The sequence below is a fragment of the Beta vulgaris genome, chromosome 5 (assembly GCF_026745355.1).
Source record: "Beta vulgaris subsp. vulgaris cultivar EL10 chromosome 5, EL10.2, whole genome shotgun sequence".
NCBI classification, from domain to species: Eukaryota; Viridiplantae; Streptophyta; class Magnoliopsida; order Caryophyllales; family Amaranthaceae; genus Beta; species Beta vulgaris.
This window is the reverse complement of record NC_079206.1, coordinates 2684784-2818431: the sequence shown is the minus strand read 5'-3', so window position 1 is coordinate 2818431 and position 133648 is coordinate 2684784. Positions and strand designations below refer to the sequence as shown.

General features: G+C 36.1%; 11 protein-coding genes across 25 annotated transcripts; 4 read left to right on the top strand and 7 right to left on the bottom strand.

Annotated features, from left to right (window-relative positions):
- Positions 1–9238: 9238 nt before the first annotated feature.
- Positions 9239–11063, bottom strand: LOC104892197 (umecyanin). Its single transcript, XM_010678048.3, has 2 exons — positions 10886–11063; positions 9239–9600 (listed from the first exon to the last, which is right to left on the bottom strand). Exons 1-2 carry the CDS (start codon positions 11061–11063, stop codon positions 9239–9241), a joined length of 540 nt encoding a protein of 179 aa, XP_010676350.2.
- A 6990-nt stretch (positions 11064–18053) lies between these two features.
- Positions 18054–23176, bottom strand: LOC104892195 (probable inactive leucine-rich repeat receptor-like protein kinase At3g03770). 3 transcript variants are annotated; one of them, XM_010678043.4, is made up of 9 exons: positions 22611–23176; positions 22185–22292; positions 20327–21718; positions 19737–19870; positions 19358–19598; positions 19050–19255; positions 18902–18945; positions 18656–18767; positions 18054–18498 (listed from the first exon to the last, which is right to left on the bottom strand). In XM_010678043.4, the coding sequence occupies exons 3-9, from the start codon at positions 21660–21662 to the stop codon at positions 18208–18210; spliced, it is 2364 nt and encodes a 787-aa protein (XP_010676345.2). In that variant the 5' UTR covers positions 21663–21718; positions 22185–22292; positions 22611–23176; the 3' UTR covers positions 18054–18207. The 3 variants fall into 3 exon arrangements, with proteins under 3 accessions (XP_010676345.2, XP_010676347.2, XP_010676346.2); XM_010678045.4 differs by having other exon boundaries at positions 22185–22286; XM_010678044.4 differs by having other exon boundaries at positions 22636–23176.
- A 12829-nt stretch (positions 23177–36005) lies between these two features.
- On the bottom strand, positions 36006–44149 carry LOC104892194 (CMP-sialic acid transporter 1). Its single transcript, XM_010678042.4, has 8 exons — positions 43726–44149; positions 40583–40666; positions 40263–40477; positions 40045–40123; positions 39506–39675; positions 37749–37935; positions 37486–37563; positions 36006–36559 (listed from the first exon to the last, which is right to left on the bottom strand). Exons 1-8 carry the CDS (start codon positions 43774–43776, stop codon positions 36428–36430), a joined length of 996 nt encoding a protein of 331 aa, XP_010676344.1. The 5' UTR covers positions 43777–44149; the 3' UTR covers positions 36006–36427.
- Positions 44150–46729: 2580 nt separating this feature from the next.
- On the top strand, positions 46730–50898 carry LOC104892193 (serine/threonine/tyrosine-protein kinase HT1). Its single transcript, XM_010678041.4, has 3 exons — positions 46730–47743; positions 48904–49359; positions 50376–50898. Exons 1-3 carry the CDS (start codon positions 47159–47161, stop codon positions 50637–50639), a joined length of 1305 nt encoding a protein of 434 aa, XP_010676343.2. The 5' UTR covers positions 46730–47158; the 3' UTR covers positions 50640–50898.
- Positions 50899–51885: 987 nt separating this feature from the next.
- On the bottom strand, positions 51886–53953 carry LOC130591667 (repetitive proline-rich cell wall protein 1-like). Its single transcript, XM_057395340.1, has 2 exons — positions 53854–53953; positions 51886–53273 (listed from the first exon to the last, which is right to left on the bottom strand). Exons 1-2 carry the CDS (start codon positions 53936–53938, stop codon positions 51925–51927), a joined length of 1434 nt encoding a protein of 477 aa, XP_057251323.1. The 5' UTR covers positions 53939–53953; the 3' UTR covers positions 51886–51924.
- A 2678-nt stretch (positions 53954–56631) lies between these two features.
- On the bottom strand, positions 56632–76594 carry LOC104892192 (protein SPA1-RELATED 2). 7 transcript variants are annotated; one of them, XM_057394879.1, is made up of 13 exons: positions 76440–76591; positions 76252–76314; positions 73983–75434; positions 73238–73395; positions 71229–72024; positions 66299–66445; positions 65792–66109; positions 65621–65680; positions 63748–64716; positions 63576–63641; positions 60240–60326; positions 58467–58563; positions 56632–57001 (listed from the first exon to the last, which is right to left on the bottom strand). In XM_057394879.1, the coding sequence occupies exons 3-9, from the start codon at positions 75387–75389 to the stop codon at positions 64525–64527; spliced, it is 3078 nt and encodes a 1025-aa protein (XP_057250862.1). In that variant the 5' UTR covers positions 75390–75434; positions 76252–76314; positions 76440–76591; the 3' UTR covers positions 56632–57001; positions 58467–58563; positions 60240–60326; positions 63576–63641; positions 63748–64524. The 7 variants fall into 7 exon arrangements, with proteins under 7 accessions (XP_057250862.1, XP_048501162.1, XP_057250861.1 ...); XM_048645205.2 differs by lacking the exon at positions 58467–58563 and having other exon boundaries at positions 73983–74149; positions 74294–75434; XM_057394878.1 differs by lacking the exon at positions 58467–58563.
- Positions 76595–80310: 3716 nt separating this feature from the next.
- On the bottom strand, positions 80311–85108 carry LOC104892191 (uncharacterized). 2 transcript variants are annotated; one of them, XM_010678038.4, is made up of 5 exons: positions 84266–85106; positions 82485–82625; positions 81241–81580; positions 80956–81162; positions 80311–80786 (listed from the first exon to the last, which is right to left on the bottom strand). In XM_010678038.4, the coding sequence occupies exons 1-5, from the start codon at positions 84885–84887 to the stop codon at positions 80783–80785; spliced, it is 1314 nt and encodes a 437-aa protein (XP_010676340.1). In that variant the 5' UTR covers positions 84888–85106; the 3' UTR covers positions 80311–80782. The 2 variants fall into 2 exon arrangements, with proteins under 2 accessions (XP_010676340.1, XP_010676341.1); XM_010678039.4 differs by lacking the exon at positions 80311–80786 and having other exon boundaries at positions 80994–81133; positions 84266–85108.
- A 4118-nt stretch (positions 85109–89226) lies between these two features.
- LOC104892190 (uncharacterized) lies at positions 89227–96445 on the top strand. 4 transcript variants are annotated; one of them, XM_010678035.4, is made up of 8 exons: positions 89227–89382; positions 89915–91084; positions 91199–91264; positions 92764–92908; positions 92996–93214; positions 93456–93672; positions 94380–94575; positions 94996–96445. In XM_010678035.4, exons 2-8 carry the CDS (start codon positions 89928–89930, stop codon positions 95141–95143), a joined length of 2148 nt encoding a protein of 715 aa, XP_010676337.1. In that variant the 5' UTR covers positions 89227–89382; positions 89915–89927; the 3' UTR covers positions 95144–96445. The 4 variants fall into 4 exon arrangements, with proteins under 4 accessions (XP_010676337.1, XP_010676339.1, XP_010676336.1 ...); XM_010678037.4 differs by having other exon boundaries at positions 89227–89405; XM_010678034.4 differs by having other exon boundaries at positions 89227–89405; positions 89874–91084.
- A 6379-nt stretch (positions 96446–102824) lies between these two features.
- On the top strand, positions 102825–109930 carry LOC104892664 (COP1-interactive protein 1). Its single transcript, XM_019249411.2, has 3 exons — positions 102825–103920; positions 106174–106303; positions 107353–109930. The coding sequence occupies exons 2-3, from the start codon at positions 106174–106176 to the stop codon at positions 109722–109724; spliced, it is 2502 nt and encodes an 833-aa protein (XP_019104956.1). The 5' UTR covers positions 102825–103920; the 3' UTR covers positions 109725–109930.
- Positions 109931–113681: 3751 nt separating this feature from the next.
- Positions 113682–122506, top strand: LOC109134984 (COP1-interactive protein 1). Of its 2 annotated transcripts, XM_019249408.3 has the most exons (4): positions 113682–113856; positions 116746–116818; positions 118010–118172; positions 118787–122506. In XM_019249408.3, the coding sequence occupies exons 3-4, from the start codon at positions 118085–118087 to the stop codon at positions 122218–122220; spliced, it is 3522 nt and encodes a 1173-aa protein (XP_019104953.1). In that variant the 5' UTR covers positions 113682–113856; positions 116746–116818; positions 118010–118084; the 3' UTR covers positions 122221–122506. The 2 variants fall into 2 exon arrangements, with proteins under 2 accessions (XP_019104953.1, XP_019104954.1); XM_019249409.3 differs by lacking the exon at positions 116746–116818.
- Positions 122507–122885: 379 nt separating this feature from the next.
- Positions 122886–132273, bottom strand: LOC104892189 (mitochondrial adenine nucleotide transporter ADNT1). 2 transcript variants are annotated; one of them, XM_048645208.2, is made up of 9 exons: positions 131727–131819; positions 130812–130860; positions 129907–130005; positions 129509–129672; positions 129039–129076; positions 126375–126487; positions 126179–126292; positions 123654–123995; positions 122886–123379 (listed from the first exon to the last, which is right to left on the bottom strand). In XM_048645208.2, the coding sequence occupies exons 3-9, from the start codon at positions 129994–129996 to the stop codon at positions 123296–123298; spliced, it is 945 nt and encodes a 314-aa protein (XP_048501165.1). In that variant the 5' UTR covers positions 129997–130005; positions 130812–130860; positions 131727–131819; the 3' UTR covers positions 122886–123295. The 2 variants fall into 2 exon arrangements, with proteins under 2 accessions (XP_048501165.1, XP_010676334.1); XM_010678032.4 differs by lacking the exon at positions 129907–130005 and having other exon boundaries at positions 131727–132273.
- Between the last annotated feature and the right edge of the window lie 1375 nt (positions 132274–133648).

Here is a 133648-nt window from a genome sequence, read left to right as displayed (position 1 = left end):
TAAGTTAAGATTAGGTTAGTGTAAGGAAAAAATCTTCTAACGTTGATGTTAGGGATTTGATTCCTATTAGAGATACTTTGGCGGAGAGTTTCATCCTACCATTTCCTCATTCTCAAATTGTTTGCTCTTTTATCCAAATCGGGTTAACATGCCTACCTTTATCTTGACATGGGCTCCCAGAAAAAATGCAAAATTATAACTTTACTCCCTTTTTATCTCATTTTAGTGTTCTAATTCACTTTTCTCTTTTGGCGTATTGTGTAAGAAGAGTATAAATTAGAGAGAACAAAAATGGATAAGTGTGGATTTTGAATCATCATAAAGAATGTAAATAAGTCATTGAAACATCCAAAAAGGAAATCAAACCAACTATAATAAGACGGAGTACTTATTATGAGGATTAGTTGCTATAAGTAATGATTTGATAATGTCTCGGGAATAATACGTAAAATTCAATCACATGTACGTGACATGTTGAAGTTACTATTATCTTTAATTCTTTATGTGTAGTAATAAAAACATTCTAAACAGAAGGAATTTGATTTTATACTCCATTAGTACATAAATCTATCACTTTTTGACGGTTTGTTCAAACCACCACCCCCCCTCCTCCTCAATGAGATGAGTAATCTAGAACCTTCTATTCATTAAGACTATTGGGTCCTTTATCTTTTTGAATTGAGGCTCGATCCGGCTCACGTCATTCCAACAATCGGTGGAGAGCACCTCAGTATACGATCGTGCACAAAAATGAATTAACAAATATGAAGCAAGACCTACTCCCTCCCATCCCAAGAATAATTGAAGAGAGTTATCTCCAGTCACCAACATTGGCATAAAAAAAGTAAGAACAGATAAGTAACACATTAATTGCGGGTTATGTAGATAGAGTAAGCTCTTGTAAGACACAAAAATATGAAGACTCGACAAAAATAACCCATATCTAATTACTCAATTGAATTACCCTATTTGAACAAACCCAAGAATTGATCTGATCCAAAAATTAATATAACTAAAATGAATTATTTAATCACAACAACATCAATGTGATTTGTGTGGATCAGGTTCACATTAACACTAGTGTGCACCTAGCCAAATTCACGTATAATTTTTGAACAAGTCACTACATCATTCAGAAATCCATTATGTCAAGTAGAAGCCCACTCTATCATGCAAAAACTCATTATATCATTCAGAAACTCACTATATCATTCAAAAACTTACTATATCATGCAAAAACTAAATCATTTCTAGACAATTCACTATATCATTCAAAAACCCACTATATCATGAAGAAACTCATTATATCATTTAGAAACATATATTATGCGAAAACAACATCATTTCTGAACAATCCACTACATCATTCCGACAATCACTATATTGTGCAGAAACTCACTATATCTGTATATCATTCATACACTCAGTATATCATGCATAAACTATATTTCTATATGTTGAAGCTGGTGTCACAATACTTACTACACAACCTACATCTTCTGCATGTCAAAACATGAAAATCAAATCCTCCATACGTTAATAAAATCCACTATATTGTATATATATTAGCTCACTATATCTCTATAAAACTCACTAATCATTATTATGAAGTTAATATCAATTACCAATTTGGTACATACTAAATCTATTTAAGTTTTTATACAATAACATATCTAGCAATAAGAATGAATATGACACAACTCAAATACTCCACATTTATGACAATTACTGGATTAGTGACTCTTACTAGGGTATGAATTACTATCTGTCTATCTGCCCATATAGATGCTCTTACCAAATCAAAGATCCTACAGAAAAGGACTTCAAATAGATTTTGAGCCAAGTTTTAAAAGACGGCTACCCACCATCCCAAATAAAGATGCCCCCTCGATGGTGGATAGGGATACAATTGCATGAATACTTTTAGCTAAGATACTAGATCCAGCTCATTTACAAACTCTTCCTTTTGTATTGAATGGTTGTTACTTAATACCTTTCTGGTAGCCCAATCTAGCTACTACTTTCAATTTTTTTGAGGTAAATTGGCAACATTGTAAATTATAAGTTTCAGCTCTATTCCATTGGTAACAGATTTCGATCAACTCCTTTCGAATTTAAGTAAAATGACTTCCTAATTAACTATCGAAAAATGAAAATATATCATGATAATTCAATCTTCAGTTTTCTCATCAGGTACTCCTAAGGTTTCTTAATATTCACCTAGTATTCTCGCGTTTTTCAAAATTCACCAAGTACCCCTGAGTTTGGAAAAATACCTGACGTGACCCTACCGTCAACTTTCTATTAAATATAACCCTAAAAAAACTTAAATAACCATAACTTCTAATCCTCCCCTAACCCTAACCCCTAACCCTACCGCTTAACCCTCCACCCTTAACCCTCCCACCACCCCTGCCCCTCCCCACCGTAGCCCCTCCCCACCCCCACCCCCACCCCTACCCCCACCCCTACCCCCTTGCGCAGCGATTTCCCCCAACCCCACCCCGTCGGGCAACGATTTTCCCCCACCCCACCCCGTCGCGCAATGATTCCCCCCCACCTTGTCGAATTTCGCGCTCCCCTCCCCCACCCCTTGTCGACTGCGCGAAAAATTGACTCAGGGGAGAAATTCGACGGGGAGGGGGGCACGAAATGTGACGGGGTGGGGGTAATCATTGCGCGAAGGGGTGCGGTGGGGGAATCGTAGCGCGACGGGGTGGGGTTGGGGGAGGCGTTGCACGAAGGGTGGAGGTGTGGGAGGGGCTGCGGCGAGGAGTGGTAGAGGTGGTGGGAGGGGCTGCGGTGGGGAGGGGCAGGGGTGGTGGGGTTTGGGTGGTTAGGGTAAGGTGGGTTAGGTGGCGGCCATGGGGTTTGGGTGGTTAGGGTGAGGTGGGGTCAGGTGGTGGTATTAGGGGTTAGGGAGAGAGATAGGTTAATTAGGTTTTTAAAATAGTATTAATTAAGTTTAATTAGGGTTATTAGTATTAATTAGGTTAGTTAGGGGGTTAATTTGGTTGATTTAACCTTAATAACAAACGGAGTTGACGACCGTTAGTCATTAAGAGTATTCTAAGTATTTTTTGAAACCTCAGGGGGCACCAGGTGAATTGTTGAAAACGCGAGGGTACCAGGTGAATATTAAAAAAGACTGATGTCTCGGGCCTGATCGGGCACTGTTCGCCCGATCGTAGTTCGCTAAGGGAGCCCGATCGGGCGGATGCCGCCGACCCAATCGGGTTAAATTCCAGTTCGACAATGCTTCATAAAACAACCATAATTTTCGCGTTTCTCTACGGAATTGGGCATGTATGACTTGTCGTTGGAAAGCTCTTTGACAAGCTATCACCTCCATTTTGAATCACATCAAAAACATTTATAGATTGAGAGATATGTGCATTAGAAGTCAACCTATGCCATTTTCACAAGATTTCAAGTGACAAATAACAGTTCTGATGCTTCTTATTGCTTGTTCCCTTGGTAAAATATTCACTCTTTGTATTCGTTTTGAAATTTGATATTTTGAGTGAAACCCTGTATTGAGTGAGCTTTAAGTGAAGCAAGAGAAAGGACTTTGAGTAAAGTTAAGAGAAGAACAACAGTTGTGGGAACAAACGTTAGTATTGGTGTTTTTACAGGAACACGAGGGGAACATGACTGGCGAGTCAAGTGTAATATGTTGTACATAGGGGTTAGCCTACCATTAGTGAAAGGGATAAGTCTAAATTCCCTTGTGGTGGAGGTTTTTGATATTTGTTAGGTCTCAGAAAGTTTTTCTCGCAAATCTCTAGTGTCTTTGGATTGTTTCCTTAATTCTGCAATAAAATATTCATAATTCCTATCATCACTACAAGTCTACAATTCACCCATCTCTTACAGTGTTCCTAAATAGACAACAAGAATATATGGATCGTCTTTTAAAAATTTAGCATCAATTTGACACGACAGGAATCTTTTTTTTTTTTTTTTTTTTGACAGACACATGAATCTTTTTTGGCTCTAGTATGAGTGTAGTCCGAGGCGACTGAGGCCCACTGTTGCGACCTATGGGCTGGCACGCCCTATATATGCCGACGGCCCCAGCTAGTGATCAAGAGTGTCGGGGCTTACTTACATCTCCGGTTGCTCTTGATTCTTCAAGTACTATTGAGTACTACTCCAAACTCCAAGTACTGTAGAACAAAGAGTGCATGCAGGAGGGTGTGAATGGGGGCAAAAAGTTTAAGTAGGGCCCCACAAATAAGGGGGTCCTTTATAGTTTACCTACCGACAACGATATTACAGAGGAAATGGGATTGATTTTCCATCCTTCTTTCTTCTGCTCTCATTATTCCTTTGATTTGATACAATCAGATTTCATGCATCTTGTTATCTTGTACCTGCCGTATTTACATTACTCACATATATTATGTGATTCTTATGTTCCTGCTCACCAAATGTACCACATCCCATTCATTTGACTGCCCTTTGCTTCTTGCTTTGCAATAAATGAATGTATCTCCAAATTATATATATTCTTGTAGGCCAAGTTATGGTAGAATTGGAAACATGCTAATTATAGCAATGTTTGGCCGGGATTGAGAGATGATTACACCATGTATAAGTAGGGGTAAAATAGATCATTGTTACATGGAACGCAGAATGTTCCAGAACGTGTTAAGAAAACAGGAACGCGGAACGCGGAACGCGGCCTTTAGAGTAGATCAGATGGACTCCTAGACTACGTACCACGTTTCACGTTCCAGGGCGCGTTTAGCCACGTACCACGTTCTCGGTATCAATGAAATTGATATTTTTCTAATTAAGGTTCTATTCAATTTAAGGACATGTTTGGGAACCATTAATTCATTTGATATGATGAAATTATCCCAATTTGCTAAGTAGGGGTAAATGCATTTAGTTTGATGTGTCATTGTCTTTGGAAAATACTTCATTAGGAGGTTGAGTAGGTTAACATGACTCGCTTGGAGACTTTGCAAGGTCAACTAGCTAGTGTAGCTTGTTATTGTACATAAATGGATGGAGGAAGTAGTAAGCTAATAGGTACGTGGTACGTAACCTAATCTTGTTAAATCATTCCTAAATAATACTTCTGAAATGATTTAAAAATAACTGAGTCGAGATTGATTTTGAAATTTAACGTAACTAATATTGAAAAAAAAACTAACAATAAATTATTAACAATAGTTTGAACATATGACTCGATTCTGAATTGAACAAGGTGGTCCAACACAAAACAATACCTAAAATTGTAAAAGTTACAATAAACTCATTGACAATAGATCTAAATATGAAACAACTCGAATAAAATCAAAACGAACAAGATAATCTAGTCCATTTTTTTAAATATGAATTGATGACATATCAAACTCATACCAATTGAGCAATTTGCCACTCCTAATAGGTGCATCTTAATTGTTCTATGTCTCGTATGACCTATGCTTTGGTGGTAATTGGATGTCATCTCCTCGTAAACAAAGGGATGAACCACAAATACCATGATGACTATTTAGTGCATTACTGTGCTTGAATATACTCCCTCCGCTTTTATTTATTTGCTACATTTTGGTTTACACAAGAATTTAGGAGATGTCAATTTCATTCTTTTTGAGTGTACTTTTTTATACCTTTAGCATTAAATAGGTTGGAAAAGGGGGAAAAGTAGTACTTTTTGGTGGAAGAAGAGGGGAAACAAATATGATACTATTACTTTTTGGTGGGCCAAGTCTCCTAATAAGGAAATGTAGCAAATAAAAAAAATTAACCCTTTTTGAAAAATGTAGCAAATAAATAAAAGCAGAAGAAGTACACTACACTGTATTCAATCTTTTTATCCTGCTGTGAACCATGATAAAATTATTGGCAGCTAGATGAAATTAGAGGTAATTTTATTTCCCTAGGATTCTGGGCAATATATGGAGCCACTTTCAGATATAGGAAAGAAATTCATGATTCAGATCAGATAAAAATTTCTATACTAAGTCAAACTAAATTTAAAAAAGGATATGTCACGTTTTTTTCTCTATCAAGTGCAGTATGGCAGGCTAGCTGCAGGTGGAATTGTGCCAGAAACCATTGAACACTTGCTCATTTTTTTGGAGTGGATTTGTGTTGGAAATCGGCATCATAAACCAGCATAATTTGTTGGAACAAATAAGTAGTGATAAGAAAAATAATAACCATAATAATAAGAATAGCAACTGAAAGATCAAAACTTTAAATGGAAGCATAAGTTTCCATGCCCATAATGCCATGCCTTCACAACCCGTTTGGTAGTTGGTCATAAATGGTGGTAATGAGAATGAATTTGTGCGTAAATTTGTGAAAAATATCATTGTTCATTCCCATGATAATGCTAATTTATCCTAAAGTGTCCACTTTCCTTCTTGAATATTTATTCCTATCCAATACCACCTTGTAGGTGGTAATGAGTAGTAGTAGAGGTGATCATGGGCCGGGCCGGGCCGGGTTCGGGCCGGGCCGCGGCCAAAAAATTTGCCCATTGGCCGGGCCGGGCCGGGCCGGGCCTAAATTCGGGCCGAATTTTTGTGTCCAAAGCCCGCTATTTCGGGCCGGGCTTAGCGGGCTTTTGCGGGCCAAAACGGGCCGGGCCAAAAAATAGACTAAAAAGTCGTTTTTAGCTTGCCCAAAGCCCGCCCAAAAAAAAAAAAAAATGACCGGGCCGGGCCCGAAAAATTCTGCCCAAACCCGGCCCAAAAACGGGCCGGGCCGGGCCGGGCCAGCGGGCCGGGCCATGTTTGATCACCTCTAAGTAGTAGTGAAAAATGCTTCTCTTTGGAGACGAAAATACAAGTTTAGGGGTGAGATTGCTTGCCCATGGAGATTTTAATTACCGCAATTTATTAACGACTACCAAACGAACCGTCAGTATGTTCCTTATTTTTTCCTTCACGGTATCTACATTAATTGGATTGTCAATTTCTTAGTGTCTCCTTAATAAGTTTGTTAAAATTGAAAAAAAAAAAAACAAGGTTCAACAATAAATGCAAGTCTTAAGTAAACGGAATTTACAATAACTTAGTGTAAGATATTAAAGTTATGGCTCCACATCTATGTTAAGGAACTACCCCTTATAAGAAAAAAGTTGCTCATGTCTTGCGATCGATAAATTAATGTGTTTTCCACAACATAAAAATGGCATTCACCAAGTAAAGGGGGTTTCGGTGGAGCAATGGGACTAACAAAGTGCAGTGTCGAGTTTTGGCCTTCAAGGAGTGTTTTCAAAGATCCCCTTCTATGACGTCTAAAGTATGAATATTGTTTTTACAGGGTATTTGTGTTTGTTTAGGATGTTTATATACTTTTAAATGGTGTTTACTAATAGGACAGTTTTATTATGGTTAAACCGTCCTATAAATTGGTTCTTAAATTAAGATGACACATGGAGAACTGTAATTGGCCGCGAGTTAGTGGTGGCACATGGCACGCTATGTTGGAGATTTAGAGTATTTGTGTGATTTGATTAATGGCACGTTAGTTTGACTCGCTTGGATAAGATGTCGTAAAGGATGTAGATTTGCTAGAATGGGAGTGTCGATTTAATGACAGAGCATTTGCTTTGGATCGCGAGATCAAGCAAATGTGTTTATGCAGACATGGAGTGTCCGCCATGCGTTGGAGCTCAAGCTCTATTGGGGTAGTAGTCGGGTGTCGTGATGCGACATTTTAATTTTTCTACGGTTATTTTTTGATTTGTTGATAGAATTGCGGTTTCCTAGCATTTACTATATGTAGTACTTCATGAGAACTTCCCATATATGAATGTTAAGAGTGAAAAACACATATTCTCTTCTTCGCACAAGATTTAGAAGTTTCTCAAAATCAGTTTTCAAGTACATCTCAGATATCACAACACATTTGTTCACATTTGATAGTGTTCATAGTGATTAGTGAGCGTGAATATTGTTGTTTTTATTTGTATCTTGAGAGTATGCGCAACCCGTGTTCAAGTGTAGGGTCAGAATATTACTTTTAAAAAAGTGCAATCACGCTTAGAAGATCATCTTTGAGACCCTTATTCACTGTCTTGTTCTAACACTCTAAAGGTTCAATCAAAATTATTAAAATCGCGATTCAAATCTTAAAATCGCGATTCAAATCTTAAAATCGCGATTCAAATCTTAAAATCTTATGATTTTACCATTCAAATATGATAGACGATTCTAACATTTCTTTTGACTAGCTAAAACCTCGCAAATGTAAATCATGCTAACAAAGCAAATAATAGATATATATTGTTAGTTATTGCCAATATAGTGGGTGAACAACTTTTTTTTTTCCAATGAAAATTGAGTGCAATATCTTGATTATACATTTACGATTCAATTTTACGATTCAATTCTATAGGTCGTTTTTTATTCAAACTAGAATCTTGATTTTAACAACTTTGAGTCCAATCTAGCATAAATAAGCCGGTAAATCTTGAGTCTTCGCTTGATGACTCCACCAACTGAATAAAGAACATACCAATATATACTTCCTCCGTTTTAAAATAGATGTAACATTTGACGTTTCACATTTGCCAAGACACAACTTTGATCCACAATATCTCTATTTTATAAATTTAAAAATGATAAGAAATACGTATTTGAAAAGTGTATGTCAAAACAAATACAACAACATCCCACACAACTATATTTTTTCTTATATATAAATGACTATTGATGGTCAAATGGATGAGGTGGATAAATAATATCAAAGTCAACATGTTACATCTAAAAAAAGAACGGAGGGAGTATAAAAAAAATACTTCCTCCGTTTCATAATAAGTGAAACACTTCTCTAAAAAAAGCTCTCACATAAAAGAGAGAAGTGTTTCACTTATTATGAAACGGAAGAAGTACTACTTATTCTCGAAAAGGGTATTTACTTCAAGGCCTTCAACCCTTAAGCATTTTAAGTTCCAACCTTCCCGTCCTTAGTAATACATAAGCCCAGCCCACAACCATGCCAGTCTACGAAAGTTCGACTTATTGGGTTCACATAACAAATTATACACACATTGATCTACACTTAATTTCATAACAAAAAATATTGACTAATTGATACATCAAATATTAAAACTGTACGTAGTTTTTCTTTCCTTGAAAAAATGTTATCATTGTATCAAACCTAGAATTACAGTCCTTAGATCATTAACAATAAAATTACACAAAATCTACTAGACAAAAGAAAAAAAAAAGCATGATTTTGGATCATCATTATACTTTAAATTTGGTGATCATATAAGTAGCACAACCAACAAGAAACAAGAGAACAAGCCCAAGAATGGTAGGGCAGTAGTAGTAGTAGTAGGGGCAGAGTTGTGAGGAGCAGAAGGTGCAAGAGCATGGACAACAACCTCGAGGAAGCGTGTCCCGCGGCCGGAGTAACCGCGGCCGGGGACAACATGGACGTGGAGCTTCTGACCGAGCTCGCAATGGGTACCAATGCCACTATAGAAGTAGTAGTCACCGGTGGCATTGAGCTGAAAAACTGTTGGACCCTTGTAGAACATGTTTACCACATTGTCATGACCACATTTGTCAAAGTCTGGTTTATTTACTTGTAGAACGTTGTGTGCTCCTACCCTGTATGGAAACACTGCAATATTTCCATGCAATTTTTCATTGTTATTATGATTGTCATTGTCCCATGAATAATTGTTTTTTGACGAAAGGGGAAACAACAATAAAAACTAAGACATTTATGAAGTGAATTGCAAACAAGTTCTAGCACAAATCTGTGCTTTATCATGCGCTCGCTGAACTTGTTGACGATTCACCTTTAAAAGAAAACACCAATAAAAGGATGCAGCTTTAAGCTTAATGTCCCGTATAAAAAAAATAAAAAATAAAGAAACACATGAGAAGAAATTGATTTCATTTGTGAAGGATTGTATATGATCACATTTCACAATATATAATCGATCAATCTAATTTTGTTGTCTTCTTTCACATAGGAAAATTTAGTCTCGTTTTCTAATTTCTTATCATATACTCCCTCCATTTTTTTAACCCCTAAATAGCAAAATGTTCTAGAAAAATCAGAGGGAGTAATTATTTGGAGAAGGCCTTGTAAATTGGTTCATAATATAATTACTACGAGCCTCTGATATACATAAAGCCACATCAAAGAAACAAAAAGTTCATCCTAAAAAAGGTTCCAATGAAAAATTTGCTAAAAGATTTACAAATAAAATCATTTCATATATATAGGTAAGCTCTCCCTAGCTAATTAACAATGACTATTAGATATGAAAATAGGAACATATATAGGTGGAATTTTTTTGAGTTTGTCACAATGTTTTTGTATTTGCACTCTCTTAAATTGACCATTCTAAGTGGCAAAACAGATTCAAGGTAAGAAATAATATTACCAAACAAACATACTTCATTCTTCTTCCATAAATTCATGGATTGCTTATGCATTTGGTGTTATGGTTTTCAAGAAAATAAAACTTCATATAAACAAGTTTCATCATCTTTCTATTTAACCTAATTTTTAAATCACCAAATGAAAAATGAGGCAAGCTTTAGGGGCCACAACGCGATACATATTTTCTCATTTTTTATCATTCACGAACTACTCGACTAACAAGATTGATGTCAATTAGCTTAGTTGGTTAAAGTCCGGAGAGATGGTGCATATGACCTGGGATCTAATCCCGTTTACATTATTTATCCTTGTGGCTCTCTTTACACACAAAAAAATTATATTGAAAAGAACACATGCATCCTAAGGTGTTGATATAAACCAAATGTGCAAATTAAACCAAGATTTACAATTCATGACATTAAAAATCAATCTAAAACCCAAACTCAAAACTATTTTATAAAAAAAAAATCTCACACAAAAATACTAAAATCTTTTTTTAGAAAAAACTGACCTAATTTGTCACCAGCACCAAAAGTTCTAGGCTTAGCCCAATCCGTATAGAAGGTGGCGTTAGGGGGAACTCCCCAACCTGCAGTTCCTCCAACAACATGAATCAATGCGCTGGTAGATTGCAGCAAAACGCAGCACATTACAACTACCAACGGCAATGCGATGCGTATTACAGCCATATTTTCCACCAGCAATTTTTCTTATTTTTATTTTCAACCTGTATAAAAGCCTTTATAATCCTCAAAAGCCTTTACCAGGTTGACTTTTATACCAAATTTTAGTAAAAATGAGGTAATATAAATATGGGGGGATTAGTTCTGTGTTAAAATGTGATGGTTGTGCTTTTTATACAGCTTAATTATCAACATAAGATTAGGATTAAAAGGCATGCATTTGAGGTTATCTTTAATTAAGCTTTTTGCTATTATTAGAATACATGTTTATAACTAGTTTAAAGTGCATGTAACTATTATATATGAGGGGTGGTTAGAAACTACGTATGCATGCCCACTAATTTTAGGGTGGTAATGTTGAACCTCACATGCAAAGAACTCTCATTATCCATTAAATTCATGATTGAACAAAAAAAAACATTATAGACTTCCTTTGTTTTAATAGATATTGCACGACTTTGGACATTAACTTATACTCCCTCCGTCCCATAATATAGTACCTATTTCATTTTTGGTGGGTCAAACTTTAAAATGTTTGACCGAATATTCTCGTTTGTATATATATAAAAAAAAACATATTCATGTGAGATCTTGCTAGATTCGTCTCAATGTATAGTTTCATTATATCAACTTTTTGTATTTTTTTATTAATACGGAATTGAAGATATTAAAAGTCAAAGTTACGTCTTGGAGACCCTGTAAAAAAAAAGAAACAAGCACTATATTATGGGACGGAGGGAGTAGATAATTACAAATTTGGTGATTGAATTTTTTTTTTAGCGAGAGAGTAGTTATATATCGTATGGTGTGTAGTTATAAAGTATCAAACATGTGACCTTTGAAATGAAAAGTAAAAGTATAACCATGAATCCAATATAACACCATTGTTTATTATTTCAAAATTAAATATCATAAGTCTTATAATTATATCTCACTAAAAGATTTACACAAGTATACCCAACATTATTATGATAATAACAAGAAACTATTGTAGAAAATTAAACTATTACTTTTGTCCCCAAACTTTTATTTTTCAAATATCATACATTACATCAATTTTTCCTCACCAGACAAAAAAAAAAAAAAAAAACCGAATAGTAACATCCCAAAATATCGTCCGAAACACTCACTATTTACTCCCCTTGTCCCAAAAATGTTGCTACTTTTGCTTTTTCACAGTTTACGAGATGCAAATTCAAGCACCAATATCTTGAGTTACATATATGAAAAAATATAAAAATTATATATTTGAAAAATACAAATTGGGACGAATCAAATAAGATCCAACATGACTATATTTTTTCTTATATATATCAACTAAATTACAGTCAAAGTTATCAAGTGAATAGTCCCAACCGTAAAAATGTAACAACATTTTTGGGATAGAGGAAGTACTAATTAATACTTCCTCCGTTTTTTTTTAGATGTTACACTTTCTATTTTAGTAAGTTTTAAATTAGATGCTACACTTTTATTTTGAGTAATAACTTCTCTCTATCTCTCTCCTATCACATGTTCACATGAGACCCTTTTGTTTTCATTCTCTCTATCTCTCCTCTTTAAAAATTACCTAGGAATCTGTGATTTAAAAAGTGTAACATCTAAATAAAAACGGAAGAAGTACATCTTTTTGGTGCATACATAATTACATATAGTGATGATATAACAAAAACAAAGGTTGGACCATCGTAGGCCCATAAAATATAATAGGATCATTCGGCCCATAAAATATACAGCTCACAACAAATTAGAAAATTCACGACATTTTTATTTATATATTTTATACATGCCCACAGATTGACATTTCCACAAGAAGAAATTACTCCATTTTCTTCTTCTTAAACCCTTAAAATTAAATACTTCATATTTTCTTCTTTCCTTTTCTTCAAGTTATATTGGTCTTCATTTAGTGAAATAAGCAATTTATTTAATTATTTTCACTAATTTTGGTGCGTAAGTTAGTTGGAAAAAAATCTGAAAATTGAAATAATGGAAGCAGCAAAAGCAGTTTGTGGGAAAGAAGCATTGGATGTTTTAAATTGCGTGGTTCAATCAAATTACGATCAAGATAAATGCCTTCACCTATTACAATCTCTTCGCCAATGTGTCCTTTCAAAGGTTTTATTTATTTATGAATGTCTTGGATTTTTTATTGTTATTCGTTGATTGATTTCAATATGTTTCTTTTTTTTTCCATTAAGTTATGTGATTATGTTGTTGTAATTAAGTTATGTGATTATGTTGTTGTAATTAAGTTATGTGATTATGTTGTTGTAACAAAGTTATGATCTTTTACATTTGTTTTAAAGAAATGAATTAAGTTTAGGAAAATCTTGTATAAAGTAATTAGGAAAGTCATTATACTCCCTCCGTTTCAAATTATAAGGCATGTAAACCACTTTTACGCATATTAAGAATTTAGTTAGTTTTAGTTAGATTTGCATAGGTAATAAGAATTGACATTAAATATTGTATTGATAATAGAAAATAACCTATAATATTATCTTGATAGTATAAAGTTGCATTTAATTTTACATTGGTAATTGAAAATGCCTTATATTTTGAAACAAAAACTTTTGGCTAAAATGACTTATAATTTGAAACAGAGGGAGTAGTATATAGCTGCAATTGATTGAAAAAAAACACTTCCTCGGTTGTGTGAAATACTTTTCATAACTTTTCAATTGAAAGCGAGTTTTTTTTAAGAGAAGTGTTTCACTAAGAACTGAGCAAATATTTATTATTCTGATGTGATAACTGATTTTTGGTATTAGGATGATGGAATAAAATATTTGAGTTGAAATTTTATTGGATTTTGCTAGAATTGGATTTGGTGCTATGGTTAATTAACTTCATTGTTTTTAGTCTTGAGCTTGAACCTGTTGGATTATGCTCTAAAATTAGTTAAATAGTTTTCCTAATAGTTAGGATTAGTTGCTAACAATCAGTTAGTGGGTTAACAAGTAGTGGTCTAGATAATGGTCTAGTTAGTGGGATAGCAAGCAAGTAGTGGGCTACATAGTGGACATGTTATTAGTAGTGCTTTGTATGCCTATTTAAAGGTTGTTTTGTTTATTGATGATGTGTACATGAAAAATATATAAAAAATGTAGTCTTTCTTATTCTCTCCAAGTTTCTCTTTTTTCTCCTCTAAAAATTCTACATGGTATCAAGAGCTCCAGGTTAGATCCGGAAAGGGAAAGAGATGAAGCAAAAAAAAAAAAAAAAAAGAGAGAAGAGAGGAAAAAGTATTAAAAACAAAATTGAGTAAAAGAAACAAGCAACGCAGTTGATTTCATTGTTTTGTGAGCAATTTTTTGTTTGAGTGAAATTTTTTGTGTTTAACCATGAAAGTAATGGTTGGGTGATGTGTTGTTGGGTTCCCTTTTAGCCCATGAAAATGGATTTTAATCCTGTGAAAAAGAGGGCATAAAAAATTGTTTGAGTTGAATATCGAGTAATCTTTACGAGTGTGTGGAAGTCGTAGTCAATGCAGAGACGGTTTCCGAAATTAAAGTAGTGGACTTAGTCAATTTGCAAGGCAAAGTCAAAATGAGTTTATGGAGAGAAGTGCTCCATTGAGTGAATGTTGTGATAATGTGCATCAACAAATTAAAATATGGTGTTGGTGATAACGTGTATCAACAAAAGATGGTGTTGATGAGAAGTGCGTCAACAAATTTGGTGTGATGAGAAGTCATATACATTAAGAAGAGAAGTGTTTCCATGTTAATGGAGAGAAGTCCTCCATGAAGATAAAACAAATGAAGGTCCATCATGTGGGAAGAATTACCAATAATCAAGATTGTGACATATATAATCTTTAATGTTGACTCCTACAAATTTTGGAGCAAGGGGGTGTGTTGGATTATGCTCTAAAATTAGTCAAATAGTTTTCCTAATAGTTAGGATTAGTTGCTAACAATCAGTTAGTGGGTTAACAAGTAGTGGTCTAGATAATGGTCTAGTTAGTGGGATAGCAAGCAAGTAGTGGGCTACATAGTGGACATGTTATTAGTAGCGCTTTGTATGCCTATTTAAAGGTTGTTTTGTTTATTGATGATGTGTACATGAAAAATATATAAAGAATGTAGTCTTTCTTATTCTCTCCAAGTTTCTCTTTTTTCTCCTCTAAAAATTCTACAGAACCACTGTTAGGGCATGTTTGGATTGAGGTAATGAATTAATGGGGTAAATAGGGGACACAATTAAGAGGATTAAGATTAATATATGTGTTGATAGATGGACAACGCTAGGGATCGTGTAACTGTGTAAGGAGGAGGGAAGGACGGAGAGCTATCTACCCCCTTAATGCATTACCCCCAATCCAAACACTATGTAGCACGGGTACTTCTTTTAGGTCACGTAGTCTTACACTTGTGCCCGATACGTATTCTCTATGGGTACGCGTACCCATTCCTAAAATTTCAAAATCTTGTCGTTTTGTGTCCCCATACTTGAATCCGTACCCGTTCCCGTATTTATCTCTGTGCAACCTAGTCCAAACATGCCCTTTGGGGATGTCTTCCTTCGATGACCTTCTCTAACCCGGATTGCCTGCATTGAGATACAAATATACTGGGTTGTTTGGCTTGTTCGTGCTGGTCATGTATGATCGGGTTACTGGATATTGTAATCATCTTTGATGAAGCAATATAATACATGGTCCTTTGAGAAGTCCGCGGATTATGTAGTAGTACTAGTTGTGATGATTTGCTCATGGACTTGACAAAAGGACCAAAGTTGCTTCTAATCTGGTATATAATCGATCAACCTGTTGTGCCTATGAACGTGCCCTGTTATGTTTCAAGCTCTTTGGTCATGTACGGTATGCCTGCGGCACATACATGAGAAAATATTAAAGATCATTCAGTTAGAAGTTAAAACGCCATAACATTGTTGGTAACTTTTGGATGCATTTTGCTGCTATTTACCTAGGAATGGTACTCGTGTATTTTGAAAATGGGATGGTACTTGTTTTGCTTACTGATGAGTAAATCCAGTATAATTTATTAGATGTGGCTTTGAACTTTCCTCATTGTCTTATAATTCTATGCAGAAATTCGTATCAGTTATCTAGTAGTCCATATGTGTATTCTGTTGCAGTTCGTGTTACTTTAAGGGCAGCATTATCTCAGCATATCAAACATGCTATAAATTTGTTCATCGTTATAAGTTTGTCTATTCTTGTAGTTTTGATTTTTAGCATTGTCAATTGCCAATGCTTGGCGTATACAAGAGAATGATTTTAGATTAGTGGGATACCAATATATGAATTAAGTTTCTAAATTTGAAGCTATGAACTTATTAGAACTTATCGTAGTTCTCAATCACTTACAATGTTTTTTATGTTTCTTAATAGAAAGTGAAGAAATTCTCACTACCGGAAGAGAAGCCGTTAGAACTAGACTCGGGTAGCAAAAGGCAAGCCTAATTTGGAGAATCTATTGATGAGATTATGTTGTTTCTCGTTACGATGCTATGACTTATGGCAATTGGCATGTGTATGATTATTGTCATGAATTTTGTAGATAGAAAATTGGTGTAAAAGGCTAAGTTTCTGGATTTATGTCAATGTTTGATTTCTCAAGTGACCTGATCTCTCAAATCTACAAAATTGGCATTTTACACTTCTTAACAGGTGGAAATGTAAGCAGTATATGTCATCTGAACTGTATGATTCACTCAGCTTTTTCCCTTGTCATTTCAGCATGCACAAATCTTTGAATTGATGCTACGGGAGCCATGTTCATAGTTCAAAATTCAAGGATTTTTCTGTATCAAAATGGTTTATAGTACGGTGACTTTATTTTGGCTGTTAATTGGTGACTTGATGCTATTATCAGTATCAATGATGTGACTTCTTGCTTTAGTCGTATGAACTATGAACTTTTTTAATATGATAAGGAGGACTTTATCTAAACCTCAACACACACAGTGTTCCTGGTCTAGCATTTGCGGGCCAAGTATAATCTGAGGGAATCCCTACTCCAAGTATTGCAGTTGGAAGGATTCGTCCTTGTCTCTTTAAGGTTACAAGGTGAATCTCCAACTATCTAAAGTCACTTGCTTGCTTGTTTGAGTTTTTACATATGTGGCTCAAGTTACCTTCGAAAGTAAATTTTCTAATAATTAATCCGAGAAGAATTCATTTATATCTAAATCATTTTTTAAAAAAGATTTTCAACCAAAGGTTGTGACTTATGAGGGTGTTTCTTCTTCTAAGGTGTCATCTACAAGCATTCCTATCTTAAGAATAACCAGGTAGGGGAATAACTTGAGGGGTGCCTCGAACTTGTGTCTAACAGTCTAAGCCTCGGGTGGAGAAGATAACTCCACCGAGCTGGAGCTTCCTTGGCACCAACTATTTCATTTAATTACTACTATGTGAGTTTATGGTGAGAGTTGTAATTATAAATCTCACCCAAATAATTTAGGGTTTTTATAACTCTCCTATTTTCTTGTAATTATTTTTCAAGGTCTCATCGTCCTAGATTTCTTTCAGTTTTTTTAAGGATGTTTATCGCTTTAATTAAATTGAGTTTATGTACATTACTATTTTTGTCATATGTTCATCTTTTTTTATTATTAGGAAATATAATTGGTGCAAATACCAACTCCTGCTAGACTACTAGCTCTGTAGGGTATACTAGCTTAGAAACTGGATACAAGGCTAAACATCCCAGAATTAAATGCCCCAACATATTGTTGAGATGAAGATTTGAACCTTGGGTAATGCCCTGGAATTCAGGATGATATTCCACTAAGGTACCACCTCTCCCTCTTATGTTCATATCTATTGATCTTCTCAATCTTTACATCTTACCTTCTGCTTGCACTCAAAACCCTTAGTTATCCTTGTAACCATGCATAGAAGATAGCCTACATCGTTGGACCTACTATGACCCCAAGCTTAAGGTGTAAACAGTATACCCCAACCCTGAGAGCAACCAAAAGAGCATAGAATCAAGTAAATGGGCATCAAACACACACACATAGACATATTTATGGACATACACTGTCCTTTAGATTTGTACTTCCAAATATTCAAGTGAACAACAAAACTATAAGAAGGTGAGATGCAACTGATTGTTTACTTTCTATATGGTCAAGTATAATGGTAGTCACATGAAGTTGTACTTCCAGCTGGTTAGTGTATGGTGAACCTTAGCTTTGAGACTGGAGGAGGCGAGGGCGAGCCAGGGGAACTGCCTCTGCTGCTTCGTGACTCTCCGCCTTGCCATGCTTCCTGAACCTGAGAAGCAAACTGCAAGTTCCACAGTACATCCTCGACAGATGGTCTCAGGCTAGGGTCTTTCGACAAACATCTACCACATATTTCCATCAACGTCTTAAGTGATTCATCAGAGCAGGTGTTCTGGATTTCTTCAGCCACACTATTCCTACGAGCTGCTTCATCTGCTGCAAGGCTCGCTTGTACCTGCATTAAAATGAGCGGAACAACTCATTCAAACTGGTGAAGGCTGGTAATTTAACCGATTTCAACAAAGGATACGGTTACTTCTGTTTTTATGACCGATCTATGAAGTTGCATTAGTGTTTTTCAGCACTGGCAAGAAATTCAGGAGTGATCGTACCTGGTTTCTCAATGCGTTGAGCTCACTCCTTGTTTTAATTTGCATTCCCATGAGCATTTCCAGTAATATTACGCCAAAATCATAAACATCCATCTTATCTTCGTGTTCAATCCTACATCGACAATTGGAAACCATACACAACAACTAAGAAACAACAACAAACTTATGAAGGAATCTTAGTATCCTCAGCATCATAATTATTAAGATTAAATAAAGCATGACCTAGTCGAGATACTGTATTACTACCTCATGTGAACCTCTTTCGACTTTGTTGAAGCTGCATGAGAAATCTGTGATGTCCATATAAGGAAGATGTGAATTTTTTTAATTTTATCAAATTATTACTAATATATAGCTTTGCAAGTTAGGATGAAGTAAGCATTTTCATTCTTACATTTCCCATATTCTCAGCCAACAATGGAAGGTTATAACTGCTGATTTTAGCAGCCATGTTTTGGTCTATTAAAATGTCTGTTATTCTAAGGTTGTTTGAAAAAATGCCAGGCGTCATCCCTGCATGAAGAAACTGGATTCCTTTCGCAATTCCGATCGAAGCTGCTATACGTTGCGACCATGTGAGCTTTCTTCTGGCACGTCCAGCTTCCATAAAAACAGGAAAGTAAGAGTTTTGAGGCTAAGAAAAACAGCAGCAAATTTGTCAACAATGTAAATAATATGTAATTTTGTAGATACTGTAGTTACCTGAGATCCAACTCCTTAGTGTTCCATTTGGTACATATTCAAATACAAGGAATAATCTGCTAACACTCGAATCCTCCAAGTAATACTCGAAACAATGACCTATTGAACTGACTAAATGGTGGTGTCGAAGCTTAGATATTAGTTCTATGTGAGGCATCAGGTATTCGATAGGGTGATTTTCTTTTAGCTTCAGGCATCTGATGGCAACAAGAGAACCATCATTCAGCTGACCCCTATACATCTGATACAACACCAAACGTGCAGATTTTTATTATAGATTGAGATCACTAGGAAAATCTAACACTACTGACACCTTAGGATAACAATGAATATGAAAGAATCTTCATTCGCATTGATTTCTAAAACTGGTTCTACATACCTGACCTTGAGATCCTTCTCCCATAAATGCGGCTGAAGCAAATTTATTTGTAGCAATCTCAAGTTCTTCCAAAGAAAATGTCCGATATGCTGGAATGCCAAGTGCCCCAAGCTTCATAGTCTTTGATATATATCCTTCACACATGGCCAACAACAAACAAGAATGTGAGATCAATAGGGGGGGAAAATGTCGTCCCCTGATAAGTAGTTTTTGTTGGAGATTTTCCCGATCACGTAAAATGTGGGGAAACATTGTTACACATTGATTGAATGTGAAATCGTGTTGAAACAGAAGCGGAATTGAAGTTCTAGCAAGGATTATGGGATGCTTGTAAAACAGTACGGTCTTAATTAGTAATACTGCAAACATTGAGCATTTGCAACAGGTTTTTAATGTTTTCTTACTTTCAACCATGTTTCAAAGGCTAGGCACATCTAAATTTGATATTTATTTGTTAGTTTTAAATTCTGTTCGTAGATGTCATATGACTTCAAATTGATGAATTAGTTCTAATTTGTTAAAGAAGGCACATCATAAATAATTCAACACATAAGGACAGTAATATGTCTCCTAAAGAAAATGGGACTTACTTGCATCAGTAAGAAGCTTTGATGTGAATCCTGTTGAAGCCTTTTCAGAGATTACTCTAGGTGGGCGAGCGTCAAGTTTCTTCTTCGCATGAACTACTTTAAAGAGCCAGACAACCAGAATGATAAAGACAACGAAAACTATCACTCCACCAACTATGCATGAAGCTAAGACAGTTCTCCTTGTTCGATCTTTTTTCTTGTGGGAATCTACTATCCCAGCAGCCAAAGCTTCATTTCGGCAGAAGGAATATGGATGCTGGCTATTATCTACCGAATTTAAGCAATTTCCTTCATAATGAACAAATTGCTTCTTGGAGTTTGATTGAAGGCAGTCAGGTAAGTCGCCTGTCAAGAGATTGGATGACAAGTCCACATAATTAAGTGCACCATTGCAAGATATAATTTTAGAAAGCAGTCCAGTGAACTTGTTTCCTGCAATGTTCAGATAGTTGATCGAGGGTAGAGATAACAATGATACAGGAAACGGGCCCATAAATTTATTTGAAGAAATGTCCAGCTTTTGGAGTTGATAATATGAACTAATTTCAGCAGGGATAGCGGACCTAAACTTGTTATTTCTGATGATAAGTGTCACTAATTTGTTCTTAAGCTGAGGGAAATCAGGTCCAAATGAGTTATTCTCCAAGTCGAGCTCTTCAAGGTTCTCTAACCCTGTAAGATCAGGTATGTCTCCGTAAAAATGATTATTTGCCAGTGTAAGAACTCTGAGACCGCCCAATTTGCTTACACTCTTTGGTAATGACCCATTGAAAGAGTTGTTCCTCAAACTGAGAGCATTCAGAGCAGGAAATGATCCCATTTTATCTGGAAGTTGACCACTAAACCCATTATTATCCAGTACGATACCTTGGAGGTTTGTCAGAGATGAGATTTCTTCCGGGATGTTACCATAGAAAAAATTTGAGCTTATGTTAAGCCTCTCAAGTGAAGATAACAGCCCTATTCTTGCAGGTAATGGACCCCATAAACCTAGGGAAACCAAAGTAAGAACCTTCAAGTTAGGTAACTTAACAAGGGCAGTGACTAATGACTCAATTGAGAAATTATGAGGCAATTTTGGAGCTCCTTTATTTCCAGCTATATGAAGTTGAGTGACATTATTTCCATAGCATACGACAGTGACAGACGGGGATGGATCCAAGTTACAAAAGCTTGTTTTCTTATTCCAGCTGCTTAAAAAAGAAGGGAAGTTCAGAAGTGATCGAATTCTCACAAGAGTCTCTACTTGTGACGAATGTAGCTTCACTGACACTGAAATTTGGATTGAAACCACTAGTAGAAGAAAGATTAGTGGTTGCCTGAGTCCCTTTGCCATTTTTTCTCAATTATGAGACAATTTGGAGATGCACAAATATTTGGATCTTCCATGCACTGAAAAAACAAAGAAAAAGAACTTGAAGTTAATCAGATTCGCGAACTCATATCAATACACGGATGCATGTCCAAGTGTCAAAATCAAACTCAACTCTAGTAAGAAAAAAGTTCATGGTTTTTGGTCCAAAATGAAGTGCCAAATTCTCCATATCCATATAAGAGAGTGTCAAGGATCCGACAAGGTCTGTGAGATAAATCACAAATTACGAGAAAACAATGAAATTACAAGATAAAAGAGACCAACATACACATGTTCAGTGGCTCCTGAGGCTAGTCATGCTGAAATCTAAACAGAGGAGTTTGAGAACTATGATTATACAATTACATCATAGTAAATAAGAAATTATAGTAATTGTTGAAAAACTCATAGGAACTGGACTACTTGAGTATTAATGTATTATATCAAACAAGCAAAAATCTTAATACAAAAAACATTGGTTTCAGAGTTGAAAAGAAAACTTACCTAGCACTGTAGTTCAGGGTTAGCTTGGAAAATTCACTTGTCTTTGAAGTTTGAACTCCATTAAACTGCAGTGGCGGATCCAGAATTTTCAAATCGAGGGTACTGTAACTAATTAAACAAACTTGGTGTCAACATTTAGAAAATATTCTACGTTAAAAGTATTACTAAGACCCAATTCTTAAATTAAAAGCAAAATAGAGCAAAATACATCAACATGATTATAGTTGACAAGCAAAATACAAAGATTAAGCTGTAGAAATAAGTTTTCCACAAAGATTAAAGTTATACATATTGAATGTTAATCCATCAACAAATGACAACTAAATCACAGCAATTGAGTACCCAACATTCAACAATTCAATAGCACACAAATTTCAAAAGTACAATCATAACAAGGAAATTCCAATTACATGTTTTCCCACTTACAGAAAAAGGTAGATGAACAACTAACCAGAATCCAGCAGCTGCAACAGCAAAATAAATAAAAAACTACTCCTACCCACCTTAGCAAAGAAGGAAACAATGGAATATTTATGAAAATAAAGCTCAAAACATCAATCATAGAACTTTGAAAAAAGAAATTTTATGCAAAATTCTTTTCTTTAAGAAATATTTAGGAAAAAAAAAAAGAAATTTTAGAAAGTTTCAAGGACAAGCAACCATAATTTGTAATTATTTTGGTGTAGACTTGAAACCCAATTAGCTTGTTTTGTTTGTTTTAATTATTCTTGATAGAAAATTAGTTATATCTACATGAAGGAAGATGGGGTTTCAGTGTCAGTCAAAATATAGAAACCGACACTTTAAATTTATTTTTGATCTTTTGATTATTATACAAAATCTGAAGGTGACTTTTTGTGATAGTTAAAGAAGCCATAGTTGTGGAGGGAAAATGGGAAGGCTGGAAAAAGGGAAAAAGGGAAAAAGAGAAAGAAAGAGAGATTCTTGGCAGAAGAAGAGAGAAGCTTTATTAGTAGGGACTAAGGAATTTTGTGTTTGTGCTGGTGGGGGTACTTGTTGTCCAAGAGATATTGTTTGGTGGCATTTAAAAATCTCATTTGCTAAATCACGCCCTAAAATTTCCTATTTACGCCCTATATTTGTATAAAATACTGTATTTTTGTATTTTCATTTCTTTTTTTATTTTCTCCTCTTTTCTCACTTCCCCTTCTTCTTCCACACCACCACCACCTTCATGCCCCCTCCACCACCACCAACACTACCACCTCTCATAATGTTTATTAAAAAAAAAAAAAAACCAAACAAGTTGACAAAGTTCACCACCGCTGCCGCACCTCCATCGCCGCCTGCCGCATTTCCGCCGCCACATCACTGCACCACCACCGACACAGCACCACCGTCGTATCCCACACCCTCCTCTCCTTTGTTTTATTTCTTTTCTGAAATTTTTTTTAAAAAAAATAGGTAGGCGTCCACCATGGACGCCCCACCACCGGTGGAGGCGTCCATGGCAGGCGCTCCACCACATGGTGAGGCGCCTGCCATGGGCGCCTCCACCTGTGGTGGGGCGTCCATGGTGGACGCCTACCTATTTTTTTTTAAAAAAATTTCAGAAAAAATTGGGGCGCCCACCAAGGACGCCCCACCACCGGTGGAGGCGTCCTTGTCAGGCGCTCCACCACATGGTGGAGCGCCTGCCAAGGACGCCTCCACCGGTGGTGGGGCGTCCTTGGTGGGCGCCCCCCTTTTTAAAAAAAAAAAAATTAAAATGAAGAAAAAATGGAAGAGAGAAGACACAGCACCGGTGGAGCATATATTTACACAGCAGCATATGTAAGGTAGACACAGCACCAACAGCACCATGGTGGAATATATTAGCTATCATAGTGGACACAGCACCGGTGCTGTGTGACTCAAAAATAGGTAGACACAGCACCATTGTGGAATATATTTACACAACACCCTTACAATGAAATGCGAATGAAATGCGGTGGTTTAGCAAATGAAATGCGGTGGTTTTGGGTCCTTGATAGAGGATAGAATTTGGTTTTGGGTCAAAGGGCAGGAGAGAGAAAAAAAATGTAAGGGTATAAATACGGTATAAAAATACCGTATTTAGGGCGTTAGTAGGAAATTTTAGGGCGTCGTTTAGCAAAGCCCTTAAAAATTGGGTATAACTTAGTACTAGATTTGATAATTATGTTAGCAATTTGATTTACTTTCACGTTCTCTAATATGTCATTTGACTAAGAATATATTCCCTTCATCTCATAATATCGTGTTTGTTAGCGAATTTCTTGCAATGTTATAGTAAACTAACAGGCACTGTTATTCTCTCTCTTGAAACCATTCACCTTCCCTCAACCTCCCTTAAACCCTTGCTTTCCCTGCGGCGCCGCTGCCGTACGTGCTACTTTTTCCGGCGTGCGTCGCCGCAGGGTCATCCCCTGTTTTCATCCTCCTTTCACTGTTAACTAATGTCCCCTTCACTTCCTTCCCCACTTCCCTAGTTTTCTCTCTGCTTTAATTTCCAAAACCTCTCTCAATCAAATTTTTCCAATTTCTTCTATCCCAGTTTCTACCATTTTCAGGGTGTTTTGTTTTTGTTTTGCTGCTGCGAGACTGCACAGGAGTCAAGGGAGGTGCTCGATCGAAGTTCGAATATGGAAATTCAAATCAAAGGTAAAACTTTTCATTTAGAATTGAGTAATGGTTTTTTAAAAATTGGTGAGTTATACAACAATCGGAAAAGGTGGATTAATTTTCCAGTTAAATTGATTGATTGGGTTTCTGTTACACTTCAAGATTGTTCAGAATTGATTGAATTTGAGCATTGTAGACGATTTGGTTGTCTTTGGTGGAAAATTCATTCTGGTTGTAATCCTTGGGGGTGGTTTTTGAAGTTAAGTGTGAAGATTAGGTTTATGGTATTCAGTTTTTGTCCCTGCTTTAGGTAGTGATAATCCTTGGAAAATTTTTGTTCATGCCTTTTTTCATGTTGCTCAAGAGGAATTGAAGGTTGTTGGTTTTGATGGTGACTGCCATAATGCCTGTTTGGATTCCCATTCTATTCTTCAACACGATATTTCCCCTCCTTCTCATGATAGTGAGCTTAAATTAGAAGTGGATGATCTGCTCATCTTAGAAAATATGCAGATTGGTTCAAGTCATCCTAATTTAGAAAGTGAAATTCTTCATGTTAAGGAACCTAGTATATTGAACTGTGTCCCTTTAGAGAATGTTGGTGTTATAAAGGAGAAGATGTTGGCAAATCCGGAGAGGTTGCCGGGAAGTGTTGGTGTGAGTGGCATTGCTAGTGCTCTTTCATTTGCAAATGAGATGTGCATCAATGGAGGAAGTTCATTGTGTATTGACGGAGATGAGGGTTCTTCTTGTGCTAAAGGAAATGGCACAATATTAGATTCAGTTGGGGTTGTCAGTGAGATTTCAATTTTATCACCGAATTCGATAATGAGCAACATTGTGCCGAAGTCTTCTGTTCGAAGGCTAGCAAAGAAAAATCAATGTCCATTGCTTAATCATCTTGGTTTCAATCGTAGCATGGAGAAGAAAAATGGAATTCAAGTATCAAAGAGGCGGTGTAGTGTTAGTTATCCCAATGGTTAATTTGGTGTCGTTGATTCGAAATCGTCTTATGGAGTTCATGAGTTCTTTGATGTTGTATTAGTTTGTTGTTTTTCAGTCAGTAGGCTTGTGTGTTTCTCGGTTCTTCAATGTGGTTGGGGTGTTGTTTCTTGCTTGTTGTGGTGGTGATATTGTTGTGGGTTTGTTGTGTTTGGAGCGTTTTGATTGGCATTTTCATGTATTTGTCTTTCAAGATGTTGTAATCTTGACTCTTCATTGTATGCCTTTTAACTCTATTTTGAGTTTTAATGAAATGAACTAAATTATCAAAAAAAAAAATATCGTGTTTGTTTGCTGTTTGCAGTGTCTCTAATATAAAAACTAGTATTTGACCCGTATGATGCTTCGGGTTAATTCCAATTATCAAATATGTTATTATCTATAAATTTTATAATTAATTTTATTAGCTTTTCGAAATTTTATATCTAGTGCGAAATTGAATAATGGACGTTATAGCATGATAAGTTGTTTTTCTTTGAAAAAAACTTCTAAGGAATTGGGGATATAACAATTTCAATGAAAGTATAAGGCCTCGTTTGGTTCACATGGGAAGTAATTTCCCATGGGAATTTACATTACATGGGAAATTATTTTCCTTGTTAATTTCCTAGGAATTAGACAAAATTGTTTGGTTGACATCATAGGAAATTGCATTTCCTAGGAAATTACTCACCAAGGGGGGGCTTGGTGAGTGATTTCTCATGTTTCATGGGAAATTCTATTTCCCTTGGAATTTGTATTCCCTATGATTCTCTCATTTCCCTCCAACTAAACACAACACCCATAATGTATTTCCTAGGAATTTGATTTTCAAGGAAAATAGCTTCCAACCAAACAACACCTAAGACTTTATTATGTTTTATTTTGAAACATTAAACATTGAAATTGTAGTAGGCTGATGCTTGAAGTGTTTCTTTGCTAGGAACGCTTTTTAATATATTTGTATAGATTTGACCTTCAATATCCTTCAATTCTGTATTAATAAAAAAAATATAAAAAGTTAATATTATGAAAAGTACACATTAAGGCGAACCTAACAAGATTCTACTTTAGTATGTTTTTTTTTTATAAATAAATTATGTTCACTTATCAAGAAACATTACTCTAACAACCCATTTGGTAGAAGGTAATACTTGGTGGAAATAGTCATTTTACTATAATTTTTGTAAGAAAATGTTTATGCTAATGTCTATGGTAATGTAATTTCATCCCCAAACATGCTCTTTTCTTTATGAATTTTTATTACTAACCAATACTACCTTCAAAAGTGGTTAATTGATATAAGATAGTTCGGGATGAAACCACATTAACTGATTAACGTGAATATTGACATAAGACTTCTTTTACGTTTTTCACTAAAAAGTGTAACCACTACTTATGATCAACTACCAACGAGCTGAAATTTCAAAATAAACAAGCTTTAAAGCAAGCCAAACGGTTGCATAGTTCAATCTAAATGCCTAAAAACAGAACTTAAACCTCAACATTAGTTGCCTTATATGCCTACACAGTTGCACTTGATGTTAGTTTAGATTGTAGACTTGTGGTTGAAAACTTGTGATTACTCCCATATAAAAACTCCTATGGCATACTTCCTCTTTTGCTCCAAGGTTCCTGTAACTGGCAAACCATATGAAGCAAGCAAGCAATCTATCTGCCACTCTACCATCTTCTCATAATCGGCCTTCTTGTACCTGGGATAATGCACTGGCATCTGAAAATAATTACTGCTACACTGAAACTTCGGTTTCCCCTCCTTTCGTTCATCAATCGATTCGGAACCTCCGTTAACAGGCAGCCGAGGAGCTAAGTGTTTGCCACCATTGGTGAAAAACTTCTCAAACATTTTTGGCATCTTTCTTTGCCTTCAATGCTTAAAACTAACAACTCTAGGGAAATGCTTTATGGTATGAACTAATTCAATGTTGCTGCCTTTTATAGGGGATGGTAGAGAATAAGGAATATGCTAGAAATGCACTATGAATTGAATAAAAAGTTGGAACAATTTATATCAACAATCCTATAGATATCCACTCGTTTAAAACAATTTCAACTACTAATATACTTGAAATAGTCAAAATTCTTAGGAGTGTATAAGCCATCTCATATCACTTTATTAACATGTAAACATATGCTTAATAAAGATTACTTTACTATGAGAATTACTGCTTTCTCTCCTGCTATGGCCATCATCAGCACCTCTCACCGTCCTACGAGACTGCTTTTGGAAAACGCACGTACAATTGAGACTATTCCGCATTAATAATCTAGTCGGAGCTGCTTAAAGAGCTCATATTTGGGAATTTAATGTCAACTGTCCCAAATTTTAAAAGAAGAGAGATGGCTAATACAGCGGGTCAATCCAATCTAGCCCACATTTTGGGCCATGTGGGCTGAACCTGCGAAAAGCCTGGTCCAGCCTAGCTCAAATCGTGAAATAGGTGGGTGGGTCGTGGGTCAGATTTTTTGAGTCCAACCCACGAAATCCCGCCACTAAAACCGTTAGCTCGGTGCAACCCGACACATGAACCGAACAAGCCAAACAAAGTAATTATTCAACCAAATTGTGTATATTTTAATCAAATTTTATATATTTTAATCAAATCGCATATACTATAATTCAATCAAATTAAAAAATTATGAAATTATTGATTAATATTAATATTGTATATATTTTAATTAATTTTGAAGGTTTTATGCAAAAATAATAAATGATTCCAATGTTAAATAATTCTTAAAAAAAATATTTTCATGTCAGCTCGCCAGGCCTAGTTCTTATGCCTGTTCAAAGTCGTGGAAGTCCTTATTATACAATCCCATGTCCTCTCTGGGCATCCCAAGGCATTCGGTGCTCAGGTTCCGGGGACGTCTCAAACGTGACTTATAACCTTCAATTTTGACCATTTTAGAACTCCTTTAAGCCCGGCCATATTTTTCGCTGAAAACTTTCCTGTGGGGTGCAACACGACTTATAATGCATCCCGGGTGCTTTGCAGCATGTGAATTGCCCCCAAAATGTCATCAAACCACCCATTAAAGATTTTGGGGTGCAGCCACGGAGTGGCCTCGATACGGTCGTAAAAGTTGTTCCTATGCCCGTTCAAAGTCGTGGAAGTCCTTAATATACAATCCCATGTCCCCTCTAAGCATCCCATAGCATTCGGTGCAAGGGTATCGGGGATGTCTAAAACCGTGACTTATAACCTTCAATTTTTACTATTTTAGGGCTCATTCGGACCCGATTGTAATTTTCGCCGAAAACCTTTTTATGGGGTGTGGCACGACTTATAATGCATATTGGGTGCTTTGCAACATCTGAATTGCCCCAGAATGCTATCAAATCACCGATTTAAGATTTTGTGGTGTACCCACGGAATGATCCCGAAACGATCGTAAAAGTTGTTCTTATGCCCTGTCAAATTCGTGGAAGTTCTTAATATACGATCTCATGTCCCCTCTAGGCATCCCATGGCATTCGGTGCAAGGGTTCCGGGGATGTCTAAAACCATGACTTATGGCCTTCAATTTTGACCGTTTTAGGGCTCCTTCGGGTCCTTCCATATTTAACGCCGAAAACCTTCCTATGGGGTGCGAAACGACTTATAATACATCCAGTGTGCTTTGCAGCATTTTAATTGCCCCATTATACCATCAAACTACCCATTTATGATTTTAGGGTGCAGCCACGGAATGGCACCGAAACGGTTGTAAAATTTGTTCTTATGCCCGTTCAAAGTCATGGAAGTACTTAATATACCTTCCAATGTCCCCTCGAGGCATCCCACGGCATTCGGTGCAAGGTTCCCGATGACGTCTAAAACCGTCATTTATAGCCTTCAATTTTGACCGTTTTATGGCTCTTTCGGGCCCGGTCTTATTTTTCCTTGAAAACCTTCCTATAGGGTGCGGCACGACTTATAATGCATCCTAGGTGCTTGACACTATCTGAATTGCCCATAATGCTATCAAAACACCCATTTATGATTTTACGGTGCACACACGGAATGGGTCCGAAACGGTCGTAAAAGTTGTTCTTATGCCTGTTCAAAATCGTGGAAGTCCTTAATATACCATCTCATGTCCCCTCGAGACATCTCATGCCATTCGGTGCACGGGTCCCGGGGACGTCTAAAACTGTGACTTATAACCTTCAATTTTGACCGTTTTGGGCTACTCCGGACCCGGTCATATTTTTTGTCGAAAACTTTTCTATAGGGTGCGGTACGAGTTATAATGCATTCCGGGTGCTTCGCAACATCTGAACTGCCCCAGAATGCTATCAAACCACCCATTTATGATTTTGTTGTGCACCCACGGAATGGTCCCGAAACGATCGTAAAAGTTGTTCTTATGTCCGTTCAAAGTCGTGGAAGTCCTTAATATACCATCACACGTCCCCTCGAGGCATCCCACAAAATTAGGTGCAAGGGTCTCAGGGACGTCTAAAACCGTGACTTATAGCCTTCAATTTTGACCGTTTTAAGGCTTCTCCGAGACCGGTCATATATTTCTCCGAAAACCTTTCTATGGGGTGTGTCACGACTTATAATACATCCCGGGAGCTGTACAGCATCTGAAGTGCCCCGGAATGCCATCAAACCACCCATTTATGATTTTGGGGTGCCGCCAAGAAATGGCCCCGAAATGGTTGTAAACGTAGTTCCTATGCCCGTTCAAAGTCATAGAAGTCCTTAATATACCATCCTATTTCCCTCGCGGCATCGAACGATATTCGGTGCACGAGTCCCTAGGATGTCTAAAACCGTGACTTATAGCCTTCAATTTTGACCGTTTTAGGGCTCCTCCGAGCCCGACCATATTTTTCATTGAAAACCTTCCTATCGCGTGCGACACGATTAATAATGCGTCCCGTGAGCTTAGCACCATTTGAATATCCTTAGAATGCTATCAAACCACCCATTTATGATTTTACGGTGCACCCACAGAATGCCCCCGAAATGATCGTAAGAGTTGTTCTTATGCCCGTTCAAAGTTGTGGAAATTGTTAATATAAATCCCATGTCCACTCAGGCATCCCATGGCATTCGGTGCACGGGTCCCGGGGACGTCTAAAACCGTGATTTATAGCCTTCAGTTTTGACTGTTTTAGGGTTCCTTTGGGACAGGTCATATTTTTCGCCAAAAAACCTCCTATGGGTTGCGGCACGACTTATAATGCATCCAGTGTGCTTTGCAGATCTGAATTGCCCCATTATACCATCAAACTACCCATTTATGATTTTAGGGTGCAGCCATGGAATGGCACCGAAACGGTTGTAAAAGTTGTTCTTATGCCCGTTCAAAGTCCTGGAAGTACTTAATATACCTTCCCATGTCCCCTCGAGGCATCACACGACATTCGGTGCAAGGTTTTTGAGGACGTCTAAAACCGTCATTTATAGCCTTCAATTTTAACCGTTTGTTGGCTCCTTCGGCCCCGGTCTTATTTTTCTTTGAAAACCTTCATATAGGGTGCGGCACGACTTATAATGCATCCCGGGTGTTTGACACTATCTGAATTGCCCTATAATGCTATCAAAACACCCATTTATGATTATACGGTGCACACACGGAATGGGTCCGAAAGGATCGTAAAAGTTGTTCCTATGTTCGTTCAAAGTCGTGGAAGTCCTTAATATACCATCCATGTCCCCTCGAGACATCCCATCCCATTCGGTGCACGGGTCCCGGGGACGTCTAAAACCTTGACTTATAGCTTTCAATTTTTTGACCGTTTTGGGGCTCCTCCGGACCCGGTCATATTTTTTGCCCAAAACTTTTCGATGGGGTGCGCTACGAGTTATAAGGCTTCTCCGAGCCCGGTCATATTTTTCGCCGAAAACCTTCTTATGGGGTGCGTCACGACTTATATTGCATCCCAGGTGTTGTGCAGTATCTGAAGTGCCTCGGAATGCCATCAAACCACCCATTTATGATTTTGGGATGCCGCCACGAAATGGTCGTAAATGTAGTTCCTATGTCCGTTCAAAGTCGTTGAAGTCCTTAATATACCATCCTATTTCCCTCGCAGCATCCCATGGCATTCGGTGCACGGGTCCCGGGGACGTCTCAAATCGTGACTTATAGCCTTCAATTTTGACCGTTTTAGGGCTCCTCCGGGTCCGACCATATTTTTGATTGAAAACCTTACTATTGTGTGCGACACGACTACTAATGCTTCCCGTGAGCTTAGCACCATTTGAATTGCCTTAGAATGCTATCAAACCACCCATTTATGATTTTACGGTGCACCCACAGAATGGCCCCGAAACGATCGTAAGAGTTGTGCTTATGTCCGTTCAAAGTTGTGGAAATTGTTAATATACAATCCCATGTCCACTCAGGCATCCCATGGCATCCGGTGCACGGGTCCCGGGGACGTCTAAAACCGTGACTTATTATAGCCTTCAATTTTGACCGTTTTAGGGCTCCTTTGGGACCGGTCATATTTTTCGCCGAAAACCTCCTATGTGGTGCATCAAACCTTATAATGCATCCCGGGTGTTTCGCACCATCTGAATTGCCCCAGAATGCTCTCAAACCAGCAATATATGATTTTGTGTTGCACCCACTGAAGAGCCCTGAAACGATCATAAAAATTCTTATCCCCGTTCAAAGTAATGGAAGTCTGTATTATACCATCCCATGTCCCCTCTAGGCATCCCACGTCATTCGATGCACGGGTCCCGGGGATGTCTAAAACAGTGACTTATAGCCTTCATTTTTTACCGTTTTAGGGATCCTCTGGGACTAGTCATATTTTCTGCCAAAACCCTTCCAATGGGGTGCGGTACAACTTATAATGCGTCCCGCGAGCTTTGCAGCATCTGAATTGCCCCAAAATGCCACTAAAAGACCCATTTATTATTTTGTCGTGCAGCCTCAGAATGTCTTCGTAACAGTTGTAAAAGTTGTTGTTATGTCCGTTCAAAGCTGTGGGATCCATAATATACTATCCCATGTACCCTCGAGGCATCCCACGACATTCGGTGCATGGGTCCTGGGGACTCTAAAACCGTGATTTATAGCCTTCAATTTTGACTGTTTTAGGGCTCCTCCGATCCCGATCACATTTTTCGCCGAAAAACCTCCTATGTGGTGCGGCAAACCTTATAATGCATCCCGGGTGTTTCGCACCATCTAAATTGCCCCGAAATGCTATCACCCATTTATGATTTTGTGGTGCACCCACAGAATGGCCCCGAAATGGTTGTAAAAGTTGTTCTTATGCCTGTTTAAAGTCGTGAAAGTCCTTAATATACCATCTCATCTCCCCTCGAGGCATCCCACGACATTTGTTGCACGGGTCCCGATGACGTCTAAAACTGTGACTTATAATGACCTTCTGGGTTGCCCGATGACGTCTAGAACCAGTGACTTATATAACCTTCAATTTTGACCGTTTTAGGGCTCCTCCTGGTCTGATCATTTTTTCGCTGAAAACCTTCCAAGTTCCAATGGGGTACGCATGACTTATAATGCAGCCCGGGTGGTTGGCACTATCTGAGTTGCCCTAGAATGTTATCAAACCACCTATTTATGATTTTTTGGTGCATCCACAGAATGGCCCCGAAACGGTAGTCAAAGTTGTTCTTATTCGCGTTCAAAGTCGTGGAAGTCCTTAATATACAATCCCATGCCCCCTCTAGGCATCCCATGGCATTTGGTGCACGGATCCGGGGGACATCTAAAACCGTGACTTATAGCCTTTAATTTTGACCGTTTTAGGGTTCCTTTGGGCCCGATCATATTATTTGCCGAAAACCTCCTTATCGGGTGCAACACCACTTCTAATGCATCACGGGTGCTTTGCAACATATGAATTTCCCCAAAATGCCATCAAATCACCTATTTATGATTTTGGAGTACAACTACGGAATGGCCTCGAAACGGTCATAAAAGTTTTTCTCATCCCCGTTCAAGGTCGTGGAAGTTCTTAATATACCATCACATGTCCCATAAAGGCATTGCACGACATTCGGTGCACGGATCCCTAGGACGTCTAAAACAGTGACTTATAGCCTTCAATTTTGATTGTTTTAGGGCTCCTCCAGACCCGGTCATATTTTTCGCTGAAAGCCTTTTTATGGGGTGCGCCACGACTTATAATGAATCACGGGTGCTTGGCACCATCTGAATTGCCCGAGAATGCTATCAAACCACCGATTTATGATTTTGTGGTGCAACCACGGAATGGCTCTGAAACGGTCGTAAAAGTTGTTCTTATTCCCTTTCAAAGTCGTGGAAGTCCTTAATACACAATCCCATGTCCCCTCTAGGCATCCCATGACATTTGGTGCACGGGTCTCGAGGACATCTAAAACCGTGACTTATAGCATTCAAATTTGACCGTTTTAGGCCTCATTCGAGACTAGTCATATTTTTCGCCGAAAACCTTCATATGAGGTGCGACACGACTTATAATGCATCCCGGGTGCTATGCAGCATCTGAATTGCCCCAGAATGCTATCAAACCACCCATTTATGTTTTTTGGGTGCAACCACGGAATGGCCCCGAAACGATCGTAAAAGTTGTTTTTTATTCTCGTTCAAAGTCGTGGAAGTCCTTTATATACCATCCCATGTCCCCTAGAGGCATCCCACAAAATTTCTTGCCCGGGTCCCTAGGACGTCTAAAACCGTGATTTACAGCCTTCAGTTTTGACCGTTTTAAGGGTTGTCCGGGTCCGGTCATACTTTTCACTGAAAACCTTCTTATGGGGTGCGACATGACTTATAATGAATCGCGGGTGTTTGGCACCATCTGAATTTCCCCAAAATGTTATCAAACCACTCATTTATGATTTTGTGGTGCACACACGGAATGTCCACGAAAAGGTCGTAAAAGTATTTTTTATTCCCGTTCAAAGTCGTGCAAGTCCTTAATACACAATCCCATGTCCTCTCCAGGAATCCCATGGCATTTGGTGCACGAGTCTCGAAGACATCTAAAACCGTGACTTATAGCCTTCAATTTTGACCGTTTCAGGCCTCATTAGGGACCAGTCATATTTTTCGTCGAAAACCTTCCTATTGGGTGCGACATGACTTATAATGCATCCCACGTGCTTTGCAGCATCTGAATTGCCCCACAATGCCATCAAACCACCAATTTATGATTTTAGGGTGTAGCCACGGAATGTCCCCGTAACGGTCGTAAAGGTCGTTCTTATGCCCGTTCAAAATCGTCGAAGTCCTTAATATACCATCTCATGTCCCCTCGAGGCATCCCACGACATTCGATGCATGGGTCCAGAGGACGTCTAAAACGGTGACTTATAGCCTTCGATTTTGGCTGTTTTAGGGCTCCTCCGGACCCTGTCATATTTTTCGCTTAAAACCTTCCTATGGGGTGCGGTACGACTTATAATGTACCTCGAGTGCTTTGCAGCATCTGAATTGCCTCAAAATGCCACCAAACGACCCTTTTATTATCTTGTCGTTCGGCCACGAAATGACCCCGAAACAGTCGTAAAAGTTGTTGTTATGTTCGTTCAATGCCGTGGAAGTCCTTAATATACCATCCCATGTCCCCTCGAGGCATCCCACGAAATTCGGTGCACGGGTCTCGGGGATGTCTAAAACCGTGACTTATAGCGTTCAATTTTGATCGTTTTGGGGCTCCTCCAAGCCCGGTCATATTTTTCGTCGAAAACATTCATATGGGGTGCGGCACGACTTATAATGCATCACTGGTTCTTTGCAGCATCTGAATTGCTCAGAATGTCATCAAACTACCCATTTATGATTTTGGGGTGCAGCCATGAAATTGCTCCGAAACAGTCTAAAAGTTGTTCTTATGCCCGTTCAAAATCGTGGAAGTCCTTAATATATCATCACATGTCCGCATGAGGCATCAACGACATTCGGTGCACGGGTCCTGAGTACGTCTAAAATCGTAACTCATGAGCTACTTCTCGAACCATGAAAAGCGGTAACAAACCGACTAGGGCCAAGATTTTTCAGGTTGTAAACCAGCCCGCCCAAACCCTAATTTCACGATCCAATCCTGAGTCGTGAAATCTTAGCCCGGCGTGCTAGAGCCCACAGACCAGCCCGCACCAATGGCCATCTCTACCCAAGCATCGATTCGTTCCAATTTGCAAGCCATCCTCTAATAGCCAGCGTGAAAATATTTTGAATTTACCGGACTGGTAGCTATTTGCAGGAAGAAAGAAAGTGGGCAACAGAATAGTAAAATACTTGCATATAGTAAATCTAAAGGCTACAGAATAGGATCAACTTCTAACCATAGAAAATCTACAATTGGAGATTAGCAAGCTTACATATTTCGTAAATTTTACTTACATTTCAGTAAGGAATAATTGCATTCCAAAGAATAATTAAAAGGCATATTCAGTTTTCTATAGGATGAATTACATATTCGCTTGGCCTCGTAACCAGAGATGAAATCCTGCCCAATGCTACCAAGAATATTAATCAGCTCATTCTCCTACAGAACCCTTATGCAGGCACCACCACCAATTCCCAGAATAACCAGAAAATTAGCACCTCAGAGAGCATAGAACCGGAATAATCAGGAGATCAGCCACTTTTTTTCTTCTTTAGACTCAAACAATGATTCAGAGTGCTGAGGAAGATAAGCATATTCTTTCAAGGAAAAACGGGGTCAGGGATTACTCCTTTTCTATAGTAACTTCTTTCAGATTCTCCTGCTCAGGTTTCGGCAGAACAGGATCCACAAGCACATTTGGAGGAGCGAAATACATGTGCACTGACATCATGCATATAATGATACCCAAGAAAAGCTGCAAAAATGCAAGGGGGAAAAAGGTTGTCACCAAGTCTTTGAACAGAAAAAGAGCCGACTAGAAGTTTCTAGAAGAAATAGGCTGAATGGAGAACTTGTTCTTCACCAAACATAGAGAGGGAGTTGGCGTAGGGCAAGTACAAATCCAATTTACCATAATATCCCCTCTTCATGAATACAATAAAGAACAATTCACCAAACAACCAGACTCTTTAGAACTTCTGCCTTCAAGCTAGAATAAATGTCACCTTTTACAATAATATAAACAGTGATCCAGAAGTTCACAAAGTGCAAGCACTATTAAATACTCTCATCGTCTGTAAACAACAGCATATAAGATTTTCACATGTTCAAAGAAAGTGACCATATTTTCTCAAACATTAGTTAAATCATGATTGAGTTTTCTAAGATATTCTCACCTAGAATGAGTGACAGAAGGGAGGAAATCAAAACAACTATAAGAAGAGTTTGATAAATTCGTAATAGGATATAGATATATGGATTTGGCAATGTTAGTTTTACTATTTTTCAAGTATTCCTTTTCCTCTAACAGATTAATGGAATTGCCGAGCTGAAATTTTTGGTTTTGATGTACTGAGCAATGGAATTGTGATTGCATGGCAGAGATAAATATATCAAGTATTTAGTACCGCGAAAGACAAGGGAATACAGAATTCAGAGATCTGATGCAAGTTCTACTCCCCACTGTATGGAAAGTCGCTGACCATGGGATCCATATGAGGAATATATGCACTTATGCTGTTATGCAACCAGAATGTCAAATCCTCCCCCACCCCTCCCTTTTTGTGACCCAAATGCAGAGGATGTGGGGAAAGGGGGTTCAAGATAACATAGAAGAATATAGATTTGGAAGAATAAGAACTTGTAGTATTGTGTATGCACACTTATTGCACAGAGACAAACCTGTAAAGTTGGCTTAAATTCAAACAGGTAAACAGACAAGATCATCGTCAGCAGCATTGCCATTGAAGTGGAATAAACCTGAAATTTTCATTCATTTTCATAAGACAGAAGATGTACCTGTGTTATACTATTACTAAAGAATTGCAACTTAGCAAGCTATTATTTCAATCACATGCATTTGTTAAGAGAAACTAGAATGATACAGCCTATCTTACATCGAACTCTCGAATCAAATATTAGCTGTTGTAAGATGATACATTTACCTTCACGATGTTATCTGCATATTTCATTATCCATGAAACCAGCAGCCCTGAAGATCCTAAATTCAGAACCACCATCCAGGTTGCCATACTATATCCATCAAAAAGGCGTTGCCACCATGGTCCCTTTTCGAAACCACTTGTGAAATCATCTAAAACTAAGCGTGCCATGTTGAAGATTGCGCCAAATCTGGGGAAAGAAAAGGAAAAATAATTGACTGAATTACTGCCCTGACATCTAATGAAGTTCGAATGAGGACTTCTATATGCAATACCGTCTCCAAACAACAGATGTAACCTTGTTCATGTACAGAGAGCACCAAAAAAGGATGAAAGAAAAATAAAGAAGTAAAATGCTACACAAATGACTGAGGAAGCAAAAATAAAAGTGGTCTTGTTAAATTTTGAATACAAATTTGGCATTGATTTGAGAGAGAAAGAAGATAAGAGAAAGTGTTGAATGAAGAACAAGAAGGGTTCATGTGGAGAGAGAAGAAAATTTTACTAGAGCAATACCAAAATAGAATAAGTTAATCAAAACTTGCAAGCTTGCTCCTCCAAGTATTGGAATTCATCCATGAAATCACCAAATCAATGAAGAGGTAACCACTGTAATAGAATTTAAAGGCTACCATTTCCTGTGTTCTTTTTCTTTTCTAATGGGGGGGGGGGGTGTGGAAATGAAAGTGTGCAAATAACTAACATGATGGAATGAAGCTTATAGATTGTCATCAGAAATCAAGAATGAAATTGAAGACCTTTGAAAATATTGTCATATTTAGTAAGATCGAAAGTATGCAGCACAAAGTACAGAGCACAGATAAGTCGTATTGATTATAGCTAGTACTTATTTGCCTTTCCTCCCTCTTGTCTTACTCTCAACCTAGAGAAACGCAACTTACCTTGTCTCTTGTATTGCACATACTCCTAAGCTAGAAGAACATTACAAACAGATATATCGTCCATAACTTATTATAAATTTATAATTATGAGTATCTGGACAAACACCAGGAGTAACATAAAGCCCTCTGGCTGAGGATAGGCTGGAGAAACATCATTACACTAAAAGAGGCAGCAGCAATTCATGATAAAAATAAAAATTCTTCTACATGTCACTAGAACAACCATGTTCAAGCATAAGCTGGGAGCAAGAAGCAAGCAAGCTTTGGGGGGTGTACGAATATCAATATAATAGCCCTAGTGGTTTGTAGGCAGGGATGGCAATAGATCTTGGACCCGCTCCAGATTCGTGGATCCAGAATTGTTTTATAGATCTGGATCTCTGAAATTTTGGATCCAACGGATCAGGGGTATGGCGGGTTGGATCTGAATCTCAAAATAAGATCCTAATCCGGTCCAGATCCAACCCATGGATCCGTTTTATATTGTGAAATATATCAACATATGTATAATAAAGAGAGAATATATTTTTATGATAATTAAGATAGTCTCAAGAACATTATTTTGTTGTAAAATGTAAAATGAACTAAGCGATTTTCAAGTAAAACAGGATTTATGTGGATCTAGATCCAGATTCGTGGATCAGCAGATCCAGATCTGCTGACTTTTTTGGATCCAGCGGATCCAAGTCGGATCTAGCTCCATGTATAAAAATGCGGATCTGGATCGACTAGGATCTACCCGTTGCCATCCCTATGTAGGCAAACACTTTAGTTATGTTACAATGACTCAGATGCATGATACCATGCAAGTACCTCAAATGCAAGTTTAAGCATACAACTCTAGATAGAGATACCTACGTATAAAGTTGTACATTCTGCCAGTACAGGCTGTCATTGTTCTTCTTCATAAGGAACTCAGTGTAGACACCAGCTAATGCTGAAAGGCAAGCTGACAAGATGCCCAACATATACCCCTGGATTGGTGCTGAGAGAAGTGAGTCACAGGACGACTCTCCGCAGCCTTTGACCTATAGTGAGAGAAAGTACAAAATTAATTATCCATCAGAGTAAACTTTATTGACAAGTCACAAGTAAATTTCCTCAGATCTTCAACAGCGTGTCCTTTTGTCACATTCCATGCTCTGCCCTCTTCCTTTGTTGTTTTTATAATTTTTTTGTTGGGAGTAAATAAGGGTTTCAGAATGAATGTTGCATTGTCGTTACGATTCTCTAAATATAGAAGACCAAAAGCATTTTTCTTCCAGTTTACCAAATCAATACACCATTCTGTCTTTGGTACTTTTTACTTAATTTATATCAGCATGCGCCTTCAATCCGTCATGAAATAAATTTAGAACTCTACTTAAATAAAAAAAGGCATACAGGCTGTAGTTCACCTGGCTTGTGGTTGTCCCAACAGCCAACAGAATAACAGCCAACCATTGCAAGTTCGATAACTTTTTCTTTAAAAATAACCTGCGTAACAAGAAATTTTCAGAGGTACAATCCCAATTAATAAATACAAGAGCCAGTTACAAATAATTAATTACACATCCAGTTATCCTATACCATTAGAAGATGTAAATTAAAGTAGTCCTAGAAAGACTGGAAGCACCTGAACAATATTGCAGTGGTAACAATTTTGAGATTGCCCATGATCTGGTAAGTAGATGTATCCACGTAAGTGAGAGTGGCGAACTGAACGTTGTTGTGAATTAGATATATAACTGATGGAATTGGAAACAGTCGCACAGTTTTCCAATCAGTTGTCATCCTTACAGAAGATGAAGTCTGGACCTCCCTCCAAAGAAGTATGCTAGAAACCACCAACTACAATTACAAACACAGAAAATACAGAAGTAAGTAGGAAGTAAAGTTGAGCTTGAGATTCAAGTTTCCAAGCTATATAAGAGAAGAGAATAGAGCGGGAAGTACCTTGAACACCTCGGCAAGAAATGGAACAGTTGCATAATCATACTTGTAACCACCATTACTCTGTGATAAAGTAGTTAAAATGCCCTGCAACACACAAAGTAGAGGCCTAATGAAATTGGTACTTGCTCATTTGTGATATACATATTTCAAAAAAATAAAATCTAGTTCTTAATTAAGATAAATGTCAAAGGCAAAGATGATTAGCTTGGCACTAAGGCTAAGAATTCTGATAAGCTTGAACTTAACATTCCAAAGATTGACTTATTCCACCTCTTGGCCAAATAGGCAGCTGAACAAGCTCCCTCCTCTACCAACGGTGTGGGATACCAGAGCTGTCATGGGTTTCCCAGTGGCCAACTCTAACGGGCAGAATTTTAAAAGAGGTACAAAGAAACCAAAAGGGGTTAGCAGCAAGCCAGCAACCATTGAATAAGTTCAGGTTAGAGGCGAGTTTACTTCAAATGTATCTGTTCGCACCATTTCTATAACTTGCTTGAGTGGGACAGTATCCTAGTATGAAAGGTCTTTACTCCTAAAGTAACTTGGACCTATATTACTTGGCTTACAGTGTATGGCCCTCTTCTTCATGAACTTGAACTGAATAAGCATATGAAATCACTTTTCCACAAAATATGGGCCATTTTTTTCTGGGGTAGGGGGGGGGGGGTTAAGGGATGAGCATTCCAATCCTATTTACAAACTTTTGACTGCAAATTTGCTGATGCTCAACCAGAAGAAACAACCATAAAATAAAAGTATATATCTCTAGAATAATAATCTTTAATAGTGCATGAACTACTTGTATGCCATACCGATAAACACCAAAGAATGCGAACCCTTGGGTCAATAGAAAACTCAAAGCAAAAGATTTTACTTAAGATATAATATCAAAAGCAATGCCTAATAGAAACATGACATATAGAAGGAACTTTTGTGGATTCTGTTACTCGTTTTGCTCTACACAATCCTGCATTGCCTTATAGGTGAACAACAATGAAGTGACAATTACAGCACTATAACAATAATTCTACATATCCTTGCTTCTAATCTGCATGGCACCTCAGTTGCTGCTGTCATCATCTTTATTCTCGCTTCTCATGACTAAAATCTAGTCATAACGCATATAATTTGGTGCGGCAGGGTAATAAAAATCATTTTGTATAGATAAGAAAAAGGTTGTGAAATCTGCAAATTAGGCTTAAGCACATGAATAGAATCTAGATAGAGCAAAAAGTTTCCTGCAATAAACAGGATCTATTAAGAATGTATTACTGCCCCAAGGACAGTACCCTCCAATTTCTATCAAGAAACTTTGACACCAGAGGAAGCGTCTGACAAGCATAAATAACAACATCCTATATTGGCTTCATTTAGAGCTTTTACAGTTTTATATGGTGTCATCTATAATCAAGAAAATATAGACTTGCGGAACCCTTAACAGCCTTCTTGGATCTGATCTGTACTTTCCCCCTCCATTTTCTTTCCCAGAAATTTCTAGATGTATTCTTAAGAGCTCTTCAAAACATCATTTGTGGCCTTTGCTTGGGCAACCAATTCTATCCCTATTCCAATATGCTCTCATTGAAGATTCAGATACTCCATTAGACTTCCCTTCAAAAGGCTCAACACTATAATTTATGTCGGGAATTAAAGATAATTTTGACGACAACAAACCATGTACATACATTTATAAGAGCTCGTGTCTCTTTACATATAGTCTTCACCGTCATTGGAGCTATTGTGTCTGACTACATGATCCCAAGTTCACCCCAGCAACATTCTCAAGATGGAACCAGTTGAAATCTAGAGAAAAACAACTCAATGAAACGACAAATAGAGATTTTTCGCTTCTTTTCATATCAAGTCTTATACATGACCTCCTTATCTCTAGACATCTTAGACACTCCTGAATGTAGAACAGAGTTAAAAGTGGATTCACTACTCCATCTAATACCCGAAAAATTCTGGGAATGAGAACAATTTATAAAAATGCATTTCAGCTCACACTATATCTTCATAACTACAGGAAATAGCAGTGAGCAACTGCTTCTAAGTTTATTCCACCATTAAAGTACAATATATGGTTATAAGAAAAGGAAAAAGTGCAGAAAGCTTCTTCAGTAATTCCCCACATCTTCTAGCCGTTGAGAAATCAAGAAATATTAACTTTCCCCGGAAAAATTACTCAATCTGTCCGAAGATAAGTCACATTGTCACAACTCCCTACAACAAAGGATATGAAAAAGATCCTTTGTAGTAGTTGGTCCCACACTCTCCCCAAATCCATCAAAGTAGAAGCATCCTAGAAAATCGAATCATAAACCATTACTTAATTTCTTAAAGACGAGAACGTTATAGTTACATCCCTCTAACTGCTTTATAAAACCCCACATGACAAAGTTCTTCCACATTACAGCAACATAAGGGGTTCTTATTGGCCTTACAAAGATGCCTTCACTACCTCTATTCCTCTAGCTGCTTTAGGATAAGCCTTCATACACTTCGACACCATCTATATGCACTAGGTCTAAAATTAAGCAAAGGATTGCAGAATCGAGAAGATTTTAAGGTATCAATTAGAAAAAAAAAAAAAGGCAATTGCAGGGAGATATACTAGTCCATTAATTTGATTCTTTCAACAACTACATCCTGCCAAACAAACACCCAACTATTCTATATTGTTACTTGCTTAGTTACATGGACTCTTCAATTTAGATCAAGTACCCGTGTCAGATCCTTGACACTCTAGACACGGGCACTTGGACATTTTCGGCCAAAATCATTGAAAATTTACATAGAATAGCCGAATCAGACACTTGGACATGTACCCGTGTCAGACATGGGTATACGAGTCCATGTAACATATGTTACTTGTTTGTTGGAAAGTTTACTAATAATCAGAGTAAATTGCATGCCAAAGATCCTAATTTTAGATTAAATATAACTCTATCACATTAATCAAACAAGCATTTTACAAGTAACTGCTAAATACCCAAACATACAAATGTTAAACAACTATTGCAAAAATCAATGGAGTACCCACTAAAAATATAAGATAAAAGTGCACAAATAACATGAAATTACAAAATCATATCAATCTGAAAAGAAAAAAAAAAAAGATTGAGGGTATGATTGAACTATACCTGAGAACTAGTAAGGATGGTTAGAAGAGCAGCTACGAAGTACCACTGCATTTAGATCTTCCTTCTTATTTTCCCAAACACTTCTTCTTCTTAATTAAAACTCTATTTTTGGATTGAAGAAATGAAACTATGGTTTCTGAAATTGGACAAAACAAGAGATATTGTCGTGGATCTTTCTAGAAAAATGCTATTATTGTGTCAAGAAAATTTCAAGCTCGGAAAATTGAACGGATTTTGGTATCGGAATTATAATGATTGATGGGTCAGTATTTTAGAAATAGTAGGGAATTGCGAAGTGTAACTGTGTAAGAGTGAAGCAGCTGTGAATGTGAAATGTGATGTGAAGAAAGAAAGAGGGGGAGCGAGAGATCGTTATGCTTTTAATTTCTCCCTCTCGAACCAATATTTTTGACACAAGTTTTTAATTGGAATCGTAATGTAAGTACTTTATCGGTTTATTTTTACTTGTAATATAGCGAGAGTTAAGAAGAATAATATAAATTAAAAGGATGACAAATATAAAGAGACACAAATGAAGAAATCATCGGACTCAGAACATTATATATTTATCATCTAATAGGCAAATTTGAAGATTAGAACACGATTATAGACAATTCCTTGGTTCGGAAAAAGATCCAATGGGATGCATCATAAGGATATGGGAGACTATTTGAAATCATATCTATGCCTAAGAATGGGCATATGATAAGCCGATAAGGCTTCATAACTATTTTTGAGGTGAAAATTATCAAAAAAAAAAAAACTATTTTTGAGGGGAAGGAAAAGATGCGAAATTGCAATTTTAAGGGAACATAAAGGGTTTCAACCACCGGTGAGTTAACCCAAGGCTCTCAGAGGCTCTCGGGCTAGCCCTTAAAAAAGTAATTGTCGGGCATAAAAAAAGTTCCAAAAATAGAAAAATATGAAGTTGTATACATGTTTTCGGACATTTCCTTTGCCGGGAATTTGGAGAGCATTTTAAATCAAACCTATGCTCAAGAACGGGAATTTGGTGGCCTTCGGAATCACCAAAAAATAATATGGTGATCTTTGGAACTATTTTGAGGTTGAATTAATTAGTAAGATGTACTTCAATAAGTTGTAGAAGGTATTTAAGGAAATGTAAAGGGTCACAACAACTCAAGAGTTATCCCAAGTCATCATCTCGCACTTCGAAATGTCTCAAACAAAAACTTTCACACGATTCGAAGAAGTCATAAATAGCTCAAAATAATTAAATTTAAAGGTAATACATGCTTTCAAACATGCATGTGATCTGGAAAAAAACCTATTAGTGGGATGCATCCTACAGACATGAGAGGTCATGGTGATGTATAGGGTCACAACAACCCAGGAGACATCTCAAGTATCATCGGACACTTACGGAAAGTGTTAGACAACAAAAAACACGTCAGATTCTGGAAAGTTCAAAAATAGCTCATAATAATCAAATCTGAAGAATATATACAGGCTTTATAACATTCTCATGATTTGAAAAATAGGCTCCGTGGTATTCATTTGACAGACATGGGAGACCATTTGATATTTCATACATGCCTAAGAATGAGAATATGGTGACTCTTTCAGCTACTTCGAGGTTGAAATAAAAAGATACAAAATAAATTATTCAAGACATTTTAAGATGTATAGGTCACAACATTCTAGGAGCCATCTCAAGTCATCACCGGGCACGTAAGAAGGTCTCAAACAATAATTTTAGGCAAGTCCAAAAAAAATCCAAAAAGGGCACTAAAAAGCCAAAATTTCAAAGTTATAATACATGCTTTCGAAATTCACAAGATTGAAGAAATTGACCCCATGGGAGTTGGGACTTATTCTCTTGACATGGAAACCCATTTGTAATCATATTTATACCTAAGAACATGCATATGATAGCATATGATACATGTGCGTTGAAGGGAAAAGATGCAAAATGAGTTATAGATTGTGTTTTAAAGAAGTGTAGAGGGTCTCAACCACCCACGAGTCATATACTAAGACCCTCGAAGAGTCCCAGACAAATAAAAGAAAAGTAGATCCAAAAATTCCATTACTACCTCTAAAATAGCCAAATTTGAAGGTTATACACGTTTTTTTGACTTCGGGGGACTCAGATAACAAAATCCATGTGATGAATCTTAGGTCATGAGAGGTTATTTGAAAGTATTCTAGGATCATAGAGTGGTGACGAGATGCCTTTAGAGGTGGTAAAAGAGGGCAATTACAAGCTAATGCAATATATAAAAACGAGTTATAAATCACGAGTGGGAAAAAGGTTAAGGGATTCAGTTGAAATGCACATAATTGATCCGGAGACAGAAAGGATATGGACGACACACCCTTTTAGGACCTTCCAATGACTCGAGAAAAACCTCAAGCGATACATCATGAGATAATAGGACAACATTTGAAAATATATCCTTGGCTAAGTGGGGGCTTTTATGAAAAAAAAAGGATTGTTGGGCATGTTCATGTGTCAATGAAAAAGATTTTTTCTAAACTAGAAACATGCATGATTTAGTTATTACTATTACATAAGTTTGATTACCTACTCCTCAATATTGAATTGGTTTTAAGATAAAACGGTAAAACCTTATCAAATTGTATCTTATCAACCTCTCCTATTAACACGAGTTCGACAAAATAATACTATTGCGAAATTTACACAAACCTAACTTTGTCAGAAAAATTAGATACAAAACTGACGTATACATAACACCATCAAATTTTATCAAAAACCAAACTCATAACACCCTTTTTGCAAAGTAATTATCTCTTATAGTCATCACACTAATACCTAGTCAACATAGAACATGACACTTTCAATCTTTAATTCATAAGTACTAGCTTTCACCCAAAATCTTCACTAGATGCTTAATCAGTCAATCTAATACCAACTTTGTGTTATGAATTATGATGGATGATAGATAAGCAACATCATGCATGTACACTTTTTTTTTTTCCTACCATGCTCACTTCACATTTTAGTGGGGCAAAAGCCAAAAAGAAAAGCTTCTCACTTTTTTATGCTCACTCTTTTCCTCTTCTCTCATTTTGCAAACCTAGCAATCACGAGACACTCCTGAAATTTCTCCTTTGAATTCATCCTTTTTCTCCTTTGCCTAATCTACTTCACTTGGCTTACATAACCGTGAAAATCTCTACTACTTCATTTTTCTTTCTTCAATTTTTCTCTCATTTTTTGAAATTAAAGAACACACAATTTAATCAATACCTTTCATTTTTTTTTTCTCTAGTAATCTTTCTAACTTTTCCCCTGTTTTTAATTTTTCCTCTGCTTTTTTATCCATTTATTACTCTGTTTTTTTTTTCTTTCCTCTGTTTTTTTTCTTCAAATAATGATGATCCCATATTATGGAATTACTCATTGGGTATTTCTATCTCGTATAAATCCTTAACAATTCCATTTTTCATGCCACAAATCATAACAAAAAATTCAAAAAACCATGCATCTCAATCAGTTCATGAAGTTCTTAAAATCAATCCAAACATACAGAAGAAAAACCCTCTAATAATTTTCTATAACACTAGAATATTATTCTTGCAATCATCAAAAAAAATGGAAACTTCATGCTTTTTTACATCTTTAAGCTGCTTAAACCTTAGAAGAAGAAGAAGGAAATCATTGGCAATTCGATCAATGTCGAAACCACCAAGAAGAAACTGGGATTTAGATTCAGAAAGCACGGAACGAAAGCGATTCGATAGCTTAGAATCATGGTCTATGATATTGGATTCAGAGAACGTTGATACATGGGAATCAAACAAAGAAGAAAAAGAAGAATGGACAGCTGATCTTTCACAGTTATTTATAGGGAATAAATTTGCTTCAGGAGCTCATAGTAGGATTTATAGAGGGATTTATAAACAGAGAGCTGTTGCTGTAAAAATGGTCAGAATTCCTACACATAAAGAGGAAGCAAGAGCTAAGCTTGAACAACAGTTTACTTCTGAAGTTGCCTTGCTTTCCCGCCTTTATCACCCCAATATAGTCCAGGTATCTTATTTTATAATAATCATACTAGCCGTATATGCATGCGATGCATGCGTTAATTTTAAGATAGTGTCTTATATCCATTTAAAATGTATAGTTGAAATGGAAAAGGATTCTTAAATTGTTTTGTAATGTTTTTTATTCCATTAGATCGTTAAGGATAATTTAGTATTTTTTAATCATAGTTATGAATAAAGAATGTGAGTGGAAAAATTAATTAAACTAGGAAAATCTTTCTCTGCATGATTGGACCACGGTCCATTATAGTTTGGGTTATTTGGGTCCAATTTGGATCTGGTTCGAGTATCTCGTAATTTTAAGTCGAGTTATCAGGTTGTGTCATATTTTGTCACTGTTAAATAGTGTAACCGAAAGAAAATTCGATGCAGTATATGATCTACATAAGTAGATAGTACATAGACAAAATACTTAGTTAAGAGGAGATGTGTAGTATATCATTAATTTATCGAATATCAACCATATTTTGGCTCAATTAAAAAGTTTTTTCAAACACAATTAATCTTTTGTTGTTATTTATTTCCCTTTTTAGAAACAAAACTTGTGGTATTTTATTTTCATGTCAATGATATAAAAAATTATGAGGTGGTCATACTAAAGATGATAATAAAACTTTTAATGGTATAATATCGGAAATTTAAAAAGTAGGTCTAGGTTCATTTTTAAGCATTATCTTTTTATGAACATTTTTAATATGACCACCTTGAAGTTATCCCCATAATATATATATATACCTTGAACCCTTAAATGATATATTTTCAAATAACTTAATTATGTTTTATTTTGCTTTATATTTTATCATAAAAAATGTCACCAAGGATGTCTTGGCCTAGTAGTTAAGATTGAGGTGTTGTGAATGATAAGTCACAGGTTCGAATCCCCCCACCCCTTTGAAAATGGGAGGTAATAGCAACCAAAGTTCATGTGAACTTCACAAAAAAAAAATCTCAAAAACACTAATAGACATTGTCTGTGGATGTCAACTAACTTAGTTGGTTAAAATCTTGAGAGGTGGTGTCTCAAATCTAAGATTGAATCTCGTCTACATCATTTTCCCTTGATATTGTCTATTTGAAGTTATCAACTTATCAAAATCAACTAGTGATAACAAAATACCCTAACATTTATGGTGTGGATTATTGCAGTTTATAGCAGCCTGTAAGAAACCACCAGTGTACTGCATAATCACAGAATACATGTCTCAAGGAACACTGAGGATGTACCTAAACAAGAAGGAGCCATACTCTCTCTCAACTGAAACAATTCTCCGATTAGCCCTCGACATTTCGAGAGGAATGGAGTATCTTCATTCACAAGGGGTGATTCACAGAGATCTCAAATCAAATAACTTGCTACTCAACGACGAAATGAGAGTTAAGGTTGCAGATTTTGGTACGTCGTGTTTGGAAACTCAGTGCCAAGAAACCAAAGGAAATATGGGAACATATCGTTGGATGGCTCCTGAGATGATTAAAGAAAAGCCTTACACAAGAAAAGTTGATGTGTATAGTTTTGGGATCGTTCTTTGGGAGCTTACTACTGCATTGCTTCCTTTCCAGGGTATGACTCCTGTACAAGCTGCCTTTGCTGTTGCTGAGAAGGTTAGTAGTAATGCTGCTTCTTTCGTCTTTTATTAGTTGCAACACTTTGTATTGTCACGATGCCTAATGCATCTTTTATTACGTGAAAAGAATTTCATTTTTGCGGGGGTATATCAGGGTAATAGGGCATTTTGTGGGGATATATCTCACTAAATTTTTTTTTGTCGGGATATACCAATTTATATTTAAGTTTGTAGAAATGCTGCTTCTTTCGTCTTTTATTAGTTGTAACAGTTTGTGTTGTCACGATGCCTAATGCATCTTTTATTACGTGAAAAGAATTTCATTTTTGCGGGGATATATCAGGGTAATAGGGTATTTTATGGGATATATCTCACTATTTTTTTTTTGTCGGGATATACCAATTTAAATTTAAGTTTTGTTAAAAGGTACCAAAACACTATCTTCGGCGAGAAAGTCAAATTTCCAGCTCTTGACTTGCTTAATTACTCTTTCTATAGTGTGTGACATTCAATTGTTTCTATTACATTCATTTTCCTCCAACTTCCTCACTGTCACTTTGTAGCTTACTCGCGAGTTCCTACCAAGTCAAAGGCCGAAAATTTGACTTTTTTGCTGAAAATAATGTTTTTGGTACCTTTTAACAAAACTTAAATTTAAGTTGGTATATCTTCCACAAAAAAAATTAGTGACGTATATTCCTACAAAATGTCCTGTTACCCTGGTATATCCCGCAAAAAAACTTTAAATTTAATACGCTAAGTATATATATTGAAACTAAATAACTAATCTTACACTATCATGTAGGATGATATTTTCTCAATATAACATTGGTTAAAAAAGAAGTATGATGTTGAAAAAAGAAGTGTTATAAATTATAGAAGACGAATTTAATTTTTGATGATCTCTATTAAAGTAACATTATATGTAAAGGGTAGAATGATCTTTTACTAGTCATAGGTCTGTAATGTAAACATTGTATATATTGAATGCCGGGGTAGAATGGTCTCCACACTTGTACAATCTCAAACTAAATTTATGCGTTTGTATCGCAGAATGCTCGGCCACCCTTACCAGCAAGTTGCCAACCAGCATTGGCTCATCTAATCAAGAGATGTTGGGCAGCAAACCCAAACAAAAGGCCTGATTTTAGCTACATTGTTTCTGCTCTTGAAGAATATGACGAGTGTGTAAAAGAAGGCCTTCCACTTACATCACACCGAGGCCAATTAGTAAGGCGTAATGCAAATGCAATGGTTCATCGTTTCAAAGGCTGCATTTCCTTCAATTCCTCCTCCTCTATACCTGTACATGTATGACCTTCAAACTCTACCATCTACGTAGGAGGAGGTAGAGGTATTACCAGAACACGTAAACACTTAACATTTTTAGAGATATATAAAGATTAAAGGACTAAAAAGGGGTTAGAAATTTCAATTGCGCTTATATTCATCATCATATCTTGATTAATTAATGTTGATTATTTTGAATTTACTAAAGTTTATGACGGATCCCCTCTTCTTCTTTGCCTTGCCTAATTTAATTGGGGTTACTCCATGTCAAATTTATAGGGGTTGATTATGTGTACATATGCATCTATTGCTCCTTCAATGTATTCTGATAGGGTTATATCTTTGAATCTCGCTCTTACAATGATGATTGTATCCCGTTTTATTGTTCTTTTAAGCTAATTAATATAACTCAATCAATTATAGCTAGTTACGTAGAATTCCACATTTATACTAATACTACCCAAGGGCCAAGGTTGCTTGGTCTATTGGTAGGATTCACACGTTGTGACTATGATATCTTAAGTTTAAATTCTGCCACTAGGGTCCTTGGAAGGTGATAGTTTCTTCGTCAACGCGCAACTTTGACCTAAAAAACTAATCTAGATTTAACTATAGGGAGATTTTGGTTAGTAGGATCCTCCTTATTATATTACAAGAAAATACGAATATTTGTATACTTACCACTCTCTTCAAATGAAAGAGCAATCTCTTAAAACATGACAGCATCGCAGGAAAACCTAATTTGTACATTGTCATACGTAGCGCTACCATCACTGCTTTTTACTACCCTTCATCATGTCTTAGACAAAATATATAGGATTATAGGAGTACAAAATCATAACTATTTGAACACTTAGGGATCTATCTGATAGTGTTTGGTATATGGATTGTGAGAGAGACCCAACAACCATTGACCCCACTGGCCCAATAGGTACTGAGCAAAAACCTTTAGAAAACTATTAGGATATCTCAAAATTGATAGATTCACCAAACTTAAGTTGTGAAGTCTATAAGAAGAAGTTTTACTACTAGAAATTTGAATCGTATCGTTCATTTGCACCACCCCATTCTTGTTTGATTCAATATGGGCAAAAAAACGTTGGAAATTGATAATGTGTAACGAGTATCTTCATCATGGAAAATGAAAGTCGACACTGGAACATAACTAAAAATAATTTTATAAATTATTATTTAATATTTTGAATAATACAAAACGAATAATAATAATATGAATTTCACGCAATTTAAACACTCATTGCGAGATAATTTAAAATATTGCAAAATCAAGTAATCATTTAGTATTGGATTTCTCTTAATAGCCGTATGAGGGACTTGGAGAATATGTAGGAGTGGTGTAAGTTGGGGAGTAGATTGGTGATGCAGTGTATTCTGGAGACTCGTACACTGGTGATGGTGAGTAAACTGGAGATGTGGTGTACTCTGGTGACTTGTACACTGATGATGGGGTGTATTCTGGTGACTCGTATACTGGAGATTGTGTGTAAACTGGTGAGTTGTACACTGGAGAAGAAGTATATTCTGGTGACTTGTATACTGGAGATGGGATGTATTCTGGTGACTTGTATATTGGAGATGGGGTGTATTCTGGTGACTTGTACACTGGAGATGGGGTGTATTCTGGTGATTTATACACTGGAGATGGGGTGTATTCTGGTGACTTGTACACTGGGGATGGAGTGTATTCCGGTGACTTATACACGGGAGATGGACTGTATTCAGGTGATTGGTAGACTGGGGATGGAGTGTAGACAGGTGACTTATAGACTGGAGATGGAGTGTATTCTGGTGACTTGTATACTGGAGATGGGGTGTATTCTGGTGACTTGTATACTGGAGATGGTGTGTATTCTGGTGACTTGTACACGGGAGATGGGGTGTATTCTGGTGACTTGTATACTGGGGATGGAGTGTATTCTGGTGACTTGTATACTGGGGATGGAGTGTATTCTGGTGACTTGTATACTGGAGATGGTGTGTATTCTGGTGACTTGTACACTGGAGATGGGGTGTATTCTGGTGACTTGTATACTGGGGATGGAGTGTATTCTGGTGACTTGTATACTGGGGATGGAGTGTATTCTGGTGACTTGTATACTGGAGATGGTGTGTATTCTGGTGACTTGTACACTAGAGATGGGGTGTATTCTGGTGACTTATAGACTGGAGATGGACTGTATTTTGGAGACTTGTATACTGGAGATGGGGTGTATTCTGGTGACTTGTATACTGGAGATGGGGTGTATTCTGGTGACTTGTACACGGGAGATGGGCTGTATTTTGGTGACTTGTATATTGGAGATGGGGTGTACTCTGGTGACTTGTACACTGGGGATGGAGTGTATTCTGGTGACTTGTATACTGGAGATGGGGTGTATTCTGGTGACTTGTATACTGGAGATGGGGTGTATTCTGGTGACTTGTACACGGGAGATGGGCTGTATTTTGGTGACTTGTATATTGGAGATGGGGTGTACTCTGGTAACTTGTACTCTGGGGATTGAGTGTATTCTGGTGACTTGTATACTGGAGATGGGGTGTATTCTGGTGATTTGTATACTGGAGATGGGGTGTATTCTGGTGACTTGTATACGGGAGATGGGCTGTATTTTGGTGACTTGTATACTGGAGAAGGGGTGTACTCTGGTGACTTGTACACTGGGGATGGAGTGTATTCCGGTGACTTGTATACTGGAGATGGGGTATATTCTGGTGACTTGTATACTGGAGATGGGGTGTATTCTGGTGACTTGTACACGGGAGATGGACTGTATTTTGGTGACTTGTATATTGGAGATGGGGTGTATTCTGGTGACTTGTATACTGGAGATGGGGTGTATTCAGGTGACTTGTACAGGAGATGGACTGTATTTTGGTGACTTGTATATGGAGATGGGTGTATCGCTGTGACTTGTAACTGGAGATGCGGTGTATTCTGGTGACTTGTACACGGGAGATGGACTGTATTTTGGTGACTTGTATATTGGAGATGGGGTGTATTCTGGTGACTTGTATATTGGAGATGGAGTGTATTCCGGTGACTTGTACACGGGGGATGGGCTATATTTTGGTGACTTGTACACTGGAGATGGGGTATACTCTGGTGACTTGTATACCGGAGATGGAGTGTATATTGGAGATGAGGTGTATACTGGTGATGGGCTGTAAGTTGGAGACGCGTAGACTGGAGAATAAGATGGCGTCTTGTATTCTGGAGTAGGACTGTAAGTATAGTAATCACTAGCAGATGAAACTGCCACCAAAGTGATGAGAAGGAAAGACATGAAAGAAGCACGATTGAGAGCCATTTTGAAGGAAGATGAAGATGAAAAGATGAGTTGTGAAATATTTGGTTTGTAAATGAGGTTTATATAAGCTTGTCCTTGGTCTCATTCCTTACTATAAAATCAACGAAGATATAGTAGTGGAGAGCACATCTCCAATGATGAATTGAGTACCACCTTCTTGGCACGTTTTAGCCAATAAAAAAAATATCAAATTGACTTGATCTTTGTATAAACCTCATATGTAAAAATCAAATTGAAATGTTTAGTTTGTTATCATATCATCAGATTGTAGCTGGGAGTTAGGAGACACCGACTTTAACAATAGCAATTATGCCCGTGGGTTGCACGTTGTAAATAAAATTATATATTGCAAAAAATATTCCGTTGAATCGTCTTAATAATTCACCGACGGTAAGGATGGGGATATTAGTAAATGAAAATTGTTGGTGCGCTGGTTGCTTGTCCATTTTGATGCCAAAAATCGGGAGTAAATTTTGCCTCTCCACCTGGTAGACTATCCACCATCGATAAAGACTTGTTGAGAATTGTGCTAATGGAATCCAATTCAACATAATTTTTTTTAATGTTTTATTAGTAGTGGGTTGTCTATCCACTGAGTAGGTGTAGCAATGTCCTCAAAGATGCTACGTGCCAGTTTTTTACAAGCTTTCATCTCTATTATATAACTGAACAGAACATTAAGATGACGTTCACCCTGAAAATACTTGACTACCCTTAGATGATATAATGGAATGAACAATATTACAAAAAAAAAATAAAATTAAGAACTCTTTCTCTTTTCAACTTGTCATTCTAAATAAGTTAAAAATGGTTTATGCATCGAATATTTCAATCAAAAAATTAAACGAAAAATGTCTTGACCTTTTTTTTTAATAAGAGAAGATGATACACATAACGTCCATCTGAAAATTCTGAAACACTCACTACATCTGATACTGTTTAATTCTGTCAAACAAACTCATTATGTCTACTCTTTTGGTTAAAAATTCAATCACGAAAAATTAATATTAAAATCACTCACAATCTTTGTTAGTTTTTTGCATAAGCAAATCAATATATCTAAATTCATCTAACTATTAATCTTTCACTTTCTAAGTGTAATTGTAATTATAGTACAGATGGAGTATAATAAGATAACAAGTTTTGAAATTATGGAACGCATCCTTGCATATAAGGCATTAAGTATTTATTTGAAGACCGGAGAACTTACAATTTACAAATGTACACAACTCTTTTATAAACTTATATATATACCAAGCAAAGCTTGACATAGTGGTAAAAGTTTAACCTTAAAGGTCATGTGACCAAACTACACTAGAAACTCTTTGGGGGTGAGATTTCCCTTACTAGGGGTGCTAACGAGCCAGGATGACTCGCAAACTATTCAGATTCGTCTCTGTCAAAGCTTGACTCAGAGGGGATTGATTCAGTTCGAGATCGACTCACGACCTTAACGAGCCGGGCCTGAGTCTAATGGAGTTTGGCATGAAAATTCACTAACACGTTCGATTTTGCTTACTATTTTATATTTTAATTTGTAATCCAACTTGGACCTCTATTACATTAGGCACTAAATTCCCACATTGGTTAAAAAAACAAGCATCTATCTTATTTTTTTATAAATTGATATTATTCCTTACTCAATTGAGAGCTTGATTTTGTACCCCCTTTGTTGAAAAACAACGTCTATATTATATTTTTTTTACCAAAAGAATGAAGTATATTTTTAAATAATTATTATCTAATGATTGCAATATTTGATAATTGATTATTTAAATGCACTTAGAGTCTTATCGCTACAAATTTGGAAATCGAAATTTTAGTGAGGTTAAGAAGGAAACCAAAATATTAAAGCATATGTAGAGTGAGTCTTTTTCTTTAACAAAACATGACGTCTCACATCGAAATTTAGCAATGGTAAGAGAGAAACCAAGTTAAAAAACCATATGTAAGACGAGTTTATTTATCTTAAACAAAACATAAAGTCCCATATTGAAATCTTAGCACTGCTAAGAAAAAAACCAAGTTATACATGTAGGATAGAATGACTTTTTTTTCTTTGACAGACCATTTAGTCCCACATTGATATCTTAGCAACGCTAAAGGAAACCAAATTATAAAACATATGATGGGTGAGTGAACAAGTCCACCTACTTTTTGGAGCATACTTGACTTGTACGATTGGACCTACTGCCTAAGTGAAGAAAGTGTTTGGCAACTCATAGACTCATAGTGAGATTCTATGAGTTGCCAAAATGACATCTTACAAAATTTTGTATCAATTCTACCAAACTTACACTTTCACTTTGGTACCAAACTTTAAGTTACTTTGATTTTGATACCAAATGACTTTATTTTCTGCCACTTTGACTTAACTTTAGTACCAAAAGTTTTGTGATTATAAGACACCAATCCGGACTCGCCATTGACTTGGGCCTACACAATTGGGCCTAAGCCCAACTTTTTTCAATTATGTTTCAAGCTAAACCTCGAGCCGAGCCCATATTTCAGGCTCTTCAAGCTCGAGCCGAGCTTGACTTCTACCGTTTTCGAGCCGAACCTAAGCATGTTCGGTCTCGATTCAGCTCGTTAACACACCCTATCCCTCCTCTAAGCAGTCTGGCGTACAAATCTGACCGATTTACCTATGCGAGGTGCCAATTCAGTAAAGTCATTCGTCTTACCTACCTAAATAAAAAAAATATTTATACTTCATATACTATATCACTTTGAAACATCAACAACAGGCATCCACTATATATCCAAGATCCAATTTGCTCCACTATTTGCTTGAGGATAAGCATGAGAACAAAAACTTGATTACAAAGTTGATAAGTGTTCAAAATTCCGGATTCTGGAGTGTGTTAATCGTCATCTTCAATCTCTAGATAGGAATAACCAAGATACAGAGCAAGATAACCTAGAACATATGTCCAACAAAATCACCAACGTTCTCTCACGACCCAAGAGGTGACACCAAAATTGGGTACAAGAAAGCTGGCACACGTTAGGCAAGAATGAAATGAAGATAACTGCAACCATCAAAATGAGAAGAATAAGTACCTGCAACAAAACATATTGTTAACACCACCACATGAAATCACTTTGCCAAAGTGAGTATAGCAACAATAGAGTTACGGACGGAAAAAATGGATAACCTTAACAGTTTAAACCGTTCAAATACTTTATAAGAGTGCTAATTCTCAAAAAATGGAATTTTACAACTTGTCAATATCACAGTCGGTTCTAAGCCTGGGATAAAGGAAGGAGGATTCCGGTAATGAGAGGCGACAACCAGCACAGAACTTAGTCACATGATACTCATGAACGAAGTTTATGACATCAAAAGACTTTAGAAGCTCAGAGATATTACTCCCTCAACTTCCCAGAGATCTTAATGTATGTCTTGAGATAAAGAAAGAAATCATACACACGTGGCAGGATCGAGAAAAAAGAGAACAAATCCCAAATAGAAAGGAAATACAAGGCATGTGTTAAGCTTATTGTAAAACGTCCATATCTGATAAGTGTTAAGTTCATAGAGAAACGAAGGAAAAAGATACTTTCTCCTGTAACTATTCAACAAATACTACCTCAGTTTAACAATACATGCACCATTTCTATATGACACAAACCAACACTGAGGAGAGAGAGTGTTGTGATTGCATTCTAAACCCACATGATTATGTTTTAAAGGTTGCGATGTATTATGAAACATCCAAAACAGAAAATGGTGCATATATTGTGAAACACCCAAAGACAAAAATGGTGCATGTATTGTGAAATGGAGGTAGTATTACATTATTACATACATAACACCAAAGGTAAGCTGCAATCGAGACTTGAAGAAAATGGTTAACATCTTCCAAAACTTGACTATCCGGGATATATTGTAAAGTAAAAGGAGGATATCCCAAGTAAAGAGGCAACTACATCGTATTGTCAAGTAGTAGTTGCAAGTACGACTACTTCGATACTCAAATCCACTGAAGCGTCCAGTGATTCAGCATACAGATGGAATTATGTGCAATTCAACATATAAATGGAATTGTATGCAAGCTATGCTGCAGATTTAACAAAAGATGGATGGGAAATAGTCATCCGTCATACCCCCCATAAAGGTTTGTCTAGACAAGGACCATTTGCAAATATGCAAAAGATTTTGTCTGATATAATCTACAATATGGTTAGGTTAGAGCTAGTGACTAAAATCTACAAAATCCCACTCCTTATTAACTCGTATATAATGACCCAAATTTGTTCTAGGGGTCATATCAGAGACACCAGCAAGAAACTGATGACAAGAAGAAAAATCTGAAGACTTGTGAAAATTAAACGTGGACTTGATAATACAGAAATGTTCTGGAAATCATCATTAGCAAATAATGAGATGGGGATACCAAATGATCTTGTGTGAAGTAAAAAAAAATAGGAGGATTTAGATTGTTAACGAAAAATGACAATCTACAAATAAGCAATCTTCCATTAAAAATACTTCTTTTAGAAAAATAAGGTGAAAGGGAGTCACCTTTTCATAAACGCCAAGAAGGACGAAAGAACTTGGCTATTTTGCCACAAAAAATTAAAGAGTAACCAAAAACCTACTCAAGATTCGATCCATTCATCTACAAAACCAAATTGTTGAACACAAGGCCATAAAAAGTCTAATCCAACTCAAGTATAAGCTTTCTCTGTGTCAAATTGAGCATAAAAGGTGACTTTTGAAATGAACTTATTGCAAAATGAGACTGGCAAGATATTGTCATTAACATAATAACTCCTTGAATAGGACTATCTAGTTTATCCAGATAGGACAAGGTTGACGAGGACTATGGAGTCTTCCACCATGCTAAACATTTTATACATATTTATATTAGTTTATACATATTTTTCATAGTTTCTATATATTTTCATTAGTTTCTACATTTCCTTATATCTCAGTTTATACATATATTTGATCATTTTGTACATCTTTGTTTATCAATTAATGCATATTTCACCTCAGTTTATAGCATTTCATATCAGTTCAAACATATTTCACATCTATCACTCCAAACATTTATATCAATTACACATCTTTAAAAAAAAATCTACATATTTCATCTTCGTTTATGCATAATTTAAATGAGTTCACACATATTTTCACACATATCATACCGATTTATACATATTTTACCATTGGTTTATACAATTTTTTAGTCCATATATATATATACACATATACATATACATATAGGGGCAAGATCACATGAGAACGCTCCTTACATGATAAATGAGAATGAATCTCTACCACACGATTGGATTACAGTTACAACACTTGTTCATTAGAGTTATACCCTTTAAAAAATTTTGAGCCCAGAAAGAATTTTTTTTTTTTGAATTTTTTTCTTCTAATATTCTTATTTTTGCAGTTACATCACTTTTTCATTAGAGTTACATCACTTATTCATAAGAGTTATACAATTTCTCACGTAAGTATGTATTCTCATATAAACTCATACATATACATATATATATATATATATATATATTAGTTTCTACGTAATTCATATTAGTTTATAGATATAATGGAGGCATCTTATACGCATTGCGTCTATGATTCACTTTAATATTTAAAAAATTCTCTTTATTTGTTGCCATTGTGCTAAACAGTCTATGTTTCGCAGTGGAAAACTTTGGGTTACCCCAAGGTTGACTAATAAGAATCTTCATAATAGCTTCATAGATAGTATTAAATAAAATCAAAAGCTGGAAATGACAAGCAATATCAAGTGAACGTATTCCAAGTATGAAGTAACAAAACTACAAAAGTATGGCCAATTGCTTAAATAATATGATCAAGGAAAATAATTAAGTTAGGTTCCAGTAAGTTCCTTTAAGTTCATATAATCCCATAAGTTTAACTCTTACAAAATAGGTTCCAGCAAGTTCAGAGTTATAAGCAGGTTATACCATTGATTTTAGGTAAACAAAAAGCATTAAAGGTTACATAATACAGGTAAAAGCTAATTAGTTTAATAGCTACACAAAAATTGTTTAAAGTTATATACTTAATAAAATACACTTGATAGTTAAGAGAAAACTCTTTACATAATTTGCAAAATAAGAAAAGAACTCTTTACATAATGCCATAAGATCATACAACAAGGAATAATAAGATAGATACATAATACACCTTTTTTGCACAGATAATCTTTTTCTTTTTGCTTAAAATTAATTCAAATATTTGTGGAAAACAAATGTTCATGTTTCCAAAACTTTTTAAACAAACTAAATAAATTATAAATCTGATTAAAGTTACCTTCAAGTCGAGCTTCCAAAATGAAGTATGCAGCTTCCTCTTTTATATTCAGTATCTGAATCTATGATCCTACAGATCTCGGCCACACTGTTAAACGGAAAGCTAAAAGTTAAAAAATGTCAACAAGATTCAGATCAATCCTTCTTCAATCTGATGAGGCCTCCAAGTAGCTGTTAGTATTAAATACACAATCACTTTTTTTTGCACTTGCATTGTCAAATGTTCCATCAAAACAAATACTTCCCCCGTCCCAAAGTTGTATTTACACTTTTCTTTTTCATTCATGGGTGGTTGACCGTCCCGGCCCGGCATTTCGGTTCGCTATATTTGTGAACCGTAACCATAACCGTTCAAACCGGTAACCGTCTAAGCGGTTAATCGTTTTTCCGATTAACCATTAACCGTGACTCAAGTTTTAGTAATTTATTTTATTTAATTTATATGTATAATTCTCACTTATTCTCGACATAAAAAATCTAACATTGATACAAAATTAAATAAATAAAGGCACTAAACTACTACCTACTATCAAATTGAAAAGGCTTGTGGTGTTACTACCTACTAACATCAATAGAAAATTTTACTTAAGTTACTAGTTAGTAATAATATGTCAATAAGTGAAAGATTGAGAATGCTTATGTTGTTACTAAACTCAACAAGTATTTATACAGCATCTTATACTATGTAACTAAAAGATAAAGCTACATATTACAGTAGTTATCTACATAGACTCGATAGAATAACAAAACATCAGTGTAGTAGTAGATAATAAATATGTTAGACTAACCAACTAGGACAATATACAACAAGAATTAGATAAACATTAGCTTAAACTAATGTTTATTTCCAACAATAAGACAGTAACAACTGAAAATGAAGTTTAGCTGTAATAACAAAAACTAATTAATCTAATTATTATAAAAAAATTGAAGAAACTTAGATAAAATAAATATATCCGTTTTTTCATTTAACCATTTTATAAATAAAACTATAACCGAACCGTACCGTTTAACCGTAACTTTTACCGGTTCGGTTACTGAACCGTTCAACCCCTATATCTCCGATACAATTACCGCAAATTTGACCAGTTTTTCGGTTTCGTTTTTTTGTGAACAGCCCTATTTACACTACTATGTTACTAATGGTTTTAATGTCTCTCTTTTGCCCAAAAAAGCACATTTGACACTGGCTACTCTCTCTTCAATTTAAAACATGCCTCCTCGCTCCTTCAATAAAGATAGAAGGACCCACGCTGTCTCTACTTCAATCAAAAAATTCTCTCTTTATCACATCTACATTTTGAATAGAATAACAATTGATAACATAACCTCATCACCTAAATCTGTGTCATGATCAGTGTCAAGGCTATTTTAATATGGAGGGAATAATTGTCCGATTAATGCTCAATCTCAATCTAACTATGTACTCCCTCTGTTCCAAAATATCGGATCCGTTTATTTGAAAGTCAAAGTTCATCAACTTTGACCATATTTTTTTTTACTAATATATACTTTGTTTTTATTTACTTGTTAAAGTGCACATTTTCTAAGAAAATTAGAGGGAGAAAGAAGGGGACCACGAAAAGATGTTTTAATCCCTTTTAAAACCAACAAACATGGTCCCCACCACAAACTTAAATAGTAGTATTAAATGAAGGTAGATTTGTACTTTTATGTGCCAAAAGTTTCCAAAAGTAGTATGTAGCACTTAAAGTGACACTTTCATTTTAGGAAAATGTAGCAACTAAAGTGACACTTTCATCTTAGGAAAATGTAGCAAGTCAAAGGAAAAGGGGGACTATATATAAAAAAGATTATCGCATTGTATCTTGTTAGAATTGTCTCAATGTATATTTTCGAAATACCAACTTCTATTAAATGTTTTATTAGAGGTCAAATAAGTGTCCCAATGATCTTCCAAAGAGAAATGGATCCGGTATTTTGGACGGGGGGAGTATGAGAAAAACTTTAGGATTCGGAAAAAGTCTACATCTCCGTATTCCAACAAATGGGTAAACGAACAGAATTTGACACCAAGTTTTGTTAAACTAGTCAAAACACTAGACCATTTACCACATACCAACCCATGCTATTCATTTCATGGTTTGTGGCTATGTTACTTCGACACGGATACAGGTGTTGTGTCCAAGTAGGGATCACAGGATCCGACACTCTACTCCAAAAGTATGGCCGATATGGGGATACGGTTAAAAGAGTGTCTTGACCAGTTTTATAGACACGGGTATCGTATAAGTGTCGGAAAAAAAATCCACACATCTTTTTTCCGTAAAAAAAAAGTTGTAAAATTGTTAAAAAGTAGATATAATTTAAAATTTTACCTTGAAAATTATTATAACTACAGAATAGAAGACATTTATTTTTCATATTGGTTTAATAAGTAAGAGTAAATGAGGGACATATTCCAATACACACTAGTTCCAACTTCCAATAGTCAACTGTACATTTAATAAGTATTTATTTTGCTTTTATTTGTTTTTCTTTTCTTTATAACATTTCAAGTTTTAGTAGTATTTGTTTTGTTTTTTTTTTCCAGAACAACCATTTCCCACGTTTTGACCTTCCACCCTTTCACCTTCTATCTCTGTCTTTCATCTTCTTCAGTTCTCTTAGTTCTCCCTCTCTCTGTCAATCACATTCTTCGCATCGGATAACAATGGAGTCCTCCTTCCAGTTTGAAATTGATTGAAAAGCAAAATCCCCATGGTAATTTTCCTAAGCTTGGTCTCCTCTCTTTCCAATTTCACATCTAGGGTTTGTTATCCAAGCCCTAGATATGTAATTTCTCCATTGCAATTTCAATGGGCTTTTCTTTATTCTCTTCGGATTGGATGATTTCGACACCTCTCTTCCGACACTTTTCTGATACCCGACTCGAACACTTCTTCAAGCCGTGCCGAGCGTCGTGTCGAGTAGACACGCGACACCCAAGGTGAAAGAGGGTGTCGAAGTAACATAGGTTTGTGGGGGAGATTAGCATATTAATTAACATATTTGTTTACTTGCTTCATTTTCTTTATTCATAATACATCATATGGCAAATATTTCATAGAAACATCACAAAAAGAAAACCTAATGTACATCAAACTATAAACAAATATTAAGCACCCCCATTTGCAGGCAAACCCAGACCCCACCCTCAAAATATAAATAAAATGAATTAAGAAGTCTATGAACTTCAATTTTAATGTTCAGTTTCCAAAAGGGGATATTTGTATCTGAAACCGGCGCTAAGTACTATGAATTCCTATAGCATATATAGAAAGTAATTAAAATATGAAGAGAACCTTAATTTTGAAGACTCAAGTGTAAAGGTTACCTATCGCGTATAAGTATTCCGAGTCAGAAATAGTTGTAAACCAGCACAGATACGGGCCATGATCACCTAACCAAAAAAAGTTAAATGCACTGATTTACATTACAGATGAATTTAAGCACAGGAATAAAGTACTCCATCCATCCCAGAAAAGCTTCACTTTCAGAAAACTTACTTGTATATGACGCAGCTATTAGGTAGTTCATACTCACTCACTCCTTAGAGTAAGGGGAATTCCATCCCTTTTTTCGGGTTCAAGAGCTCCGGACGACTGTGTCACTGCAGTCTGATACACTCGCCATACTAAGAGAGTCGTTCCTAGCCTAGTTTATGCTTTTTGGCTCCTTTCTGAGGTATGAGGAAGATTTAGGCTGTTTCTGTTGTGCTTCCGAAGCCTAGACCGACCTTTCACCTTGGCTTGGCCACATATCTCAAATCAATCCTTTTTTAAAAAAATTCTGCTTTCTTATCTTCCTTTCTTTGAACCTACTGGTATGTATTGTCCCCTAACTATAGATCAGATCCACCGGACGAGAAAATCAATTCCACAAATCTGCTGAGTCATCAGACTTATTCATGAGGAATATAGAAAGATGTTGTTTGCCATCTCTCTCAAACGCGGGCAGTTCATGACAATATTTCAATTCATCCATCAAACACACCCTTGAACCGAAACAAATTGGTAACGAGCCATTGATTGAAGAAGAATGTGATTGATGGGTACCACCCAGATAAACTCGGCATAAGTTCACCAATACTCCATCCTGATAGCTGCATTGCGCAGGTTTATGTACTCACTTGGGCGTACTCCAAAGCACACCCTTAATAAAATAAGTGCATAATCATATCAGGTCAACCTCCACCACCGGCAGCTAGCAGGAAGTCCACCACAATATAACTTGGACGGCAAAATAATGATAAATCCTTGATCGCTTTCGTAGAAAACAATCCTTTACACCATCTCTAAAACTTTTATGCACCCATTCGAGTTGGCAGCAACAACCACATTAGATTTCCCTTTCCAGCACACACTAGAAACGAACTGCCCATTGCTTTCGTCGGTCTCTTTTCCAGATATTGGATCAATCGAGCCAAACTTGTGAGAGGTGATTGGCATAGGAAGAGATTTATAATAAGTATAAACCTGAGCAAGATAAGAAAGAAGCGTCAGACAAGTCCCATAGGCCACAAGCCAGGAAAGTATGACATTTAGAATAAGACTCTCGGAAAACATTCAGTTCTCTGTAAGTAAGTCCATAAGTATATATGCCAGAAGGTTTCACTTGTGTTTCTTCGTAAAAAGATTGTCAGAATAGCATTTTTACATCCTACCATGGAAGGGGGGGGGGGGGGAGATTAAAATAATAACACTAACAATAACTATACAAATTTATCACCAAACCACTTAAATTTTTCAAAATTCAACATATGCACTTAGGCTCTGTTCTTTTGGACTGAATTAATGAAATTCAATTCAGTTCGATTCGGACACATTCATTTCAGTTCATTTCAGTTTATTTTCAGTTCACTTCAGACAAATTCACTTCCGTTCAGTCCAAAAGAATAGAGCCTTAATGACTTAGCTTTTTTTAGTCATTAATTTCTAATTCCACTACTAACCTTAATTAATCCCTATTTTGACCCATTAACTTTAATTGACAACCATTGAAGCACCATCTATTGCCCCTTTCTCTCTCTCATCCTCTGTGTCTCTACTCTTTTTGCCATAGGTGGTGTTTCAATGGTGTTCAACTGTTCAAATAGGCTAAATGACTCGAATAGGGGTTAATTAGGGTTTAGTAACAAACTTAAGGGTTCACGACTATAAAAGTTGACAGTCGTTAGTCATTAAGGGTGTATGGTACATTTTAAGGAAATTAAAAAGATATATGGTGAATTTGGAAAGATTGGAGGGGATTTGGTGGAAAAAAAAATTACTCCGGGGTATTTGATACGAAAAAGAAAATTACTCAGAGGTATTTGGTGAAAAATCCAATAATTATAATAATAAAAATGATAGTAATATATGTATAAAAACGAAAGAATACCTCATTGGATTCTGAACCACAAGCTATGTATCCTTCAGAAACAGACAAGCCCACAAAATTCTGCAAGATAAAGAAGCGATCATTAACCAGAACTATCTGCTAGACAATTCAAAATATACTAGTTCATATCCCAAATCAAGCAACATTTTTAGCTAAGCATAGGTAACCAACCTTCTCATTCTTATGCCCACCGAGTGTTAAGCTACAAGCATTGTTGGACAAACCAGCAGGATCCGATCTGCTAAGGTCCCAAAGCTTCAGTGTGTTGTCAGTGGAAGCAGAAACAAGGGTCCCAGAATCAACAAACTTCACATAACTGACAGCTTTCTCATGACCGGCTAATATACACCATGGAGCACTAGCATTGCGGAGATCGTAACAATATATCTTATAATCAGCAGATCCATATGCCAGCAAATGCGATGAGTATGCAGAGAACTGAACGCAGCACACATTTGCAATATTCCGGATAGTATGCAAACAATTTCTCTGCCAAATTTTACAGAGGGATGAGATATTCTCCTTTTACAAGAGACATGTGACATCATGGATAAATTAATATTTGCATACTGAACAGTCAGTGACAGTCAGCCATATTATCAGGTACATTATCATGAGATATGCTCCAACTTTATGAGAATTTAGAGGGAGAAGGGTGTAGGTTAATTTGGAAATTACCTCACTGATGCTCCATAACTTTACAGAACAATCATCACTTCCACTAACCAATTTCATGGGATCCAACAGAGAAAAGTCAACAGACCATGCCCTTTTCTCATGTTCAGTATACTGAGAAAATTCTTGACCGGTACTTGCATCCCACAACTGTAATTCAGTAAAATAAAATAAAAAGTATAGCTCAAAATCATCTTCTGAAGTTGGATAAACTGAAAGTAAGAAAGTTTGAAGATCAGAATTCAGTTGTAATAAATGACACAACTTCCCGGATATGTGAACAAAAACCTCCAAAATGCTATACCCACAAAAACAAGATAAGTTGCTCACCATTATGCTTGAATGAAACAGCAATTTGAATATGTATAAAGCGAAGAGAACTGTTTCTTCCAACAAATTGTTTGGACCCAGATAATACAACCACCATTATCACCACCCAGCAGATTTTCTGCTGTTGACAGGTCCGGGACGGTCAAATTTACGAAGCCTCATCTCGAATCTCGACTAATAATGGTTCTGATGTTCATAGACCCATAATGAAGGTATTTTTGACATGTTGAGGAAATTGTTAAGACAGTTACAAATGACAGTACTACATTTTAGCCTATTAGTAGAAGGGGAGTAGCAAAACTGAAGAAAACATATACCATCTATCAACCTCGCGTAAACGCTAGAAGACGGAACACTGCTTGAATCTGCAATTCGGCAACCAGATACTAAAGCAGCAAAAAAAATTGAACTATAGATGCTAAGTTCTGTGACCACTTGACATGAACTATTACTATTTCACATTCACATGATCTCATATGAGATTCCTTCAATATGATCTGATCATATTGCCCGAGTCTATATAGACATGCAAATTTATTCGTTTGGTTTCAATAAAACACATCCAACATTTCTTAAATCACTTGATTCCCAGCTCGTCTCTTTGTCTAAACTACTCATTTTATATGTTCGGTTTTCTATTTATAATTTACGGTCATACTTTTTTCTTTAAAATCTTTTTCTGAAAAAGTGATTAGAGTTTTCAGTTCAAAGAACTAGTATAAATAATTTTGAAATTGAAAACTGAAAGCCAGCAATGATAACACATATGACCTCAAATTCCAAGTTTATTCTTCCTCACTAGGCAGCAGATTTTATGAAACTTGCTAATCTCCACCACTTTGGTCCTGTCACGTTCCTTAACACTGGGTAAGACCGATTCATCTGTCTCCAAAGTGAAAGCTGAACCTAAAATCCCAAAATCAACCCACCAACAAACTCTGGAGGTTACAAGAGGAGACTTCATCGACATGGTAATCCAGCCAGTATCAGTCCCTCCATGGCTTCAATCAACTGCAACATTAGCTCCAATCCCCCAATGAGACATGAGACTTAGGGCCTGTTCTCTTCGACATAAAACAGCTGAACTGAACTGAATTGAATTGAACTGAAATGAATAGTGATATGTGAGAGTAAAAGTATTGTCCACAGCTGAGCTGAATTGAACTGAATTGAACTGAATTAAATTGAACTGAAAATAAGCTGGGGAGAACAGGCCTTTAAAGATTTCCAAAACCTCTTTTCCTAGAGGACTATTATCTTTACATCTTTTTAAATATAAGTACCCACCTCGTCTGAAATTCGTATAAGAAAATATTAGAAGCTAATAAGTAATAAGTAAACAATTAAAAAAGTTCTAAACAATAAATCAATCGAATTCAACAAAGATTGCCCTCAGCAGCCAGCACTCTCGTTCAACCAAATTCTACTGATCCATCTGCAAGAATAGTCTCAAAAAAGTGTTCAAGATTTTGCCTCTTTATGAAAGACTAAGAGCTTGTCCTACCACCTTCTACCCGACGCCAACAGCCATGCACTTATAGTTCTGGTACTACAAAAAAGGAACAACCCCCAACCCCCCAAAAAAATTAAAAGGCTACAAAAGAGGATTTTGGGCCAAAGAAATTTCATGAAAATCAATGAATGAAGATTCAACCACTGAAGAGGTGAATTTGTCAAAGCTGCTTATTTTACGTACTCAGGGAAACATAGAGTTCCTAATATCTGCTACTACGACCTTATCCTCCAGAAACAATGCAGATCATCTAATATTTCGTATATATCTGCAAGACAGCTCCTTCCAGCAATCCCAAAGAGAGAATTATGTTATCCACCAACAACTTGCTCCAGCCAGACACAATCCCTATAGTAATAAGGCATAGCAGAGATGACCAGGTTTCTTGCTATCAAAGTGCCAGTCTGTACCTATATAGCACGAAAATGAAGAAGAGACACACATTTGGACAGACTGAAGAAAGTGGCAATTCCAGTAAAGGAGAAATAAGTAATAAGAAAATTAGTTTCCTTTTAACAAGCTTGTTACATGTTTCAAAAAGAGGAAGTACTCATTGCCGCTCATGCCTCAACATTAACAAGAACGAACCAAAAAATGGTGTGGGATCTCACTCCACAACTAGAAATCCAAAAACTTTCACTTTCTTTCATCTCCAATAGATTCCTCGATTAACAGATCTAGGGATGCTGAGAGTAACTTATGTAGATGCGACAATGTAAAAATCTTCTTATTACCAAAAACTTTACAATTTTCAGGATGGAGTGAAAGGATTTAAGAAAGTAAAATTCTCCTTGTGGTTAGCTTTAGTTTCCTAGGGCTCGCAAAACATGTGTTTAACATCATTTTCTATTTCAAGTTTGGGCAATCATTAAGGAAAGTATCCCCCCAGATGTATCAGGAATGCGCCGATTCCATTCTGCTGTCATTCAATTTCAAAAACGTTTATCAAAAATGTCTATGCCCAGCAGAGAAAAAATTAAAGTTCAAGTGAAGAATTTGAATACTTCCCTTCAAAACTTTTAACAAGTAGCAACTGAAAGTACAGATAAGTTGTGTTCAGAGTTCAGACTACTCGCGCTTAAGCGGCATAAGCAGAGAAAAAAGGTACTTGGCCTTACCCCTCTGCTGATGGAGAGGAGTTCTCCGTTTCCGGTTCATCTTACTACAAACTCTTAACACAATACAAAGACCATTTCCTTCTTTTTTACCATTCATTTCTTTTCTTCTCCTAAGAATTTCCAAAGTCAGTAATTCACTGTTCATGGAACTTTTATGGTTATCGATAACATAATAGATTTAAATGGCTCGTTAAACTATTCACTTTTTCATATATTGTAGTAAATGGTCATTAGATATGGATCAAGACTTGTTCGATTGTAAGCAACCTCAGTGGGGAAAGGCTACGCACTCCGATTCCCCTTACCATATTCACAGTAAGAGCCTCTTTAAGCATTGGCTTAATATTGATGTCATAATTGTTAAATGAACTCTGATTAAAACTTCTAAAGCCCGAAATTGAAAATTATGCTCTCGCAGACATAAGAAGGCATGCCGGAAGCTATATTAGTTATGTGAACCCGGTCCTCTTATGGGTAACAATCATCATTTGCATAACATATTCATCCCCATGCATATTTGACCCAACCATAAATAAGTTTAGAAATGAAGGGGTAAATTTTGTATCTAATTAAACATACTTTCCCATAGTGAACCAAACACGTTATATAGCTCCATACAAATTGACTGTCCTGGTACTTAGACATCATAAGAAGTATGTTTCACTATAACTTAGTAACTAAATCCATGAGAAAATGTGAGTCAAAGAACACTATAGTCAAGCACTTGAAAGCTGAACATCCTACCTGAAGGAAAATATATTCACATTGACGTTGAGAGGTGTATTTCAAATTTCATATTTCTTCACAAAGCAAATATGGTTCGACAAAGAGCACTAGATAACCAAAAGTAGTGGAATTCAAGTAGCAAATGTATTTCGCATATGACGTGATAGAATTAGTAGTATCTCATAGAATCATGATAAATTTTATTTCTTTATTATTTACAGACCGATCACGATTGCAAGTGTGGACATGTTGGGTAACATGTAGGCATACAAAAAATAAGAATCATCAGATTGTCATGCTATCAGGGCCACAAGCTCAATCACCATACATTAAGCCCCTCTTTCAGTATCTTTTTCTGCAATTGCTCCACTGAATTAACCACAATACATAGTTGAAGCTTGTTGATCAAATTTTATCTTTGGGTGCGAAATTCACGCATATGCTAGGCCAAACAATTAAATTAAGACCCTCCCTCCCCCACCACCACCACCCAAATAAAAAAGAACTAACATGTTGAGATGTAGCTTTAATGGTTCTTTCACATTTAAAATACTAGTGCAAGGCAAAACCAACATCAACAACGCAGCAACTGATCACCTGGAGAAGGGAAGGTCCACACAACCACATTTCTAACCTGTCTAAACAGCCGAGACTAGAAACAGGCTAGTCTTAAGAGACCCAAAGAAAGTACAATCTCAGCAAGAGAACGCAGTAAAGACAGAAGCACTACACATCAAAGTAACTAACAAAATGCATTCTCAAGAATAAGTGAGGAATAGAAGCACAAGCAGGAAAGGAGAAAGTACAACTCTCCTCTTCATCCCTAGATATTGAAGCCAGAAGAGGAGTAGAGGACCTTCATTTGAGTTTGAAAGACATATTTCATCAAGACATAAGATATAAATATTTCATAGAGAGAAAATAAACTAAAAAGAAATCAAGCACCCTAACAAGGACATATAGGCTACAAGATGACACAAACGCATTTAAGTCAGCCCTTGGACAATCTGGTTGCCAGGCTTTGGCCAAACTATAACAAGCGCAATAAATTTCCAACATACCAAAATTGAAGGCCGGATCATCGAACATGAACTCACAATAAGTTCATATTACATCACTAACTACAAGATATAAGCAATAACCATGACGAGTAAACAATAAAAGTATTCAAGATCAAGGAGCCAATCGTACATAAAAGTGTCAAGCAGTATAGGGGAGAAAACATATGTATAAGATATGTACAAACCTTGACGATACCATCGTAATCCGTTGAAGCCAAATAATTTCTGATATAATTGTTCCAGCAAACACAACTGAGCTTCGATTTGTTTGACATCTCAATGACTGGATAATGAATATCAACAGAAGTGTCATAAAGCGACTGATAATCAAAAATCTTTATCTTTTTTGATACTCCAGCTGCGGCAAAGTAGTCCTCATCTCGGTCAAAACTAAGAGAGCAAACAACATTGGTAGAGTTCGTAATATCCCTATTCCTTAGAGTTCCACAAACTTTCAGTTTACTGTAACGAGCATACTTGCATAGACCATCAAAGAAGGCTCCGCGATCATCCAATGGTTTCTGTTTTTCATCATCATGTGGATCTGGATACCAACTCTCTCGATTTTGAAGTATATCCCTGCCTGTTCGAACCACAGGATCACTCACAGAAACATGGATTTGGGAGCGTGCTGAAAAGTAAGCCCTTTCAAGCTGAGCAACATTGTTCAAGAACCTTGAGTCGCCACCATCTGGATGTTGAAGGAAACCCCTCTCCCTTGCGTTGACCATTTCGTCTCCGGAGCAAGTCACGGTCGTGGATTTCTTCAATTGGTGCCTCCTCTCCAGTTCCTTAATATCCGATTCTATGCACCCAAGATCTTCCACCAATTTTGAGGCATGTTTTTGCTTCTCTTCTTTCACAGAGAAAAGGAAGTGGGACAACAACTCAGATTCACCTTCATCTTGCTGAATAGATGACGACTTGTCATCCCCAGACAATGTGTGTACTTCACTCACGACTTCTGATTGTAAAATATCTCTAATCAACAACAGTGATTACCCAATTAGTAACATGAAAAATCGAAACTATAAACTCAAATGCAAAGATATTCAGTATAAGCACACATACCATTATATCTGTTTTGCCTACAGCATTGTGTCGATATTATAAAAATGAAGTTGAATTAAGCATTGTTCGCAATTATGATACAAGCAAATAATGCAAAAATATTCAAGAAGATACCCATAGACCAATAGAGTCACAGCAAAAGAGTACCCTGGTCTGATGGCCATCCTATAGAATTTTCCCTTTAACCTAGGGGTCCCCTAGGGTTGCACAATAACTCAATTGTAGCTTAAACCACTCAAAATTAATCTTGTGAGTCACATCCTTTTAATACTACATTGACATTCCGTCGACTCAGTTTCACTCCAACTTAACCTAAACCCTCGAAATTCTACTCTTGCCTCAATAGCTTCAACTTAGCATTAACCCCAACTATAGTTTCATCACCACTAGAATATTATGCGCAAAAGCATACACCATGGTAATAAATGCTTCCTAGAAAGATTTAACGGCTTTCTCAATATATTTGCAATATCCCCTTTACTTATCTTAACACAAAATTTATAAAAGGCTATGCATATTAGACATCCCCATTAACTCGTTTTGGTCATATATAGGTCATCTTACAACATTGAGTCATCGACCATAATTCTTTTCAACAGAAATATGGTTGTGTCCTCTCGAGATGAGATCGCTGCATCAACATCCTCTCACTCACTGGAAACAATATACATTATATACTTCTTTTTCTATACTTGCGTCATATAGCATGGGCACAATTATATAGGAGAGAAGAGAGGTAAAAGGGGGAAATAAGTGCTAGGGGAAGGAGAGAGAACATATTGCCAATTTAGGAAATGATGCAAGTGATATGTGATTTCCATTTTCGGGAACTGATGCAAGTAATATGCAATTTCCAATTTAGGGAAATGATGCAAGTATAAAAAGACGGAGGAAGTATGATAAAACTAATTGGAAAAAATATTGTCAAATGTTATGAAATGTCATAATACCTTCCTACATTTTCCTTTAACCTCTGATACCAAGTTGGAATATTTCTTATAGAATAAGAAACTTTAAGACCTGGATACAAAAATATTTCCGCAATTTTTTTGTCTTAACTTCAGTAATTGCAAATATGCCCACACAAATTAACCCTTTTGGCATCAAATGGGCTTTATAATACCTGGCTGTTGGCCTGAGTGAAGGTTCAGGATGAAGTAGCCACAGGCAAAACCCAGCTTCCTTTGGGTTTTCCGATAAAAAATTGGGTGGAAGAATTCTATGACGCATATCAGACATTGCTGAAGCTTGTACTTTCCCAGAGTCAAAACTGCTAAGTAACTGGAACAAGAAGGCAGAAACCATCTCATTAGCTTAATCCTGTTAAGAGTTAGCACAGGAAGACCATACTAAAGAAGAAAGCAGACAGAAAAGTTGCTAAGAGCCAACAAAGACTGCCACTATTCATTTTACAACGACAGGTAGACATGGTAGTGCAATGTAAACATAAATGTGCCAGTTAAATTAAATACGACTGCATGATAAATAGAAAGAGTATTTTTGAATGTCTGAAAGCAATCGAGACAACTTGGGAGTTCAAGAGCTTTGTCATGCACCGGAATGGCGAGACAAAGAAAAAAGCAATTGAGAGATGTCAGCTCAGCTCCCATTATTTGCAATGTTGAACGTCATATCATTTATACCATTATGGCTGTCTTAGTGAGGACATGGAGTGGAAATGCTTCATTTGACTAAAATAAAAGGCATGTCCAAGAGACTGCACCTCTGACACAGTTGAGATAGCATAGATCTTAAGTAGAATATCCTATGACTTGCATGGATAAACAACTTAAATACTCCTTCGAAGGCTAGAAAAGCCATCTCATATCAGATAGATGTCTAAAGACAATAGAATCTAGTTCACGCACCTCAAAAAAGAAGATCCCAAGACTATAGATATTTGACGAAGATGTGCAACCCCTGCCCAAGAGCTCCTCAGGACTTCTATACCATTTCATTTCTTGCTGTTCATTTGAAGAAAATGCACGCTGCGCTGAAGATAGCAATTGTGGCCTACTTAAAGTCTTAGAATCTCCTGGACCAGCAAGATTGGCATCAATTCTATTTGTTATTAGTTTTGGGCCATATCCTAGTTGAAACTGTGACTTCATCTTGAGAAAATTCACATTATCAATGGACTTATGGTGCTTTGCACCTAAATGAGAATGGGGTAACATACCCTGCTCCAATGGTCTTTTCAGAGCCTGTGAATTCTGAACATCCTTATGCATAACACTCCCCTGCATTTCATTCTGTGCACACATGCGCCCAAGATACACAATCTCTTTGGAAGGCAACAACCTAAACCAAGAAGGACGTAAGTCCACCAAGACCTTGCCATCTGAGTGACAAGAATACACCAGATCCAAAATCTGCTTGAATAAATTCAAACTATCAACTCTGAGCAATTTCTTCTGTCTTGAACTCATCCACTCCCTAAAATTTATACCATCATTAACAGCTTCACAACTACCAGAAGCAGTATTTGCAGAGTTAGATGGAAGAACAGAAATGTGTCCCGTATTTACAGGTGAACTGGAAGCTACTAGGGGACCACCAGCAGCTTTCACAATATGCTGGCCCTTAGATTCAACAGTAGCAGGAACTGGACCTCTACATAAGACCCCCTTACCCTTTAAGGTATTTTTGATAAAATACTCTGGGCCTTCAGTAGATCTGGATATAATCTTCATTCTCATAGTCCCGGAAGCAAGTGCATGTCGCAAGACTGCGTCACTATCATTGTAAGTTGACTGGCCCGGGATTAACTTCCCACTTTGATTGAATCCTTGAAAAGCCAATTCATTGGAAGTGTTTGAGTCCTTTGAAGCACTTGATGTTGAGAGATATTCCTCCTTGTCGGTAAAATGCTTGAATGCAATTTCAGCTTCAGATCTGATCCCTGGCTGATTCCCATGCTGCCACTCATGAGAGATTGTCTCCATCATCTCACCCTCGTTCATCGTACTAAAATCAGTATTGTAATCTCCCAGGGTTAACTCCTGAACTCTGACTTCCTCACTTTTGTTGTAACTCGTACATGGGTCTTGAGACATATCTACTATGTTCACATCAGTATTCACATCTTTTCCACCTAATATATCCACAAATTGTTGGATTGAACTCCTCCGGAAATCCCCCTCCCGAAGAATAACCTTCTGTCGTGCTTCCAATACATTGCCGCTCTCTACCAAATTCTCACTTTCTTTACCTTGGGCTCGAACAGCATCTGCTCGACTAACCATAGTCACATCCTCAACATACCCTTCATCCATAGCGGTCAAATGCACACTATTTTATCTTCAATGCACCAAAAGCATCTACAACACAGCGCCATTGACTTAAAAACAACCACAAAAGAAACCCAAATAGAAGAAAAAAAAATAGTACATTCCGATTTCCAAATCTATCAATCAGATAGAGTATAAGAAATTGATATTACCTTCATCATATAGACATATAATCATATTATACAACATACACCGGATCAATCAAAGTAGCAAACATTTGTTAAACTAAAAAATCCAACCAACATGGGAACAATCATAATAAATTCGCCAAAACTTTTAATACATGAAATCAACAGCCACACAGTAAAAGAAAACATAATAAAACTAGCTGCATCTTCACCTTACCTACATTAATACATCAATTTTAGAAAGAAAATGCAGAAGCATCACTAATATATCACACACAAAACACATTCTATACATTATCCACCGACAAAAAAAACCATGTATCTCAAACTCAACCAATTCAAATTACATTGAAGAGAGGAACTAGTATGCATGCACTAATTCAGAAATAAACACCCAAAAACACAAACACACACAAAATTAAAGAAAATAACCAAAACAAGAAATTGGTCAAAAATGGAACAAATTAAGAGATACCCACAATTCAAAATCAACAGAAAAAACTCACCAATTAACAGCAGAATCGTTTTCCGTAGGTGGGAAAATTGCAAACTTTGTATATTGAAAAAAAACCCTAAATTTGAGCTACAGAAGTTTTTCTTCACATATCAATCTTTCCTAAAATGGAAAGCTACTAATATATCTTGCGTTCAATTTTCTCGACCAGAAAACAAATGCTCAAAAGTACAAATAAATAAATAAATGAGTAGCAGAAGAATACCAATTGTAAAGTTATATAGTCGTATATATATGTGGTTACCTCAACTTCTGAAATTTCTGTGTCCTGACAAAATCATCATGCGAATAATATTAAATCAACATAGAGTATTTATATTATTTAATAATTTCAGGTATGGGTAGAAAATAAGAGGTTTGTGGCTATAAAACCTGCAAAAAATAGAATAATACCTTTGTTTAAGTGGTTTTGTTTGTGTGATCTTCAATTGTTTGTTGAAGAGCTTTCGTCGTCGTCGTGTTAATTATTAAGTGAAGGGGAGAAAGACAAGAGGTGCTTAATTGATGCTTTCTGGCGCACTTTTATGCTCTTTGGAGGATGTTACACCTCAACTAAGTCTTAATTGGACTTATACTACATTCTTGTGCTTTGATTTTGTGGTGATTGTAGATTTGCAAAACATTCTTGTGTGCAAATAGTATTATTATTTATTGCGAAAGTTGATTTGATAAAAGAGAGTGAGTATTTTGAATATTATAGGTAAATTATGTGCGTCTTTTTATTGGTTGTAGTTGGATGTGGTAGGTGGTATTGTCTTGTTGTTGTTTTATCATTGCCAATAAAGGTGTTGGGGTAGAGTTCTAAAGTGAGAATTGATTATAAGAGATACTGATATAGTGGTCTGATGCCTAAGATAGTAATCGATATGGGACAGCTGAATATGGTAAGTGTTGTAGTTGTTATATGATGGAGAAAGTATATTTAATTTAAAGATAATAAGGAATTATCTTTAAAAATAGAATCATTTGTCTTATGTGTTTTGTTCCTCCTAATTTTATGTCATGTGAATAGTGTTTATATATGATTATTTACCTTGGTAACTTAATTCTCAAAATGGTTAAGTATAATGATAATTCAATAGCTGGGAGGTAGATCAAATCAAGGTATAAGTGTGATGTTATTAAAGAAAAACACCTAAAATGCAAAAAGATTGTACTCCATAAAGTCTCATTTTCTACGCTTTTCTTGAGATGAATTGCACCCATTTAACACGTACTTGTGCTATTTTCTCATTCTCTTATTTTCACTTGTTTCAGGATAGATGTATATAGATTAGCTCATAAGTTAATATAGTTTATAATAAGTTCATATAAAGGTTGAGTAGAGCTAGATTATGTCTGATAATGTAAGTATAGAAAAGTTAAGGCAAGTAATTTCAAGTTCAAATCAGTAAAACTCGATTATTATTTTTGGATTAGGAAAGATAATTGGTTCAAAAATCAAATCCTGCTAGGCTACTAGTATCAGGGCACACCAACTCAGAAGTTGTGTATAAGGCTAAACAACCCAGAAGTAAATGCCCAACATATTGTTGGGATGAGGATTTAAATCCTGGACAATGGCCTGAAATTTTGGTAGTACTCCATTAAGCGACCACCTCACCCTCGAGTAAAACTCGAATAAACACATGTTTTTCTTAACACATGTCCTCAACATATAAAATAATAAGGATTGCTTTTTTCGCTATGAGACTACATAAACTTTGATCATACACTACATCACGTTACGTGAATTAATACCAAAGTATTAGTATTACATAGAAAAATAAAGTTGCAATATAAAAATTTCAATGTATGTTATGAGTATTTGTTCTAAATATGCATTTATTTTGTAATACTAGATTATTATTTATTTTGTATGTTAATCTTGTAATAAGTAGACATATAATAAATGAACTTGAAAACTTCTTTATCCGACATCTAATATGTTAGTGGCATACTTGTGATTCCGAAAAGTCCGAAAACTTGTATGTATATGAAAATATGATAATATTTCTATAAAACTGTTGCACCATGTGACAATACAATCCTTTTACTATTTCACAATTAAAACAAATATAAAACGTTTTGGTGTTTACAAAAAAGAACCCTAGATAATGGGAAAAGCATTTTGTTGTATGATTACATGAAATTTATGATGACCGTATGAGATATATTAAAACTTCATAATATATCACATTAATGAACCACGAATGAACAAAGCTATAATATAAAATGAATTTGTTTTTTTTTTGTAAGATGAAGGAGACTCACTTGAGGGAAAAATACAGAAAAATCTCAAATTAGTCCCATAAAATTGATCCCTAAATCTGAGGAATAAGAGATAGGAAGCGATGCCAGACCGAGGAATACGACTATACGAGGATTGGAAAGTGGGAAATGGGTAAGGCATGAGAGGTGAAGGTATGATATGCGTGGCAATTCAAAATACATAATCATCAACTCATCACCGCACAACATTTGCGATGCTAGTTTAGCTAGTTGGCTTGACTCAAAGGTGAAGGTTATAAACACAACACAAGTCAGAAGTCACAAATGTGCAGTTACTTACTATTTGGTGATCAACAGTCCACGTCACAATAAATATCTACGTATCCGTCACATCACGTGGCCCTGTATGGTGCCACACCATCTCTTCCTCATCACAGCCATAAGGTCAATCGAAAAGAAACCTGATTTTTTAACTAGTGCCAATTGCCAAACACCCACAGGTTCACAAGGGGAAAATAATAATAAAAAAAAACAGTAACTCGTAGTTAGAAGAAATTGAATACAAATATTGAATACGTGATCTTTAGCGATTAAGTAAATACTCCCTCCGTTTCATATTAATCTACCCACTTTGACATTTTACACTATTCACAAATTGCACTTTGACCCTTGTTTGTGATTTATACGTGAATAAAAACATAGTCATGTGGGATCTTGTTAGATTCGTCTTAGTATGTATTTTATTAATATGTATTTTTATAATTTTTACAAATACAAAACTAAAGATATATGTCCTTAAAGTTTTACATTGGCATGCGTGAAAAGTGTAAGTGTGTAGATTAAAATGAAACAGGGAGAGTAGTAAATAAGCTGAATTATTTAAAGGTTATTTTTATTAAATCTTATATCAATATATACAAATATAACGAAAGTTTTGAATTTGTGACTTTTTTTTAAGTAAGAAATATGTAATCTTCACCATCAAAATCTAATGATAGGATTGTTGTTACATAATTAAGTATTTGTAAATGACAACTCGAAATTAAGAGATAATAGTTAGAGTAAATAAATTAAACCAATTCAAACTAAAATTTTCATTTATTAGAAATTAGGATTTTTGTTCAAAACCACCTAAACTTTTCATGTTTTTAGAAACTCCAACCTTGATGAATTTTTTTTTATAAATTTCCACCTACCATTTCCAATTTTATTAAAAACTCCCACCACTTAACGATTTGTGTTAAATTTCGTTAACAAAACCGTTAAGTAGACCTCATATATGCATTTTATTATTAATTTATGCTGAAATCAAAGTTAATTTCATCAATTTAAGGGCAAAATCTCAACAATTTTGGAGCAAGTTTGGAACGAATTATAACTATTTGGAAAGACTTGCAACTATTTCAAGTTCGATTTTGTTAACAAAATGTATATGAGGACCCATTTACGGTTTTGTTAATGGAATTTAACAAAAATCGTTAAGTGGTGGAGTTTTTAATAAAATTGAAAATGGTAGGTGGAAATATATAAAAAAAATTCATTAAGGTGAGAATTTCTAAAAACATGAAAAGTCTAGGTTGTAAGATGCGATTTATCTATATGCCGACAACTTATATTTATTTCTACAAATTCATGTGTGTTTCCAGGAACACCTAGAATTATGTGAAATTACAGGCTAAGGAAGATTTTTGTCTGACAAAAATTTTCATAATGTAGTATTATGAAAAATTTTGTCCATCCCAAAGTACTTTTTCTTCACAGCCTATCTTTCGTCATCAAGTCCATGTGCACCCAGTCCACAGCTTCACACTGAAGCAACAAGTGCACCGAAGCAGAAGGTTTGTGGCAAGCAGGAGAGACAGATTAATAGAATCCTAGAATTCTGCAAACAGTTTGTTTAATCTTCAATATCCTGCTACTGAGTACTGACCGTTTATATTTTTGTTGCCACTTAACTAAGTGACATATTCACGAAATTACCATAACTTCATTACCACTTTCAAACAAGCCATGAAATCAAAAGGTCAAAACCCCTACCAACACATGGAGCAACTTAAAAGAAAACAATGATTATAAATAAAGCATGATCAATATTCACAATACAGTGATTACACAATTCACTGAATATTAGTTCTTAGTTGGAATTCTGTCAAAAGGGGTAAATAATTACAATAAACACCCACTTTAGTTTCCTCATTCATACAAAGTTACTGCCACACAGAGAACTATGCGTATCCGTCAACTCGTTGCATTCATTTACGTAATTCAGCACTCCAGGCACGACTACGAACTTACGAAGACTACAAGCCTCTCAGATAACAAAATTGTTGCTTGCAACCTATTGCAGCATCATACGCAACCATAACTATTGACTAACTTAAATTATATAGCCTAAAGATAAAAAGGAGCCTTTTATTTACATATCTTCTGGATATTTAAGACAGCAGCTCCCTAACATTCATCAACACGGTAGAGAATTTCAGGCAAGACTCCGAGTTCAGAGCTATGAAACCGACTGAAGAGGTTTACCTGCATCACGTTTGCAACATTATGAAGAATTTTACAATGAAAACGGAACTATATCTGACAAGGAAGTATTTGATAGGGGAGATTGAGAGCTCAAAACTTGTATATCCATCTTGCAAATACATGGGGCTATAATAAAAGCGGGGTGGAAGAGAGGGTTACTCCTACTTACATGATTGTTTTCTGACAGAGAACAATGTCAGCAAAGAGCGGATCTTTCCCATTCTTGTATATATCAAATAGCTGCTTGGAGCGAGACAGGGCTATTCTTCTGCAATTATCTGCTCCATTCGCATCATGCTTCTCCAAATCAACAAGCGTCTTTTTTAACCTTCCTTTTGCATCTTCATCTATAAGAAACTTGGCCAAATTTGTTTCTCTAGGCATATGACAGCAAAAATTGAATATCATCTACTTTCAAATATAGTGGAAGTACAAAGCACAAAACCTTTAATACCTGAGACCATAAAGCATATGCTGTCTATATAGAGCACAAATTCCTTCCATGCAAAGTTCAGTATCCTTCCGCAGATCTTCAAGGATATCAGCTTCATAATCCCAATTTCTGTTTGAATTTCCAGATTCATCATATGGTAGCTTCCTTTTAAGTCCTTTTCGCGAAGGTTGTTCACCATCATCATCATCAGAACTACACAAGTCGACAAAGCAAGGAACTTCTGATGGAGATTTGTGAGCCGAAGGCATAGAAGAAGCTGATTTCTCGTCTGCAGGTCTTGCGTCAGACTCAAAACTCTCTAGGCGGCCCTTCAGAGGTGTTGCATTTAGCGCTTTTGGACCTAAAGCAAAGGACAATCAGCATTTCAGTGCCAAGAAAAAGAAACGTAAAGTCCATATCAGTAATGAACATTGGAATCATAGGATATCTTATAAACTTGCAGCTATCTTTGTCCATCAGGAAAGCGTATCAAGCAATGAGAGGGAGCTTCATCGACTTGCCTTGGAAAAAGGTTATGTGCAATACTCCAGCACCCGTAAAACGTGAGTTCACAGGTTGGCTTGCTAAAATGGATCAATTGACATTGACTACATGTAATAGGCTAAAGAGAATTGGCATAGAATGCGATTCTTATCTTTTTTGTGAAAAATTCGGCTGTCACTTGTCAGTACTCAGTACAACATCCGGTCTTTAGTTGTGAACTTCAAGCTGCTATTTCTGGAAAGATTTTGAAGTGCATAGGTTGTATTAGACAACCAGATGCAGGATTAAGTTAGAGAATTACATTATATAAACACTTTGCCGGACTAGCAAGTAGCAATGCTGGTCTGTATCCAGTTTACAGAATGGCTACATTGGTGATTGAATTTACCATTTGAAGGAAAAGAATAATAGACTATGTCGAGAGAGGCAACTCGATGCTTCTGGTTTAGTCAGGCAAATCATATAAATGATCTTAGTGAGATGTTTTCTGCAAGAAAACTTGATGAAATTGCTAATAGGAAACAGTTGACTGCTTAGGTTGGTACGGCTGTAAATCCTGGTGCTTGTCATGAAACGCCTTCTTAGAAGGGCTGTCATAACTTGCTGTGATGCTTAAAGCCCACTCCTACTTAGTTGTGATTTTGTTTTGCTGCTAGCCTTATATATTTTCAATGCTTAGGATATAAAATGACTCTTCTAGAAAAAAAAAATTACAGACAATAAAAAACAAGTTAAATATGCCAAAAGAGATTTCAAAATACTTGGCATTGACGAAGCCGTCTTCTCTTCCATGGCTGTTGTTTCATGAACAGATGGCGCACCAACAAGCCCTTGATGTTTTGCTTCAGGCCCACAACTCTCCTGCTCTTGCATCAGGTGAGTATTTTCAACCAGTTGTGAACCTGAAAAGAAAGAGCAAGCATCACCTTAGTGATAGAGCCATAGAGGACAAAGAAAACAAGGAATAAAATTTTAATAAGTAAACAAATACTTCATTGCTAGCAGCTAAGACATTGGACAAGCCAACACAATATTGCGTTCATATTTTTTAATCTCGAATTTACCAAGGAAAGCAGGTAACCCACTGTTACTAAAACATAGAGCTGTATAAAATAAATGCATAAGAAAGGGATGTCGACAGATATATTCTTCAGGAAGCTGGATCCATTGGTCAACCACAGCGAGGACATCACGAGACATACTTTTGAGCTACAGAAAAGGATATAGTCACAGTAACAGATAGAATTTTGCATAACAGCCAGAACTTCAGCTCCAAATTGACCAACAAAGCAATAATGTTAGTACCACTTGTTGTATATCTCCCAGTAATCTTCCCTAACCAGGACTTTCCCCATTAATAATGCTCCATATATAGTTTTTTAAAATAAAATAAACTGGATATGCTACGCACCAGATTAGTTACCAAATCTTACTATCCACGATACTAGTCGGTAGTCACCAACTCAACACAAAATATTCAATTACTCATCTTAATGAGGAAACATAATGCTAGTGGAATAGCCAAGGCCAAAGAGTGTTAAAAGAATAGAGCGTAAACATTTGTGTACCCTTTACCCCATTATCAGTTATCACATCCAATTTCAAATCAATTATCACGAGTGGAATCATGTTCAAGATTTATGAACCACAATGACCGGTGAGTGCCGGAAAGAAAATTATGGAGGGTTGTTCAGTACATCACTGGAATTAGTAATAAGCCAATCATGTGGCATTTATGTAAGTAAGATGCCCCTAATATCTAGTCATAGTTTCATAGAGGTCAAATATCCAGTTGCGGTTTATTTTTAAAGAACAAAAAAAAGAACATTGCAGATATTTGAGTATTTGACCTCTACGACCAGTCGACCATAAATATTAGTGCCACTTGATTGGCAAATTATGTTCATCTCCAAGATGTACTAGGAATTTTCCATAATTATGGATATATAATTCTAACATAAAACTAATTGAAGTCAACAAATTTGACTTACAGTCTGGTTTATTACATTCAGAAGATATCAAACTAAAGACTAAGAACCATAAACAACCTTTTAACAAAAAACACAAGATAATGACATATAAACACCACATAACTCTAGCAACACCAAGGATGTCTTGGCGGAGTGGTTAATATTGAGATGTTGTGGACAATAGGTCACAAGTTCGAACCCCCCTTTATACTTTGTAGTTTGTACTGCCTTCGCGGTTCATATGAATCAAAAACAAAAAACATAACTCTAGCAACAAACATATTTATAAAACATTAATAGAATCTAAAATGCACGAAACAAATCAAATAAAGGAGGCATTATAACGTTATTTCGGTCCTTATTAGAATTTATCTCAGCTTATGTGAACTTATTAGGCCCTATTTTATAGCTATGTCAAACCTTATTTTGGCCATCTTCACTAAACTGAACTTTTCCAAATTTTTCTAGTAAAACTGATTAAACATGTTAGGCTTTATCAGAACTTATCCGAACTAATCTAAACTTGCGTCTTTTTTCTAATAAGGATTGAAAATAAGGCGAACAGAACAGACCGGAATAATCGGCGTTCAAATTAGCAACAACTCGTTCCAATTCAGACACCCGCTTCTCAAACCTCCTAAATCGATCACTTGCAGCAGCAACAACACCACCTAAATCCCTCTCTAACTTGGAATTCTTCATTGAAAGCCTCGAGTTTTCTACTCTGTCATCCTCCGCTTTTTTCAGCTTCTCCAAAACTTTTTTCTCTCTCTTCCCAATTTCCTCAATCTCCTCCTCCAATCTCATAATTTTCCTTTTGAAACCCTCAATTTGCAGCTTACAATCCCTTAATTTTTCTTCTAAACTCTCGTTCTCCTCACTCAAATGCACATTTTGCTTCTTCAAAATCTTGATTTCGCTCGTAAAATCCCTAATTTTCTCCTCATACTCGTCCTTCACCCTCTCAAACTCTTGATTTGCGAGACCTAGTTTTTTTCTTAAATCTTCGCACTCGTTCACTGACTCAGTGAGTTGAAACTGAGCTTCCTTGTTGTTGAGTAGCAACTCGCCGTGATCTTTGTTCAATTGATCCAATTGTTTCGTTAAAATGTTGTTTTCCATAATTGCTTTGTCGAATTTCAGAGTAATTTCGTCTTTCTCACTCTTCAATCTCGACATTATGAAGGAATCCATGGAAATTTGAACGTTTTGAAGATAAACAGAGGATGAGATGGTTTGCAATTGCAAAGAGTTGTCGAAACCCTAGGAGAGAGAATCAGGAAAAATATATGAGAAAGAGTGGAGGGAAAAGGTTAGGAGAAGTGGAAGTCTGATGAAATTGCAGTACGCTAAAAGGGAGTTCACAGCAATAACTGCATGAGAGAGATGCCAACACAGAAAATGCATGAAATGTTGAAACGCATGAGCAGACTTATGAAACGCACACCTCCGTTTAATTCTCTCTATTTTATTTTATTTTTTGGTCAGGAAAGATAATTGGTCCGAACACCAATATCTACTAGGGAACAATCAAGATGGTACTCCACTAAGCTATCACATCTACCTTCGTTTAATTCTCACTATAGCACTACCTCTGTATCTTTTTAGTTTGCACATTTGAGTTTTATCCTTGCTAATAATTATTCCGTTTGATAATAATTACAATATACTCCTTGTCTCCCTACGTCCTAATTTAGTTGCTACATTTTGACCGTAGGCACTATTCACGTCATAACTTTGACTATTTTTTACTCCATATATATAAGAAAAAAACATAGTCATGTTGAATCTTGTTTGATTCGTCCTAATTTGTATTTTTCCAAATATATAATTTTTATAATTTTTTCATATATGTAACTCAAGATATTGGTGTTTGAAGTTGCATCTCGTAAACTATGATAAAGCAAATGTAGCAACTAAATTGGGACAGAGGGAGTACTCCGTAGCACATAATGAAGTAACTCAAGAGAAGAGAAATAAAGATAAACAAAAAGTGGAGGTCATGTGATAAGAAAAAGAAAGGTACTACCAAATAAAAAAATTGTAAATAATATAAAAAAACTTCCAAAGAAGAGAAATATTGTCATTAAAAAAAAAAAACAGATGAAGTATAAAACTTTGACATGTATATATTATAAGTGTTTTTCTAACCTATGCAAAGGTTAAACCTTATCTATTAAATAAATTGATTAACTAAAATATAATATTTTTCCTATAATGATGCTAAATAGTTAGTTTCCTTATTAATATATTCTTTTTTTTTCTTTTATTCAAATCAAAATTGTCATTAATATATATTTAGCATAATTATAAGGAAGATATTATATTTTTAGTTAATTAATTTATGGAATATAAGGCTTAATATTTGCACTGGGTGCATAGGTTAGAAAAACTCATATTATAAACATACTTAATTATAGAAATTTAATATCCAGTGATTGAAGCAAATCTAACAGGATCTCATATGATTATATTTTTCTTTAGTTATGAATCATAAATTATGGTGAAAGTGAAATACTTTTCCAATTTTAACATAAATGAAACAGTTACTATTTTAGGTCGTTTCAAAATAAATAAAATATTGTTTTACTATTCAGCATTTACTTCTCTCTATCTCTCTCCTCATCACATGAGTCTTATTTTTCTTTCTCTTTATCTCTCTCCTCATCTATATCCCTCGTGTCAGCCCCTCGTATTTAATTTAAAACATAACGAAATAAGTATATATACATTGACAAGGTATAAAGTCTGTGGTTTAATTTAAAAGAATTGGTGTGTCATGTAAACATTAATATCAAATATATTCTTTAAACACATAGGCGAGCATTATAGCCCCCCGTGTCTCACTTTCTTACAATTGGTGACATGACATCTCTTTCGAGCTATTTTGTATTACTCATAAAATTTTGATTAAAACTAGAAAGGTTTTTACTAAGAGATCTAGAAATTCATGACAAATTACGTGAATCATCATCTAACCACCAAACTACGAGCTTTATATGTGACAAAAAATCAATGTCAAGTAATATATTCTTCCGCCTCATTAAAAGTCTAATAAATTCAAAAGCTTTAAATGTCACGATGCAACCACCAAAATACACTCCAATACGTAACAAAATGTGAACTCTAAATACTAGATTCTTCAGCATTGCTAAAAATAAATAAAAATATACGTCAAACCCAAACAACAAGCTACGTTTTGTTGTGCATACTCCATGATAGAAAAAGAAATATTGAAAAAGCAAATTTAGCCTATAGAATTAATAACTTTTTTTGACAATGGCATCCTGACAACTCGTAAATTACAAAAAAAAATAAAGACCACCCTTTTTTTAGTGAAAAAATTGTATAGATTATTAATAAACCACCCACAAATGACAATATGCATATAGAAATATCACAAATAAGAAGATGCTTGAAATGATGAAACATAGACTTTTGGTTGTAAAATGCAACATACCTCTAATGTTTTAAAAGGAAAAAAATACCCTAGTATAGACCATGTTTCTGTAACAATTTATCTGAAATAAATACATCAATGTCAAAACAGTACAAAGAATATGCTTTTCATAAATATTATTTCTTTTTTAAAAGGGATAACTATTTTTTGTCATAGTACACACAAGACCTAAGCTTAATCTCTCCTAGGGTTTCAACTCAAGTCCAAAACTTTGAACAAACTTTCCCTATACCGAAGTGTTGCCCTCATAAATCGATATTGTGAAATGTGACATTGTGACATTAACACCATTAGACTTAGATGTCCTTAATAGATGGAGTGACTACTTGGTGTAAGGAAGGGGAAGCATAAATAATAATTTAAAACTTAAAAAAAAATCTATCTCTTAGCTTAATACTAAATTAGAAATCACGAGCATTAGGTCCCTTCACATGGCAAATTCTCCCAGATTAATTCTCTTGAATATTTTAAATTCACCGATAAGTTTTTAAAATATTTTTAAGCAATTTAATAAATATCGTAAATCAAATCCAAATATTTGTTTGTTAAGTCAGATAACCGAAATTACATATCTACTTTCAATATTCGTTGAAAAATATATATTTTGAATGGTAGGTCAACATATATTTATGTATCATACGCTGAAACCTCTCCTTGAATTTTAACATTAGTTTCAAATATGGTGCAAAAATAAAAATAAAAACATATCTTGAACTTTTAATTTGGCAATAAATATATGTAATGCACTATTCAAAATAATAATAAAGATAACAAAAAGGAAGTCGACACAAAATTTAGAAGTTAAAGGTAAGATTTACCAGAACGTTTTCTTTTGAAATAACCGATATAAGGTTGTTTCTTGCAAATTTTTTTCCCTTAAACTATTGTCACAGACAAATAGTAACATTTAGGGTGCGTTTAACTTTTAAAAAATCAAATTTGATCAGGTTTAATAAGGTGTGAATGTAAGGTGAAATTAGAACTAATAAGGCCGTGGGACTTATTTTTATTTCAATTTAGTTCGTTTTAGTTCAATTCAGTCTTGATTAATGTTTTAATTATCATATTTGTTTTTAATATTACTATTAATATTGTTATTAGTATGAATATTATAATTACAATAACAATAACTTTTTATTAATAATTATTATTATTGTTCATATTATTAGTATTCTTATCATAATATCATTAATTATTATTATTAATGTTACTAATATTAATTCTTCTTCTTCTTATTATTATTTCAGTTCTTTTTAGTTCAATTTCTCTCAATTCAGTCCGTTTATCTTTGTTCAATCTAAAAGAAAAGGAACTAAGGCCCTGTTTGGCAAAACTAGCGGTTGTAGTAGCTGTTAGAGGTAGCTGCTAGCTGTCTACTAGTAGTTGTTAGCGATCAACGATTAAATTAGTTGTTTGATTAGAAGTGTTTGACAAAAGTAGCTGTTGGAATTGTAAAATGCAATAAAATGACATTTATTCTAATATGAAATTAACTAAAATAATTTCATATGTTCGTTCAATAGTTAAATTCAATATTTATTTTTTCTAAGAAGTTACACAAAAAGGAGTATACCACTTTTTAGCTGCTCAAAGAAATGTATAAATTTAAGAAAATATTCAACCCTAGAAAAAATTATATTACCAGTTTGAACTAAAATACTTGTAAAATATATTATCTTTAAAATAAATATTTAAATTACATCTCTGCTATTGTAAAACAAATATTGAATTGCCATAAAACAAAACAATTAATAAACAGTAAAAGGAAAAAAAATAAAAAACATTGGTTAATAATTCTACCTTATGCTATTATATAGTGTTTATTTGGTAGACTGCTACCTCTAAATCTCAAATGTTACATGTAGTAACGTTTCACAACTGCTACTCATAATCTATTCTAATCGCTACCCGCTACTACAACCACTACTTTACCAAACACTCATGATTTTCTTAAGTAGCGTTCCAAACTTGTCCAACTGCTAACCGCTAATTGCCAAGCCTAAGTTTAGTTTCGAAAAATTTAGGTGAAGCGGACCCACTATTAATGGTAGAAAAATCAGATGGCCCACGGACCATAAAGTTTAGAAAAGATGGAGTGGAGAGTGGAGACCAAAGGGTATAAAATGCAGCTACCAATACCATCAAGAAGAGTTTAAGGAAAGAATTCCGGGCAATATATCAAAATTATTTCGACGAGATCGGAAACTTGGGTTTTCCAAAACTTCGAAGGTTTGTTTACGAGTAGTCTAAATGTAAGCTTTAATATTCATAATTCTGAATTGAACCGTTGTGTGATTTCAGCAACTTCACGTAAATTTTGTGTTAGGGTTTAACAATTGTTCTTGTTCCAGTGCAATCTCTTAAATTAGGGTTTCGCATAGCGTTTTTAGACGGTTGTTTTAGGAAGTTCATATTATTGTATCACTTTCAATGATTTCTGTAGGTGGAAAATTGCATTTGCATTGTTTCTGGTGATTTGATTTTTAAGTCAGATATCTAAAAAAGTTTACAATTAGGGAAATGTATGTCGATGAGAATTAGGGAAATTCTAGTTCGAATTTGTAAAAGTGGAATATAGTTTCAATTTATCGATCACAACCTTATTGTCATTAATGGAGTTGACTAGGTGAGCTTCAAATTGATGGGTTGGATTTAACTATTTAAGCACTATAATGGAGAAAGGGTTTTGTTAATTTTGTGTTTTTTTTGCTGATTTCCAGGTTCATATGAGCTAACATAGAATCTTTTGTATGTGCTGAAGTCAAGCAGCAACTATGGGTTCATACAAAGACTCGTCCTCTATTGTAGGGTCCCTCACAAAGAAAGAAACAGAAGTACATTTGCCTCGGTCCACCGGAATCAAGAACAAAACTCCTGCTACTGTTCAGATCAGTGCTGAACAAATTCTGCGTGAAAGCCGTGAATGCCGAGAATCTGAATTCCACCCACCCAAACGAAAGATTATTGATTCAACAGAGCTTGCAGACTATCGTCTTCAGAAACGCCAGGAATTTGAGGATTTGACATGTAAGGTACGGTCGAATGTTGGTGGGTTTGTCAAGTATGCCCAATGGGAGGAGTCACAGAAGGACTTTGAACGTGCTCGCTCGGTTTGGGAGCGTGCTTTAAAGGTTGATTATAGGAATCATACCTTATGGATAAAATATGCAGACATGGAAATGAAGAATAAGTTCATTAACTGTGCCCGGAATGTGTGGGATCGAGCTGTTTCTTTGCTTCCCAGAGTAGATCAACTGTGGTACAAGTATATCCATATGGAGGAGATGCTTGGCAATGTGGCTGGTGCTAGACAGGTTTTTGAGAGATGGATGCAGTGGCAGCCTGATCAGCGAGGATGGTGCTCGTACATAGAGTTTGAATTGCGTTACAATGAGATTGAACGGGCCAGGGCAATACATGAGAAATTTTTGCAGTGTCATTTAAAGGTTGACACGTGGATTCGTTATGCAAAGTTTGAAATGAAAAATGGGGACATTGCTCGAGCTAGGAATTGTTATGAGAGAGCTGTTGACAAGTTGGCAGATGATGAACAAGCAGAGCAGCTGTTTGTGGCTTATGCACAGTTTGAGGAAAAGTGCAAAGAGACAGAGCGCGCTAGATGTATATATAAATTTGCACTTGACCATATACCTAAAGGACGAGCAGAGGAAGTTTATAAGAACTTTGTTGAGTTTGAGAAGCAGTATGGGGACAAGGAGGGTATTGATGATGCAATTGCGAGAAAAAGGAGGTTTCTGTATGAGGATGAAGTTAAGAAGAATCCCTTTAACTATGACACTTGGTTTGATTACATTCAATTAGAGGAAATTGTAGGCCAGAAAGATAGAGTAACAGAAGTGTTTGAGAGAGCAATAGCCAATGTTCCTCCAGCTGCGGAGAAACGTTACTGGCGGCGTTACATATATCTGTGGTAGGCATTGATAATTTTTCTTAATTGCTCTTATATGGGAATACAATTGTGAACCACATGTTTATATTCTTGGAGGGCAATGGAATTTGACTAACTCTCCTTTATAATTTTTAGGATCAACTATGCTTTATATGAAGAACTCGATGAACAAGATATGGAGCGAACAAGAGATGTATACAGGTAATTTGCTTATGGCCACTACATTGACACTAGTGTCGGGCACTCTCTGTTGGGAAAATGTGAGTGGCACATGTATTTGTGTAGTGTATGCTCCTTTCCAAATCGTCTATTAAAGAAGGATAGCTCAGTGCCTATTTTAGTTGCAAGTGCTATTCTCTTTTATAAGCAAAGTTGATTGCAGATCTGCTTAATCAAGGATGTAGGTCATTTAAGAGATCTTGCATCATGTAGTTTGAGTATATGTTGCTTATTTTCTTCTCCGGAGGTTTGGTCTAGCCCTCTAGGGAACTAGCATGGTTACAAGTGTTGCTTTTTTTTTTTCTTTTCTTTTTGGTGAAAGATATATATTTTTTTTTGTGGTTTTGTTCCCTACATTAGTTCATCTTTCTGCAATGATTTGGAAACTGCATCCTGTTATCTACTGGCTGCACGGCAGCTGTTGTAGTGCCAAAGACATTGCTTTAGATAATTATTTTTTCCTTCATGGCCAATTAATGGGATTTATACTTCACAAATGACCATGGAAGCCTAATCTTCCAGGAACACTTGACTTTCATGCAATGATGCAACGATTGGAATGACAGAAATTTCTGCCTATACTTATATATATAATTCTCAGTGTGCAAATTTTAGTTGATCTCGGAAGTGTTGTAGTTGTATGCTGAAATTTGGCATGAGTTGCACTAATATTAGGTCTAGCACATGAGTTTTCACTTATGAGTTCTACGGTTCTACCTAATGCATGCTATTCAATTCTGAGTTTCTGACTATGATCAGTTGGCAAGTGCGGAATTGCCTATTATTTTCTTGATATTTTGTTTACCTGAATTTCATATTACTTTGATGTTCCACAGACCTAAGTGCAGTAGTTCGAGATGGAATGTCTACTACCACCCATGTCAATACTTCTTTAGTCTTCAATGGAGTCTCTCTGTAAGACTTGCAAATATATATGCCGAGTAACATAACCATTCTGTCATTGTAAGCTTTGAAACATTACCCGGCCACAATAAATGTGTACAAGGGAAAGTATTTCTTCGCACCACCAGCATTGTGTATAACGGCACCCTGTAAATCATGGATATTAAAGATGACAAATGTAATCAATAGGATCTTCCTGCATGATAGAGAAACTAAGAAGTTTATTGCTATAATCAGTCTGTCATCTTTTCATAGGAAAGCAGTCTTTGTAGGCTACATGAATAGAGTATATGGGTAATCACTAATCATACTACAGTTTCATGTGCTATTCCAAATTTTGCATGAAAGCTTGTATTCTTATGTTGGCAGCCCCGTTCTATACTTTTAACAAAGGTACCTCCCTAATCTTTCCTAGCCTTCCCTATCTGTTCTCGATCTTAGTGCATGAAACTGGAGGAAAATGTTTATAATCCTATTCTCCAAGTTGCTGTCTTAAGCACACTTGTCTGGTTATATATTTTTTGTTTTTTGAAGTTATGCCAGTCTTTGGTACTCATTGTTGTCCTTGCTTTATTCAGGAAATGTCTCAAGTTGATTCCTCATGACAAATTCTCTTTTGCAAAGATCTGGCTTTTGGCAGCTCAGTTTGAGATACGTCAGTTGAATCTTAGTGGTGCACGCCAGATATTGGGCAATGCCATAGGGAGGGCTCCAAAAAATAAGGTAGCATACTGTGTAGAACTACATTAGCACATGTACAGCTATCAAATCTGTATGTATTTGCTCTAAAAACCGTGCTTTCGTGAACAGATTTTCAAAAAATACATCGAGATGGAGTTGCAACTAGGAAACATAGATAGGTGCAGGAAGCTATACAAGAAATATCTGGAGTGGTCGCCAGAGAATGGCTTTGCATGGATCAAGTATGCTGAGTTGGAGCGTTCTTTGTGCGAAACAGATAGAGCTAGGGCTATCTATGAACTTGCCACAGCTCAACCTGCATTGGATATGTCAGAATTGTTGTGGAAGGTATCTAACTTTTGGCCTTTCTTTTGGATTTCTTTTCCTATTTTATTGGAGAAAAACATGTACGTTGAAGCCAATAGTTAAAGGTTATATAATATGGCTTGCATTGAGGATCATATCAGTCAAGTGTGCAGGCTTAAGAGATCGTCAAGCTCCTTAGTGTGTTTTGTGTTAAATTGATCATGTTGAATGTTTTGAGACATGCATACATGACATTTATACTAACACTCGAGATTTATGTCAGGCATATATTGATTTTGAGATAGCAGAGGGAGAAATTGAAAATACAAGAGCATTATATGAGAGACTGCTTGACAGAACAAAGCATCTGAAGGTGTGGATCAGCTATGCGAAATTTGAAGCTTCTGCTGTTATGGACAATTATGGCTCAGACATGCCTGAGGGTGAGGTCCTTGAACAGTTACATGAAAAGAAGAGATTGTGTGTTCAACATGCTAGAAGTAAGCATCTGGTGACCTTTTAATAATGCATTTTCACTTTTATGTTTGAAGATACTATACCTCACTCATTAGAAACTAACCCAGGAATTAGTGTGTGCGTTTTGCCTAAAATTTCTTGATTTTGTAGATAAATTGCTCTACCTTAGCTTTAGGGTTTGAGTCTCTTTAAGTTGTCCTTTTGTCCAACACTGCCTTGGTGTCGTTTTAATCCAATTCTTGATTTATCTAATCCAAAAAAAAAAAAGAAAAAGAATGCAAACACTTGATAAAAGAGGGTCAAGGAACTTGAGTGGAGTAGTAAAATGAAATGGTACCTCCATTTTACGTATTCTTGGAATATTGGTCTGTGTTAACTTTTAGGTGTTTATGGTTTCTGGTAGTTGTTGTCACTAGTTAAGAGTTTGGAAGCTAACTGAAATTATCTGCCATATAAATCTTTTTTTAATGGGACGCTTAACAAACTGTATGTTTGACCTGATCACCTGACAACAGGCATTGGGTATTTTACAGTAAAAGAATTTCATCTTTGTGCTGCATCCCACATCATAAACTTTTAATTGAATTCTTCTATTCTAGGCTAACAAAATTAATCTTTTTACTGCATTTCACATTAAATAAGTTCAAGTTTTTTCTTTTATCATAAGAAATGACATTTCCAATGATCAGAAGAGCTGATATCCTTCTATAATTCTTGTCCCATGCATCAGGGATCTTTGAAAAAGCCCTTAGTCATTTTACGGTTTCTGCCCTGGACCTGAAAGAAGCGAGAGCTGCGCTCTTGGATGAGTGGCTTAATATGGAGAAAGATTTTGGTGAGTTTGGTGATGTTAGTTTAGTTCAAGCCAAGATGCCAAAGAAACTCAAGAGGCGGCAGCCTTTGATGACAGAGGATGGTCCGTGCGGGTATGCAAAACACTTTCTTGCCTTCCCTTGTGTTCATATTACATGCATGAATGTTCTAGAATTACATTCTTTGGTTTGCTTATGGACATGTAAAACAATATCATTGTATCTATATTTTGTCTACGTTTTTCTTATGTGACGTCAAGTATGAAACTCGACCCTCTAGTCTGAATGTCTGATTGTTCAAGAAATAGGGTCTTTGGAGAATGCTTCACTGAAGACAAGTATATTGTCTAATATAGCCTTGCTCACTTGATCATGGTTAGCTCCTTTTCAGTTTCCAACTAAAGTTGTATGCGTCAATATACATGTCTTGTTCTCTAGTGAACACTGAACCATTCTTCAAATAACTAAACTCATTGTTTAAATGCGTTCTCATCACATGTACGAATTAATCTCAAATTTTTATAATTTCGACAGATTTGAAGAGTACTATGATTATACGTTCCCGGAAGAGACACAAATGACCAACCTGAAAATTTTGGAGGCTGCATACAAATGGAAGAAGCAAAAAGCTGCAGCTGATGACAGTCTAGGCTCTTCTCCTTCTCCTTTACCGATAATTTAATTAGATTTTGCAGTCACATGTAGAAAGATAACTGAGAACTTGGGGGGAAAAGAATTTTCACTGATTTCACCCAATGTCGAGCTATTTTTTCATGTAAAATTGTAATTTGTAAGACAAGGTTGTATGAAATTTTCATTTAGGCTCCGTTTGGTAGGGCGTAAAACATTTTCAGTGTAAAATGATTTTCATGGAAAACAATTTACAATGGAAAACACAGTTCCAAAATTAGTTTTCCGTTGTTTGATTTGATGTAAGAAAAATGATGAAATGAAAGGAAAATGAAAGGGAAAGTAAGGAGGTAGTGAGAGGAGTGTATAAGAGAGATAAGAAAAGTAGTTTTCCCTTCATTTTGAAAGGAAAATGGTTTTCCATCATTGGGAGAGTAATTTTACCTCAAAGGAAAATGGTTTTACACTCTTTTGCCAACCAAACAATGTAAAACTACAAATAGAGGAAAACAGTTTTCCGGGAAAACGTTTTACACCCTACCAAACGGAGCCTTAGAGAGTGGCAGTGGCGTATCCAGGAATTATAACATGTGGGTTCAATTACTTGAATGTTAGACAATTAAATTATTTCATATGACGCAAAAAAAAAAAAAAAAAATCAAAGTTTCAGAGATGCAAATCTCATTAGTGAATAACTATTTGAGGAAATTATAAATAGTTTCTCAAATAAACATCATTAACAACTTAACTTTATTTAAGTCTTTTTTTAAAAATAAAATGAAGAATACAGTTGACATCAGGTAGAAATAATAGGTTCACCAGGTAGAAAAATAGGAGGGGAGAAGAGGATCAAGTTCAAAACTACAGTAGATGAAAAAAAGAAGAGAAGAAACGAAATTTATCAAAAGAGAATGACAAAAATCAATTTAAAACATTAAAAAACTGATAAGAAAAGAAAGGAACCGAAAATTACAGAGTGCAGAATTGAACCCGTGTCTTGCAATGAGAACCACATCTCTAAGTTCACAGATTACCACTGCGCCACAATCATGCCTTCCTGAAGTTGTTGCAAAATATTCTACTTATTCAAATCCATTATGGGTTCAACTGAACCCAGTGAACCCATAGTGGCTACGCCCCTGGAGAGTGGAGTGCCAAAAATGGATTACAGGTCTTCATGATTATAGTATTACGATGAAAAGTCCTGCAATTTATGGACCAGCTATAAGTCAATTGTTTTCTTATTTGATGTATGGTACTCTAGTCATTAGTTTATTAATGTCTACCTTTGATTAGTCATTTCGAGTAACTTATAAACGAATTGTTGAAGTCTTAATGTTTTTTCTTTTCATAATTGGCAGATTCTTGTCTTAGATAGTATGTATAACTTACAAAAAGAAAATTATAAGTCTAACCAATACAAAAGAAATTTACCAATATATATATAAAAGATTAACTTTTTACGTATTTTACTTAACTTTTGATATTTTATGCGTAACTAATACTACCTTCATTTTTTTAATTATTACACTTTGATCTTTTTTTTTTGATAATTTGTTTGCATTCCATTAAATTCCGGAAAGTTGAGGATTCAACTCCAAGTGAGGTATCTCCATGAAGGAGAACTTTTATAGTGTTTCGAAAAAACACACCTTACTAGGAGGAAGCCACAAAATTCATCAATTACAACAGTACATAGTCCCATTAGTACACATAAGGAACACAGATACAATCACATAAAATAGGAATGCAACATGAGCAATGAAACCAGGTGCTAGGGACGAAAACTTCATGCGAGCTCGATCCAGCTTGCCCCTGCATTGACCCCATATAATTCTTCCCCCAATTCAGGTTTTCTCATCTATATCCTTCAAAGCCATGCCAAAAAATCATCGGTCCTTGATAAGCCTTGCTTGGCCAAGGCATCCGCCACCGCGTTTGAGCTCCTTTTCTTATGAACAATGGAGATGTTGAGTCCCGCCTTCCTCGCATTGCGGATGAAGTTTAATTGGAAATTCAGATTCCATGGACCACCCTCGTTTTCGTTCGACCACATGACCGCATTTGCAGAATCAGATTCAAGAACCAAAGGGGCCCGTTTCAAGAATTCAAAAGAGTAGCAGATTTGCATTGCCCGATAAATCGCAATAATTTCTGCAGAATTAATTTCTATGGAAGGAATTGGGCAAGAAAATACACACACAAAAATTCCCTGAGAGTTTCGAAGGACCCCTCCAATTGCGGACCTTCCTGCATTCACTGAAGCATCGACATTCCATTTCATAACACCATCATTTGGCGGGGACCAAAGCATCCCATCTACAGAGACCGCCGTTGCTGCCGGAGCAGCCTTCAAATAATCCCATGAGAGGCATTGGGGATGGCGGAGAACCTCCACAATTGAGTAGGGGAATGCTTCACCCCATCCCTTAATCCACCACATGAGACGGATTATCACTAGATCTTGTAATTTGTTGGAGGAGCATGAGATTCCCCTGAAAATTCTAGCATTCCGCTCCTTCCAAATCGTCCATATGATGATAGAAAAAATTGAACACCATACCTTTCTGAAGAACGGGTTTTTTTTGTGGCAGTACCATTGCTCGAAAGCTTCAAATAGATTTTTAGGAAAGACCCAAGACACATTCCAAATTCCCAGCCACCATAACCAGATTGAGGATGCGAAGGGACAATGCAAAAGCAGGTGGTCCGAAGTTTCGGGGGCCCCATTACACATAATACAAACTGCATCATCAGGAGGGATTATATTCAAGGTGGCCAGTTTTTGCCTTGAGTTTAATTTCCCTAAAAGAGCAACCCAACTGAAAACCTCGATTCTTGGGGGGATTAAACCCCTCCAAAGCCTTCCCCATATACGGATTTTTGACTGCGGCTTGAGAGCAGTATTGGTCAGTTCCTTTGAGCATGACTTTACCGAAAACGCACCTGACTTGTGAGGAGTCCATATCAAGCGATCGTCTGTTGAAGGAGACAAACAGACCGAGCCTAGCAGACCCTGAAGCTCTTCCCATTCCTCGGCATCTCGTGGCCTGAAAACCCTGCTCCAAGAGAAATTCCACACCCACTCCCGCCCACACCACGAGCCACAGGATGCAATGTATGCCATAGGATTGTCCACGATAGTGAATAGGCGTGGGAAGCGCAGCTTTAGAGGAGAGTCCCCTAGCCATGTATCAAGCCAAAAAAGGGTCTTTACACCATTACCCACTGCTTTCCTTAGCTTTGTTTTCACGAAGGATCGAGCAGATGGGTGATTTAGGATACTTGCACAAATGAATCTCCATGGGCCACTCCCTTTCGGGATACATAGATCATGCACCGTTGTAGTGTGCGAATACCCATATTTTTCCTTGATTACCTTTTGCCACAACGATTCCGGATCATGAGATAATCTCCATATCCATTTAAATAGTAGAGAGATATTCCTATTCAACAGATTACCACAATTCAATCCACCGCTTTCTTTTGGGAGTACAACCTGATTCCACGCTACCAGTGCTAGGGAGGATTTTCGCAGCTCTCCACTCCATAAGAAGTTCCTCTGTAATTTGTTGATAGCCTCTATCACTCCTCTAGGAGCCGGAAAAAGGGACATGTAGTAGAGAGGCAAACTAGAGATGGACGCCTTAATGAGTGTAATTCTTCCGGCAATCGATAACATTCTCCCTTTCCACGATGCCAATTTCCCCTCTATTTTTTTTATGATGGGATCCCAATGAGCTAGTCTCGAAATATTCCCCCCGATTGGGAGACCAAGGTAAGTGAAGGGGAGCCTTCCCACTTTGCATAATAAAGCATTTGCCGCCTCTTGTAACCATATCTCATCAACATGTATGCCCATGATGGAACTTTTATGAAAATTGACTTGAAGACCCGAAGCGAGTTGGAACAAAATGAGGGTTTTTTTTATATTGAGCAGATAATCCAAGTTTGGGGGGCAAAAAATTATCGTATCATCAGCATACTGTAGATGAGTAATTTTTTCACCATTTTTTGTTACTTCCACTCCTTCCCATAAACCCAAGTGAGAGGCCTTTTGGATAACTAGGCTAAGGGTCTCCACCACTAAATCGAACAAAAAGGGAGAGAGGGGGTCGCCTTGTCTCAACCCCCTATGTAATTTGAAAGGAGCCGTGGGGGACCCATTTATGAGAATAGAAGCAGCAGCACTCGTTATACAAGATGAAATCCACATCCTCCATCTGGGTGGGAATCCCATTTTATCCAAAGTCCAATCAAGGAAACTCCAAGCCACGCTGTCAAAGGCCTTGTGAAAATCTAGCTTGAGAATCGATAGTTGCACTTTCTTTCTCCGACATGTATCAATAAGCTCCCCCGCTATCAGAGCCCCATCCAAAATTTGTCTCCCCGCTATAAATGATGATTGGTATGGACCTATGAGTGAGTCCATAACCTTTTGAAGGCGCCTTGCAAGAAGCTTTGCTATTATCTTATAAATGCAACCCACCATACTAATAGGCCTAAAGTCATTTAGACCCTCCGGAACTTCACGTTTGGCTATGAGTGCGATAAAAGCCACATTCGATCCCTTCGGGAGAGAGCCCGAATTCCAGAAATTTTCCACGATATTGTAAACATCCAGTTTGATTATGTCCCATGAGTCCTTTATGAACCGAAAATTATAGCCATCAGGCCCAGGCGCCTTTTGCGGATCACATGATTCAACTGCTTCGTCCACCTCCTTGTGACTAAAAGGCTCCGTAAGTTGTGATACTTGCTCACAGGATAGTGATCTGAATTGGAGCCCATTAAAGACGGGCCTAGATGAAAAGTCCTCTTTGAAAATGGACTTGAAAAAAGAAACCGCCTCGTGATGAATACCTGCAGGGTCAGATACAACACCATTGTTAGTAATAAGAGCAGGTATAGTATTTTTCTTTTTCCTGGTGGATGCGAGAGTGTGGAAATATTTGGTGTTTTTGTCCCCCTCCTTAATCCACTTTGCACGAGAATTTTGGGCCCAGAAAGCCTCTTTCCTTCTAAGCCATACCCACAATTCCATCTGAGACGATCTTCTTTCAGCCAACTCCTCTAATTGTAGGTCTCTGCCATTTGAGATAAGATCAAGGTTATGTATCCTATCTTCAAGCTCCTCGATATTGCGATCAATATGCCCGAATTCAGAAGAGTTCCAGATTTTCAGCCTTTTTTTTGTTTCCTTCAGTTTATCCGTGAGGTTCCCAGAGGTATGTGAAGCCCACACATCCTTTATGATTTGCAAACACCCGGGGTGAGATAACCAGCAGTTTTGAAACCTAAAGGGTCTTGGACCCCAGTTTAATTCATCAGATTTCACAAGTAGGGGACAATGATCAGAGAGATTCCTTCTTAGAATCGATACCTGCAGAGAAGGGAATAATGAGACCCATTCCGGGTTTACAAGGAGTCGATCCAACTTGCTTTTAGCCTGCCCACTGAACCATGTAAACCATCCGTCTGAAGCTGAGATTTCCATCAGGTGGGTTTGTTGAATGAAGTTTTTAAAATCCAAAACCCCTAATTGGGAGGAGATTCCACTCCCTCTGTCACTTGGGTCCAAGACTTCGTTGAAGTCTCCAACCATGAGCATTGGGGATTGGGATTCTGCCCAGTAATCACTGATGGATGTCCACACTTTACTCCTGCTAACTCTACAGCATGGGTTATATACATTCACCAAGACTCCTTGGAAATTTTTTGATGGAATCTTCCCGTTCAATGCAATCCAGTTATTTTCAGATTTATGGGAGGTTAGGCTAAAGTAGTCAATTTTCCACATTGATAGGAGACCCCCAGAGTTCCCAATTGATGGAATGAAAAGCCAATCAATATCGTCCGAGTTCCAGATGGAGCGTATTGTTTTTGGGTTGAGAGATTCCATTTTTGTTTCTTGTAAAAAAATGAATTTCGGGTCATGTCGAGAGATCAGCTTCCTCAAGGAGGATTTTTTTACCCGGGCATTGAGGCCTCTTATATTCCATGATATTATTATCATCATAAGAAATAATTTTGGGAATGAGAATTGAAGACAGACTTACTATTGGTGGTTGTCCCAAGTGTGCACTTGCCCCTGTAGGATCACTTGGATACGCCTTCTGAGTTCAGATAATTGACCATCAAATGATAAGCCCAGCAAACTCGCCAGCTCAATGACATCATCTACTGCAATAGCTCCATATAGTTGTTTTGGAGGGGGAGTTGCTGTCATCTTGCTCTGAGCATTGAATTTTAATCTTTTTTTCTTTTCTAGTTTTTTCTTCCTTTTTTCTAATTGTGCAATTTTTATGTGGGATGGTACTCTGTCTTCAAAACCTGGTGGGAATAAAGGCCCAGACCCAGATGAGGAGTCTATTGTTCCTGAAGAAGAATGGTTTTGTTTTGGTGGGTTGGGAATCGGCCCATTTTTGAGGTGAGGTTTGTTTGGGGAGTTTATGAGGGGAGTAGATGTAGTGGGCTGGGCTGGTGGCTTTTTGGGAGGTAGGCTTTTTGGTGGTGGGACCTCTATGATTTTAGAGGGAGAAGAGAAGTCAATGGGTTCTCGCATGGGAGATTGAGAATGGTTATTTTTCCTTTTCTGAGGGGAGCAGTACCCGAGGCCCGACCAATCATTTACTGAAGATTGACGAAAAGGCTGTCCATGAGGCTTCCCAGGAAAAGGTTCATTGAGATTTTCTGGGGGGAATGAGATGACGTTTTGGCTTTTTGGTGGCTTTTTAGATATTGAGATCAAATGATTTGTGTCAACCTCTTTTGACTTCCATTGGTCAGATTTTGCGGAGGGAGGAGTGAGATTCCTAGGGTTGCTTTTTGAAGGGGACCCCATACCATTTGGAGACTGATTTGCAGCAATCCCATGCACATGATTCCCAGGATGATGACTTGATTTTTGCATGACTGACCCTGGACTATTTGCCTCGGAGACAAAGATTGAATATTGTTTACCTTGAATCTCCATAGATATCAAATTGTTTATCTGAAAAAGATAATCAGTGAATACCAAAATATATGCACATTCGAAGTCTTTTTGATTGACTGAGATAACCCTGCCGTATACACATCCGATCTTATAAAAATTTTCATGACTCCATGCTATAAGGGGCATCCCCTGCACTTTTAACCATGTCTCTCTCCAGACCATGGCTGATTCATCATTGACATTCCTGAGTACGAGGAACCACTTCTCTAGCCATTTGCATTCCATCATTTCCTTCTTGTCTGCAAATGTTTCAAAAATGATGAGATGAAGCATTCCCCCCATTGGTTTTATCTTGAGACAGTTTACTCCTTCAGCTAGGATATGACTTAGAATATCTTCAGAGGATTGTGAAGAGTTTGCCACGGCTACAGCACTTCTTTCAAGCATCTCTTTTATTTCTTCACATGCTTCTCCTTTCAATGCAGCCGCGAACTCACCTTCTATGTCAATTTCTCCCAGTGATTCTCTTGTCTTTTCTGTATCCTCCCCCAATGCACGGGAACTCATGACTCGGTGGAGCGGCGGATTTGGTAAGGTGTAGGTCGATTTGGGTACAGGTGGCGGTTTTGGGGTGCTCTGGGATGAGGATTTCTCAGGATGAATGTTGGAGAAGGCCTCCTTATAGGTTCTGGAATCTCTGTGCGCTGGGCGATGGGTTGGGTGGAAGGTCTTGTGGTCAAAGGCGGGGGGTTTGGTATGAAGAGGGGAGGGATTGTGATGTCTATGGTTTGGTTTATCTGGGGGTTTATCAAACTTCGCATGATGTACAGTGATTCTATGGTTACCAAGGCATCTTCCATGCTCATCTCTAATTGCTGATAATAAAGATTGAGGGTATATGAAACGCACAAAAGCACATTGGTGAGGTTTTTTGAGTTGGCCTGAGGGGATGTAGACAGAGTCAACTGTCCCATGGATCTTGAACATGGCTGCAATATCCGTTGTGTTCATGGTGCTGGGGAGGAAGTTTACAAAACAGGTTCGAGAAGCTTTGGGGGTGGAGGGTGATCTAGGTTTTCTCTTGGATACTACGTTCCATTGGAGGGAGGGGTTTCTCTCACTAGGGGCTTTCTCTCTCTCTCTCATGGTTTTTTATTACACTTTGATCTTGATTTGTGATTTATATGTGAATGAAAACATAATCACGTGAAATCTTGTTATAACATAACTTTTTATAATATTTACAAATACAAAACTAGAGATATGTCTTGATTACATCAGATGCGCAACTTTAACGGTCTCACATGAAACAGATCAGTTAATAGCAGCTCTCAATAACTAAGATCAAAATACATTTGTTGTCAACTTATATAACTAATTAACTCAAACCCAACCTTTCCATATTCCAGAAGATAATAATATTGGTGTGTTTTAGTTCGTAGTAGTGGCAGACCACTCGCCTGAATATGATCTAGGGACTTGGTAATAGGAGCACATACATGAATACAATCATACATGATAATACATCCCCAACTTGTAATAATCTTTGCTTAATTTAATTATTTTTTGTAGCATAATAATACTAATTAGTACTTGGTAAAATCACAAAGTTGTCAGCATGATCTATTTTATTTCCGCTTTTTTTTTTCTTATAAATATTATATACTACTATATTAAAGGGATATATTAGGTGGCCAATTTTCTCAAATATAATTACAGCTTTTTTCTCTCATGCAAATTCTCTCTCTTATTACTTGCAATCTTTTTTTTCCATTACCATTATTTTGGGATTTGCAGTTTCTTATATGACGGGTTTTCTGGCTTTTCTCTCTCTGGAAATGGAATAATTGAGCTTCTAAAGGTGTTAGGATTTCATCATCAAATTATTCCAGGTAAAAAGAAAGGAACCATGCAACTTTTTTTTTTTTTTTCTTTTCTTTTTCCCATGTTCTTTCAACTTTTTCTATATTTTCTCTCTAGATAAATTATTTGTCTTATACTATATGTTATATATGTTATAAGATATCTAAATTTCTTTTGTTTTTATTCGCCTATGCATGCAAATTGCTGTTTTTTTCAGGTTAGTTGGTGAAATGAAAAAATTGCTGCTTTTTACATGTAACATTCATATAAAAGCTGATAAAAAAACGTCTTCTTTCTTTTAGTTTCTTTTGTAAAACCCAGATTTGTGGTAATTAGCTTCTCCTTTTTAAGGAAATATTTTGCTTATATATTAAGGGGGAATTAAGAAAACATTTTGCTTATATTTTTAGGGGGAATTAAGAAGACGAATTTGATTGGATCTTGTCTGTTATGTCTCGTTTTTCATTAATACTTATTGTAGATGCCATTTGGCCATCAATTAATGAAATTTCTCTTTTAAAAAAAATGATAACATTTTTGAATCATCCCAACCATATGCGGGGCATTTTTTTCTGGGTTATCTAGTTGTACCCAACCTTTGAGCCGTTGTGCCCTGTAGGCTAGGAGCATAGCGGAGGTTAATCTTTGGATCAATTATCTTTCTTAATAATAATAATAAAAAAGAATATAATGATATATTAAAGTATTAAACATCTGGTAATCTTCTACTCCTCCCAAAGTGGGACCCTTATCTAGCTTTCTATATCATGATAATCAACTTCTTGTGTTGTTTCATATTTTTAATGATGACTGTATTCAAGCTGTTGAAAAGTTGAAGCTCATCAGTAGATTTATGTGATTTGTTCTTTTTGATGTTGAAATTTATTTTGTGGCCCCTCTTGCTATAATGCATGAGTTTATTTGGTTGAGTATTGGAGTATATGTTCCTGGTTTCCCTTAAGAGAGAAAAGATACTACCTCCGTTTTCTATTATTTGCAACGATTAGACATTTTCCCTCTCTACTTTATGTCAAATCGTTGCACATAATAAAAAACGAAGGCAGTAGTAGTTTGAGAATAATAAATATATTCTAAAAGTCTGCCTTTTGTTCATTTAAAGATCGTTATTTCAACCCCTTTTAATTAGTTGTGTTGGCATAAGGATCTCTTGGTGTCTTCTAACTGTCCATAAGTGGTGGTAGGCTTGGTTTTGGTAAATGTCACTATTGTTTGATGAATCATAATGAAAATTTTGACTGTTAAAGCATTTAATAGCAATTAAGTCAATAAGCTGTGATCATGCTGTCAAGTTAATTAATCTATATTCGAGTAACGCGTAAAGATACCCATACATCTTGTCGCGTGGTAATACAACTCTTTTATAGCCCCTAAAAAGTTAGGAGGTTTTGGATGATGACTTAAAAATTAAATTTGGTCGTGAGAGAAGAATTTGATTGTATATTTGTACTATATACTCACTCGTTTTTTTAAATTGTTACGTTGTTGTATGCACAACAATTTAGGCAATGTCACTTTCAAGCTTTTTGGATGGTATTTTTTGGCTTTTTAATGTAAAATAATGGGAAAAAGTGAAAAATTTGTACTTTTGGGTGGAAAAGAGAAAAACAAGTATAATAGTATTACTTTATGTGGGTCAAGTATCCCAAATAAAGAAAATGCGGCAATTAAAAAGAAACAACCATTTAAGGAAAATGTAGGCTGTAGCAATTAAAAAACGAAGGGAGTAAGATTTATAACAGCTCTGTTGGGCCATAAACTGGTAAATGGTAATAGTAACCTCTAAATCTCCTCATCTTTTCATGCATAAATTGATTTTATCTTGTACTGATTGTGATCATGGTTACAATCTGCAATCAAAAGTAAGGAGATATTTCCTCCTTTTGGGAACAAGTATCACATGTGCTTTTTCAATGTCATGAAGAAGTTTTCTTAATGGTTTGTGATTCATATTTTTGAATTACTCTTTTAAAGATTGATTGATGGGAAAAGTGGGGGGAATGATACAACTATAACAAAAGTTCTTATTTGGTAAAATTGTGCTTTATTTTCGGCTATAAGTTCAGACGATGTGATCGTTATTTCAACATGGATGAAGTGTTATTTCATTAATGAAGGGAGTATAATCATGTTTGTCACCATATTTACTGTGACTAAAACCTTTGCTTGAAAATTTTGAACATGAAAGTAGTAATTTCTAAGTGATTGGTTGAAATTCTTAATTCTAATTTCACTAAACATTAGTTTCCGAATTTTCTGCTCAGATGCTGCCGTCAAGTTTTGTTGGAGCGCCACTAGAAATGACAAAGCGCCGGTGGAGGGACTTAATGCAGACTTTGTATGAGAATCACTTGGATCCAACAAAAGTTGAAGAGCTGAAGCAGTCTAAAATAGGTGATATTCTCTCTCAATCTACTTCTTCCGTTTCATTTTACTTGCTACACTTCTGAATTCACGGACTCCTAGGCAATTTTTGGAGAAGAGAGTGTAGAGAGTAAGAAGAAAAGGGACCCATGTGAGAGAAGAGAGATAGAGAGAGTTTATTGCCCAAAAAGGAAAAGTAGCAAGTAGTGTGAAACTTTCCACAATGGAAAGTGTAGCGAGTATTATGAAACGGAGTAAATACAAATTATTATCATCTAAAGGAGTCGCATACTTTCACATCAGTTGCACTTGCATCTTCCTAAGAGACAAGATATGAGTTTTTCTTTTTGAAATGTCTTTTACAAAACATCCTATGAGTTTATGATATATTTTGGCATACTGCCCCCTCTCCACACACTAACCATTAACCCTTACCAACCACAATAATAATGCTCTCTCCTCTCTTTTCGTCCGTTTCATATGTTTCATTAGCACTCTTGCAAGTCACACTAGGTTGCTTGACTAAATACAGAGATACTCCATCCGTTTCTTTTTATTGTAAGGCACACTAGGACATTTACTTTGACCACTAATATCTCCAATAATATGTTAAATAAACTTATACTAGAAAACATACTGTTAGATTCATTAATACAGAGTAAATTTTTATTAATTTTGTCATCCTGAGTGAAAACTTGTACACAGATATTGTGCGCAATTCATAGAATGAAGACTACAAGTATATAACATAGATGTTTATTTCTCAATGCAATCTTAGTGATTGAAGAGGAAAAAAACTGTCATGAGGAACATGTCTTGGAACAGAATGTGCCAGTAAGACAATCCCATATCTCAGAGGTGTGGACTAATGTTCCATTCTACACACTTTCATACACCATAAACCTTACAAAGTTCGAGTCACAGTAGTATATCATCATGGGTTGATTTAGTTACAATATATGTTTTGAGCATAAATTAAGTTCCATCTCATATAGGCTATAGGATATGCTGCTATTGTTTGGAATTACTAATAATGCAAACAACACCACGATTTTAACATGGATCCTGCTCTGTTGCAGATATAGAAAACAAATTAGTACCAAAGATTATAAAGTTTGTAAAAGAGCGACGTCAGAACAGAAGAAACCGAAATGCAGAAGCAATTTTAAGAAAAGAATCAGAGCTTATTGAGCTGATTGAGGATTTCCACAAACGATATCAATTTGTTTATGAACAATATGATGACCTCAAAGGGCAGTTATCTCCAACTGTTAATGGAGGAAAAGAAGATGAAGGTTATTTCACAGCAACCTCGAGTTCAGACTCAGAGTCAGAATCGTCAGAAAAGGATGTTATTAACACTGAAGAGAAAAAAGTACAGAAACATGAGAAAGTTATGCAAGAATTGAGAAATGAACTTGATGAGAAAAGAAGAGAAGTTTCATCCTTAGTTCAAAAGCAGAAGTGTTTGCAGAGGGAAATTTCGAGTTTGATGCAGGAACTAGAGTCGGAGTTTTCGTCTTTTAATGTCAAGTTGGATGCAATGTGTGCTGTGAAAAAGACATCAGAAGAGCGAGTAGTGGAAAACAAACAACTGCTAGATCAGGTTGCGAGACTTGAAAATATAGCAAAAGAGATCAATGGGGTTGAGGGAGTTAATGAAGGAGATGGTTTGGTATTTGAGGTGTCTAAAATAAAGGGGTTGATGATACAGGTTAACCATCTAAAACTAAATGTGGATTGTTTGTTTAATAATGCACATAAAGGTGATATTGATGATGAATGTAAGGCGCATCAGACCAATAACAACGGCTCTGATTCTATGCATGAGAACTTGCAAGTTCAGGTGAACAAATTGAAGCGCGAATTGGGGTCTATGACAAAGAAGAACACAAAATTAGAGTCAGATGTGAAGAAGAAATCCCGAGAAAATTCTGAGTTCTCGTCGAGGATGGGTGATCTTAAGATAGAAGTAGCAAGCAAGATTCAAGAAGTTCAGAAAATGCAGAAAGAGAAGGAGGATTCATTACTGACGGTGAAGAATCTAGAATTAGAGGTACAGAATTTATGCAGCCATAGAAGCGAAAATGAAAAGGCAATCGCGAGAAAAGAAGAAGAAAATGTTCAGTTAAAACAGGAAATAGAGGAACTGCAAGCAAAGACAAGTAATTTGAAGGAAGAATTTGAAAGACAGATAGATATCAAGAACAATGATATCAGTAGGCTAACTGAAGATAATGAGTCACTTCAAGGGAGAATATCAAAACTCGAGAAGAAGCTGAAAGATAGAGGAGATGTGTTCTCGTACTTGCAGAATGACATGTCTACTGAAATAGTAGCATTGACTGATGAAGTAAGTAAGCTGCATCGAGAAAAAGACATGAAAAGCAACCTTGATGAGGATAACGAGTTAGGAGAAGAGAAAGAAAGTCTAGAAGTGAAGATATTGGAACAGGAAATCACATTGACAGAGAAAGAAGACCAAATCGCTGATCTCCAGAGCACGATTCAAGTGGGACAGAACGAGAAAAGTTATTTACAGGGAGAATTATCAGTTGAGAGGAAAAACTTCTCAGAAAGACTAAACCAGCTAGAAAATCAAAACAATGAGCTGAGTTTCAAGCTTTCAGATCAGCAATTTGTCCTAAAACAACAAGAGGAAACAATCAAGAAGTTAAGGGCAGACTGTAAATTAATGAAAGGGCGATTTCTTCAGGCCACAGAGAGGAAGATGGATGAAGTGGCAGAAGAGTTCAGGAAAAATTTCGAGGATAAACTTCGTATATTAAGCCAGAGAGTAAGAGTGTCAGAACAACTACATAGTGAGAATAAAGAGAACTGGAAAAAGATGAAGGAGCATTGTGAGCAACAACATCCAGGTATTCAAAAAAGACTAGCTCAAGTGATGAAGACATCATCAGGGAAAGCTGAGTTACGGGTAGTTTCTCAAGCAATCAATGAAATGATGAAGGAGATGGAGGGTTTGTTAAGCAAGTTGGAGAGTAAAGAATGCGATTTCTTAGAAAGGTTGTGTAGGGTGTCAAGCGAGATCAAGGTTGCCAAGAACTGGGCGCATTGTATATTGAACGAGAAAAAGAATGAGCCTCCAGGCTCAGGATATGGACCAAGTATCACAATGGAGGACAAGAAACAACAAGATCATAAAGTCGGGATGAAGGAGAAGGAGAAGGCAAATAGGAGGTTAGAGGCAAATAAGGTGAATAGTAAGGAGAAGATTGATAAGTTAAAGTTGATGAGAGGGATGTATGAGATGCAGAAAAAGGCGGCGCAGTTGGAGAAGGTGGTTGCAGAAAAGGATGAGGAGCTGTTGAGGTTAGGGAATGAGAAGGTAGAGGCTATAAGGCAGCTTTGTATGTGGGTTGATTATAGACAAAACTGCTTTGATCATAAACTCAAGGAAGTAATGTTGGTGAAGAAAACAAAATGCTGAGACAAAGAGCTTTATTTGTATGGTTTCTTGCCTTTTCTTTTCTTCCTTTAGCATTCTCTTCTACTGATCATTTGTACATCTTTGTAACTTGTAAGTAGTACTCTTTGTTAATTCTTTCATTGAATTTCATGAAATCTACATATCCAAACCTCTACCATGTTTTAGGGGTAGGGAATTATTTCTTCCATAGAGATGTTATGGGGGTAGCTTTTGATATAGATTGATCTTTTCTTTTATCTTACCAGTTAGAGTTTAGAAAAACACAAGTTTCGATAAGTTAAGATAAGTTATACAAACGTGTAAAATAAGTTACGATAAGTTCAGATGAGTAAATGTACCCTAAGTGAATGCAAATTCATCTCTCTTAAAATTTAGTTTGATGAGTTAAAGGAAAGGATATTGAATACATATATATGCGTCCAACTATCCAAGAGTACTTGAAAATATTTGGTATGAGCAAAGGCATAGAAGAAAATTGTGTATTGCTCCTTGTGAGCATCATTTTGGGTTTCTCGAGATGATGTTATCAACTTGTCATTGTAAATTTAAATCCAATGTTTTTGGATGCATGCCATTTTGTTTCCATAATTTCTTTAAAGATTGTTTGATACATCACGATATAAAATTTATCATTGAAAAAATCAACTTTGGCCCTTTTCGGCAACAATTTTTGTACTAGCTTTTAGTGTTTTGACTAGGTCAAAACACTAATTAAGTGTTTGACATAGTAGAGGTTTGAGTAGCTGTTGGAATTTCAAGTAGCTTTTGGATAGCTTTTCCCAAACGTCATCTTTTATAGCGTTCAATTTATGGTAGCAGCGTTCTACTGTTTTTTTTCTTTTTTTTCAAAGGAAAATAGGGCCACAATTTATGGAAGACTGGTTCTCATCTCCACACCTCCAACCCTCCATAGCTGATGCGCATCACTCTACAACCTTGAATAATATCTTTGAAAAAAATTCCACTTTTTATGGATGAAAATTTGGGATTAACAGAATCTCTATTATTCAGGCGCTATAACTTGTTCTATGCGTGATATTCTAGATTTCGGTATCCCAAAATAACGATATATATACGTTTACAAATTCTTTGGGAATTAACAGTAAGATCTCCGAATTTCTTCCTCAGGTAAAATAATACATTGACAAACGTGAAAACAAAAAATGTTGCACTTATTTAGAAACAGAGGAAATATATAATACTTCCTCCGTTTCTAAATAAGTGCAACATTTGCATAGTGTTTACTATTCACAGTTTGAACTTTAATTAGCTTTGGTGATTTACATTTTAGGAAAAACATCGTCATGTGGGATCTTGTTAGATTCGTCTGAATGTGAATTTTTTTGATATCAACTTTTTATAATTTTTACTTATTGATAATTGAAGATATTAATGGTTAAAATAATGCATTGGTAAACGTAAAAACAAGAAATGTTGCACTTATTTAGAAACAGAGGAAGTATATCTATATGTGTTGATATGCTGAAATTATAGTGTTCATTCAGCTCATATTGTTATCTATTTATTGGAAGGGTTGCCGATTTGAGGTTTGGATTAGAAAATGTCAAGTTGTCAACAATTACCTCACAATCATAGAAAAGACAGAGCATGAAAAAAAGATGATATAATCATTACCAAACAACGCGCGGGAAAGTTACCCACCTGGCACCATAGAACCACAATAATTCAAACGCATTCTCTCATTTTCTTTTAAAATAAAATGGATAAAAATACTACTACCAATTAGGAAATATATCCCGCGATACGGTCATTTTAGTGTGCACAATATGGATCATTTTTTTTTTTCAAGATGATTATTAGCCACAAATGAGGATCTCAATTCATTAGAAAGCATCTATGCTCTATCATATAGTACTTCCTAGTTGGGAAGACGGATCCGTGTTCGAATTCCTGTAACATCCTTGCGAGAAGAATGGAACCTAACAATCTCGAACTTGGCCTCGATTCGGATGCAACCTGAAAGGTGAACCGGGTGCAAACACCAAAAAAAAATATAGTACTTCCTAGTTCCTAGATACATAAATTGATAGATGAGAATTTATCATCACAAACAAATCACAAAAATTTCTAAATATATATTCCCTCAATATTTTCTAATTCTTAAACTTCATTTCTAGGGAGAACGATTTTTTTTTTGTTGCTAAAAGCAAGAAAAAAGAAGTATAACCAAAAAAATATTTGATTTTGAAAAATGTAAAAATGGCATAAAAAAGAAAAACGTAACAATTAAAAACAACGGAGTAGTATAATATTTATCATACACACGAATGTATCATGTTGTGTACCATCAACATGGTACACTTAAAGCCACTTTTCTGCTCAATTTGATCTTTTCCTATGCTCATTTGAGGCATGGTATGATGATTAATGCACTCCCTAAATATTGGAATAGAATTTGACTCCTCAACCATACCATTTAATTAGATGAAAATAATGCAAGGGAGAGATAGTTCGGTTGAATAGAGCATATCTCCATGTTCTGGAGATCATATGACCGACTCTAATCTCTTGCACTTATGGCCTCTTTAATACCAAGAAAAATTAGATGAAAGTTAAACATGTATGATAATATTTGATATCATTATAATTAAACAACATTAACCAAGTGATTTATCATAATTATTTAAAATTTTGGAAGACCCTTCAAAAAGAGTCTAAATGTCTAAGGTTTGTTGGATTTTGTCAAGAAGTGTTTTAAGTTTAATTGCTTGCCTCTTTCTATTGATTTCATCATATATATATATGTTGCACCAAATAGGAAACCATATAAACCTAAAACTCTATACATAAGGAAACATATCATATACTTCCTCCGTTCCGAATTAAATGCAACAATTTCATTTTTTTCACTATTCACACTTTTCACTTTGACTAAGGTGTGTGACTTGTACATAATGAAAAACATAGTGAAGTGAATCTTGTTAGATTCATCTCGTGATGTACTTTCAAAAAATGTAATTTTTATAATTTTTACTTTTATGTAATTATAGATATTTATAGTCAAAATAATACATCGACATGTATAAAAATGAATTTGTTGCATTTAATTCGGAACAGATAAATTACATTATTTTCTAACGTTTTTTTCCCATTGAAAAATAATATAACTTTTTTTTTAAATAGAAAATCTTTTAAATTATGGAGGAAGTACATCTCTATTCTATATGGGAAGTGGGGTAGGACACCAAAATATTAGAAATCCCATTTTACCCTCATAACATCCCTATTCTAACTACTTACTTTAATGAAAAAATAAAAAATAAAACTACCTAATTAATTTAAAAAATAAAAAAATATTACAAAAAGAAAACCATCAACAATTCAAATATTCCTAATTTATTAGAGATAATTAATAATTAATTTAATTTTCTTCATCTCCTAAAAAAAATTATTTTTCTACGTATCTTCGCACGCATCACGTGCATATAAAAACTAGTAATAAAAAAAAGGAATAAAAGAAGAAGAAAAGAAGATAATTAACTGTTTCATTTGAATGGAAAAGGGGGGAAGTAAGACATTTAAATTGAACATTAGTTTTTGAGAAAGAAAAATATAAAAACAGTTTTTTATCCAATTAATTTTATTTTTACTTCATTTGTTATCACACATGATCGCACGCATTGCGTGCATGTAAGACTAGTTTATAAATAAATAAATAAATAAAACACATCAAGATGGATTTATCAACATCTCCCTCTCAGCCCTAAGCAGTCATCACAGGCCGCCTACTGGCCTTTAAACCATGTTCAATAGTTCTCGTCTCCATGCCGCTTGCCAGCCAATAATAACAAAATTCTTGTAATAACATCAAAACATCAAGGGCATTTTAGACTTAACCTTACCCTCCAAAGATTCCATCATCTTATTCCAAAATATAAAAAAATTAATTAGAAATTTTGGTTTTTGTGAAGCTCCAAATGAGGTGCGAGTCATTTTTAAGCCTTTTTCTCTTTTCTTTTAGGCTCCAAATCAGACAAATCCTCTTTGCAAATTTCATCTCACTCTCTGTCTTCTTTATCTCTCTTCTTTCTCTCTCCTCTCTTTCTCTCTCTTAGTGATTCAACTTCTGCTGTTGAAGAAGAAGTAGAGTATTTGAGCTCATTTTAAACAGGTAACCTCTAAATTTCTGGAAATTCAATCGAATTATTACTTTCTTCAGCTTCAATTATATTAAGATCAGATGATTTTTGTGTTAAATTTCGTTGCGTGATCAATTTTGATTTGAATTGTTTTGTTGTTGTCGATCTTTTGAAGTTGCGAAACGTTTTTCTTTTGAAATTTCTACTTTTTGTGCTCACTGAAGTTGCTCTGATTAGGTGGAAAGTTGTTTGAGTTCCTTTTTATCTCACTTTTCTTGATTATTTATCAGATTTGTACTCTCTGATTATCGATTATATTTCTTGTGCTCTTAGATTTTTTTGAGCGAAATTCTGACGGTTACTACAATATTTGAACTGAAAATTCTCGATTTACAGTTACATGAACTCGATTAATTTTTAATCTTAGCTTATTACTTAAGGTGAAATCAATTTTTTATGCATATAAGAATTCTGAATTCCGTTAATGATTTAATTTAGACGCATATAAATTCCGATGAATTTGTCCTTGTATCTCACATCTCGTTTTTCTGATGGATTTATATAACTTATGAATTTCTAACCAAATTCATGAAGTAATTTCTGGATTTGATGTTTTCAAATTTCACTATATTTGTTTATGTGAATTTTGAGTAAGTTAAATTTAGAACCTCAGATGATATCTTCTGGAGAAGTGAAATTGAGGTTGATTTTTTTTTAACTGCAGTTATAATTTAAGCAAAATTGTTTATTATTATCATGGACGATCTCATGTGAACTGTGAAGTATGTTTGGGATTTGTATGTCACTGATCTCGAAAACTAACATAGAGTAGAGACAGTAGACAATAACAAAAAAGAACAACTCACTTCTGTCATGCTCAAGTTGTTTTCATGGAGTACTATTTTTTTTTGATAAAAAAATGATTGTTGATTGATTTGGCTATTTGTGTTGCATTACGTGGCACCACATGATGTTTGTCAATTTAAGTATATCAGTCAAAATGTCAAATGATAGGATTACAATATGCAGAAATGTTGAACAATTGAAGGGAACTTAGGATACCTTTCTATTATTTTAAGCTAAAATGTGATGCCTGAACAATTGATCGTTGTTCGTACGTGTTTTCAGGAGTGCCTATGCATAATGCATGTAGATTTGTTTTACTTACATTAGTTAATTAACATTTCATCTTGTTTTTTTTTAAATCACTATATATGATTTGGCACACATATTACGGCAATAAAAAAGTAGAGACATGTGAAAGACAAGTGATTTCCGATTTTGTATGGGAAAATATGTATTGTGTAGCTAAGTAATTGCCTAATCTTCCCACGAATTGCAATCCGAAATTAGCGAATTATTGTCGGTTTGACCTATTTTAATGAACCACGAATTGGAAGCGAATTATTCAAGTCTATAGCTAGGGAATTCCAATCCTAATATACGAACTTTTTTTGCCTTTATGTTACACTGGGTGAAATCCTTCCTCATGGTGTTGTTAAGGCCTAAGGGAGTAAGATGTTAAATTTTATAGAATAATATGAAAATGGGGAACTTGAAGTTCAACGGAAGTGAGAGAATATGAAGTTGTTGTCGAACAAAATATAGGCAATTGTTGTACTTTGTAAGAAGTTCTACTTACAAAATAAAGGAAGTTGTTTACCTACAAGTAAGTGAGACTTCCAATTTTAAATTTTACTTCCCATCATCCACCAAATAATTACTTCCTCCGTTTTTTTTTACTCGCTACATTTTCCATTATGGGAAGTTTCCCATTACTTGCTATACTTCTTTTTTGGGCAATAAACTTTCTCTATCTCTCTCTTCCCACATGGATCCCTTTTCTTTTTACTCTCTACCTCTCTCTTCTCCAAAAATTGCCTAGGAGTCCGTGAAATGAGAAGTGTAGCGAGTAAAAAGAAACGGAGGAAGTATGTGTTAAAGGACAGCTTATTAAATAATATAATTTTTTATGTCCAACTAAAACAACCACTTTTCATTTAAATGAAATTGCACAAAACCACCTCTAAGGTAGATGAGTTTTATTTTCCACAGTTACGTGATAATGTCTCTCCAGGATTATTGTGAGGGACCAAGGTGGATGAGTAAATGAGTTTGTCCATTATGCTATTAGGGATATGATATCATATGTCCTCTCACATAAATGAGTTTTTCCATTATGCTATCAGGGTTAGGACTAAGGTGTTCTTTCTGACATAATATAATTTATACGCTTCACGTATGATATGAACCACGAAGACAATACAAAGAATAGGAAGGGGGATTCGAACCTGTAACATATCGTTCGCAGCACATCAATCTTAATCACTAGGTCAAGACATCCTTGGTATTTTTTTTTATATTTCTGATATAATAGGGATCAAAGTATTTCTGAGAAAATCCAAGGGGAAGATGGAAGTGTATTTGCATGTGTTACTTTATATGTTACCTTGTCAACCTTAAAAAAAAAGAAAGAATAACGTGATTTGGTCCCTATCTGGACCTACAATTCTTCATATACTACCTGATTGTTGCTATGTATAGGTACCTTTAAGGCATAGTTTGTTGTAATAGGTAGATTAGATGAATAAGGTATATGAAACGTTTAAAACTTTGTTTGTTTGGGGGTGCAACAATATATATGTTGCATGGACGTCTTCGGCTATAATAATTTATGAAATTCCCCTCCAAAAAAAAAAAAAAAAAAAAAAAATCCGATTCATGAAATTCTTCAGATAAGTAAATTCTGACTTTATTGTATCTATTGTTTGGTTGGCTTTACCTTTCATCTGTTTCTTTTCTTTTCTTGGGAGGGTGGTGGTGGAGGATGAATTGCAAAAGTAGATTTCCTGTGTATATCAAGGAAGTTTTTATATATAGATAATCTTTGACTGATAGGTAGGCATTTTTCGGTGTTGTAGGTTGAAATTTGCATTTGGAAGACTTGTTAGTACTTCGTTGAAGAAAGTGTGGACACCTATCTTAAAGTTTAAGGTCAGAATATATAAATGATTTTACCATTTTCAACCTCGCATGTTTTACCATCTACATTCCAAATTAATTGTTATACTTTTTGGTTGTCTTAATTTATATTTCTCCGATCTTAAGCACATCAAATTTTTATTCATATTCTTAATTTTCAGATCAATTAAAGTGATTTTCGTATCAAGTTGAAGTGTGAAGATTATTTTAGAATAAAGTGAATATCGAGTTGACTATAAATATGCTTTTATACAACTAATTAATTACACAATTAGTGACTGGAACATGATATCCTATTTTCATACAGTTGCCATTTTGCTGTCAAAAAACATGCCTTATCGGGTGCGACATTTGTTCGGGAGGTTGTTCCCTTAATGGTTAAAAGCTTCACTGCATCACAATCAATAATTAGCTGGCTAATGTTACATGGAATCATAGATGCAGGCAACTCTACTATCTACAGATGCTAATTAGATATTGATACATCGCATGGCCTATGCTTGCATTTGGTGTGAATGAGGATGGTTATGAAGGACAACTAGATTAGTCACTCTTGGTTCCTTTGTTGAATAATAAGAGTAACAAATTTACAAATATGGAAATAAAATTATTTTATACTACTCAATCTATTTCATTTTAATCAACATACTTACACTATTCACGCATGCCACGCATGCTAATATAAAACTTTAAGGATATATATATTTAGTTTTGTATTTGTAAAAATTATTAGTACATATTAATAAAATACATGTTAAGATGAATCTAACAAGATCCCACATGAGTATATTTTCATCCGCGTATAAATCACACATGATGGTCAAAATGAAACTTGTAAATAGTATAAATTATTAAAGTGTAACAATTAAAATGAAACGGGAGAATAAGAGGGAAGGTTTTGATCCTCTATGCTTAATGTGATGTTGACCAACCAAGAAAAGGTGGGTCGACACAGACGACACCTAAAGTCTAAAATCAAAATGCAACTCTTTTTCTATTTGAGGATAGCTAGAAGCTAATTATATCCCTTACATATATAATGAAATTCCAGTGGGCGATAAGGTGGCATTTTCTGGTATATGGTGTGATCAGAAAGCATACAATATGTAATCAAAAATCTACCTGTATATATCAAAACAAGACCTGAATCTTCTATTTGCAGCTGACAGTAAAACAAACTTGTTATTCTATTTTTTAACCCAGGTACTCAAGCTCTCCTGTTTTGCCTCATTGGATGTATAGAAGCTAAGGAAAAGTTGAGGTGAAAAGCTAGACAAGATGGCAAAGAAGAGACAACTCATAAAATCATTTTTCCAAAAGCATACTGATCCTGAACAGCATGAGAAACTGAAACAAACCCGAAAAGGTATGCTCCTTAAGCATGCAAAATTGCCCTTAAAACTGCTGCTTTCCGGTGGCCTATGCGTCATCTGTAGGTTCATAGTCTGCCTATTAGGGTGTTAGTACTTGGCTATCCAATAATGAGGGCATTGCTTATAAATGTGCTCTGCAAAGGAGAAGGCTGTAATCGGAGAATCCGAGAATGTCTTGATTTCTCTGTTATTGAGAAAAGACATTTCCACTATCTATCATATTGTAAGTTTATCATCCAACAATTTGAATATTTCTCACTATGTCCTCATCGAGTCATCGTAACAACAGTAATCATGTCTCCTTGTCAAAGGATCAAATAAATTGAGCTAAGACCAATCAGCGGTTCTTTCTTTTTCCTTCCCCCATCCCATTTTAGTTGCACAAACACTTTCTGCACAATTGAAAAAATGAAAAGAAGATTGCTGTAATGGTTGTTGCAACTAAATTGGGAAAGCCCGAAGAGAAATTGAGGCAACTAAAATGGGATAGACGGAGTATTATCTACAACGGATAACACTCGGCCTTTGTCTGAAAATAAGATTTTTTTTTTATCTGGTATAAATCGTTTTGGATGCCTGAACTAACAAGTTTTGTGGCTGTTTGCAGATATGGAAGAGAAGAAGAAAAAATTACTGAACCTTGTGGAGACCCACGAAGAAAATGATGGATCAAAAAAAGGCCCCATTGCTGAACTGATTGAGGATTTTCATAAACAGTATGAATCACTCTTTTCTCACTATGATCATCTCACTGGAAAACTGAAGGAGAAGGTTGACAAGCCACGGCGAGAGGAAGAAAAGGAGAAATTTTCGTCGTCCTCAGATTCTGACTCTGACTCTGATCATTCCTCCAAGGGAAAAGGAAGCAAAAATGGAAAATTAGAAGATGAAAATAAAGCCATTAGTGGACTCCAACAAGAGCTTGAAGCATCAAAACTCGAAGTTGCAGATCTTAAGAATGAGCTGGCCGCTATATGCAATGAGAAAATCGCTCTTGAATCAGAGTACAAGGAAGTATTAACCAAGCAACAAGATTCAGACAGAACTGTAGAAGATTTGAAAGTGGAGGTTCAAAGATTAGAGGAACTAAAATCGAAATTAGAGAACTCTGTCAAGACAGAAGCTGTAATGAGTCAACAAATTGAAGAACTGATCAAAGGGAAAGAGAATCTAGCCACTGAGAAAGAAGAAGCCATCGAAAGATATGAAGAAGAAAACAAAAATGTTGAAAACCTAAAAGGCGAGGTCGATCAGTTGCGAAGTGAGAAAAAGAGCCTTGAACTTAAATTGGAGACTCTTGTGCAAGAAACGTCTCTAATAAAACTGGAACTAGACTCGTCACAACAAGAAACAGAGAAGTTGAAGGAGTCAATGAAAGCTGTTGAAGAGGAAAATCAATCTCTTTCTCTGAAAATCTCACAGATGACTGATGAACTCAATCTAGCACAGAATTCCATGGAAGAGCTGAAAACAGAGTGTAGCAACTACAATGAGAAATTGTCCGAGCGGGAAAGAGAGTTCTCGGATCTAAGCGAGAGGCATGACGCACATACAACTGGAGCTTCGGAACAAATAAAGGCACTGGAAGAACAGACAAGCAATTTGAAACTGGAACTAGACTCGTCACAACAAGAAACAGAAAAGTTGAAGGAATCAATGAAAGCTGCTGAAGAGGAAAATCAATCTCTTTGTCTGAAAATTTCACAGATGACTGATGAACTCAAGCTAGCACAGGATTCCGTGGAAGAGCTGAAAGCAGAGTGTAACAACTACAATGAAAAATTGTCCGAGCGGGAAAGAGATTTCTCGGATCTAAGTGAGAAGCATGATGCACATACAACTGGAGCTTCGGAACAAATCAAGGCACTGGAGGAACAGACAAGCACTTTGAAACTGGAACTAGAATCGTCACAACAAGAAACAGAAAAGCTAAAGGATTCAATGAAAGCTGCCGAAGAGGAAAATCAATCTCTTTCCCTGAAAATTTCTCAAATTACTGATGAACTCCAACACACACGGGCAACCATGGAAGAGCTGAAAACAGAGCATACCAACTCCAATGAAAAATTGGCTGCACGGGAGATAGAATTCTCATCCCTGAGGGAGATGCATGATGCACATACAACTGGAGCTTCAGAACAAACAAAGGCGATGGAGGAGCAGATAAACAGTTTGAAACTGGAATTGGAGACATTGATGAGTGAAAAAAGAGAAAAAGATGATCAGTTTGAAAGTAAATCAGAAGAAGCCAGACAGTTAACTGAGGAGGTAGCAGAGTTGAGGGAGCAGATTTCACAAGTGGAGATGAAGTCAAAGGAGATAGAAGAGCAGATATCTTCTCTCCAGAATAAACTGGAGGTTGCTGAGAATGAGTCAAATTCGAAAACTGAAGAATTAAACAATTATAAAAAAGAAATAGAAAATTTACATGCTGAGAAAAGTCAACTGGAGGAACAGCTGGCAGGAAGAAATAGTGAAGCATCAGATCAAATCAAGGAACTACAGGACCAGATCACCTCATTGGAGAAAGAACTGAAGACCTTACAATTTCAGGAAAGAGAGATGAAATTGGATCTTGAGAGAAAAGATGAAGATATTGCGGAGTATCGGATACAAGTAGAAGGTTTGCACGAGAAACTAACTAGCAGCGATGCTCTTCTGAAACAATTTTTTGAAGAAAAGGAGACTCTTGAAGCCAAGTTGAAGGGCCGAGATCTGGAAGTGGAAACGCTAAACAGCCACAAAACAGGACTGGAAGAGCAATCTAGGTCAAGCAGCAATGAGACCACTCAACTAAAAGAGGAGATATCAAGGTTACAAGACAGGATTCAGGAGCTAGAGAAGGTATTACAGGAGAAAGAAGATGAGTCATCTGTCATCCAAAGAAGGCTAGAGGATGGAGAAAATGAAGCATCTTCCAAAATTGCAGCTTTAATGACAGAGATCGGCAATTTGAAGCAGGAATCTGAAGAAATTCAAAACTTAAAAAGCCAGATGGAGGCACAGATTGAGAAGGAGAAAGAGGAATATATCAAGGACCTGAACCTGCTAGAAACCGAGAATGCTGAACTTAAAAGCAAAATTGAAGATTATATCAGGATATCAAAAGAATTAGAGGATGAATTGAACAATAGCAAGGAGCAGTGCGAGCATCTTGAAACCCGTGTTCAAGAGAGTGAGGTGGAACTCCAGGAAGCAGAAAGAAAGCTTAAGGTATTGAAGGAAGATTTGAGCATGGATTCAGAATCAAAAGATGAGAAAATTTTGGAGCTCGAGGTACTAGTTGAAGATCTGAAAAGAGACCTAGAGGTGGCTATAGATGAAGAAAAGACTGCTTGGGAGAAAACCCGCACAATTGAAGTCCAGCTTCGTCTAGCAAACCAAAAACTCAGGGTCACAGAACAACTACTAAGTGAAAGAGAAGAGAGTTTCAAGATTGCGGAGCAGAAATATCAAGAAGAGTGCAAAGAGCTAGAAGACAAGATTGCTAGGCTATCTGAAGTACTTGCTGCAAATAATGAAGCTTATTGTGGAATGATTATCACTCTCTCAGAAAATGTGAAAAAATCACTTGCTGGAATGGAATCCATCACGAGTAAGTTTGAGGAGGATCATGAGAAGTTCTCCAGCATCATCTTTCATATTTCGGAAGAGGTTCAAATTTTGAAGCATTGTGCCATAGGGAAGAATGTTGAGAGCGAGCAGTTAAAGGAGCAACTAAGCACTCTGACTGAACAACTAAAGAATGAGAGAGAAGAAGGAACAATGATGAGAAATAAGATCAGTAAGTTGGAAGTTCAGGCTGACAGTGAAAAGGGAGAAAAAGATAAGTTATTTACCGAAGTAAGCGAGCTGAAGAAGGCAGTAGGAGAGATGGACAGGGGATTGAAAGAGAGAGATGAGCGGCTACTTACCCTCGCAGAGGAGAAACGTCAAGCCATAATGCAGCTGTGCTTGTGGTGTGATAATGTGTGGGCCCAGTACGATGAGCTGAAGAAGATCGTCTCCAAGACAACTTCACAGAAAAGGCAGATTAGATAGAAGAAAACTTTTCGGTAATTTTGTTTGCGGAGGGTCATATGCATTTCAATTTTGGCTTTTAATTATTGTTTTACTGTGTCAGTCGGGGGGGAAGGGGAGGGGGGATTGTCATGTGTGTAATATATAGGGTGTATATCCTTGTCTTTGTCTTTTTGAATGTAGAGATTTTTGGTGCCTGTCTTCTGAACATGTAGAGATTTTTGTGTGTGTATTCAATCTGGGTATCTGGGACTGGATTAAATTCTTTTACCTGATATCAAAATAAATGCCTTGATTGTATTATTTATTCGGTCATCTCCAGATAGTTTTTGCTTTTTCTTCCTAAACTTTGTACCTTAACTCAAAGTCTCAACCTCTAGTTTCATTTAGAATTGAGACACAAGGATTTGGGGGTTGGTTTGGTGGTTTCACCACGCACCTCCCATATGGTCCTCCGAGGAATCGGAACCATCACAATCCCCCTCCACCGGGCAATATCCCCAGACTGCATTCCTGAGATAAAAGCCTCAGTTAGGCCCACGTTTTCGGCACAAAATAAGAGGTATTTGCCTCTCCATGGTGCAAGAAGATGATCTCCAAACAGAACGAACCACAATACTAACTGACAGCACTATCATAATAAACAACTATCAACCTCGAAGACTTTAATGTTTGTAATGAGAACATAAAATAATCCAAACAGTTCATTATGTGACTTGCAATCACTATTTTACAGGTGCAAAATCCAATAGTTGTTTAACAAATGTTACTCTAATCCACAAAAGATCTCCATTAAATATGGGCAACAAAATAAATAATTAAACAGAAGTGAAACAAACTATAAATTATTAGAAAGGGGTCGAGGTATCATAATATCCTAGAAAATCTAGGCTAGTGGTACAAGCTATTTTTATTCAGATTACTGAAGGGGTAAAATCACTAAGGGTAATTTAGATGATCACTTGGCAAATACCAGCACTTGATGTCACATGAGTCTAGACTACTCATGAACCACAAAAGAATATTCTTCGTGATTATTTACCTTTTACTGTGTGTACTCAAGCTCTAATAGAGAAACTGAATATTCTCCTCCGAATCAATCTGAAATTCTCATCTCCACCCCGAGTAAATCTTTCACGACTTCATATGTGACAAATGCAATTGAAATGGATGGAACCACCTGAAATAATTACCATATTACTAAAGTGAGATAAAAACCAAAATAACTAAACAAGCGATGAATTTCTTTCTAAAAGTAAGAAAAGCAGCCAATAATCTAAAGCCTACTAGATTCCAACTAATCTGCAAACCATGAAGGCTCAAGTGTTGTCGTTTTAGGCCAATAATTTGGTTAGGCTAGACAGCCCTTTTACTAGTTGATCCAAGCACTTGTTGGTCAAGCAATGCAATGGAAGCATGCAGAATAAAGGGAAAAGGACAACTACTACACTGACCTTTACTGAATTAGGGACCAAACCCTTGTACAAGGCTCGAAAACCTTCATACCGAACTGTCTTCCGGAAGGCATCAACCATGCCTGTATACTCAAGTGCAACCTTTTTTCCATCGCCGGTAATAACTGTAGATGCATCTTTCCAGCCGACCATCTGCATTCTTCGGCGTACAACATCAAGAGGATAAGCAACAGTCTGGCCAATAGTTCCAGCAACAGCACCACATGCAAGCCTCGTAGTCACACTCAATTCTTTGTCCTGGACAAGCCCAAATGGGTTTTCTTTGACCAAATAGTCCTTCAGAGATTCATATACAGCAAAATTGAGACCCACATATGGTATCTGCAGATAACAGAAAGCACTTGGTAAATCAACACACAGAATTTATTTACACATCAGATAATATAAGATCCACAATGCTTATCATACCAGCAACCAACTAATGAGCATCAACTACAAAGCAACAGCACCAAAGTCCGATGAACATGCACCAGAAAAGGAAGACTAAAAAGGTTTATACACTCTAACAAAAACCACATATATAAAACTATGTAATATGTATACTTCTGGTCAGATTTAAGAAATTACAAGTTTCTGAAAGGTGCCTTAAATGAAAGATGATTTTTTTCCCTTCTTTTTTTATGATGTTCCAGCTTAATAAATCCAAAAATCAATAAAGGCCAAAATACTACAGCACACTGTTGCAAGTCTTGGAGCCCTCATATTCTGATAATTAAATGGAAAGATGTCGTAAACAACATAATAGAAGTGTAGAACACTTTTTGCAGAAACTACATTAGTGAAAAAAATAGTTGTTGCAACGTCATATATTATGAGATAAATGGAAAAAAACACTTGACAAATCCGGCACTTTGACCAAAGTTTTAAACCTGGAATTACCCTTTTTCCTTCGTTATCCTTTGATTTTCCTCTCTCTGCTTTATCAGAACAAATTTCCAAGCCAAAGGATTCAGAAACATAACACACTGGAAAGAAGAATCGAAAATAGAAGAGAAAACAAAGCTAGCTTACGAGCCGAAAAATACGATTCTTAAAACGAAGAAGCATGCTGGTAGCCCAAAAATCAAAACCAGTCTCTCTCCTCTTGTTGCTCATTGTTTTTTTTAATGATATTTGAGGGGGGTTTAGCCTATGAATCTAAAGCAAATGAGGGGAACGAATAGAGTAAATGAAGTTGAGGAGAAACAAAAATGAAGAGAGACAAACTAAGGAAAATGGGACGACAGATAAAAAGAGGGGGGAGGGTCAAAATGCCGGAAAATTAGTAAAAGCCTCAATCCGTCTAGTGGTATATACTATCATTCTATCAACCAATCAGAAAGTACCAAATACAAACTACAGCAGCGAAGTCCTGAACCAACCATAACAGTTCACCTTAGACTTGCATTAGTGAAAAAGACTCGAAAAAATATTACACTTCAGTCTTTCACATCAACCTTACATGCCATAATTCTGGTCAGATTCAAGTGACTACACGTTTGTGAAAGATACTCCTGGGTATATTGGACACAGATAGATGCTAAAATGATACACAGTAGCAGATCTATATCTTTCAAATAAGGTAAGATTTTCTTTTAAATACTATATTCAAGCTTATCAAATCCAGAAAACAAATAAAGGTAAAATTGCTCCAGCACACTGCTACCATGTCATATTAAGATAAACAGATAAAGAAACCAGCATTTCTACATTCAAACTTCAACAAGCAGGCTAAGATCACACCATATGTAATGATCCAAAACATTTACAATAGTGTGACTGGGAATCTAAAGATGAAGAGAAAAGCAAGAACATCTGGAATTCTAGGTTCAACAAAAGACTGCACATTGTGATCAACCCCACAGGTTTTAGGTACTAGACAGTGACTGTGAATCTAATATATCAAACGACATGTAATATTCGAAGACTTCACTTGAGCAGCATTTGATAATTGGCTTTCAAATTATTACTCCCTCAGTCAGGGAAAAGATAATCACATATACTATATTAGGATGTCCAAAAAAGTTGCCTTTCAAATATACTCTTATTAAAAATTGGATGATTGACTAATGAAACCGCCCAACATAATAAAGAGTCTCCTGGCTAAACTGTGTTGTATCTAATTATGAGGGTTTAGGATAATGTGAATTGTGATTATTAAATTTGGAATCTGGAAAAAGTACATATTTAGTAACGAATTCTGATCCATGCTTTATTGAGAAAGATACCACAAAAAAATACCATATGTAGCAACTACCATACGAGATTTAGTATCAATGCAGACCAGTAGGTGATAAAATTGACATGTATAACAATATTTCAAAATCGAAGACAGGGAACACGAAAGAAATCAACAATTTAGAAGTTCAGATGCACTACTTATACTATCTAAACAAGAATGCAGGGAAACTTCCAAAAGATCTACATCAAGTTACTAATTGACAATATTCTCTCTCACAACAAAGCAAGGAGCCGTCTTAGATCATAAATGCAAAAAACCTACACACCATTCAGATATTACTTACCACACCAATCACGGAAGGGAGCCACCCCTTGTACAAGGCCCGGGCACCCTCTTCACGGAAAACAGTTGTAAGAGCATGGTATATCCCTCTGTACTGTTGAGGAGATTTATCGGTCTGCAAAAACAATAGAAGTATATTTAAGTGAACAAAATGACTACTTATGGATACGATTGGTGAAGACAGCTCAATTTAATACCTGAACAGTCAGCCTGCCTCTGACCAAATCCATAGGGTAAGTTGCTGACATGGCAATAATTCCAGCACATGCTCCCGCTCCGAGACGTAGCACAGGAGTGAGTTCAGCATCCTCTGCAAATAACCATGCAAAGATAAATCCATGTCTTCTCTGCAGAACATAACATCACCATCCAGTTCGTTTATAGTATATCCAAAGCATCTCGAGATAACAATGACCCTGTATTAGTTAATTAGGCGATAAACCAAACCAAAGAAAATGTCGAGTAACAATAATTATAAACAAATAGCGGACTGTTTTTTTTGCAAGATAAAACTTAACATACTTCCCTATCAGAAAGTACACCTAAACTTAGAACTCTAGAAGTACATCACTACTCTACATAAGATGACAAGAGTTGCGACATAGTTCCTCCACCCTCAATCAAGTATCCTGTTAAGTTTGGGTACGCATATTAGGAGTAAAAAGTGGTGGAGTGTAATAGATAGAGTAAAAGTGAGAATAAAAATTGATCACATAAGAGAGAGAACTAGTGGAGGGCCCCACATCACATGTATGTGAAGAGAGTGTGCAAGAAGGAGAGTTCTTGAGTAGGCTGGGATAAATTTTGCATTTAAGTTCGCAGGACAACTGACCAAAATAATAAAAACAATTATTTGAAAATGGAAGGCGGTGGTGTAAGATTTTTCCTGAAGAAATCAGATTCAAAAGACCTTAAATGCTTTGTCACAGTTCCTATACCCCCCCCCCCCTCTTTCTAGCATCTGTGTCAATGGCTCTGTTCAACAACTATGAAAAATTCAACTTAAGTAGTGGCACTATAGGTTCAAAGACCAAAAAGTGTCACCAGCTGCACCAAACCAAACACCTGCAAGTCTGCATCACGCAATTGCAGTAGTGACTGCAGGTTCAAAGGCTTTGCTCTGTGGATGGGTTGAGGAGAACCGGACAGGATCTCACAGCTATGCCTGTAGCTATGGAAGTGGGAATCCGGGGGTTAAAATGGTGAAAGATTCGGAAAAGGATTCCTCTGCTGATAGATCTTGCATAACCACTAACGAAAGCATTAATCATCTTTGCAGACTCTCATTGGCTGTCCTTTAACAATCCTTGACAGTAGATCCAATTCTGGAATCATATAGAACTAAGATCCCAAGGATTTTTCAAGAAGCCAAGATGTGAGACAACTCATATTCAAAACAATTGATGCACATCTTAAGTTCTCGCGCTTCAAACAACTCTTGCTCGCAGGATAGTTCCAGATTGATCCATATAGCGATAAAGTAATAAACAGACTCGTGTTGACGCTGCTTGGCTTCTATCAGTTCGGCACGCCTAAACTCCTATGGGCACTTTCTAAGTGTATTTGAGAGCAAGCCACAAGACTATCCCGAATAATCTTGGATTCACCCAGGAGTTGCTATATCATAAAAGGGCATCCCCTTGACTATATCCTAAATCTTCGCTTTAGCGATTACATACCATAATCAATTCTGAAAGGTTGGATTATTATTTTTCCATTTTTAAAACAACAACTAGAACTTAGAAAAAACAAAGCAGCTAGCCTAGCTAGTAGCCCTTCCTCAGCTTGAACAAAGCCAGCTCTTGCTTATGCTTCCTTCCAAAATCTTCGCTTTAGCGATTACATATCCTATATATTGCCCATGTTAGAAGTTTTTCTATGGCCTTTGCCGAGTATTATCGAGTTGCAGGAGAGCTTCCTTGCCTAGCCTATGCTTTAAGACCAGTTTCAAGCTTATCACAAGGAATGGTTTCTTCTATTCGATTGAGCAAAGGGATCCCTCACCTGCCATCAACACATCACCATCACCATCACCATCATCTCTGCCCCCTTCGTTTGTGATAGGTTCTCGTGTTGCTTTTAATCAAATTTACCTCATATACCTGACAAGTCGAGCAGCCAGTAGGAATATTCTCCAAGTAAGTAGGTTGAAGTGAATTATTAAATAACAGACTCAAATAAGATAAAGGTGTGTATCCAAACATTCTAGAATCTAGAATCCACTGAATACGCAAATGAACCTTCCATTGCCTCATTGTAATCAGACAGTTAATGTCTTCTAAAGTCCAGAAAACTTTGTTCGGTGGGACTTTGATTAATTCTTATCATAACCATGCATTGATTACATCAAATTAGCATCAACTAATAGAAAATGTTAAAAAAAATTAAGCAGCAAGTTAGCTAGTTAGCCACTACGCTAGCAAAAAGCATTTTATTACTAAATTTTCAAACTTGGGCTCAATTCGAGCCTCGAGCTGAACCCAATTTATTCGTCGAGCTTTAAGCTTGAGCCGAGCTCTACTTAAAAATTCTCGAGTTGATCTTGGCTGGTTAATACTCAACTTCTGACATCGCCCCAAATTAAAGCTTTTAAAAAAGTAAAACACTCTCTCAGATGCACACAATGAAGAACATAGTTAGTGTTAGATCAAGGATTACTATACGTGAAAAGGAGTCATTGTATGCTCCCCCCCCCCCCCACACCTCTCTCTTCTCTCATATACAACTATATCTATGACATCCTGTAAAAGGAAATAGAGCGACAGCTAGGAAGAGAACTAGCAAGATCAAAACAATTCTAGGTAAGGCTGTCTATGAGCAAAATGGCAGCTGTATGCAGCAGAAATTGCTCTTGCTCATACCATTTCCAGTTTGCTGCCGATAAAGCCACAGAATTCCCCTGTTTGATGAAAAACATGCCATCAGTAGATTCAAAGAAGCCATCTTCAGAAATCAATGCGAAAATAATTAATACAATAGCATTTAGCTTCATAAGTTTCACTTCTTCGCTACTGGGTTTATTGTATAAGATTAGATAAGGGTCTACATGTACTCTCCAACAAAGAGAAGTTTCATGTGAAAGGGCTTAAACGTGAGCTCTCCACAGATGCACACTAACATTTTCTACCTAAAATATTGGTTTAGCAGTATTAACCCAGTCAAAATACCAGAGGTTCACTACTAACTATAAAATCCTTTATTTCCTACTAGTCCAGCAAACAGTGAATTGATGCTGGAATTTGATGCATGGTAAAAGTGAAAAGGCCTAAAATTACAAGAAAAAACTGAAATTGACATCAATCTTTTGTGCATCGTAAGTCATAGAACATACTTTGATGCCTGCTCGTAACTAAAAAACTTGACTGCTGAATTTGGAACAATACGAGCACAGTTAGTGCCGTTCCCTTTGAATAGACCACGAAGTCCTTCAGTCTGCCATATATATTTCAAACCCTGAACTGTTCCGTTGTATTTGATGCTGTGAGGATTTTGAACCTGAGAATAACAAAACCAGCATACTGTCAAAGAAATACCTTTAGCTTTTTAAGTCCAGATCAGCAATAGTTCTGTTAAACGCCCAAAGTGACTAACTCTGGTCGGATATCCATTAGGACAAATAACATCAGCAAAACCATTACAAATTTGGGATGCAAATATATCACATGCTGATTTTGAATGGCTTCATATCAGATCATCCAGTAATAAACATCAAATACAAGCATTAATCACTTGTGCACTTCTGATCTCAGTACATGGAGGAGAAACACCGTATTTCCCCTTGCTCCAAGTAGTAGCTTCTCTGTGGAATGACCTTGCCATGGACACTCACTTGCAAACAAACGTAATTCATCAGGTATATTTTCACTAATGAAACACAACATTACAATATCTTTGATTATCCAGGGTTCTTTACAGGAAAAACGAACAGCTAAATATAGAAAGGAAGTTCTTGTTTTTTTTCCTTGTCCATAATGATAAGAAGCAGGCCTGCAAAACATATTTGGCATTTTACTAGTACCTGTTCTTTTTTACTCTTCATGCTTTTCTCACGCAAACAAACTCAGATTAAAATCTTCTCTTGTCACAGAGAAAATTACTTTTATGAAATACTTCTGTAGACGAATTGGTAAGGAATAATTTTATAGTACAAACTATTTAATTCTAAAAATTTAGAAGTCAAAGTTTCAAAGATCATAACTAAGTCAACTTTCCACTCACCGACTACTGACTGATACACTCTGAAGATTAAACAGGAAGCTGGAGTCAAATTTCCATTGGTTTCATTTTTTAAAGAGGAACTGATAAGCCATTTACAAACAAACAGAGATGACCACAAACCAAAAAAAAGAAAAAATCCAGGTAAGATGAGAGTATAAATTAAAATGGAGGCAGTAGACTCGTAGTGTGGAGGAATGGTTGCACAGAATCTCAATGGTATAAGATTGAACTAAAGAGTATGAAACCGTAAGTATACTTTGTAGTCTACGCAGATGACGCGACTTCTCCGCTTCCAATTATAGCAGGAGAACAACGAAAAATAAGATATTAAATATGAAAATCTCCTGGATCAAAGTGACAGTAACGTCTTTTTATTTTAAATTTTTTAGAAACAGCAGCAGTATGAGTAAACTCACCTGCAGCAAAATTTTCAACCGTTCTAGAGGAGCAACTGCTGTACGTGACCTGCGATCAAATGCACGAGAGTTAAACTCGTCATACTACTACATGACAAGATAACAAGTTTTCACATTTCAAAGCTAATTAACATAATTTTTTGTCCACAATTCTTTCATTTAACACTCTTTAGAGTTAAAGGTCGATACAAGTAAACAACTATGATCACTTTTCAAATCAAATTACACCACATATTAAAACCTCAGTTCTTCTATAACATACTTCAAACAAGTCTGTTCAAAATCAACAAAAAAGCAAAACTAAGAGCTCCAGTAATACACAACATACGGATCAAAACCTCAAAAATTGAATCAACTTCACTTCACTAAAAATGAAATTCAACAAAACTAACATGAAAACAGAAGAACACGGCAATCTCTCCTAATCAACCTCAACAACTTTCAGTGTTTCGTCAAAAACTTCACGCTAACAGTAGCAGTCACACAATCAATTCCAGAACCAAATTTCCAAAACATGAACTAATACATCAATTTGACGATAATTAACACTAATCAAATACTAATACAAGTATACAACGCATCAAAAATTGAATCAACTTCAATTCACTAAAAATGAAATTCAACAAAACTAACATAAAAACAGAAAAACACAGCAATCTCTCCTAATCAACCTCAACAACTTTCAGTGTTTCGTCAAAAACTTCACGCTAACAGTAGCAGTCACACCATCAATTCCATAACCAAATTTCCAAAACATGAACTAATACATCAATTCGACGATAATTAACACTAATCAAATACTAATACAACGCATAAAAACGTCAAAACTTATCAATCAAATTCAATTCAAACGCTACCAAAATGAAACGAAAAAAACAAAAAACAGGAGGAAATCATAGAGAGAGAAAAACATACACTCCACCAGCAATACCGCCAGCAGCAAGAGATTTAGAAATACTAATAAGAGCATGACTTGGAGATTTAACGCCTTCAGTAGCAGCTTTCGCTTCTTCCGCCAAATTTACGATCGTCGAAACTGCAGCTGCTTCGCCTCGTTGTTTCACATCTTCCGACGCCATTTTTTCTCTCTCTTCAAGGTTTTCTGTAAAATCAACGACGATTTCGAAGAAGAACCCCTAGAAGATGATAATCGAAGAAGATGAAGATGTTTTGTTCCTCCTCTTCTTTCTCTCGACGAGAGAATTAGAGTTTTTTACGCGGAAGAATCGAACATGTAGTTATCAGAGGAGGAAAAACAGAGAAAGTTTGTAGGAGAAGTGTATACATATATAGAGAGGGAAAGAAATTGGAGAGTAAAATATACAGAAATAATATGGATCGTAAGATGGTGGTTTTACGGTTGCAACGTTCCGGCGCTAATTAGCGCGAGGAAGAAGCGCTTGCTAGGGTACGACTGTACTAACTTTTTAGTAGCATTATTTTTTTTGTTGGCTTATCCATTTATGTTGTTGTATCTAGTTTATGATATTAGATATTTAGAAGTGAGATTATTGGTGGGGACAAGTTAGGATTTTGGTTAATCCTACTTTTTATGTTGAATCGTATTTTGCTTAAACTCGCTAAAATTGGATTAGGTTTTTTGGATCGAAGAGGAAAGTAGACTATATTCGTTTTAGCTCTAATATGATATTTATATGCTATCATGACATTCCTTTAGAAAATCATCAAAAAAACAATTGCATACAAGGTATTGAACTCGTAACTTCTTCCTTTAATTTGTAATGTCATTGGTTTTATCACTCAATTATGATTTGTGTATGTGACAATGTGTCAAACCTAAATTATACATCATTTTTATCTTATTAGATTAATCGGGGTATCATCCGAATCCAACAACTAGCTTATGTCCAAAATATCTAATTTTGACACGAAAATCAAGCTAGAGATAGTAACCATTAATAGACTTTCTTTTTTTTTTTGTATGTCCAAGTTCATGTTCACCAACTCTTGAAATTTACAATAGCCTGTCCATCTTCCATATGAGTTTTACTATTAATTTCATTTTGTATCGAAAGTGGAGTTTTACGAGATAAACTTTTTTGAAGTTATAAGATTTATTGAAAAAGTTAAAGAAGAATATCAATGGAATTTTGAAAATGAAATATGGGTTGTGAACGGTACTTATATAGGACTTTTATGATTTTACCTATGTAATATAGTCTCCAAAATCGTGAAGTTTGATTACATTTTACAAGTTGAGGGGTTACTTTGAAACTAGGGTGCGAGCGTGAGGGTCATTATAGAAAATGTCACAAAATACAATAATACCACATATAATGTCCCTTATTCTAAGGGCTTTGCTAAACGACGCCCTAAAATTTCCTACTAACGCCCTAAATACGGTATTTTTATACCATATTTATACCCTTATATTTCTTTTCTCTCTCCCCTTTGACTCAAAACCAGTTTCTATCCTCTTTGGCATTTCATTTGTCAAGAAACTACCGCATTTCATTTGTATCCTTATACAAGATTTGATTTGTCAAGATACATTTCATAAATCAAAGTTTCTTACATTTATTTGTCAAATTAGATTGATAAGATTTGATTTGTATCCTTCCAACAATCATATATTATCTCCCCTCTGACTTCCAACAATCATATATTACATTTCATTTGCCAAGAAACAACCCATAAAGTATCCTGCAAATTCATGCAATTCTCCACCTAAAAAAACTAATATGAACCCGGTGCACACTAATTAGCGTGCACCCGATCCATATCACGCGAGTTTATGATAGTGTATGTTAAAATGATATAGTGTATGTTAAAATGATATAGTTTATGTTACAGTGATATAGTATATGTTAAAGTGA

Excerpts from the sequence above, each read along its gene's own strand:
- LOC104892197 (XM_010678048.3), bottom strand. The coding sequence starts at position 11,063 with ATGGCTGTAATACGCATCGCATTGCCGTTGGTAGTTGTAATGTGCTGC. Across the intron at positions 9,601-10,885 it reads TGGTGCTGGTGACAAATTAG|TGTTTCCATACAGGGTAGGA; the intron begins GTCAGTTTTTTC and ends GAAATATTGCAG.
- LOC104892195 (XM_010678043.4), bottom strand. The coding sequence starts at position 21,662 with ATGGCAAAGGGACTCAGGCAACCACTAATCTTTCTTCTACTAGTGGTT. Across the intron at positions 19,871-20,326 it reads AAAGCTTCTTACTGATGCAA|GATATATATCAAAGACTATG; the intron begins GTAAGTCCCATT and ends CCATGTGTGAAG. Across the intron at positions 18,499-18,655 it reads TCAACGCATTGAGAAACCAG|GTACAAGCGAGCCTTGCAGC; the intron begins GTACGATCACTC and ends ATTTTAATGCAG.
- LOC104892194 (XM_010678042.4), bottom strand. The coding sequence starts at position 43,776 with ATGCAGTGGTACTTCGTAGCTGCTCTTCTAACCATCCTTACTAGTTCT. Across the intron at positions 40,667-43,725 it reads CCATCCTTACTAGTTCTCAG|GGCATTTTAACTACTTTATC; the intron begins GTATAGTTCAAT and ends TGTGTGTTGCAG. Across the intron at positions 36,560-37,485 it reads AATTTAAGCCAACTTTACAG|CTTTTCTTGGGTATCATTAT; the intron begins GTTTGTCTCTGT and ends GCATTTTTGCAG.
- LOC104892193 (XM_010678041.4), top strand. The coding sequence starts at position 47,159 with ATGCCACAAATCATAACAAAAAATTCAAAAAACCATGCATCTCAATCA. Across the intron at positions 47,744-48,903 it reads ATCACCCCAATATAGTCCAG|TTTATAGCAGCCTGTAAGAA; the intron begins GTATCTTATTTT and ends GGATTATTGCAG. Across the intron at positions 49,360-50,375 it reads CCTTTGCTGTTGCTGAGAAG|AATGCTCGGCCACCCTTACC; the intron begins GTTAGTAGTAAT and ends TTTGTATCGCAG.
- LOC130591667 (XM_057395340.1), bottom strand. The coding sequence starts at position 53,938 with ATGGCTCTCAATCGTGCTTCTTTCATGTCTTTCCTTCTCATCACTTTG. Across the intron at positions 53,274-53,853 it reads TAGTGATTACTATACTTACA|AGTACACCCCTTCTCCAGTA; the intron begins GTCCTACTCCAG and ends ACAAGTCACCAG.
- LOC104892192 (XM_057394879.1), bottom strand. The coding sequence starts at position 75,389 with ATGGATGAAGGGTATGTTGAGGATGTGACTATGGTTAGTCGAGCAGAT. Across the intron at positions 73,396-73,982 it reads TTGGGATCTTCTTTTTTGAG|TTACTTAGCAGTTTTGACTC; the intron begins GTGCGTGAACTA and ends TTCTTGTTCCAG. Across the intron at positions 66,110-66,298 it reads AGTTATGGAGCATCAGTGAG|AGAAATTGTTTGCATACTAT; the intron begins GTAATTTCCAAA and ends AAAATTTGGCAG.
- LOC104892191 (XM_010678038.4), bottom strand. The coding sequence starts at position 84,887 with ATGGATTCCTTCATAATGTCGAGATTGAAGAGTGAGAAAGACGAAATT. Across the intron at positions 81,581-82,484 it reads GACGGCTTCGTCAATGCCAA|GTCCAAAAGCGCTAAATGCA; the intron begins GTATTTTGAAAT and ends CCTTTGCTTTAG. Across the intron at positions 81,163-81,240 it reads CATATGCTTTATGGTCTCAG|AGAAACAAATTTGGCCAAGT; the intron begins GTATTAAAGGTT and ends TCATATGCCTAG.
- LOC104892190 (XM_010678035.4), top strand. The coding sequence starts at position 89,928 with ATGGGTTCATACAAAGACTCGTCCTCTATTGTAGGGTCCCTCACAAAG. Across the intron at positions 91,265-92,763 it reads CGAACAAGAGATGTATACAG|GAAATGTCTCAAGTTGATTC; the intron begins GTAATTTGCTTA and ends TGCTTTATTCAG. Across the intron at positions 94,576-94,995 it reads ACAGAGGATGGTCCGTGCGG|ATTTGAAGAGTACTATGATT; the intron begins GTATGCAAAACA and ends TAATTTCGACAG.
- LOC104892664 (XM_019249411.2), top strand. The coding sequence starts at position 106,174 with ATGCTGCCGTCAAGTTTTGTTGGAGCGCCACTAGAAATGACAAAGCGC. Across the intron at positions 106,304-107,352 it reads GCTGAAGCAGTCTAAAATAG|ATATAGAAAACAAATTAGTA; the intron begins GTGATATTCTCT and ends GCTCTGTTGCAG.
- LOC109134984 (XM_019249409.3), top strand. The coding sequence starts at position 118,085 with ATGGCAAAGAAGAGACAACTCATAAAATCATTTTTCCAAAAGCATACT. Across the intron at positions 118,173-118,786 it reads ACTGAAACAAACCCGAAAAG|ATATGGAAGAGAAGAAGAAA; the intron begins GTATGCTCCTTA and ends GGCTGTTTGCAG.
- LOC104892189 (XM_010678032.4), bottom strand. The coding sequence starts at position 131,890 with ATGGCGTCGGAAGATGTGAAACAACGAGGCGAAGCAGCTGCAGTTTCG. Across the intron at positions 130,861-131,726 it reads GGCGGTATTGCTGGTGGAGT|GTCACGTACAGCAGTTGCTC; the intron begins GTATGTTTTTCT and ends ATTTGATCGCAG. Across the intron at positions 126,293-126,374 it reads GAGGCAGGCTGACTGTTCAG|ACCGATAAATCTCCTCAACA; the intron begins GTATTAAATTGA and ends TTGTTTTTGCAG.